The sequence below is a fragment of the Cyphellophora europaea genome (assembly GCF_000365145.1).
Source record: "Cyphellophora europaea CBS 101466 unplaced genomic scaffold supercont1.4, whole genome shotgun sequence".
Lineage (NCBI taxonomy): Eukaryota > Fungi > Ascomycota > Eurotiomycetes > Chaetothyriales > Cyphellophoraceae > Cyphellophora > Cyphellophora europaea.
In genome coordinates this window covers 1202825-1320463 of record NW_008481810.1, presented here as the reverse complement: position 1 = coordinate 1320463, position 117639 = coordinate 1202825, and the positions used below count along the sequence as shown (strand labels likewise).

General features: G+C 55.0%; 47 protein-coding genes across 47 annotated transcripts; 21 read left to right on the top strand and 26 right to left on the bottom strand.

Annotated features, from left to right (window-relative positions):
* Positions 1–639: 639 nt before the first annotated feature.
* On the top strand, positions 640–2374 carry HMPREF1541_04730 (uncharacterized protein; the record flags this gene model as incomplete). The annotated part of the gene is made up of 5 exons (XM_008719074.1): positions 640–1083; positions 1254–1275; positions 1334–1386; positions 1434–1598; positions 1643–2374. The coding sequence occupies 5 exons, from the start codon at positions 640–642 to the stop codon at positions 2372–2374; spliced, it is 1416 nt and encodes a 471-aa protein (XP_008717296.1).
* A 1156-nt stretch (positions 2375–3530) lies between these two features.
* Positions 3531–5174, bottom strand: HMPREF1541_04729 (uncharacterized protein; the record flags this gene model as incomplete). Its single annotated transcript, XM_008719073.1, has 1 exon — positions 3531–5174. The coding sequence occupies one exon, from the start codon at positions 5172–5174 to the stop codon at positions 3531–3533; it is 1644 nt and encodes a 547-aa protein (XP_008717295.1).
* A 1002-nt stretch (positions 5175–6176) lies between these two features.
* HMPREF1541_04728 (uncharacterized protein) lies at positions 6177–7105 on the bottom strand (the record flags this gene model as incomplete). The annotated part of the gene is made up of 3 exons (XM_008719072.1): positions 6177–6435; positions 6482–6984; positions 7037–7105. The coding sequence occupies 3 exons, from the start codon at positions 7103–7105 to the stop codon at positions 6177–6179; spliced, it is 831 nt and encodes a 276-aa protein (XP_008717294.1).
* A 930-nt stretch (positions 7106–8035) lies between these two features.
* On the bottom strand, positions 8036–9291 carry HMPREF1541_04727 (replication factor C subunit 4; the record flags this gene model as incomplete). Its single annotated transcript, XM_008719071.1, has 5 exons — positions 8036–8131; positions 8188–8268; positions 8315–8354; positions 8409–8831; positions 8879–9291. 5 exons carry the CDS (start codon positions 9289–9291, stop codon positions 8036–8038), a joined length of 1053 nt encoding a protein of 350 aa, XP_008717293.1.
* A 374-nt stretch (positions 9292–9665) lies between these two features.
* On the bottom strand, positions 9666–10240 carry HMPREF1541_04726 (uncharacterized protein; the record flags this gene model as incomplete). The annotated part of the gene is made up of 2 exons (XM_008719070.1): positions 9666–9857; positions 9911–10240. 2 exons carry the CDS (start codon positions 10238–10240, stop codon positions 9666–9668), a joined length of 522 nt encoding a protein of 173 aa, XP_008717292.1.
* Positions 10241–11259: 1019 nt separating this feature from the next.
* On the bottom strand, positions 11260–12732 carry HMPREF1541_04725 (uncharacterized protein; the record flags this gene model as incomplete). Its single annotated transcript, XM_008719069.1, has 1 exon — positions 11260–12732. One exon carries the CDS (start codon positions 12730–12732, stop codon positions 11260–11262), a length of 1473 nt encoding a protein of 490 aa, XP_008717291.1.
* A 405-nt stretch (positions 12733–13137) lies between these two features.
* On the top strand, positions 13138–13661 carry HMPREF1541_04724 (uncharacterized protein; the record flags this gene model as incomplete). Its single annotated transcript, XM_008719068.1, has 2 exons — positions 13138–13341; positions 13392–13661. The coding sequence occupies 2 exons, from the start codon at positions 13138–13140 to the stop codon at positions 13659–13661; spliced, it is 474 nt and encodes a 157-aa protein (XP_008717290.1).
* A 642-nt stretch (positions 13662–14303) lies between these two features.
* Positions 14304–15851, top strand: HMPREF1541_04723 (4-aminobutyrate aminotransferase; the record flags this gene model as incomplete). Its single annotated transcript, XM_008719067.1, has 1 exon — positions 14304–15851. The coding sequence occupies one exon, from the start codon at positions 14304–14306 to the stop codon at positions 15849–15851; it is 1548 nt and encodes a 515-aa protein (XP_008717289.1).
* Positions 15852–16153: 302 nt separating this feature from the next.
* HMPREF1541_04722 (uncharacterized protein) lies at positions 16154–16510 on the bottom strand (the record flags this gene model as incomplete). The annotated part of the gene is made up of 1 exon (XM_008719066.1): positions 16154–16510. One exon carries the CDS (start codon positions 16508–16510, stop codon positions 16154–16156), a length of 357 nt encoding a protein of 118 aa, XP_008717288.1.
* Positions 16511–17296: 786 nt separating this feature from the next.
* HMPREF1541_04721 (uncharacterized protein) lies at positions 17297–17946 on the bottom strand (the record flags this gene model as incomplete). The annotated part of the gene is made up of 6 exons (XM_008719065.1): positions 17297–17335; positions 17382–17475; positions 17524–17641; positions 17693–17767; positions 17817–17852; positions 17898–17946. The coding sequence occupies 6 exons, from the start codon at positions 17944–17946 to the stop codon at positions 17297–17299; spliced, it is 411 nt and encodes a 136-aa protein (XP_008717287.1).
* A 743-nt stretch (positions 17947–18689) lies between these two features.
* On the top strand, positions 18690–20440 carry HMPREF1541_04720 (uncharacterized protein; the record flags this gene model as incomplete). Its single annotated transcript, XM_008719064.1, has 2 exons — positions 18690–20048; positions 20108–20440. 2 exons carry the CDS (start codon positions 18690–18692, stop codon positions 20438–20440), a joined length of 1692 nt encoding a protein of 563 aa, XP_008717286.1.
* Positions 20441–20575: 135 nt separating this feature from the next.
* Positions 20576–22711, bottom strand: HMPREF1541_04719 (uncharacterized protein; the record flags this gene model as incomplete). Its single annotated transcript, XM_008719063.1, has 1 exon — positions 20576–22711. The coding sequence occupies one exon, from the start codon at positions 22709–22711 to the stop codon at positions 20576–20578; it is 2136 nt and encodes a 711-aa protein (XP_008717285.1).
* Positions 22712–24236: 1525 nt separating this feature from the next.
* On the top strand, positions 24237–26204 carry HMPREF1541_04718 (uncharacterized protein; the record flags this gene model as incomplete). The annotated part of the gene is made up of 1 exon (XM_008719062.1): positions 24237–26204. One exon carries the CDS (start codon positions 24237–24239, stop codon positions 26202–26204), a length of 1968 nt encoding a protein of 655 aa, XP_008717284.1.
* A 657-nt stretch (positions 26205–26861) lies between these two features.
* HMPREF1541_04717 (uncharacterized protein) lies at positions 26862–29090 on the bottom strand (the record flags this gene model as incomplete). Its single annotated transcript, XM_008719061.1, has 1 exon — positions 26862–29090. The coding sequence occupies one exon, from the start codon at positions 29088–29090 to the stop codon at positions 26862–26864; it is 2229 nt and encodes a 742-aa protein (XP_008717283.1).
* Positions 29091–33904: 4814 nt separating this feature from the next.
* HMPREF1541_04716 (uncharacterized protein) lies at positions 33905–36569 on the top strand (the record flags this gene model as incomplete). Its single annotated transcript, XM_008719060.1, has 2 exons — positions 33905–36104; positions 36157–36569. The coding sequence occupies 2 exons, from the start codon at positions 33905–33907 to the stop codon at positions 36567–36569; spliced, it is 2613 nt and encodes an 870-aa protein (XP_008717282.1).
* Positions 36570–37606: 1037 nt separating this feature from the next.
* On the bottom strand, positions 37607–39563 carry HMPREF1541_04715 (uncharacterized protein; the record flags this gene model as incomplete). Its single annotated transcript, XM_008719059.1, has 2 exons — positions 37607–39376; positions 39426–39563. 2 exons carry the CDS (start codon positions 39561–39563, stop codon positions 37607–37609), a joined length of 1908 nt encoding a protein of 635 aa, XP_008717281.1.
* A 916-nt stretch (positions 39564–40479) lies between these two features.
* On the bottom strand, positions 40480–40831 carry HMPREF1541_04714 (uncharacterized protein; the record flags this gene model as incomplete). Its single annotated transcript, XM_008719058.1, has 2 exons — positions 40480–40706; positions 40756–40831. The coding sequence occupies 2 exons, from the start codon at positions 40829–40831 to the stop codon at positions 40480–40482; spliced, it is 303 nt and encodes a 100-aa protein (XP_008717280.1).
* A 172-nt stretch (positions 40832–41003) lies between these two features.
* On the bottom strand, positions 41004–41784 carry HMPREF1541_04713 (uncharacterized protein; the record flags this gene model as incomplete). Its single annotated transcript, XM_008719057.1, has 2 exons — positions 41004–41483; positions 41530–41784. 2 exons carry the CDS (start codon positions 41782–41784, stop codon positions 41004–41006), a joined length of 735 nt encoding a protein of 244 aa, XP_008717279.1.
* Positions 41785–42502: 718 nt separating this feature from the next.
* On the bottom strand, positions 42503–43414 carry HMPREF1541_04712 (uncharacterized protein; the record flags this gene model as incomplete). Its single annotated transcript, XM_008719056.1, has 2 exons — positions 42503–42669; positions 42724–43414. The coding sequence occupies 2 exons, from the start codon at positions 43412–43414 to the stop codon at positions 42503–42505; spliced, it is 858 nt and encodes a 285-aa protein (XP_008717278.1).
* A 938-nt stretch (positions 43415–44352) lies between these two features.
* On the bottom strand, positions 44353–45634 carry HMPREF1541_04711 (uncharacterized protein; the record flags this gene model as incomplete). The annotated part of the gene is made up of 2 exons (XM_008719055.1): positions 44353–45462; positions 45512–45634. The coding sequence occupies 2 exons, from the start codon at positions 45632–45634 to the stop codon at positions 44353–44355; spliced, it is 1233 nt and encodes a 410-aa protein (XP_008717277.1).
* Positions 45635–45984: 350 nt separating this feature from the next.
* On the top strand, positions 45985–46761 carry HMPREF1541_04710 (uncharacterized protein; the record flags this gene model as incomplete). The annotated part of the gene is made up of 3 exons (XM_008719054.1): positions 45985–46047; positions 46095–46187; positions 46243–46761. 3 exons carry the CDS (start codon positions 45985–45987, stop codon positions 46759–46761), a joined length of 675 nt encoding a protein of 224 aa, XP_008717276.1.
* A 373-nt stretch (positions 46762–47134) lies between these two features.
* HMPREF1541_04709 (uncharacterized protein) lies at positions 47135–48821 on the bottom strand (the record flags this gene model as incomplete). Its single annotated transcript, XM_008719053.1, has 3 exons — positions 47135–47795; positions 47867–48161; positions 48212–48821. The coding sequence occupies 3 exons, from the start codon at positions 48819–48821 to the stop codon at positions 47135–47137; spliced, it is 1566 nt and encodes a 521-aa protein (XP_008717275.1).
* Positions 48822–50514: 1693 nt separating this feature from the next.
* Positions 50515–52350, bottom strand: HMPREF1541_04708 (glutamate-tRNA ligase; the record flags this gene model as incomplete). The annotated part of the gene is made up of 2 exons (XM_008719052.1): positions 50515–51938; positions 51984–52350. 2 exons carry the CDS (start codon positions 52348–52350, stop codon positions 50515–50517), a joined length of 1791 nt encoding a protein of 596 aa, XP_008717274.1.
* Positions 52351–52752: 402 nt separating this feature from the next.
* HMPREF1541_04707 (uncharacterized protein) lies at positions 52753–54045 on the top strand (the record flags this gene model as incomplete). The annotated part of the gene is made up of 1 exon (XM_008719051.1): positions 52753–54045. The coding sequence occupies one exon, from the start codon at positions 52753–52755 to the stop codon at positions 54043–54045; it is 1293 nt and encodes a 430-aa protein (XP_008717273.1).
* An 813-nt stretch (positions 54046–54858) lies between these two features.
* Positions 54859–56109, top strand: HMPREF1541_04706 (uncharacterized protein; the record flags this gene model as incomplete). The annotated part of the gene is made up of 2 exons (XM_008719050.1): positions 54859–55387; positions 55448–56109. 2 exons carry the CDS (start codon positions 54859–54861, stop codon positions 56107–56109), a joined length of 1191 nt encoding a protein of 396 aa, XP_008717272.1.
* Positions 56110–57616: 1507 nt separating this feature from the next.
* On the top strand, positions 57617–59191 carry HMPREF1541_04705 (uncharacterized protein; the record flags this gene model as incomplete). Its single annotated transcript, XM_008719049.1, has 1 exon — positions 57617–59191. One exon carries the CDS (start codon positions 57617–57619, stop codon positions 59189–59191), a length of 1575 nt encoding a protein of 524 aa, XP_008717271.1.
* An 830-nt stretch (positions 59192–60021) lies between these two features.
* HMPREF1541_04704 (uncharacterized protein) lies at positions 60022–61113 on the top strand (the record flags this gene model as incomplete). Its single annotated transcript, XM_008719048.1, has 3 exons — positions 60022–60132; positions 60179–60635; positions 60692–61113. 3 exons carry the CDS (start codon positions 60022–60024, stop codon positions 61111–61113), a joined length of 990 nt encoding a protein of 329 aa, XP_008717270.1.
* Positions 61114–62846: 1733 nt separating this feature from the next.
* Positions 62847–64396, top strand: HMPREF1541_04703 (uncharacterized protein; the record flags this gene model as incomplete). The annotated part of the gene is made up of 5 exons (XM_008719047.1): positions 62847–63403; positions 63487–63540; positions 63652–63715; positions 63776–63857; positions 63915–64396. The coding sequence occupies 5 exons, from the start codon at positions 62847–62849 to the stop codon at positions 64394–64396; spliced, it is 1239 nt and encodes a 412-aa protein (XP_008717269.1).
* A 1512-nt stretch (positions 64397–65908) lies between these two features.
* Positions 65909–67438, top strand: HMPREF1541_04702 (uncharacterized protein; the record flags this gene model as incomplete). The annotated part of the gene is made up of 1 exon (XM_008719046.1): positions 65909–67438. One exon carries the CDS (start codon positions 65909–65911, stop codon positions 67436–67438), a length of 1530 nt encoding a protein of 509 aa, XP_008717268.1.
* A 519-nt stretch (positions 67439–67957) lies between these two features.
* Positions 67958–68302, bottom strand: HMPREF1541_04701 (uncharacterized protein; the record flags this gene model as incomplete). Its single annotated transcript, XM_008719045.1, has 2 exons — positions 67958–68001; positions 68113–68302. The coding sequence occupies 2 exons, from the start codon at positions 68300–68302 to the stop codon at positions 67958–67960; spliced, it is 234 nt and encodes a 77-aa protein (XP_008717267.1).
* A 349-nt stretch (positions 68303–68651) lies between these two features.
* Positions 68652–70261, top strand: HMPREF1541_04700 (uncharacterized protein; the record flags this gene model as incomplete). The annotated part of the gene is made up of 4 exons (XM_008719044.1): positions 68652–68805; positions 68864–68974; positions 69023–69759; positions 69833–70261. The coding sequence occupies 4 exons, from the start codon at positions 68652–68654 to the stop codon at positions 70259–70261; spliced, it is 1431 nt and encodes a 476-aa protein (XP_008717266.1).
* A 1027-nt stretch (positions 70262–71288) lies between these two features.
* HMPREF1541_04699 (uncharacterized protein) lies at positions 71289–71787 on the bottom strand (the record flags this gene model as incomplete). The annotated part of the gene is made up of 2 exons (XM_008719043.1): positions 71289–71689; positions 71763–71787. 2 exons carry the CDS (start codon positions 71785–71787, stop codon positions 71289–71291), a joined length of 426 nt encoding a protein of 141 aa, XP_008717265.1.
* A 511-nt stretch (positions 71788–72298) lies between these two features.
* On the bottom strand, positions 72299–76210 carry HMPREF1541_04698 (uncharacterized protein; the record flags this gene model as incomplete). The annotated part of the gene is made up of 1 exon (XM_008719042.1): positions 72299–76210. The coding sequence occupies one exon, from the start codon at positions 76208–76210 to the stop codon at positions 72299–72301; it is 3912 nt and encodes a 1303-aa protein (XP_008717264.1).
* Positions 76211–77800: 1590 nt separating this feature from the next.
* Positions 77801–81343, top strand: HMPREF1541_04697 (uncharacterized protein; the record flags this gene model as incomplete). The annotated part of the gene is made up of 3 exons (XM_008719041.1): positions 77801–78434; positions 78483–81104; positions 81162–81343. 3 exons carry the CDS (start codon positions 77801–77803, stop codon positions 81341–81343), a joined length of 3438 nt encoding a protein of 1145 aa, XP_008717263.1.
* Positions 81344–82040: 697 nt separating this feature from the next.
* On the top strand, positions 82041–83133 carry HMPREF1541_04696 (uncharacterized protein; the record flags this gene model as incomplete). Its single annotated transcript, XM_008719040.1, has 2 exons — positions 82041–82829; positions 82885–83133. 2 exons carry the CDS (start codon positions 82041–82043, stop codon positions 83131–83133), a joined length of 1038 nt encoding a protein of 345 aa, XP_008717262.1.
* Positions 83134–83621: 488 nt separating this feature from the next.
* On the top strand, positions 83622–85130 carry HMPREF1541_04695 (uncharacterized protein; the record flags this gene model as incomplete). The annotated part of the gene is made up of 1 exon (XM_008719039.1): positions 83622–85130. The coding sequence occupies one exon, from the start codon at positions 83622–83624 to the stop codon at positions 85128–85130; it is 1509 nt and encodes a 502-aa protein (XP_008717261.1).
* A 311-nt stretch (positions 85131–85441) lies between these two features.
* HMPREF1541_04694 (uncharacterized protein) lies at positions 85442–86230 on the bottom strand (the record flags this gene model as incomplete). Its single annotated transcript, XM_008719038.1, has 4 exons — positions 85442–85556; positions 85689–85885; positions 86009–86113; positions 86171–86230. 4 exons carry the CDS (start codon positions 86228–86230, stop codon positions 85442–85444), a joined length of 477 nt encoding a protein of 158 aa, XP_008717260.1.
* A 576-nt stretch (positions 86231–86806) lies between these two features.
* Positions 86807–88434, bottom strand: HMPREF1541_04693 (uncharacterized protein; the record flags this gene model as incomplete). Its single annotated transcript, XM_008719037.1, has 4 exons — positions 86807–87097; positions 87193–87758; positions 87865–87955; positions 88138–88434. The coding sequence occupies 4 exons, from the start codon at positions 88432–88434 to the stop codon at positions 86807–86809; spliced, it is 1245 nt and encodes a 414-aa protein (XP_008717259.1).
* Positions 88435–89742: 1308 nt separating this feature from the next.
* Positions 89743–91770, bottom strand: HMPREF1541_04692 (uncharacterized protein; the record flags this gene model as incomplete). The annotated part of the gene is made up of 1 exon (XM_008719036.1): positions 89743–91770. One exon carries the CDS (start codon positions 91768–91770, stop codon positions 89743–89745), a length of 2028 nt encoding a protein of 675 aa, XP_008717258.1.
* Positions 91771–92996: 1226 nt separating this feature from the next.
* Positions 92997–94397, bottom strand: HMPREF1541_04691 (uncharacterized protein; the record flags this gene model as incomplete). Its single annotated transcript, XM_008719035.1, has 1 exon — positions 92997–94397. The coding sequence occupies one exon, from the start codon at positions 94395–94397 to the stop codon at positions 92997–92999; it is 1401 nt and encodes a 466-aa protein (XP_008717257.1).
* Positions 94398–95441: 1044 nt separating this feature from the next.
* HMPREF1541_04690 (uncharacterized protein) lies at positions 95442–97132 on the top strand (the record flags this gene model as incomplete). Its single annotated transcript, XM_008719034.1, has 2 exons — positions 95442–95508; positions 95556–97132. The coding sequence occupies 2 exons, from the start codon at positions 95442–95444 to the stop codon at positions 97130–97132; spliced, it is 1644 nt and encodes a 547-aa protein (XP_008717256.1).
* Positions 97133–97546: 414 nt separating this feature from the next.
* HMPREF1541_04689 (uncharacterized protein) lies at positions 97547–99400 on the bottom strand (the record flags this gene model as incomplete). The annotated part of the gene is made up of 6 exons (XM_008719033.1): positions 97547–97747; positions 97845–97955; positions 98043–98111; positions 98162–98774; positions 98875–99182; positions 99281–99400. The coding sequence occupies 6 exons, from the start codon at positions 99398–99400 to the stop codon at positions 97547–97549; spliced, it is 1422 nt and encodes a 473-aa protein (XP_008717255.1).
* A 1020-nt stretch (positions 99401–100420) lies between these two features.
* On the bottom strand, positions 100421–102259 carry HMPREF1541_04688 (uncharacterized protein; the record flags this gene model as incomplete). Its single annotated transcript, XM_008719032.1, has 1 exon — positions 100421–102259. One exon carries the CDS (start codon positions 102257–102259, stop codon positions 100421–100423), a length of 1839 nt encoding a protein of 612 aa, XP_008717254.1.
* A 3989-nt stretch (positions 102260–106248) lies between these two features.
* On the bottom strand, positions 106249–107946 carry HMPREF1541_04687 (uncharacterized protein; the record flags this gene model as incomplete). The annotated part of the gene is made up of 1 exon (XM_008719031.1): positions 106249–107946. One exon carries the CDS (start codon positions 107944–107946, stop codon positions 106249–106251), a length of 1698 nt encoding a protein of 565 aa, XP_008717253.1.
* A 354-nt stretch (positions 107947–108300) lies between these two features.
* On the top strand, positions 108301–111048 carry HMPREF1541_04686 (uncharacterized protein; the record flags this gene model as incomplete). Its single annotated transcript, XM_008719030.1, has 1 exon — positions 108301–111048. One exon carries the CDS (start codon positions 108301–108303, stop codon positions 111046–111048), a length of 2748 nt encoding a protein of 915 aa, XP_008717252.1.
* A 549-nt stretch (positions 111049–111597) lies between these two features.
* HMPREF1541_04685 (uncharacterized protein) lies at positions 111598–113396 on the top strand (the record flags this gene model as incomplete). Its single annotated transcript, XM_008719029.1, has 2 exons — positions 111598–112109; positions 112424–113396. 2 exons carry the CDS (start codon positions 111598–111600, stop codon positions 113394–113396), a joined length of 1485 nt encoding a protein of 494 aa, XP_008717251.1.
* Positions 113397–114480: 1084 nt separating this feature from the next.
* HMPREF1541_04684 (uncharacterized protein) lies at positions 114481–115998 on the top strand (the record flags this gene model as incomplete). The annotated part of the gene is made up of 4 exons (XM_008719028.1): positions 114481–114885; positions 115037–115225; positions 115446–115453; positions 115692–115998. The coding sequence occupies 4 exons, from the start codon at positions 114481–114483 to the stop codon at positions 115996–115998; spliced, it is 909 nt and encodes a 302-aa protein (XP_008717250.1).
* Positions 115999–117639: the final 1641 nt, after the last annotated feature.

Below are 117639 nucleotides of genomic sequence, written 5' to 3'. Positions count from 1 at the left end.
GCAGCTGCCAGACTGGGATGTTGATGCCTTCCACGAAAGAGAATCTGCATCATCTGGGCGGAGCAGGAGTTGGCGGATTACGAAATCTTTGCAAATGGAGTCGCTCTTTACGGCCGCATCCAGACTATGCTGCGAAGCACAAGTGTTTCACAGTACCACCCCAGTCGTCAGCGTTAGGCTTTTGTACCATGGTCAGCGATAGTGCATCCGCAGCCATTTCCGTTTACAGCAGGTCGTTTGCTAAACGACTCAGACGACTGGGCTAGCCAAAAGCATCTGAGCAGCTTAGCCAAGTCTACAATGAGTGGCCTGAATAGTGAGATGTACTGGCCAGGCGACCATATTCCCGCCCTGGGTAGAGGTATGTCTGTCTACCAGTTGTTCATGAGTGAAAGAGTGTCCTTGCAGGCCCGCTTTGTCTCCCCCGCAATGTCCTCAAAAGAAGTGCGCTTGCCAAGAGCACCGGAGGATGGTTTCTCCGGCCCAGGCTTCTCCGCAAAGCTAACATCGCTTCACGCGGCAGGCGCAAAATAAAAATGGCTTGTACAGTTCATCACAGCAATGGTGTGAGCCTTTCCACAATCTATGTTAGAGCTGCCTCCATGTCCCTGACAGTGGAGACTGCGAAACCATAGCATCATGTCTGAAGAGGCGCCTCGAAAGCGCTCCCGCTTCGACCAGACCGAGCCGCGCAAAAATTCCCGCTTCGATCGTCGCTCGCGGTCTCCCTCGTCTCGCCAGAGCGAGCCTCGAAGAAGTCGCAGCCCTGTCCCTTCTCGCAGTCCATCCACACAAGATCCTAAGGCTGGCGCATCGGATGCGGCCGCCCGTGCTGCCGCGGCCGCTGCCAAAATCAATGCAGACCTCCAAGCGCGAAAAGGCATCCAGCATGTAGATGTTCCGCCCATCCGCTCTACCTCGAGTCCAACTCCTGCCCCCCCTCCGCCCAAGGTCTCCTCGGGTCAGAGTACGAGCAATCTGGATGGCGACATCTACATTGCCGACGGTGACTACATCAAAGACATAGAAGTCAATGACTTGCGTAATCGCTACACACTGACCAAAGGCTCGACTCAGAAGATGGTAATTACACCTTGTTTTGTTTACTGATACTCCCAGGCTAGTCGCTCCCTTCTCAAGCTGACTTTGCTGTACCCTCTCCCGCTGGCTGATGTTCTGAAGCTTACCGGCATTCATGATAGCTGCTCACCTCCATCCCGCCGTTGCATCTGCTGACCTCAGTTGTGTGATAGATCAAAGAAGAGACTGGCGCCGGTACGCCCTCCACCACCATAACTACTTGTGTCAGGATCATTTGCTCATGTGTATCAAGATGTCACAACTCGAGGTTCATACTATCCCGATAAGAGCTTGGCCACGGCTGCGGTACGTTTCCTACGGGCCCTCATACTTGCCCACGCTGATCGAGCTAGAATCCTCCCCTGTATCTCCATGTTACTAGTACCTCCAAGACAGGTCTAGAGATGGCCATCACCAAAATTGAAGAGCTCATGAAGCAGGAGCTACCCAATCTGGTCGACGAGCGCCGCTTCCGCAGACGAGACCAAGACACCGTTGAGCGCGATGAATTCGGAAGGGTATGTTCGCTGCTCCGCGCCACCTCAGTACTGACCCTAGCTAGCGCAAATGGCCCGAAGAGCGTATCCCTCTCGACATGGAAAATGTTCCTGGCTTCAACCTCCGTGCCCAAGTTGTAGGCCAAGGAGGAGCCTACGTCAAGCATATTCAGCAAGAAAGCGGCTGCCGTGTTCAGATCAAAGGCCGCGGTTCTGGCTTCATGGAGCATTCCACCGGCCAAGAGTCCGACGAACCCATGTATCTTCACGTCGCCGGTCCTCAGCCGCAGCAGGTCGAAAAAGGCAAAGAGCTGTGCTTGGATCTCTTGAAGAGCGTCCGCCAGAACTACGAGAACTTCAAAGCGAACCCGCCACCACAGCGTATGGAGAGCTACACCGATGGCTATGGGGCCGATGCTCACCGCAGCTCCTATTCCGGCTATGGTCGTTCTTCATCGTACCACTCCGGCTACAATCAGAGCAACCCTTCGCCTGCTCCTGGAACTACACCTACGACACCCGCTACCGCCATGTCCCCTACTGGTGGCGCCGCCGCTGTCCCTCAGATGCCAGACCAGGCCACCATTGATTACTACGCCCAGTATTACGCAAGCCAGCCAGGCGGTGACCCATATGCCGCGTATGGCGGCTACGCTAATTACGTTTACACTTACTACCAGTCTTACTATCAGCAGCCTCAGCAACCCCAGCAGCAAGCTCCTCCGCCACCTCCATCTGGCGCTCCTGGAGCAAGCTCGTGGGATCAGCCACCTCCACCACCGCCACCTGGTGCGTAGAGCAGCACCAACGGCGTAGTGCATCAAGGCGTCACGGTTATGCGACGTGGATAACGGGTATATGGGCCTCTCATCGCGAAAACGTACTCTGCTTTGAAACAAGGAATCTGGTATCCATTGGCGATTGAGCGACACTTGCTGCAGCAAAGTGCTCTGGGTCTATCTACGAGCCTTCATGGCTTTCGCAGACTCATTTGCGCAACTCTTGGGCTACTGCAGGTCCGGGCTTGAACACCGCTTCAACTACCTAATTACTCTTCTCAACCACTCCCGCTTGCTCCACAAACATCTCCTCCTTGTCACACACCATCGAGCTATCTTGCCCATTTCCCCCTTCCCGTACTAGTGCCGACCGCTACAGCAACGTCACCTGCATACACCGTACACGCCATACCCATTGCGTCCCTCCCCAACCGAACGCTTTCAATCATCATTTATCCGCGTTTCCCCCGTCCGTTTTTTCACCTGTCTTCGGTAAGCTGACTGCTCGACCAGGAGATTCTGCGCTGCTTTCATCGGGTCCCTGTACTAAAATCTCACCCGGAAGGCTTCGGGGCTAGGGCCTAGATGGGTTTGGCTTCATGCTTCATGCGCTGTGTTGTTATGCCATGCACCTGCACCTCTGTTTACTGTCTAGCCTTTGGGTGGTTTGGATCGCGGGTTGAGGGGTGGGGGTGGGGGTGTGGGCGTGGGCGTGGGCGACTGGCTGGTAAGGTTGGGTGTGCAGTGATGGGGTTGTTCTGGGGATGGAAGTACAGCGCTGCGGAGATGGTCATCAACAGGGTTCCTGGTAGCACTCGACCAAGATCCTCAGTTTGAGGACACTCAGGCGTAGAAGAAAGCAGGATCGAGCGGCTATAGCGTAAGGCTAGGAAGGAAGCCTGCAGTTTTGGCGCACGAACAGCGTAGTCTCGTGAGGCACAGTAGCTATCTGCTAGCTTGTGGTACAGCTTGGGTTCTGATGTTAGTGCCGACAGCAAAACCGACGGAGAAGGTCTGTGTTCGTCATGGAGTTGGGCATCGCAGCAATGCCGTGTTTCCCTGCCTAATCGCAGGTAGATACCTAGAACGCCCGCTATAAACACCATGAGCGGCAACACATCGTTGCAGCATATTTCATCAAAACATCAAACATGAACCGTCCGCCCCTCTCTTCTTACGGCACAAACAGCTCCCTCAGATACTCCAACGCGTCCTCCTCAGCTCTCTCTCGCATTAGCAAGTGATCCAGCCCCTTCCTCCTCTGCATCTTCCGCAGATCCTCCTCCTGACAGTCCTCGCAGCACTTGTCAATACTCAGACGCCTCTCGCACGCCGCCAGACCGAGCGCGTACCGCGGCGAACTCGTCGGCACCCAGCACATGCTGCAGCGCGTCTCCCAGCGGTCGTTCTTGCGCGGCATCTGATGCTCGGGTCTCCAGTGCTTCTTTGTCTGCGCCGCCGCCACGCCCATCAGATCTCGCTTGGCGTCGTTGGCGGTCTTCTCATCAGTCCGATTGCGATGGTCTTTGACATCGACGACGACGGCGTCGGCGTCGGCGTTGGCGTCGTCACTCCACGACGGGTCGTGCACGTCGCCGTCCGACTGCAGAAAGTCGACTAGGGCCTCGACGCGCTCCGCCCAGCTGACGTGTCTGCTCGAATCGCCGGTGGCCCAAGCCAGCAGTCTCCGGAGGCCCCAGCGCTTGCCGCCGCGCTCGGCGCGCCTGGCGTAGCGTCGCCGGCGCCGCTTCTCCTTGCGGCTCTGGTGGCCGTCGACCCGTTCCAGCAGCCAGTGCATCCAGCCGCCGCGCATGTGCTCGCGCTCGTCGCGCGTCCAGCCCAGCACGACGTACCACTCGTCACGCTTGCGCTGCTCCTCTTTGTCGAAACAGCCCGCGCAGCCCCAGAAGAGCTCGAATTGGCTCGTGCCGCAGACGGTGCAGACGCCCACCTCGGCCTCTTCCTCTTCCACCCTACCGTGCCCGTTGGCCACCGCTGGCGCCCCTTTACCCAGCAGTCGCAACATCCCCTTCCCTTTCCCCGCTCCCGCCCCTTTCCGCCTCCTCACATCCGCGCTCCTAACCCAATGCTCCCGCCACCACCAGCCCGCCACCCGCATCCCCATCTCCTCCCTGCGCATACAATCCTTACAGCGCCTGTCCGCCGCGCGCGTCCCTCCCAGCCCCAAGCCACGGGAGCTCATGCGCTCCACGAACGCGCTCAGCGGCTTCACCTGCAGACAGCCGTAGCAGGGGAGGTGGCGCGCGGGCCGCTCGCGCAGCTGCCACTCGAAGGCGGCGTAGAAGACGGTCCAGAGCTGCGAGGTGGCGCGGCGGAGGTGGTTGTGGGCAGGGCTGCGCGAGAGGCGGTGGTTCTGTAGGAGGGTGGCTTCGGTGGCGAGGGAGCGGGCGACGTGAAGGCGGCGTAGGTGGGCGAGGTAGCTGGGGTGCAGGAGGTGGCGGGTGGAGCGGTGCGTGAGGCGCAGGGCGAGGAGGGAGTTGTAGGGGAGGAACGTGAGGAGGTGGTGGAGGACGTCCGTCGGGAGGTTGAGAAGGGGTGAGGCGGGTGTGGTCTGGGGTGGAGTGGAGACGATAGCGGTGTCGTTGCCTCTGGTTGAAGGAATCCTTTTCGAGCTGTGTTGAGCTGGAGATGGCGAACGCGCATGAGCCCAATCTTTCATCTCATCACCGCGGGGTTTCGCCGGCTGCTCACCCTTTGGCAGCGTAGACGCGTCTCGCTCGATGTGAGCTTCGTTGCACCGACTACCATCCTCCGGCGGCAGAACCGTTCTCTGCATCTTAGCCTTTAGCCTCTCCATGGTGACTGATTCGAGCCTCGTAGCGGCCCTCGTCTCTCTGTCCGACAAGATTGCTTCGTCAGAGACCTTGCGCTCACGCCACGAGCATCCTCCCCCTCAGGCGTCCTGGTTTGAAGTACTGTAACCTGAGCAGACGGTGGGTACTCTCTTCAGCCTTGTGCCGCCCAATGCCTGCTTGGTGTGACACAGCAGCGACGATCGGGTCTTCTGAAATTGTTCTCTGGCAGGCTTGAGTTGGACTACCAGCGCGTCAAGTCCGTTACTTAAAGCAACGAACCACTCGCCAGGCCAGCAAAATCCTGAAGTTGGGGTATCCAGTCCAATAGAACCTGGAGGAGCGGGGGAAACAAGGCGCGGCTACAAAAGGGACGCGCTCGCTAATCTGTGATATCACGGGCGGAAACTAGATATCCGGCAATCAGCTTCGACGTGCGAGCTGGAAGCCGAGCGAGCCAGCACCTCAGACCCACGAATGAAAATTGTCGAGGTCTGTGATGGTGGCGTCTAGGTTTCCGGGTTTCTCAGAGGTGTCGTTGACTTTGGGGTGTCAGCCTGGGCGCTTCAGGTCTGTTGACCGGTCACAGTCACAGTCACATGGACGTTGAATGCTCCGGCCAATCACAACAAAAAGGTACGACGGAGCGGTTCGCACCTTGGCAACGAACGTGCTGTCGAAGCGCAACTGCGCAGACGAAGAGTCAACCGCGCCTGGAGAATACGAGTTCGGAAGCCGAATCTCGAAGTCTCGTTTCAGGCGGGTCTTGGCGCTTGTCTCCAGAACGGAGTGGAAGTACGAGCCGAGGCGGGGAAGAAGTAAGGAGCAGCTAGGGTGTTCTAAGGATGAATATTCGCTATCAAGTCATCACCACGTAAGCTTGGACCCTTGTAGGTCCGGAAGGTCATTGAAACCACACAAGTCCGTTCCATGCAAACCGTCATGAAAGCCCGGGGTATCATAGAATATAGGTTCAGTTCCATGCCTCGTCGCTTCCTTTCGTGAATTTACAGAGCAATCATGGCGCCAAAGATACCAGCGGCGACAGCGGCAAATAGACCGATGCCCCGAGCAGTGGAAATTTGGACCGCGATGGGCCCAGCTCCAGAGTCAGATTCGACAGCCTGGATACCGAAGGTAGTGCCAGTCAGAACTTGAGTTTCACCGTTGGTGCCAGTCACGGTAGTGGTGACAGTTGCGGGAACAGGCTCATCGGTGGTGCTGGAGCATCCAGACCAGGTACCAGTCCAGGAGGAGAAAGGACCCCTAGCTCAATATTAGCAGCATTCTAGACACGGTGCATAAGACTCACCACCCAGCAGTCCAAGTAGTCCACTGATCGCAGTTGATGCCGGAGGCCTTGGTGCCCCAAGGACCGAAGCCACCAGGTCCACCTGGACCTCCACGGCTGCCGCCGGGGCCACCCCAGCCGTGGTTACCCCATGGGCCATCACCAGACCTCCAACCACCGGGCGGGCCCCCAAGTCCGTCACTGCAAGATGAAACCCACTCCTCCCAGTCATCACCGAAGCGTCCACCGGGGCCAAACCCTGAGGGAGCGGCGGTGATCTGTGTGAGGGAACCACCGGAGGTGGCGGAGAAGGTAGCTTGCTCGGAGTTGGTGATTGTTACACCATTGTTGACGCAGAGCTGGGCGACGGCGCCGTAGATGGCTTCCTGGTCCGTCTCGTTGGTACATGAGGTGGCCACGCAGGTGTTGAGCTGAGAGATGAGGTCCTGGTTGCCACATAGGCAGGACCAGCCGGAGTCTTCGTTGCAGTCGCCCAGGTCGACGCCTGACATGCAGTCATCCCACTGCAGGGTTGTTAGCCGTTGGAGGCGCGAGACGGGGTAGGGTAGCGCATACTGCACAAGAGGGGATCCAGGCCAGCGAGGAGCCTGCGAAGAGGGCAGCGGCCACAATAAAAGTCTTCATGGCGAATGGACTGCAGACTAGACGATAACGATTAAGAGATGAGTGATGAGCCTGATGGATGGTGGATGCAGCAGAATGAGATGGGCTGGCGGACGAGGTCAAGATATACAACCTTCCCCGCCCCACGGCGTGACGGGGTGTCGGTCGTTACTGCGCCTACCAGCCTCCTTCTGTATTCCACAATACGCCCGGGCGCTGCGGGAAGCCGCGCCATCGAAGCCATCGCAGCTTCCTAGGGCTGATTTTTGGGGGCGTTTTTGGGGGGGATGAAATCATGCAATCCGAAGTTCCACAAGGGTTTGTCTTTTGTGGCATCCGTAAACACGGACTTTGATGAATGGAGTACGCGTATCCCTTGGCTGTCCAATCGTCAGCGGGCGGGATCTGGACGAGATTGGCAAAGGAGCAACGTTTACGGCCCTGCTCGCTGGTTAAATGGCCCATCTCCCCTCTCCGGGCTCACGCTACGGGGGTGTTACAGCTATTTCGGGACGGCAGACTGCCCGCTTCAGCCTCGACATCTTGGCGCTCCCGTCGCTCAGAAAGCCTCGTTCATTCGTTATTATTGCCCGTGTTCAACAATGGTGTCCATCGCATTGCGATCTTTGTTCCCTCCGGTCTGGACATCACATGCAGGCATCACCGCTTGGATGCATCCTATGTGACCATGCCGCGCCGCCTGTCAAGGCCCGCATTGCGCGTTCTTTGCTGCTGACGTTGTCAATCTCCCCCGCGATGATCCCGCGCAGCTGTCCAGCACTGTCGGAGCTTAGCCATCCCCGACTGCCGTGATCTCGGCCTTGGCGCTGCGTCAGGTATTTTCGGATTGGATTGTTTGCCCTCCTTGCACCAATCAACCGTCGCTTCAGGCTGCCTGCCACCAGATCCTTGGGTATCTCTGCCTTGTGTGACGAGACACTGCGCCGCACATCACGCCGCAAACAGCTCGGGCTTCATGTTGATCTTGCACAGCTTTGCTAAGCACCCGCTTAACTGTAAGTAGGTCTGCACTCCTTCTAGAATGCGCTATAGTCATTCGGTCAGCGACATGTTATCTGCGTGGCGATGCGCGAGGAACCTACCATATGAGTAAAACCAATCTCCTTGATGAACTCCAGCTTCGAATGCTCACTCAGTGTTGGAATAGTTTTGGTGACTCGGAACTACCTCAGGTCAGTGTGGATTCATTGGCGAGGGAGATAGGACTACCATTGTCGAAATAATGTCGTGGCTCGAGTATCCTAGGTCCCTGTTGCGAGAATCTTGATCAGTGACGCGGCCTTCGTATCTAGGCTAGACGTACCATAGTTCTCTCAACGTGTCGAGTGCACTGTCCAGCTTCCCCTCGTAGCATGCCTTGATCATGGCCTGCACCTTGATCGGGTGAGGACTGTCCACGACTCGAAATACGTTGTCTCCGCTGACAAAGCTGAAGCCGGCCCACGTACTCTGCAGGTTATTGATGGCTTGTCGCATGTCACCTTCGGCACTGAACACTAAGGCTGCAAGACCGTCCTCGGAGTATTCCACCTTTTCTGCTTCGATTATCTGCATTAATCGCTGCACGACTTGCGCGTCTGTCAGCCTTGCGTAACGTAGGATAGCACATCTCGATTGCAAGGGTTCGATGATCTTGTTCGACTGGTTGCAGGCGAACGCAAAGCGGGTGGTGTTGGCATAGATCTCCATCGTGCGTCGCAACGCTTGCTGGGCGCCTGCAGTCATACTGTAGCTTCGTCAGAGATACCCGGCTGTCGTATCCAGCATACGTACCTGTCCGCTTCATCCAGGATGACCAGCTTGTGCCGTCCGGGCGGAAGCGTGACCTTCTTCTGCGCGAAACCCTTGATTCGATTCCTCACAACATCGATACCTCTCTCATCGCTTGCGTTGAGCTCAAGGACTGCTTCTTTGTACGCATCACCCAGCAGTGTTCTTGCGAGGCATAGAACCGACGTCGTCTTTCCTATACCTGGCATGCCACTGATGATAACGTGGGGCATATTTCCATCTTTTGCGATAATCTTGAGTCTCTCGATCGTCTCCGAGTTGCCAACCACATCGTCTAGGTAGACAGGGCGATACTTTTCTACCCATGGTAGCTCATACTCGGGGCCAGCGCCATTGGTGTTGGCCTTGAGAGCCTTTCTCGCTCCTGCGGAGGACGATTCAGCTTGGTCGGCCATGATACCTTGAAAGTGCGAGACAGGTGCTGGACGGAGCAACGAGAAGTTTCTGGAACACTGATTCGTAGAGACTGAGTCTCCTGTCGGCCAGTGCTATACTTGAATTGGTATTTCACCTAATTGAATCGAGGATTTGCGCTGCCGCAGTTGAATCAGTCTCCGCACTTTCCCCAAAATTTGAACGCGTCGCGATACTCCAGCGTTAACGCGTTAAGTGGTCCGAGCTTCACCCGAGGGAGTGGAGTGCAACTTCTCACTGCTCTACACAGTACATCTCTCATATTCTCATGCAATACAGCGTGACAGCGACATAGTCATTACTATATCATAGCCTAGCACCATTATCGCGGAATCAATCTGAACTTTGCCCACCTTCAGGACTTTGGCAGCACGCATCCTGTGACACCTAAGGCGAATAGATCGGCTGCACTGTTGAATTCATCCCAACTAACTGTAGCCTTCCAGATCCCGTCTTCGCGTCGCGTCTTTAAAATGTGAATGCCTTGTACCGGAGTTGTCTCAATTGTTGTCGAGCGATACGCGATATCTGCACATGTGTGCATGATCTGCTTGAAGGTGAGTATGATGCTTTGTAGACTGACGCCTGGGAGTGGCTTACATAGGACACCACTATCGGCGGCTGAGGTTCTGTTTGGGTGAGGTTGTACGACCCGGCGAGGAGAACATTCTTGTCAGTGAACGAGTCTTTCCCAAGGGGTATCCCAAAAATCCAGTTGATGCTGTCTGATTGAAGGACAAAGTCATCTGTGAGGAATTGAGTGACATATTCCGGATCGAATTTGACTGAGATCGACACAAGTATGTCGACCAGGAACGCCGCATCGTCGTCCGTAAGGCAGTCCAGGTCCCCCCAGCCGTGACCTGCTGATGTAGAGGCCAATCCTGACGCCAACACCAGCAAGGATGGAGCAAATGCTGTGAGTTTCATTGTGTTGCGATTCTTCTGACTATATGTAGGTCGGCCTAGCGAATGCGCGGGATGGACAAAGCTTTGCTATATGCTTGTTCATGCCTAAGCTTCAAAAACGGCGGCAATGGTCAACCTTTGTACAGCTGGGCAACGACGCAGGCACCTCACACATGGTGCTCGCAGGCGAAGAAGCATCTGTGCATGGCCACTGAAAGTCGTTGCAATACGAGGGCCTAGACGTCGTCTTCTCGACCCTGCAGAAGATCATGGCGATGACTTTGCGTTGGAAACCGCACAACGCAGCTTCGTAGGAAGTCCAGACCTCTCATTAGCTCGGTCTGAGATGCTGAAGGTCTCCCCACATCCTCTCTCCCAGCATACTGGTTCAGAGCCCGTCATCAGCATCTCAGAGCTCGGTAATGCCAGCTGGCTACGCCTCGATCATCTTGTTCCGACCATTCGGAAAGTGCCAAGACCGGTCCCGTATTCAAGCTGAAGCAAGCTCAAGGAAGCTCCTCCACAAGCTTCTAGGGAACACGAGTCGCTTAGCAAATAAGTACCGAAATACGAAGCGCCGACAATCAGCTGATTGAGAAACCAGTTGCAGCATTCACTCGCTTTGAGTGTCGCAGCGTTACTGGCTCCTTATCCCATCCCAGGCCTTCACGCCCTCGCTCTCGGTTCCTTGGCGCATAGCCGCTCGCCTCACGTCTACTCGAGCCGGCCCATCGAAACCCAACTAGAACTCGATGCCAGAGCTCCATAGCCCACATGCGAGGGGCGTTGGCGATCACGAAGCGGAGCACGAGCATCGAGTTTCCCAGCACCACTGCGCGGCGCCTTGGGGATGATTCGTGGTGAAGGTTCGACAATGGACCATGTTTTCGAGTTTTGAGAAAGCGCAGCCAAGCTCCTTCCGCCCATTGCAGCAAGTTCAAGACGAAGCAGCTGTAGAGCGTGGAATGGTGGCCACGTATACGGCTTACCAGCTGGGATTAAAGTAGTATCATGCCCAATGCCATCGAAACACCTGCAGCTCAAGTTGAGACGTCCACAGCGACAGGCTCATCCCCGGGATGATCCACATCAATCTGCTCAGGCTCCTCATCCCGCTGCCGCCTCTCATTGTCTCTCAACTTCTTCCTCCCCTTTGCTTCCTTCTTCAGTTGACGCTGACTTTTCGGCACATCTGCTTCGACCTTGACCCTGCCACCCCACCGTGCCGCCGCGCTTTGTTCATCGTCATGCGTCCACGACCTCGGCAGCACAGCGAAGACAAGGTACGAGGTGTGCGTCTTCAGGTCAGGCTCAGTCCGATGCACGACCAAGCCCTCCTTGTACATGGTCTTGTGCGCCTCCGTCTGGGCGTTCTCGATGCGCTTGGCCTTGACACTCGGCGGCAGGTTTGTGGACCCCGAATGAAAGTCTCGGGCGCGCTGATCGACGGATTTCAGGTGCTTGAGTGCTTCGTCGACGTTGTCGGGGAAGGGGTTGACGCCTCGCATGCCGGAGTAGTCGAGGGATGTGTAGCTGCGCAGGATGTTGAGGCGCTTGTGAGAGACTTCTACCATTTGGATGTCGAGCCAGGAGTGCTTGCGGAGATGGGAGACGGTCTTTTGAGCTTGCTCGATACAGGGGGAGAAGGTACAGATATGGACTGGCGACTCAGGGTCTAGAGCGGAAGGTCTGCCGTCGGTAGACTCGCGGGTGAGATGTGGGATTGCCGACCAGGGCGCTGGCAGGTCGAGGAAGATAGCATTCGCCATCGGCGACTTGGGAGGTTGTTCAGGGGCTGATGGAAGCAGGAAACCATCTTTGTAGGCATCTGCATGTGTACACGTGACAATGGCGGAGAGATTGTGGGATTCCATCTCGGCGGCGACCTTCTGATGCCGCTCTTTGTGGAATTCGTAGCTGAAGACCCGCCCGAAGTGATCGTCACTACGGGGTGTCATATCGGGGTAGCCGTTGAAGACAGCACGCGCAGCTGCGTGAGTGAAGCTGCCGCTCCCACTCCCGGCCTCGATCAGACGTGTGCCTGGCCTTGCGCGTATTCGATGAAGAATGTAACTGTAGTCTGGTGTATACACAACTTGTGTCCGATGCGGAAGTGAGTAGGTCCATGACTCTGGCGTAGGTGGTAGCACGTGCAAAAACCCAGACTCGGCCATTTCGGCCTGCTTCGCCACAGGCTCACTGGAGTCCGGCGTGTCGCTATTGATGTCGTTCGCTTTTCGCTTCTTGCCGTTAGACCGTCCCCGAGATCCTGTATCAACTTTGCTGGCCCGGATTTGAGATCCCCAAGGTGAGCCAATGATGGTAGAGTGAGGGAATGATCCGAAACGAGTGTTGGTGACCATGCCTTCGGCATATCCCTCATCCTCGGCTGCTGCAGCTTTCGTGGAGAGAATAACTGGCAAGGCAGCATCACGTCGCAGGTGTAGTGATGCAAGGTGATTTTCCTGGGCAACAGGCCCTGGGGTCAAGAAGGAAGAAGTTGCCGTGGCCATCCTGATCTCCCACAATCTCCTCAAGGGCTTTTGAAACGCCGACGAATAGATCACTCAGGATTGATGGACTAGTCGCCTTCGTGCGGCCAGAATTCCTGTCAGATCGGGGTCACTTGAACGTGCTGTAGTCAATAGGGAATTTATTTTGACTCTTTTGCGCGGCGGAGCAGGAACATCTCCGATTGGTCGGAGCACTGAATATGCAAGGCACCATCAACCCCATGAGTATGACATCAAGCAGTATGCAAATGAAGACGACGATGACGCAGTACAGAGTGAGCTCGCGTGATTGAAAAGTACTGCTTCTTGAAGGGACAAATTTATTCTTCAAATCCCTCTTGTACTGTACAACTGCATTCCAACCAAATTAAACTACGATACCCTCAATACCAATTATTCTGCAACATGTCTTCCCAACAAGGACCCAACAGCGGCGGCGATCTCTTCGACATGGCGAAGGATGGCACAAAAGTCCCTGAGTCCGCTGCTCAGCCCAACCTCATTCCCTCAAAGCCTAGGCCAGACCAGATTGCTTCCGCCAGCGACCCAAATCAGATTGGCGGAGCGAACCTCGCCGAAGCGGCTGACAACCAAGGCGATATCCCAAGAGTAAAGTCGTCTGCCTCGTGCTGCTCACAAAATCACTGACCTTTTTGCAGTCCACGCGCGACGTTGATCACCAAGAAATCCTGACCGGGACAGGAGATGCCCTTCCCGCCCAGACCATGGGCAAGCGTCTGCACAATGTACCCGGCGGAGTGACTCAAGACCCTCAGGCGAAGGGTAGCACAAGATTTGAGGCGCACAAGGCTGGCGACAGCGACATCACCCGAGGCGCGACTGAAGGCTCGCTGGTTGACCAGGACGCTGTTGGCTTGGAGAACCTGACGCCGGAGCAGGCTGCAGACAAGGTCGGGCACAAGGAGTAAGCATGTTCCGCTGGTATAAGCAGCATATATGCGAAGTCGATACCATCAAGGGCCTTGTGAGAAGCCTTTTGAGGCCATCAAGTACGAATGAAATGGGAAAAAACGATCATGATCCTATCTCACCAACGTGTTGCGTGTCTGGCCACCTACCTGCTTATCACTTCTGGCCGTACCCTGTGCAACACTTCGCAAGGATAGCGATCTTCTGTGATAATCTGTGTTCGAGTAAGCTGCTTGTAGGTTCAGCCACCGTAGAACTGAGGGAGACTGGCGAAGGACGTGAGGTTGACCTGCGCTGGCTATGCAGCTCATGACAACGAACCCGGGCCGGCGTCTACGGACGGGGCCAAACGATTCACGCTTGCCTTTGCTTAAAGCAGTTTAGTTCATGAGCTTGCTGCCTCGGACTGGCGTAAACGGCGCTTTGGAGGAGGAAAGGTGGGGTACAGTTCTATCAGCAGCAACCCTCAAAGAAAAGGCATATTGCAGTCGTGCGTATCTCCGCCGCACCCGCCTTTTGATGAGGCAAAACGCTGGTCCTGGCACTGTATAAACAATCTAAGCTGGTAAGGAAGCTCACCGTATCTCTCTTCCTCACAAGCACTCTCTCCAGGCAAGCTATTCCAACCACGAACCGCAGCCATGGCTTCTGTCCTCAGAGCCTCCAGGTCCCTGCGACCACTCAGCCGTTTCACGGCGCCTCGAGCTGCCATCCGTTCCTATGCCAGCGTCAGCGAGTCTCGCAATGCCACTGCTGCCGCAGCTGTGCAGTACGACACATCCCCCATGGGCGCTCCCTTCTTCGCCGATGAGCCTGTAGGACCGAAAGTGGTGACCGCTATCCCGGGTCCAAAGAGCAAAGAGGCAATTGCAAAGCTACACGAGGTCTTCGACACTCGCAGCTTGAACATGATGGCCAACTACCAGCAGAGTTACGGCAACTATATTGCAGATCTCGACGGCAACGTATTGCTCGATGTCTATGCGCAAATCGCCTCCATTCCCGTTGGCTATAGCAATCCCGCTCTTCTCCTCGCCGCCACTTCTCCCGACATGGCCTCTGCCATCATCAACAGACCTGCTCTCGGAAACTTTCCTCAGCACGACTGGGCATCAATCCTCGAGACCGGTATTCTGCGCGTGGCTCCTAAGGGTATGAACCAGGTCTTTACCGCTATGGCTGGCTCTGATGCCAACGAGACCGCGTACAAGGCTGCCTTCATGTGGAAAGCCCAGCAGATTCGCGGCGGTCCGGATGTTGAATTCGAGCCCGAGTCCATCTCGTCGTCCATGGAGAACAAATCCCCAGGCTCCCCGAACATGTCCATTATGTCTTTCAAGACCGGCTTCCACGGTCGGCTATTTGGCAGTCTGTCCACCACCCGCAGTAAGCCAATCCACAAGATCGACATTCCCGCTTTCGACTGGCCCCAGGCACCATTCCCCATGCTCAAGTATCCTCTCGAGGAACATGCGGCCGAGAACCGTGCCGAGGAACAGCGCTGCCTAGATGAAGCTGAGAGCATCATCAAGAACTTCCACAACCCTGTTGCTGCCATTGTGGTTGAGCCTATCCAGTCCGAGGGCGGTGACAACCATGCCTCTTCGTTCTTCTTCCAAGGCCTGCGTGAGATTACCCGCCGCAACAACGTCCTCATGATTGTGGACGAAGTACAGACGGGTGTCGGTGCCACTGGCAAGTTCTGGGCTCATGACCACTGGAATCTGCAAGACCCACCCGACATGGTGACCTTTTCCAAGAAAGCCCAGACTGCAGGCTACTACTTCGGCAACCCCGAGCTGCGGCCAAACAAGCCCTATCGCCAGTTCAACACCTGGATGGGCGATCCAGCCCGCGCCATCCTTTTCCGCGCTATCATCAACGAGATTGAACGGCTTAACCTGGTAGAGAATACCGCTCAGGTTGGCGATTACCTCTATAACGGCATCGCCAACCTCTCAAAACGGTACCCTGAGCACTTCCAAAACCTGCGTGGTCAGGGCCAGGGTACTTTCATTGCGTTTGACAACCCAAAGCGCGATGAGTTCTTGGCCAAGATGAAGGGTCTCGGTATCAACATTGGCGGTAGCGGTGCTACGGCGGTGCGGTTGCGGCCCATGCTGATCTTCCAGAAGCACCATGCGGATATTCTGCTGGATGCTTTTGAGACGATGGCCAAGACATTGTAAGCATGCAAACACGAGCAGAAAATTGATTCACGAATAAGGGCCTTCGGGTTGGGTGTATGTTGTGGGCGTTTGGGAGGACGTTATTCCCGAGTCGAGCATTATCCACAGACTGATCATGTCTGGAGAGAGTAAAATCTATGCATCTTGATACCTCCACCTGTAATCCCAGACCCGAATGCGTGAATCTAGGCGGTACGACTGGGCCCCCACCGTCCAAAAACTCCATGCTGTAACAATGACTTTTCCCCCACACATGATCCTTAACGGTTCCCTCAGACCGCAGCCTGCCCTTGCTGGACCAACTAAGTCCCCATCTCCTCCTCCCCACCACTGCCATCCCTGGGCACATACCTCACGCCCTGATCCTCCAGCCCTTGCACGATATCATCCGGCAGCCGCCCCACCACTTTCGTCGCATAGATCCCCGGCTTGTAGCCGCTGAGGCGCTGCCACTTGGCGACCCAGCTGGTGGCCGGGTCGTGCAGCGTAATCAACCCTTCGAAGACCTGCGACGTCATCTCGGCGATCGAGTCTGGAGCGTTCTTCAGGGCGAGAACGTCTTCGCAGTTGGGGCAGCCCGAGAGTGAGAAGCTGTTGTAGGAGAGGACGACACTGCAGAGGAGGCAGGCGCGGAGGTTGCGGGGGCGCTCGGCCGCCATGTCTCTGCGATGAAGGGGGGGAGGTCCGTGTTGTGTGGTGCGGGTGCGGGTGACTCGAGAGGTTGTGAGCGCGGAGCGCGGAGGGCGCAGGTTAGTTTTCTGGAGGGGAAATGCTCGGTGGAAGTTGAAATCGTGCTATAGATGGGATCGGGGTTCTTGGTGGAGGTAGCAATGGGAATCGCTTGAGATATTTACGCTTGTGGTGGCGGAGATGTGTTAAGGCCTGTGAAGGTGCTGGTGAAATCGGTCAGGCAAGCGGGAGTGTTGCAGATGAGGAAGAGGGACAAAGCCGGCGCCTCGCGAGATGTTCACGGCGAAGCGAGGCTGCGTGAGGCTGAGCGTAGATTTTTGCCAAGACTCGAATGACACCAGTCAAATGACGATGATCAAAACATCCTTGCTCTATCAGGAAATTCGGTCTTCACGTCGCTTGGAACATCTACATGACATTGTACGCTATCACGTCGTCGAAGCACGCACTAACCTGTCGTATATGTTTACACATTTTTCGTCAAATCTTTTAATACACCACAATAGGATCGAATGATCTAGGTTGTTTGCATCTCCCATTATGGATCTGATGCGTATCCGCGGATCACGCTTCGCTGTTCTACAAGATGAGAAGATACGCCTCTGTCCGAGATGAATATTGTGAGTCAAGGCCAAATTATCATGATCGTAAGGCAAGCAAGCCCAAACAAGAGCTTTCGGATGTCCTGATTGTGTAGCGTACGTAAATTGATTGTCTTTTGGGGACTCGCGCCCAGTGGCAAGTTGTCAAGACTCTCACCCGAAGTGAGTCTCCTGCTTAGCACCCTCGACGGCCTAAACAAGTCAGCCATATGTCCCTTGAAGCAGAAACAAGACGTACGTTGAGATAGTTAACCCTATCCTTGGTATAGAACTCGACACCAATACTGTTACCCAAGCTTGCGTGGCCTCCATCCAAACCGCCCGCCTTGACGCTGCGTGTATGTCAACTCACCGATGAGCCTCCAGAGTAATTCACTTACCAGGTCATATCCGGCATGACCTCCAGCTCGGTATAGAGACTGGAGCCGCAGTTGGAGCAGAACCAGTGCTTGTTGATCTTGCCACTGGCTCCGACGGCATCATAGTCCTTCGGTGTACCTGTCAAGCGGTTGTGAGCAAGAAGTGCTTGCACGTAGAAACGAGCCTGACCCTTGGTGACCTTGAAGTTGGTGCGGGGCACGACCGCGTTGGATGTGTAGGGACCACCTGTCCACTTCTGGCAGTCTGGGAATGGTGTCAGTGGACTCCCAAGAAGAGATCAGACAGATTGTACCGATGCAGTGGCAGAGGGCGGTCACAGCCGGTTCACCTAGAACGTCAGCAAATGACCTAGGGCCATTTCAATTGCACGAACCAGTATACTCATACTCAACCTGACCACACATGCAGCTGCCTTTAGCCATTGTGGCGGAAGATATCGTTCAGCCGGGTTGATAGGGGTCACGGGAAACGGTTTCTAGGATTTCAATTGAGGTGTATACAACTACAATCAAGTTATAGGGGATCGTCAACAGATAAATACCCTGAGACCTCTCCTAGACCAGTGGGGTTCAATTGGCAGAGTCGGCACACTGCGGGGAAGTCCACTATTTGTCACTGGCCATGGCCATGGCCATTTCCATGGCCTGAGGTGGACTTCCTGGCGTCCGAACCCAGAAGAGGCTATGCCTTGAGCCTTCGAAGCTTCTGCCAATGTGACACAGTCACTCTTGAGGCCCGGATCGATGGACGGTGGATAGGACGAGGGGAAGGATGACGCTGAATACTGGTTGTTGATGTCCTTACCGTGTCGTTTGATCCGCCATCAAGGACGGCTGTGTCCTACACGCGTAAATCTCGCGTCAATCATGGAAAGAACAAGTAAACTAGTACTGCCTATTCAATCCAGGGATGATAAGCGCTCGCTGCTATACACGAGCTCAAAAGCGGCCGCATACAGGGGACTGTCGCTCGACGAGCCAATTAGAATGCTACTTACGCTGCCTCGGCTTGCTGTCGGCTGAAGGCACTGTGAGTACCAGCTCGGGTACAGACAGCGAGATCAATAATGCATGACAGCCTGTGTAAGTGTCTACTCCATCTCGTAGCCACGTGAAGCTTGAGCGTTGATTTGCCGTGCTGTCCATATCTACGAGAACCCATCAGCATGTCCGTCTATCTGCCCGAGAAGGACTATGCTCTACCTAACCTCGACCTGCTGTCTCTCCTCTTCGACAGTCCCCTGTCCTTGACCAAAGAAGACACCGTCGTCCATGCAGAAGCAGCAGATCCCTCCAACAGCATCACCAAGTCTCAGGCCCGTGCTTATACGAAACGTATAGCATACCACCTCCGTCAATCCTTTGGCATCGGGGCAAACGGTTCTGGCAAAGATGTCGTTGTCTGTATCTCATCGGGCCAGATACTCCTGCCAACGGTCTTCTGGGCTGTAATCGCTGCTGGTGGCGTCTATTCTGCTGCATCCTCCGCCTTCACTGCTGCTGAATTAGCACGCCAAGTTCGGCAAGGCTCCTCCACCCTGCTGATAGCCAGCAATGACTGCCGTGCCGTGGCCCTTGCCACCGCGAAAGAATGCTCCATCCCACCATCTCGCGTGCTCATACTCGAATCCATGTCACACGCCCGCGTACTTCAGCCAGCCGCTCCATCATCACCCAATTTCCTCTCTGGTCCCGGCAAAGCCCATGAGAGCCTCGACTGGCAACGCATCACTGACCCAACCTCACTCGAGAACAGCCTGATCTGCCTCCTCTACTCTTCTGGGACAACAGGTCCTCCCAAGGGCGTCAACCTGTCACACCTCAACCTCGTCTCCGAGGGCCTCATCCCGCAACTTCAATTCCGCGACTACCTCGCACGACGCCAAGCCACCGACCCATCCTACACCTTCACGTACCGCACCATAGCACACCTGCCCGCCGCACACATCGCCGGCTGTCAAGGCTACTTCGTCAACCCCATGATCGCGGGCGGCACCGTCTTCTGGATGCCCAAGTTCGACTTCCCCCAGTTCCTCGAACACAACAAGCGCCACCAGGTAACCACCTTCTTCACCGTCCCGCCAATCTACCTCCTCATCGCCAAGAGCCCGCTCGTGACCGACCAGTTCCGCACCGTGGAGCACTGCATCACCGGCGCGGCGCCCATGGGGCCGGAACTCATGCGCCTGGCGCAGCAGAAGCTGGGCTGCTCCATCTCGCAGACGTGGGGGCTGAGCGAGACGACGGGCAGCGTCACCGTGATGCCGTGGGACCGGCACGACGAGACAGGGAGCGTGAGTCCGCTGATGCCGAACTGTCGGCTGAGAATCTTGGATGAGGAGGAGGCGGATGTGCTGGAAGGGAGGGAGGGCGAGTTGTGCGTGCAGGGCCCGAATGTCACCAAAGGGTACTATGGGAATGAGGCGGCGACGAGGGACGCGTTTACAAGGGATGGGGCCTGGTTCAAGACGGGCGATATTGGCGTGAGGAGGGATGGCATGTTCTATGTCGTGGATCGCAAAAAGGTATGTTCCATCCATATCATCGTCCTCGGGTTGAATCGCTAACTAAGACACCTTCCCAGGAACTCATCAAATACAAAGGCCTCCAAGTCGCGCCCGCGGAGCTCGAAGCCCTGCTGCTCTCGCACGACCGGATCCTCGACGCCGCCGTCATCGGCGTGCCCGACCCGGACGGCAGCGGGAACGAGCTGCCGCGCGCGTACATCGTGGCGGACAAGGCGAAGATTGGCGAGGAAGAAGTCAAGGCGTTTGTCAAGGCGAATCTGGCGCGGCATAAGCAGTTGAGGGGCGGCGTCGTGTATCTGGAAGCGATTCCTAAGTCGCCCAGCGGGAAGATCCTGAGGAGGGAATTGCGGGAGTTGGTGAAGAGAGAGGGGAGGAGCGCGAAGCTGTGAGAGGCAGGTGAATGAATGGCAAGGGGTAGTCCCGGGGCTAGATGTACAGGAAGATCGAGAGAGCCGATCAAGCAGACATGCTAGGTGCTGAGTCTTCAGCAGCCGGAGTATCCCAAAACACATACTTTGGCTCCTTCATCCCAGCGTTACGTCGACTTTATCAAGCGCAATCGACTCCCAGATCTCTTCTTTGACCACACCTGTGGCTTTGCGATATGCAATTCCACCGATCCATTGTATCCACATGACATTCTGGATATCCTCGAATGAAGCAATTGGGCTGTCATCACGGAGGCTTTCTGGCGCGGCAATTTCGTCGACGTCCCAGACGATACTATCAGTCTTCGGAATAAGACAGCTCATGATGCCTACGAGCTCGACGCTGCGCCGATACTGCAAGGGCCCACTTGTGGCGCACACAAAGTCTTCGTCAGCTTCATCGTGTTGCCACAGCGTCCCAGCAGGCCTGCCGTCCAAGGTGTGCACGCGAGTCATGATTCCACGGACCTCTCCGAGTCGAAAATTCGCGGAGTTCGTGGTGAAATGGAGGTATTTCTCAGTTCGTGGTTCGATAGATTCTGGTTCCTCTTCAAGATCGACCGGAAAGCAAAAGTCAACTGATTGGTCCGACTCGTGCTGATAGATGGAGACCTCGCCGAGCACCAGGTAATCTTGTGCAAGAGAGGCAGAAGATCCTGGCGCGATTTTGCGTATGAGCCATCCTGGAGGCATCTCACCGTCTAGCGCCACAGTAGCGTCCCCGAGCCACCAGGCGTTGGTCAAATGATCCAAATCCTTTTCTGTTTCTGGGTGGTTTGAACAATAGATACGATGTCGCTCGAGCCAATAGCGAGTCTGTCCAAGCATGATGGGTGTTGGGCCAGTGAGCTTGCTGGAATAGTTCCAGGTATAGGGGAAGGCGATTTCCGTTTCCCATCCCACCCACGACCAGCTCGGCAGACAATGTTGGTCCGATGGTACCATCTCCAATCTACGCTGGGCAGGACCCAGTCTTCGGAGCGGCCGCCACAAAAGGCAGATATCCAGGAAATACTCTGGTAGGCCAGAGATGAGGCTTCCCCGAAGCTTCTTCCCGAGCAGCAGTGACACTCCGGCAAAGGCGGGCAGGGCATCCTCAGGACGTGTCAGCCTTCTGCAGTTGAACCCATTGACCAGAGCCTCAAACTCGCCCAGGTTTGGCACAGGTGAGGGCGTCAGCTGTGGCGAGGACCAGCTATAATGCCGCTGCGCAGCAGTGGCGTATGAATGTACACAGTCAGGAGAATCGGACTCCTCACTATATCGAGCCGTCTTACAGCGCCACCTCACCGAGTTGTGAGCAAATATAAGCATCCGGCGTGAGAACATAGCTTCTTGGTAAGTCCATGCACGAGTGCTCCACGGCTGTAACATCGAGTCGTCCCAGACCTGCTTGGAACTTGGTTTCACAAGACTCTGATTTGGCGTTAGCTGCGCTATGCGCTGACGAGCTTGTCGAGGTAGACCGACTCTGCGGAGGCCCCGAAAGCCAGCATTAGCGTCCTCACCATGGGCAGACACGATTGTCAAGCAGGCTCGGGCGTATATCATGGCCATAGCATTAAGTTGAATAGAGTTGTCGTCTCCATCCTGGACGATGCAGAGCGCATCCACCCACAAATAGCGCTCTCCTAGGACTTTGGTCATTAGGATTGCCTCAGACACTGTGCGGGAGATTTTGAAGTTGGGCGTAGATGGTTGCTGCAAGGCACCCGGCTTGCAGAGTAGCTCGAGCGTTGCTTTGGTAGTGGTGAAAGTGCTGGTCCGCCCCCAGACGTAACTCAGAGCAACGTAGCGGCAGGATGTTGTCTTGGACACCAGGCATTGATTGACGGCGTCCACCAACAGCAACGAATGGGAGTCAACGGGTGCATCCAGCTCGATAGTGGCGCAGCTAGTAGCGTGACTGTCTTCGCACTCTCGCCGCCATGCTTGGATTATCTCCATATCGATCCATTCCCGATCTATAATTCGAGGCTGTGTTCGATTTGCATCAGTGCCGAGCAGGAAATGTTCCTGTTGGTGCTCGAAGATCTCCCATGGAGCGTCAAGAGTACCGTTGGGACCGCTGCCATGCGGATCGGGATGCACGAACATTAGTCGTTGGTGTGCCGGCTTTATCAGTGAAACCTGCTGGCTGAGCAGGAGTTCATTGATTGGGAAAATCAGGGCGTGATTGGGACACTTGCTCTCAAGAACTTGCGCCAGCGTTCCGAGCAGCGCTTCCTCCATTGAGGCCAATGGAGCGTTGACCACGCGGAGAATATCGATGCAGGTTCGACACACAACTTCCCAAGTCTCGCTCTAGGATCAATCAAGTTTTAGACATCCAGTCTCTTCTAAGGCAACTGTGCAAACGTACCTTGGAGGCATACTTTTCCAGCCAGGCATCCCGCCGGACTTGTCGCAGCCTTCGGTTGGCTTTGGCAAGAAGCTCGCTGCTCGACGGAGTGGTCATTCTTGATACGATGCCTGACGGAGATAAAGAACATTGCCATGGTAGCCACGAGCAGAGGGTAGAGTACTAGCAATAGCTGCCAAAGTCCTTGACCAAAGGTCCGGCCCCCACCTTGTAGCCGAGTTGAAACTTGAAAGGTTGCATTGCCCCCGGGAAAGACATCGTTTAATACTATATAGTGCCTAGTGATTGCCTGGCAAGCTGGGCAGTTGGCTAAGCCTTGAAGGATCGCCGCTGCCGCCGGCAATGACCAGGAAAGACTTTGGGTATAGAAGGAAGGCTTGCCTCGCCGTCTTTCCATGTCCAGGCGCTGAGATTAGTACAACATGTTACCTCATGCTAGTGTCTTTGTGACAGCAGCAACAACCGCCACGAAGTCCTTTTCGAAGGCACAAACATTCATGTGGCTTCAACTCATCGACATGTACCAGAATCGTCTGGATGGAGAACACCACCCGTGGCGACCAGATATAGTTTTCACTATGCTGTTGGCTCCTTACTATCCGCTCCTGTATCTCAACGATTCCGTTCAGAAAGCCCAGGACAAAAGCTATAGCCGGTGGGGTGGGAGACATCTATCAACGGCTCCACCGCTCGTCATTGTGTCTCTCCTTGCTTTATTCGCATCGCGAAGCTCGATGCTAAGTCGTGACAAAGATCGAGACGCGAGCAGACCGAAATTTTCCTATCGCCCAGAGAAAGTGCCAGATGAGATTCTACATACCGGCGCTGATGTTGGTCTGAGCACAGACGAAGTGAACAAGCGCCGACAAACCTATGGACCCCATGAGCTACATCTTCACAAAAGCTGGCTTATATCAGTGGCCTGGCAATGCTTCAGATCAGACATTCTTATCAAAGAGGCAAGACTTGGGTACCCTCCGAGAATTTTGCTAACCAGAAGACAGCTTGCTGCATTATTTGCGCTTTGGTCTGAAGAATGGTAGCACTTCGCAGCCATATGTGCACTAGTAATTGTCGATGTACGAGTCCAACTGGGCTTAGAGTTCAATCCTGATGGGGAAGACCGGGAGGACTCATGGAATGCCTCAGATCCCGCCGTCGTGGTGCGTGACAGCGTTCTCTCGCTTGTCACTGTTAGAGATCTTGTGCCAGGGGACGTCATCCACGTGTCCGAGGTAGGCCACCCTCGACTCCCAATAAGTTGCATGGTTCTGACTTCCCAACCAGGGTTCACTGCTTCCGGCCGACTGTCGAGTGCTTGCTTTCGAAGGCAGGCTTATTACTCATACGCCCCCACAAGGCCCACGGCAATTGGAACTGCATGATAGCTGTGACATGCACGATAGCATCACCGGAGGTGACGCCTTCTTCATAGTTGTCAACACTGGTTGGCGCTCGTCTGTTGGAAGACTCAAGTCAACAAAAGACAAATTTGCAAATCGAATGCATCGACAGCCCAGCGATTTCGAAATTATGTACAGGGTTATAGCTACGACTATCTTTGCTTGCATTGCTGGCTCGTTGTTAGTGGTTGTATCTTTGGTGGACACTTACCCATCCTGGGACGACATTCTACGCCTTTTGACATCCATCTCCGTTGCTGTTGTTCAATTCCAGCCAGGCTTAAGCCGCGATGTTCTACAGGCTGCAGCTGCAGGGGCTCAGACCGACAACGGCGCAGTCGTGCAGGACGGTGGTATTGCAATCGAAGGGTTTGCCGGCATTGACGTTCTTTGCATCAGCGCAAGCGACCTGGCTGATAGAAACAAAACCACCATCTTTGAGCCACTTTGCGTGGCTTGCAGGCCTGATGATCTCATGCTAGTCGCTGGTCTCAGCATTCTTTCGGACAAAGACGAGTTTTCTCGCTTTAATCGTGCTCTGTTAAAGGCGCTGAAGCGATATCCGCAGGCGAAGGCGAACTTGGATCGCTATCAGAGCCTCGCCTTCAGATTCATCGAACTAGATTCGACACTAGGCGAGTGTCTGGTCGAGTCTGCAACCGGAGAACGTATGCTGTGTATCAGCGGCCCTTCGCGGTCCGTCTGGGGATATTGTGTTTCAGAGAACCCAGAGAACGCCGATAACCAAGACTGGTTTAATGATACGATGAAAGATCTACGACTTCGAGGCCTAGCGTCGTGGGCAGTCGCACGCAAGCAAGGAAATGATCCTTTGAGGTTTTTGGGGCTGATACCAACGTTCGATCCACCCATGGCCAACACCAGACTTGCAGTGAGGGTAGCCCGGGAACTCGGCGTCGCTATTAAGCTACTTACCTCACGCGACAAATACTTTGGCAGAGTTCTATCTCAAAGTATCGGCCTTGACACTGACATGCTAAGCGGGGAAGATATCTACCACGCGGCCAAGGGAGACGCAGAGCTCCTTGGGCGGATCGACGGGTCCAACACTTTCGTCGAAATGGATCCCGAAGATCGAGATGACCTGCTCGGCATGCTGCAAAAAGCAGGCAACCGAGTCGGATTCACAGGTGTCCAACAAAACGACGCTCCATTGCTTCGAAAAGCAGACTGCGGCATGAGTGTAGATGGGTCTACTGAACTTGCTCAGGAGGCGTCCGACGTTGTCTTCATACGGCCTGGAATGGTTCCAATGGTTCGCGCCATCCAAGGAGCTCGCGCTTTCTTTCAACATCTAGAGATCGCGATGGTCTGCCAAACCGTGACATTCCTGCAAATGCTGCTCACTTTGACTTGGTGTTTGGCGAAATTCGGCAATCTTCTTGATGTACGACTGTTCCTCTTCGGTGCAAGCGTCACCAACACCTACAGGTTTCTTCAAACATCGAGCAAAGGCAGTGCTAAAGTTCAGTTCTTCAAAAAGCCGGTACGTTGGAACGCCGCGACAATTCTTCGCCAGGTCCTGCCACTTGGTGTGGTGATTACCCTGGGTTCTATGCTACTAGCCATGGTTATTCTGGGGCCAAGGCTAGTCACAGTCTCAATGCCGTCCCAGACAGCAGCGGACTCACAGTCCGTAAAGAGATGTGACTCTCAAGCCATGTCGCTGCACATGCTCATCTTATACGACCTCATGCCTCTTTTGTGTCGATCAGAAGGACGTTTTTGGGCTCATGAGCAGGACTGGCGAATATTGATGCATATAACATGTGGCCAGGTCGTCCTCACCGTCGCATGCATCACGGGCTGGATGCCTGAAGGCTTCAGCTTGAGCATGACTGCAGCGGTGTGGGCCTGGGTCATCACCTTCGTCACATTTGGGGCCGCTGCTGCTGCCAGATACACGACTTATGGTGGCGAGCTTACGGAGGAGATGTAGGTGCGTAGATAAGACAAGGGCAAAGAAGGCTGTCTGCTACCAGTATGGCATGTCGAAGTTTGAGGTAAACCAATAGCAGAGTTTTGGTATGGAATACCTGATCCTAGACTCGGCGTTCGACAGTCACCCTGCCTCATATTTGTTGTGCTGTTATGAGCAAGTGATTTCGCACGCAGTACACACAACGCGAAAGGCTGGATGAACGACAACTACTCCGAGTTTCCGCAACCAATATCGAAAAAGTGGCATTGAAACACATCCTGACACAGCTGGTCGCCGTAGCGATCCTACGATGACGACAACTGTGGCGAAGCACATTCTGCGACGCGGACGATAGTGGAGGCTACTACTTTAGAGCCATTGACTCGTCGAAACAAGCGCCTCGTGGGGCGTGCCAGGATCATTTGTTATACATACTCGGTACGACTAACGTGGACCAGGTGTCAAGGGTCAGGGGTGACTCGACAAACATCCCGCGCCAAGAGTCCGCTGCCTGAGCAGGCCTGAGCCGTTGCACTCTTTCAGCAACTCATTGCACCGCACAACCCCAAGAAGTGAAGAGAAGGGGGAGAAGAAACAGGAAGAGCCGGGCCCATCTCCCCCAAACTCCTCTATTCAAGCAGCTCAAGGTTCCCCGCCACCTCCCCAACACCGCCCTCAAGCATGCGCTTTAGCATGCTTGACCAAATGCCTCCTCACCCTCCTCCCCACCACCCCCTTTTCATCTCCCACATCATCCTTCCGCCACAGACTCAACACCCCCTTCCCACCACACACCTCTCCCACTCCCCCACCAGTACAGCTCATCGCACACATCCCCTCCTCCGCCAACCGACTGCCCCCTCCGACCAGGCCATCGCCGCAGAAACACTGGCCCGCGAACTCGGTGCCGGCAAAAGGGAATCCGCGCGAGTCGCAGAAGGTCATGCACGCCGAGTTGCTCATGTGGGGACCGTTGAAGTCGGACCAGAAGGGGAGGGAGCGTGGGAAGACGGTGTCGGTGTAGCAGCCGGCGTAGGTCCAGGAGGGGGGAAAGGTGAGGTTGTTGGGTGGGGGGAAGGTGGTCGTGGGGAGGAGGAGGGTGGGGAGGGAGGTGGAGGTGGCGGAGGTGGGTGAGGTTGTGGTGGAGGAAGGGGGTGAGGCGTTGGACTCAGCGGGGGGCGAAGCTGAGCCTGAGCCTGAGCCTTGGCCGCCACTGCTAGGGTTGCCTCCTAAGCCAGGGGTCGAAGAGCTGCTGCCAGAGGAAGGTTGGTCAGGGCCGGAAGGGGGAGCGCTGCTGCTTGATCCGCTGCTGACGGAACCAGAGGAGCCCGAGCCTGAGCTATCACTGTGTGCGTTCCCGCTGGGTTGAGAAGTCGAGCCTGAGTCTGAGCCATAGCCAGTTCCCGAACCAGAACCAGACTCGGCTGGGGTGCTGGACGGAGATCCGAACTCAGTCGTGCCGGTGCTACTATCATCACCACTGCCATTACCAGTGGACGGATTCGTCACAACCTGCGACGGACCACCAAAATTGGCGTTGGTGCAAGTCGAGCCCGAGCACTTGGTGTACAGGGTGATTGGACCAGCACCACCACACATCTGGGTTGCGTCACCAGCGCAGGGCATCCTGCAGTTGCCCGGCACGCCTGGAATCGGAGCGCCAACGTCAGGGATCGAGTTTCCGCAGTAGCATTCCTTTGAATACTCTGTGCCTGCGACGCTGAAACCCTTGCCGTCGCAGAACTTCACGCACTGGTCGTTGGTCATGCTCGCTTGGCTGGTGCTGGCGCCGGTGAGGATGCGCTTGTAGTAGTTGTCTGTGCCACAGCCAGTATATGCCCAGCCCTGGCTGGTGAGGTCAGTGAAGCCCAAGCTGGTCGACTGCGAGAGCGAGCTTGTAGCGCCACAGTTGGACTGGACTGCTGCTTGGGCCGGGCCAGCGTTGACGGTCTGGCAGCCAGGTAGCTTGCTCAGCTTGCCGGTGACGGGCTCATCAACTACAGATGGCACGGTGCATCCTTGAGCTTGGCTATCTGGGATGAGCTTGAATTCAGGACAGTCTTCAACGCGGCCGGAGAGGTTGGTGCAAGTGTCGACGGCACGTTGAAGGTGGTCCACTTCCCATCCCATGAGAAAGTCGCCGTGGCCCCCGTAGCCTGTGGGGTCACCCATGGCCCAGACAAAAGGCTGCTTGTTACCATACCAGCGGTTGGCAAACTTGTTGGTATCCCAGATGACTTCGTAGAACAGCGAGATCAGGTGGACGGGAAAGTCAGGTGGACAAGCACCATTGTTGTAGGCGCCTGTTGGGTAGGACATGTGAGACTTATGGTCTGGACTGTCAAGATCTTTTCCATTCCAGCAGGACGGAAAGAAGACTTGAGCTCGGAGACCAGAGGGGCAGTTGTAGTTGGGGAAGTATGGTGTCTCAGGATTGGAGGTGCCCAAACAGTTGTAGCTGATTGCCTGAGAGGCGAAGTCATTGCCGCCTGACCGCTTGAACGGATTTCCAGCGACCATGCGAAAGCCTGCCGGGAAAGCCTTGAGGGATTCTCCTCGCCCTCCTCGCTGAAGATAATAGACAGTAGCTCCGCCGACTTGGTCCACGCTCTCAAAGGATCCATCCTCTGCTTGGTAGTATAAGGCTGGGATCCAGTAGTTGGAGTTGTCGCCAATGACCGTGCAAGAGGAGCAGGTTGAGGCTTGGGTCGAGTTGTAGTCCATGGTGGGAGCAAAGCCATTACCTCCCATGATCGTGTGGACATGATTGGAAACCGCACCTGGCTGGACGATGGGATCGGTTCTCTCAACCACGATGGGCGACTTGCATGGCAACCGCCAAAACGCCGAGGCGGGGGAAGCCAGCAGGGCGAGCCATGCCAGCGGTTCGAGACTGAGGGGCATGATGGAGGTTGGGGTAGACGAAAGCACTCAGTACTGCGATGTGAAGGAATCGAATGCGGCCACGATGCAATCGGGCTACGGCGCGGAGCAACGAATGGACGCAGAGTCACAGACTCGCGGGTATCAAAAGAGAGTGTGCGGATTAAGGTGGTGAACGAGAGTCGCAGAGAATGAGAAGGATAGTAGGGAACGAAAGTACGTACCTCATATCTGAATCCCGCGCCATGAGATTGCAGGTAGGCTGCAGGTCAGAGTTTATTGTAGAGCATCTGGACGCGCTGACATGGTCGATGCGGTGGCGTCGATAGCAAGCAGTCGGTGGCTGGCTTTTGCATATCCCCTGAAGAGACGAAAGCGGCACAAGATCGCGGGTTGAAGCAGGGGATTGCGCCCGCTTGTTCGCCGTCCACTTGAAGAGAGTGTGGTTGTTCTGTCTCACACTGCTGGCGATATCAATTGATACGCCTCGACAAAAGAGCTCGAGCCAACGTGACCCGGAGACATACCAGATGAAAACATCTGATGGTCCCCGCATTCACCGATGTTCCATGAGCGGGCCACGATGAGCCCCAGGAAGGGAGGCGTTCAGTAGTTGTTAAATTAGCCTCGTCCAAAGGGGCACGCACGACGTTTCAGCCTGCTCCACGTGCCAAGCAAAGGCTTAAGCCTGCCCAATCGGTATAAGCTCAGGTTACTTCTGTCCCACTGTACAGCGGTGCTCGGGAGGAGTGAACATTGCTATCCCATGATCTAGCTGCAAAGCGACCACTTAAGTGAGAAGTTGTCGTGTGAGACACTGGTGTGGGCATGGTTTTGACAGTCAATAGCTTCTTAGGAGGCCAACAAGTCTTCAACACCTGCGACCATGAGGTCGGTATTGCTAACACACGCTATCTTGTCTGTCGCCTTGGCCGCAGATTTATATACTGTGGGCGGAACTCAGTCTCGCGTCGAAAGCCAGGGTTGTCGCGGGCTGGCTGAGTGCCATCGAGATAGGCAACGAGCGCGATGACCAACGCGCCTGCAGTGACAGTTAGCGATTCGGTGGGCTACAGCAGTTCGACACGCAACCACTCTTACCTGTTGTAGCCAGATATGACGCGAGAGTGAACGCAGTCGTGACGATAACCTGGACATCGATCTTGCCCTCATTCTCGTCTGTCTTCCGAAGATAGATGGACAACCAGACTATAACGAACACAAGCGAGGCAATTGGGGGAGTAATGATTACCCCAAAGACAGCATTCCTATCAAGAGTTCTGACGAGCTCCACGGCCTTCTGGGGATTTTGTGAGCTTGACAACTCCTGGACGATGGGGACCAACGTCGGCATTTTACCAACTGCGAGGTCGGGGCGGTGAAAGTATTGAAGTGCTCGACCGCAGTCGATCGTATGTATAGTTTTTCCCGCTACTGTCCCGCTATCATTGACCTTCTGCAACGTCAGTGGACAGTTCAGAGCAGAAGGGTCGGACGCTCCTCGATGCAGTCGATCCGAGATAGCTCTTTGGGTATAACTACTTCTGCTAGGCCACGCTTGACTTTGAGGTACCTGTAAAACATTCTGAGCTGCTGAAGCAAAGTCTCTTCAGTCACCCCGTCATAGAGAATAGGAGCTTCTAAGTGAGCATGCCCAAGAAAGATGCGCACCAGTCCGCGGCGGCTCCGAGTAACGGCAACGTTACTCCGCTCACTAGCATGGGCTGGCTGTGGAACATCGCTGTGGCTATTATTGTGTTCAGAGGTTCCCTCAGTCCTGCCCTGGTTGAGATCGCTATCAGGCGCCTCACTGTCTTGGTGGGTGCCATCAGTGGGAGGACTTGCTCCGCTGCCGGATTCAGGGGCCGGTATGTGGCTAACCTGCAGACTCCAGGCATTGAGAAAGTTCTGCTCAAACGTTGGTAGGTCTGAGACTGGAAGATACACAAACCACCAAATAAAACTGGAGCCTCGTGGATGGCCTAGGCGATGAAAGATGAATGTTATCAATCTCGTGTATAGTTCCTGTCATATTGTCAGTTGATCTGCATATTCAACCGCATAACGTACCCAGGATCGTTGAGGATATTTGTGTGAAGACCAGATCTGCTTCAAGGTGGGAAAATTCACGCCAGCAAACCCGTACACATTCAAGCGTTCGAGGACCCAAACATCCAGAGATACGAAAGCTGGCAGGTACCAGTTAACCAATAAATAGAAATACATGATAACAGCAAAGACAAATATGCACCCCTGACAGAACAGCCTCGCCGTCACTATTGTTCGCGACCCGAAAAAGATGTCGCAGACAGGGAATGGTGAAGTGCTATCAAGCGAGCGCGTAGTCCAGCCAAATTTGGAGGTCAGTCGTTCTCTGTGAACTTTGCTGCGCCACTGTAGAAGTACTCGAGTACCAGGACGATCGGGCCCACTGCTCGTGTTGGCCTGGGACATGCTTTGCGACTGTTGCTCCGAATCGTCGCACGACATGACGACCGGGAGTGTCTTGTATGCTTCCGCGGAAGTCTCTGGAGCTCGAGATCGCAGCTAGACTCGCCAGGTTGACAAGGCTGAGTTGTTGTGAGATGTCACAGCTTCCTAGCCACTCGGATGTGGGGAACTTTCGGGCGTGAGGGCTGTACTGATGTGTAACTGGATTTCAGCGGACTGCAGGTACGGCAGCAAAGCTCAGAATCAACGCAAATGCCACAGAGAAGATCAAAGTCGGATTCTGGTCACACGTTCATTAGAGCGCACACCAAACCGGTCTGGTCTTGGCGAATAGCCAAGGACCATGGCTCGCATGGAACCACCAACGAAAGTCAGCCTCGTAAAGGGCGTCAAGCTATTTACCTGTCAGTACGCCTACCAAGAATGGCATGCATTTGCTCCCAAACGTGCAGCCTGCAAGTGACGCAACGACCGAGGCGGTCCGCGAGAGCGACGAGAATGTAATGTGTCGCAAATGACAAGTGGTATATACGGCGCCATGTAGTGATATCCCAGGCAGTCGGTTGTCTTGTTCAAGGAACAACTGTGTTCCAACCCTCCTGGTCATAGATTGAGATGCAGCCATCGCAGAACAGTCTTAGAGTTGTGCCATCCGGGGCATCGTGGGGAATATAGACCTGGGTCCCGGCCTTACCACGACCAAGTGAAGATCGTCAGTAGACCGATGCCGAGCTGAAGCAAGAATGGGCAGCACTAGACCAACGGAAGGGTCCGTCCAGGTTCTCGTAGACCATGATATGTAGACTGGCTATGGTGGTCAGTCTGGAGCATTGCATAGAAAATCTTAAGCTTTCGAACATCGGCTTCTGAGCACACTTCAGCCACTGGCATGCAAGTTCGTTGCAGGATGGACGGCTCTCTGTGGCTCTCTGTACCATCTCAGCAGTTGCGGTCGCTGATCCCGAGGGACTGGGTGTCTATAAAAAAAGTGGCTTCGAGCCAAGCTAAGGAATTAGTTTGCAGCAAAGGGCGTCATCTCTGACCGCAATCGGGCGGCTAGCGAGATAGCCAGTTCAGGTATGCATCGAACAGGAGCGCGAAGACATCAACCCGAAGCTGGAACACGCAAGCGATGGATCAGAGCAATAATGTCGCTCAAAGGAGAGGCTCAAATGAGCGTGGATTTCGGTTATGTGACGGGGTTCAGGGGCCGTCGGCGAATAGCGCAGCGAGGAAGCACTTGCATTCAGGTATCTCCCGAGTAAGCGTGCGGCGAGCAGCGGGCGGGGGCAAGAAGCGCCTCGGGTCGGCGCGCTATTCAAAGGACGAGACAATAGGATCCGCGCGAAAGGTTCCATCTCACAATGAAAGAGGGCCTGTGATCGACCTGGTGGCGAAAAAAGGGGGGCTTTCAGGAGAAAGTCGAGTAAAAACCCAGGAGGTTTACCATTTGTGGGTGGCCTCGGGCGCGGAAGTCGTTCGGGGCTTCCAAGCCACGCCAGCCCCAAGACAAATGTGAGAGTAGTAGCCCCGGAGCAGCCAATTTCTAGGGGTGAGCGTTGGGAGCACCGGTTACATAGGCACTCAATATTCCACACTGCAGGCTTACACACCAAATAGTGTGGAGGATGCAACATGACTGTTGCTGAACACCTAACTGAGCAATCACAGCCAGTCGCTGAATTTTTGATCCCCTGGTCATACTTTGATAGAGCTAACGAGTTGGGCGACTGGACAGCCCAGTCCTGTATGAAGTGGCGCTGATTGGCTGTCGGTCAACTTCTGACAACCGCGATGGGCACCACTCCCTCCTGGCGACTGTTTCATGTTCAATCTCCCCAATGCCCTGCTCCTTTTAGATTCCGCTCTCCTCGCCTAGTCGCTGTGTGTAGTCTTGCTAGAACAGACTGCGACGGTGCTGAGTGACTTCGAGTTTGACCACCCGCTCTCCTGTTCTCGCCCGTCTTGCTACACCGCCTGCGCCCCGCCAGTCTGCCACCTACCGTGCTTCGAGTCTACAGAAAGCACACCAGTCACGAGGAGGGGTACGCAGCCTGCCGCTGAGCCACGTCGAGTACCGTCTCACATCCTGTTCATGTACTCGTCCACTGCACCTGTGGCAGCGCACACCTGACTGCGCTTCTTTGTCAGATCTTGACCGTCTGGTTGTGGCTCCCAGCCATCCTCTTGTGTCACCAAACCGCACCCTGGCCTTGCCATCATGGCCTCAGAACCTCAGAATGGGTACGTTTACTTCGCTGTCTTGTTCTCACAACCTGCAGTTGGACTTTGCATGTCTAGCCAAGTCAGGCTGGCCCCTCCACCTCTCCGCGGCAACCCCTCCAGACCCCTCCACAAATTTCACACAAGCGCGATCACTCACTATGTCCAGCTTCTATTCGAGCAATCAGTTCATGAACCCGGGCCCTGCTCCTCGCCCGCCGACTGACCGCCCACGACTTGATCTGCAGCGCTCTCAAACCGCCGTTCCTACCTCGACATTTGATTCTATGTCCATAACACCGCAATCGCCCGCCGTCACAACCCCGAGCGCCGGTTACTTCTCCAACAATACGAGCACGTTGTCCCTCACAGGCCAAAAGGTGAATGGCCCCGTCACTATAATCAAGGAAGGATGGGTTCGCTGCAAAGAGGAGAAAATCTTCGCCGGCTGGAACGAGCGGTACCTGATTTTGCGAGAGTTTCGCCTCGATTTCATGAAGAACGAAAATGGCAAACTTATGGCAAGCATACAATTGAAAGATGTCACTGGTGTTTCCAGGTCAGAATCGACCAGGATGGCTTTCGAAATCACCAGACTGGCCAACTCCAAGGATGGCCAGACCAAAGCTCCCATACTCGCCCGCGATCTACCTACCAAGACTGTCATCTGCGAAGTTCGCAATGATGATGAGATTTACGACTGGATTGACAAGATCTACGAGCGATGCCCTGGCATGGGTGGCGTCAGTAACCCTACAAACTTTAGCCACCGCATACATGTTGGTTTCGATCCCCAGACCGGTGGTTTCGTTGGCCTGCCTCAGGAATGGGAGAAGCTGCTCACCGCCTCCGCCATTACAAAGGAAGATTACAAGAAGAACCCTCAGGCTGTCATTGAGGTGCTCGAGTTCTACTCCGAGCACAAGAAGCGCGAGCAGCAGCCCGAAGTTTACCCCAACTCAATCCCAACACCTCCTGCTATGCAACAAAACAAGCAACTAGGCTACTCAAGCGGAAATGGCATTGCTCCTCCCAGGCCTGCGCCGCCTACCGAAGCGCAGCGTTACAACACAAATCAATTTGTCAAGTACCAGGACAATGTCAGCCGTTCCAATACTCCACCAGTCAAACCAACACTCTCGCGGTCTACAACCGACAAGAGCAGCTACGACATGGAAGCCGATGCTGCCAGGATCAAGGAAATTGCCAACCAGGAGCAGCAGCGCATCAAGCGGGAGCGCGATATGCAGAGGCAGCAGGAAGAAGAATCCAGACGACGACGAGAAGATGCCGAGCGAACGCGACGAGAGCAAGAGGAATACAACGCAGCTATTCCCAAGACGCGACCGCCACTCGCCCAACAAGAGATTGGGGGAGGCTTCACGCCGCAAGATAAGTCCCGGCAGGACCCACGCTACGATCCCGCCCGTGCTGCTCCTCGAGCACCCACCAGCACCCAACAGGGTGCTCGGCAGCCACCGCAAGCACAGCGGCCGGCTCCCCCGGCGCCCACCAAATCTCAAACGTCCATCCCCAAATCCTCTTCTCCGGGCGGGCCCGCGGTGCGCAATGACAGCTTAGACAGGCAGCAGTCACCTAACAGCAGGTACCAAGCCGACCAGAGCCGAGCACGAAACGACTCAGCATCGCGACCGAACCAGCAAAACGGCGTGAACGGGAAGACGCAGCCTCCAGTACAACAAGTGAAGCCCCTTAATGTTGCCAAACAGCCACCGACCAAGCCGCAAGCCGACCCACGCAAAGAAGCCGAGGCGGCCCTAAGCGCCAAGAAGCCTGCTGAGGAGCGGCAGAAGGAGGTTCGAATGTCCAGCATGAGTGAAGGCGAGGTTATGGCGAAGCTTAAGCAAGTAGTATCCCGGGACAACCCCCTGGAGAACTACAGCAAACAAAAGAAAATTGGTCAGGGTGCGTCAGGCTCCGTTTATGTGGCGAGAGTCAAGGAGAGCGCTACTTCCCAAGTCGCGCGCGAAATCTACCGTACTCACGGTCCCAAAGGCCAGGTGGCTATCAAGCAAATGGATCTGCGAAACCAGCCGCGCAAGGAGCTAATTGTCAACGAAATTATTGTCATGAAAGACTCGAAGCACCCTAATATTGTCAACTTCTTGGATTCATTCCTGCAGGAGCAGAGCAACGAACTGTGGGTAGTCATGGAGTTTATGGAAGGTGGCGCGCTTACGGATGTCATCGACAACAATCCCGTCATCACCGAGGACCAGATTGCCACTATCTGCAACGAGACATGCAAAGGCCTTGCGCATCTGCATTCTCAGGATATCATTCATCGTGACATCAAGTCTGATAATGTACTGTTGGACCGCATGGGCAATGTCAAGATCAGTAAGTTTTCCTCGTCATCCAGCTCGTACCTAGATGCTAACCACGTCTTCAGCTGATTTTGGCTTCTGTGCCAAGCTCACCGAGTCCAAATCCAAGCGCGCCACTATGGTTGGCACGCCGTACTGGATGGCGCCTGAGGTTGTTAAGCAAAAAGAGTATGGACCCAAGGTTGATATCTGGTCCCTGGGTATTATGGCCATCGAGATGATTGAGTCGGAGCCTCCCTACCTCAACGAAGAGCCCTTGAAGGCGCTCTTCTTGATCGCAACGAACGGCACGCCAAGGCTGAAGAATCCGAACAAGTTGAGCAGAGAATTAAAGGCGTTCCTGTCGGTGTGCTTGTGCGTGGATGTCCGGAGCAGAGCCAGCGCGGATGAATTGCTCCGCAACGAATTTATGAAGATGGGGTGCAGCTTAGCGAGCTTGAGCGAATTATTAAAGTGGAGGGAGAAGGGTCGGCAGTGAGCATGAAAGAGAAACAGGGGGGATCAGCCTGATTACGACGCAAATATGAGGGTGTGGGTTACACGCTGCATGAAGCACGACAGAGACGACACGATGGGAGAGAGGCCGGTCATCTAGCAGCTGCGCCTATGAGAGGACAGCTAGCGTCCGGGCGGAGCGTCAAGAGATCGAAAAAGACGGAGCACGCACTCGAGCACCACCTACATACCGCGAGGCAGTATCCCACGGCACGGCATTGATGACATGGCGCAGCGGACAGCACGTATCGGCGCCTGGGACGCATTGGATACCTATTCTACTGGAACGGGGTGCTCCGAGCGGTTACGTGCATATCGCTTCAAGACATTCAAGTGAATTGGGAGAGCGCGAATGCAAAATGCAGGTCTCGATGGGTGAGTTTGTTTGGCAGTTCAACAGGCAAGGCAAACAGGCCAGCAGGCGAGCAGGCGAGCAGGCGAAAAACAATGATAGTATTGGTCATTAATGGTGTTTGATCTGTTTGGTTGGGCGATCTTAACGAGTCCACGTCTGAATGACTACCTACTACAATTGCTAGAAACGCGTGGACTCTGGGGTTCGGGTATGATGGGGAACGATGAAGACAGGCGTCGAGTAGAGCGAGGCGTAAACACAAGCACAGGCACAGGCACAGGCACAGAGATGAGCGCCGACAAAGATATACTGCGGTGCAGTGTGTAGCGTTTCAATGTCTGGCATGGCTCTTTGTGGGCTTCGTCTCAAAAATGAGACCAAAAAATGATGTGATGAAATGAAAACTGAACTGCCCTTTCTATACTCGCTGTTGCGGCTTGCTGCTTCGTGCTGGAAAAGGGACTTGCGCTGTTGTTTCTATTGCTACCCTCGCTGCTGTCTCCCCTCCCTCTTGCCACGGACAGGGTCCATATCCAAACATCGGCCGACGCGCCGGCCGTCGCGCCTGCGGCTCCGTACGGCAGGTTCCCGCCACTCGCCACTCGCCACTCACCACAGAACAACTCCGCCCCATCAACCTCCACCAACATCGACATTGCGAACCCCTACCCACGTACAGCCTCGCCCACTACCTCTGCCAGCTGCGAGAAGAGAATCCCCTTGAGGACCTTCTCGCCCTGCTCCTCGACCCAGTGGCCCGCGCCCTTGAGCCGTTCCTTCCAGCCATGCTTCTCCCGCTCGCTCAGCTCCTCCCAGCGACGCACCGTCTCGTCACGCACGACGTCCGCGCCGTGCCGCAGCTCCGCCGCCACCTCGGTGCCCGTGTCGCGCACTATGATGGCGCCCGCCTGTGCCGCCTCGCCTGCTGTGTCGCTCGCGCCCGCCACCAGAGCCTCCAGCTGCTCTCGGAGCTCGGAGAGCGAGGGCGTAGTGGGGATGGTGTTGGGGGCGTCCGTGATGGCGTCGACGATGCTGGAGACGCTGGCGGCCGCGGCTTCGGGGAGGTTGGAGGGAGTGTGTGCGCCGATATAGGGCTTGACGATCGCGGCGCTGAGGCCGCTGGGGAGGTAGTCGGCGGCGTGGAGCGTGGGGGGAACGGCGCCGCGGATCTCGCAGAAGGCTTGCATCAGGAGGGCGACGAGGGTGATCATGAGTATGGCGACGGTGGTGGAGAGGGCGGTTTGAAGAGTGTCTGATGCGCCGGGGGCGGTAAGCACGTAGCGTGGAGTGCGAGAGGTGGTGGGGTCAGGTCGTAAGGGCAAGGTGTGAACTACGACTATTTGGTCTACGCCCACCGAGGCAAGGCGGATGACTTGGAGCGGTGGTGCAGTCGTTATGGGGCTCGGAAGAGGAAGATAGGTGGAGAAGACGATGCGGGTCAGAGGACCCTGGTGGACGGCAGGGAGGTAAGTGTAGGGTGTGAAGCGTCGAATACCCGAGCTGGGCCGGTAGTCGAGGGTGAGAAGTTCGATGGACGAGTCCTGGGAGGAGACAGCGATGACGGTCTGGAACTCACCGGCTGGATTGGGAGATAGAGGACAGGTGTCGAGGCCAACAGCAGACTTTGTGGTTCGAGCAAGGCTTTTGCGAAGAGCGATGTGGCCGGTCGAGAGCTCGGGTTTGAGTTTAAGGATGATCAGAGAGGCGCCAGAGCGGTCGAAGGTGTTCTGGAGAAGTAGGATGTGGTCGGGAGTGATGAAACGAATGGCTCGAAATTTGGGTTTCCTGTTGGGAGTGGACACCTCGTACACCTTGACCGGCTCCTCAATCCTGCTCCCTTTGGTACGCGGTAGCTGCTGCAGATAGACTGCATGGTCCGTACAGTATGCCAGGCAATGGCCGTTATCCTCGACTGCGGTAACATCAGCGTCAGCTGCTTCTGACTTGCCGAGACTGATACGCGAGATCTCATCAATGGTGCTCGTCACAGCGTTTGAGACTGGTTGAAAGGTGATAACTTCATTCTCTGGAGCCAAGCCCGAGGCGATGACAGCAATACGTGCCTGGTTCTTTGAGGTTGTGCGACATACGCGGAGAACCCTTTGGTACGTGTCATTCTTGGGAGCGTTTGCACTTCTGAACAGCGCGGACTTGCTCAACGCCTGGGAACTCGGCGATCGTGGTGTTTCGACTTTTTCGGCGGGGCTTCCATCGGCCTTTCTCTTTCGTGAAGGTAGGCCTATGCGGAAGGATCGCAGGTGTTCATTTCTACCTGCCTCTTGTTCTATGGTAGAGCTGTTGATTCCGGCGATTGCTGTCAGCGCGTGTTCGTTGGAGGAAGCTACTGCGAGAGTGGTGACAGAATCTTCATCTTTCGCAAGCTCGATCTCGGCGATCTCGTTAAGCTCATCGCGGCGAGAGGTGTCGATTAGTGACTATGCGAGTTAGCGCTTGTGTCCGACCCAGACTCCATCGCAAACGTACTATACGGTTGGGCACTCCAGTCGAGGATTCTCCACCGCCTCCGCCGACCAGCAGAAAGTCGGGGTTCAGAGGATCAAAGTCCCCTCCATATAGAGGATAGGAAAGCTTCTTCCGGACTTCGTGCACATGGGGCGTCATGTTTTTGGACGATGGTGTAGAGAGTGGAACCACGTGTTGGACGCTCGTGCGTAAGCAGGTATAGCGAGAGGGCGAGCGTGCCCTTATATCAGAGACGCCTGAGTTCTTACAAGTTGAGAACAGTTGTCCTGCAGAACCATCGTCATTGTGCCCGATTCCGAGCCGCAGTTGAGTGGAGCCGAGGGAGCATCTTTCAGGCGCTAAATTTAAGCTTATTTTCGCTTCGCATCTCCTCCGTGTCGAGATCGCCTCTGCTTGTTCATGCCATTGACAATACCCATCGTTATCTTACACGGACCAACTTCAGGCAAGTCTACAAAGACAGGTGTCTCGAGTCCGAAGTGACTGAGTCATACAGTCATGCGTGTGTACTAAAAGAGCAAGAGCAGTAGCTGCTGGGCTGGGCTGGGTCAGTCCAGGAGTCCAGTAGCACTGGAGAGACGTTTCCAATCTGGTGGCCTGGGAAGATGGTTGCATGCAGTAGATCATACTGCGCGGGAAGATTACAGCAGCGCCTTTGATGCGATTGCTTGGCATGGGGAGCAGAAGGGTCAGTCAGAGCGTGAAGTCGTCCATATAGACAGTGGGACACAGCGTACTAGCAACTCGCATTGCTGCGCTGGGATTCAGCCGGGACCATTTCAATTCAACCTAGAACGCAACGACAGAATGAGGATATACCGAGATCCGCCAAATGCAGACGTGGTTTGGGCTACGCAGTGTACAATTCCGTCCCAACTTAGGCGAACTGGGCCATAATACCCGGTACAGTACTGTCATTAGTCTTAAGCACTCATCGACTCGTTGGCTCCCTACCAGCAAGCTTTTGGCTTTCCTCAACTGCTCAGTGTAGAAGAAGAAGGTTCGAGGGTATGGACATGGCCAGTCCACTACAGGATTCGCCATGCTGAGATTGCTATCTTGCCGTGGGACTGTCGAATCCATGTCCGATGAGTTTCTCACTCAATTTCCAGAGTTCCAAGGCCTTCTGCGGAGCGGTAGCATATTTGTACGCTTGAGCTATCTGGCAGTCCTCGAGATAGGCTCCAGATTTGGCCGCTAGGCCGGGGTCGAGCGCCGCCACTAACGCGGTCGCACATCCCTGATGCACGTTCTTTGGCTTGCTGGTCGTGTACTCGTTGCCTAGCACTTGTCAGCGTTTTCCAGTAGCACGCTAAGACCAGTGACTTACCAGTGTAGCGTCTGGCAACCTCTGCGCACACCTCGCCCTCACTTGCATCTAGAGACGCTGTTGTACCCGTACCCATGATCAAACCAGGATGTAGACTGTATGCTTGAATCCCTCTGGCAGCCAACTCGCACGTGAACAAGATCTGTGCCGTTTTGGACTGGCCGTACCCGGCCCACCTGTGATAGTACGTTCCATCCTTAACTCCATCTTTAGCAATGGCTCATGGCTCGGATCTAGCTTAGACTTGCCTAAAAGTTGTAGTCGATGCCGCGAAAGTCACAAATACCATGTCCATTGCTCGCGACGTTGACCACTCTCGTATCAGAGCGAACGCCTGCTACGCGGTGCATCAGGCATGACGTGAGCAAAAAGTGCCCCAGATAGTTTGCGGCGAATGTCGTTTCGATTCCATCCGGATTCAACGAGAAGTTTTCGTGCATCATCCCAGCACTATTGATGATAACGTCGACTCTTGGGACAAGTTTGTTGACCTCAGCTGCAGCGTAGCGCACAGAGTCGAAGTTGTCGAGTTGTATTGGTGTCACGATTGCCGAGGCCAGACAAGGCAACGAGGCGCCACGGCCCTCTATCGCCAAGGACTCCAAGGTCTCAGGGGTCAAGACACTTGGCACACAATCTCCCACGCGACTCGCGTGGAGGATCGTGTTGGTTCTGGACTTGCTCCTGCAAGTACTGAATCGTTGTACATAGAGAATCACAGTTGACACCTATTCGTCCTGAGGCTCTTCTCACACTATCCCGAGTGACTCTTACAATTGGGAAGTAGTGAGTCTGCGTTTGGGGGCTGGTTGAGTGTATCTGATCAATCACAGGCGTGACTTTGGTCTCAGACCGCGCAAGGAGGAAGATATGCGCAGGAGATCCGTGCGATAGCGCAATGGCGGCCTCTGCACCAGTACCGCCCTCACTAGTTCCAGTGATGACGAAAGTCTTGTTTTTTATCTGGGCTGGATATTGCTTCACGACCTCGACGCCAGTCGTACTGTGGCCGAAAATTGCCGACGGCATTTTTGAGCCGTTCGAAAGAGAATATTGGATGTCAGGCCTAAGTCGAATGGTTCAGGTCTTACATATGTGCTTCAAGGACAGTAAGACATCGATAACGAAGAAAGTTGGTCATGTGTACGTACTTGCACACGGAGTGGCATCCCGTATTGCTGAGCGTCACTAGCAGCATCTTGACTAGCAGTCTTAGGCGAGAATCTACTTATGCGACAGGTGAAACGGCTGGCCTGAGTGTGCCGAACGAAGTATTCTTACTGGGTTGACTAAGCGTTAGAAGAGTATTCTATATCACCGATGTTTGGCGAAAGGAGGTCGGGCACGCCACATGTGGCGAGTGTCCTGTGTGCGGCCGCATTTTGCGCTGCCCAAGACATCATACGGCCGCAATCCCGATTGTAGCGAGGATCCTGCTTCTAAGAATCGCGGGTGTAGACTTCATTCACGGAGATGCTATCATTGGGATTCCGCAGCTACAAACATGCGTCTCAGAGATGATAGCGATCTGGCTACACAGTCAAGGCGTACCAAAGAACAAAGTGTCGGACTGCAGACACTGGATTCACGCACGTATGACAATTGCCCAGACCGAGCACATCCTGGACCTTACCCTCATATCGTACCGACTGCTGCCCAGTTCAGTGGCAGTAAGGTTGCTCGAAGTACTGACTATGACTTAATAGTATAACTCTGTCATTATTAATTCTCTAGTCTCGAGACCATCTCATAGTGGTACACCCGTGACAGACCAGGTAAGCTGATCCGAGCCCGCGATATCTTCCTTCATCTGCATCAACTCGTGTGTGTCCCAGTTAGCCCAGACAACCTTGCCTTTCAGAAACGCAGCCTCAGCGGAGGCGAGCCAAACATAGAAAGATCCCGGGAGCGTTGCTTTTCGCCCATCAGTACAGTCACCTCAACGAAAGGGAGGAAGGGACAACATACCAGAATCCGGAGCCGCCTCAGTATGCCCCGTGAGATCAGTCGGGATCCACCCGGGCTGGACATTGACGACCCGCACATGTGGGTTCTCGGCAGCGATGTAATCCATCATCTTCAGCGCCGCAGCTTTCCCAACGGAGTACGCGCCTGAACCGTGCCAGGGCTCCTTGGCCGGCATGCACGCCATGTCCGACGTGGTATGCAGCAGCACCGGGCCCGGAGCAGCAAATGACAAGAACGCCTGGCTGGCGTGCAGGGTCGTGACGACGTTCAGCTCCAGCGACTTCATGAGCGTGCTTGCGCTGTAGGTGGCCATGTGGCCCCAGTCCAGGTAGGCACCGACATTGGCAACAAGGACGTCGAGCTTGCCCACACGCTGCGCCAGAGACTCAAACGCCGCGAAAGTCTGCTCTCGATCAACGAGGTCCGCCGTCGCTGAGAGGATGGTGATGTCGTTTGACGTTGCGGCGGAAGCGATGTCGCGTTCCGCGGCAGCGAGCACGTCCGCACGCCTGCCAATAACAGAGATGGACTTGGCGCCTGCTTGGGCGAAGGCGACGGCGACGGCTTTGCCGATGCCGCTGCCGCCGCCCGTAATGACGACGTTCTTGCCTTTGGTGGAGAGCTCGGGCCGCGTGCTGGAGATGAAGGGGTATGGCTTTGTGTGCCAGGTCTTGGTGAAGGTGTATGCCATTCTGGAGGCCCGGGAAGCTGATGGCATCCGCTCTGGCGGTTCAGGTACGACTAGTAGACAGGCCAGAGCCGTTGCAGAAACAGGATGTGGATGGTGACTGTGGTGATGGTTCGCGGGTATGAACTCGTCGCGACGAGTCTCTGTGGTATTTGTAGTCCATCGCTCGTTGACCGAGTCTGGAATACCTCGTCACCGAAGTTCAAGATTCTGTCCTTTTGAACAGAAGCAGCAGCCTCTCTACGAGTCTGCTATCCCTGAAATTCTTCCGTGAAGAAGTGTATTTTCTCCGCCAGCAAGGTGACTCGTGTCAGGATCATTTCATTCGTCCGCATAGTAGCAGCGCCAAGTCGGAGTTGATAATATGCATGCTGCTGCTTGCTAATCTGTCCCGTGGCTGACAGTGCCCCGTCTTCGGTCTTCGGCCTAACTTCGCTAGAAGACAAATGTGTTGACCAAGTCTCGAGGCAAGGATGGTATGATGGCCGCTACAACCGCCAAGATGGGCAATGCTGTGGATTCAGGATGTCGTTACCGTGCTGCACCGTGTTCACGTGCTAGCACCTAAGAAGCTTGTGGTCTCGCTCGGTGATAAGTTGGGAGGTTAGCACTTCGGCCTCGCTCTTCCGCTGCCCAACGCAAACTGGAATTGACAGACTATATCAGCGGCTGAGTCATTGAAAGGGACTGCAATACTAGTCGCGACGCAGGGCAAATGCGATCCGCGATCGTTCTTCGTCCTGGCTCAGGTCGGTCTGCTGCCAAGCCTCCACCGTCATGGGCAAGGCTACCTACACCAGGGGCCATAGCAGCCATATATCAGACAAGTACTGTGAACAACGGCTGATAGTATACCGTAGAGTAAATAAATGCCACCTGGCTGCCAGTTATAGCCCAAAAGTCTATGATTTTGATTTTCCCGCTTGCAAGTGCTGACAACCTTACCGCTTGAAGACCCCGATGGCCCAACATAACCTTAGCACGGCCAGCCCATATGCCATGCCAATGCTGTCGTATATCACATTAAGCTTGCTTCCCACTACCTCTCGCCACCCAATAGGCACCTCAACCACCGGGATGCCGGCAAATTCCGCCAACATGAGCATCTCGACATCAAAGATCCAGCCCTCGGTATGCATATGCGGCACGATGTACGGCAAGCTCGCTCGCGAGAACAGCTTGAAGCCGCATTGAGTATCCCTGATCTTCGCGGTCTGAGGCGGCGTCATGAGGTACAGTAGTAGGTGGAACGAGTGCATCAGAAAGTTTCGTAGCTTGCTCCGCTTCACCACTGCTTCGCTACCCACCAGATGTGCGCGAGAGCCCACGGCCACGCCACGACCACGATTGTCTTCAGCTTTCTCGCAGGCGGAGACCAGCTTTCCAACGTCGGTGAACTTGGAGGCCCCATCTGCGTCGGCAAAGACAACGTACTGTCCACGAGCGTGCCGCATCCCATGCGTAACGGCGCCACCTTTGCCACGGTTCTCCTCGAGCTTGATCATGCGTATGGAGGATGGCTTCACTTTGACGCCGGATTCGGAACGATGCGTCCACGGGCCTGAGAGCCGGCGCGGTAAGGGTGGCAGGATGTGGTTGCATGAGAAGGTTGTGCAGGTCTCGAGCGTCTTGTCGGTTGAGCCATCATCTACGAGGAGGACTTCCCAGCCGCGGAGGGGCACGTTTGTACCGGACATGTTTCGTTGCTTCAAGCCACCATTTGCGCTTTCTGTCGGTGCCTTTGCAGCAGTGCCGTACTCGGTCTCGAGATAGTTGACTGCTTCTTCCAGCATGCCGGTCAGACGCTTCTCTTCGTTGTAGGCGGGCACGACAAGGGTCATGAAGACTTCGGCAGGTTCCATCTCTTGCTCCAGCTGTGCCTCTTTGCCTTCCGCTTGCGCCTTTGCTACCTTCGTTGCCAGGTCGTCAGACCAGCTCGGTAGCGGCGCGGGTTCCGTCAGTTTCCCAACATGGTCAACGGTTCGAAAGGTCTTCTCGCTGCGTCGAGGTGGTCGCGGATGCGGTACAACATAGCGTGTGAAAACGATAAGCTGGCTTCGGTCAGCATCATCCTGCAGGTCATAGAGCAGGAGCACTCACAAGCAAGATGAACGAAGAGGCAGCCCAGATGAGGATGAAAGGGATTAGTTTCCAATTAAACCAGTCGGCACCATGGCTGATGACTTCGAGGAAGTGCCCTCCTGGAGACTGTCCGTTTGCCATACCTGCCGCACATCGAAGCAGAAGCAGACAGCAGACACTCGAGGGGCAATCGTAGTCGCATGCTGCCACGCTGCCCTTCAAAATGACATCTGTTCTCGACGGAGTGGGTCTCGGAAGGGCAAGGGTTCAAGCCACGCGGGGGGGTCGCCCCGAAGTTTGGCAATCCAGGTACCAGATCGCTTACCCGGCAATAAGCCGATAGCCCCCGGAGGTTTCTTGCGACATCTTTCATCGACGTCACCGGATTCTTGCAATACTCTTCTCTGCTAATGCTTTTGCTTATACGAGCAGCACCATTCCGGCTTTCGTTCAGACACCCTCGCTCGAAGCCGCGCCTGTTCTATCACATCATGGCCGACAAGATGTCGACGTACTCGCCCTTGGACGCCAAAGTCCTAAAGGTCGAGCCCATGGTCAGTTACACCCGACACTTTTCTACTATATAGCTGAGTGCTTACAGAAACCAGAAGAGGCCAAATGGGTGAGGCTCAACAAGATCACGTACAAAGATCCAACGGGCGGAGAGCGACAGTGGGAGATGGCGGAAAGACAGGTAGGGCTCATCCCCAGCCAGCCCCAAATGCCACCAATGCTTAGCAAGCGACTAGACAAGGAGAACACACACCGACACCGACGGTGTAGGTGTCATCGCCATACTGAACGACACGAATGGCCAGCCATCACTCCTGCTGCAGAAACAATTCCGCCCGCCACTTGACAAAGTCACCATCGAGGTCCCAAGCGGCCTGGTGGACGAAGGCGAGGATATTTCAACCGCCGCCCTCCGCGAGCTGAAGGAGGAGACCGGCTACATCGCGACGATCCCTGGCGATGCCAAAACCGCAGAAGGTTTCATTATGTGGAACGACCCGGGCTTCTGCAACACGAACACGAAGATGATCTTCGTCGAGGTTGACATGAGCGACCCCAGGAACCAGAATCCTAAGCCGGAGTTGGAGGAGAACGAGTATATCGAGACGTTTACGTTGCCGCTCGATGACCTGTGGGATAGGTTGGCTAAGCTGGATAAAGAGGGGTTTGGCATTGATGCCAGGGTCGCGACTCTGGCGCAGGGGATGGAAATGGCCAAGAAGTGGAGGTCCGTGTTGGATAAGAAGCCGGCGTGAAGTGAGGCCAGCCGGGAAGGGAATAATGGAATGAGACTACATTTCGCCATCCTGGATTCGATAGACGGTACGATCTAGACGATCTGTATGGTCTTCAAGGCTGTCACGATGTATGGTCACGAATGCGCATGAACACACAAAGTCCAGCTAGATCGTCCATTTCGTGACTACTCCTTTGACCCCTACGTAGCATATAATCGTAGACACATCATGGCATCCGTTTCACTTCCACTACACTTCCAGCCAGACAGAGCAACAGGCTGAGCCTCTCAACTTAAGGAAAACCTTCACTGCCTGCGATGCTTGGAAGGTAATTTCAGCCCTCAACTTCGACACTTGCACCCCACACAGGTCCGCCAACGAATAATCCCGCTCAAACCTTCTCAGACTTGCCCGCAGCCTCGACAGTCTCAAACTGCCCCGTGGTCACCTTCTCCACCTCACCGCGCTCGAGCCCAGCATCGCTGCCAAGCTTGTGCCGGATCTCCTCCTCCTGGACGCCAGCGGGCTTGGCCAGCTCGAAGCGCGTACCCTTGTGCTCAGGGCCGAGCATGACAGTGACGGCAATACCCAGCGCGATGATGACGGTAGCGATGCCCATGACAGGGCCGTAGGCCTCGACGCGGTCGCCGCTGGGCGCGGTGAGGAAGTGGCTTTCAGACAAGGCGTTGACGATCTGCGCCGAGGGGCTGGAGATCATGTTGCCGATCTGGTAGGTGACGCCGACGAAGCCGGAGCGGAAGGCCGGAGGAGAGAGTTCGTTCAGATGGATGGGGATGACGCCCCAGGCGCCCTGCACGAAGAATTGCATGAAGAAGCCCGAGGCGGAGAGGGAGCGCTCGGTCGTGGGCAGGATCCAGGCGGGGACCAGGATGCAGGACATGAGTGCGCTGATGAACATGGCGCGGCGGCGGCCGATCCATTGGGAGAGGTAGCCGATGATGGTGCCGCCGACGCAGGCGCCGGTCTTCATGAGGATGGAGGCGCGGGTGGCGGGGGCGTTGGAGAGCTCTTTCTCCGTGAGCATGAATGTACTGTAGTTGAAATTGTCAGTATTTGGAGGGTCATGATTGCCGATATGTGGCTGAGGAAGAGTAATGCTTACGTGTAGCTGTCCTGGCTAGTGTGGGAGTAGTAATTGAACCAGGTCATCAGAATGATGCAATAGACGCACATGCGCCACTCCTGGCGCAGCATGGTCTTGGTCTCCTTCCAGAAAGCGCCAGCTGAGGTGTTCTTGGTACCTTCTTTCTTCGCTTCGATGAATTGGCGCGACTCAGGGAAGGCTAGACGAATCAGGCCAACGGCGATGGAGAAACCAGCACCGACCCAGAACATAATCTTCCAGGAGTTGGTAGACCCGCCAATTCCGAGATTGACGCACGCGGCAAGAACGTAGCCTGTGCGAAGTTAGTGGAATATAAAGGGCTAGGAGGGGGTGTTGACCGACCGAAAGAGTAGCCTTGCTGGAGGATTCCGGACATCAGACCACGGGCATTGGCGGGGCAATTCTCGAGAGCCATGGCAATGGCGTTTCCATACACGCCGCCCATGAAGAGACCGAACAGAGAGCGCACAGCAAGGAACTGGCTAAAGGTTTTGGAATAGATGGTTGCGATCTGAAGGAGACCAAGAACAATCATGTTCACAACCATGGGATATTTGCGACCATATTTGTCACCCGCAACACCAAAGAAGGCAGCACCCACGGAGCGCAGGAGGAGGGTGAGGGTAATGGCTGTGGTGACATTGGTCTTTGTAGTGTCGTAGTATTTGGCGAGTTTCACGGTCTGGATGGACAGAGAGTGGAAATCGAAGGCGTCTGCGGTCCAAGCAGCCAGACCAACGATGAAGAACAGCCATGCCTTCGCTGACAATTGGGCGAAGAGCTTGATGGGGTTCTGCAGCGGCTCGGGATTCTGCCAGACAAAGTGCGACTCGCCAAAGTCGTTGGTGATTTGGGTACGCTGCTTCCAGCGAAACAGGTCACGAACGCCCTGCTTGGCGGTCGCGAGGGTACCGCGGGGCCAAGGATCAGCTACTTCTCCGACTTCAGGCATGGCGCTTGGCTGACGGGAGAGGCGGAGGCTTATCCAAAGGCTTGGAATACGTCAAGAGTGGACAAGAGAAAGAGTCAAGGCAAAAGTCTACGACCTCCTGGCTCGGCGTACGGCTGGTCGTGATGTATGGTGGGAGGCAACAAGAGCTGTCGACGAGGAAGTAGTTGCTGAAATGAGGGTTGCAGCAGGGTCTTTATAGACTGCGCGGAGCGCAAGATGGGGTATGGGGCAGGTCGTGGGCAACACGGTACCGTAGCCGTCCGTGTTGGTAATCGGCCACGGATGCGACTAGAGAACACACTGTTTTCGTGTGGTCGACAGCATCACATACCCCATAGTTGCAGATCCACCCCAGAGACTTCGATACACCCGATGCATGGATCCCACGAGCTCCTATCGGGAAGACTGAGATAGGCAGAGCTCGATGTTGATCATACGGTGGCTCGCCTCGCTAACGATGGAGGCACAGAAGGTTCTGCCGCCTTTTCCCACAATCAGGGCATTGACAGGGTCGCTCGATAGGGCGAACAGTTAGGCGAATATTGGGGTGGATTCCGACCTTACGCCAGGCCCTCTTACCGTGTGCTCCGTACTGCACGTCCTCACCATGTTATCGCTACACCCGCTCAAGGACGCTTTTGCGATCGCAGCACACGCTTTCCGCAGGCAGTCTGGCGCGCAAACACGACAGATAGTGACGATGCTGCGTGACGTACGAGGTGCATCAAGTCTGCTCATGTGCCGTGTGACTTCCGAGTGCTTCTTGTTGCTTGGTGGGCGGCGCCAGGGTGCAACAGCAGCGGCTAGTGACCGGAGAGGAGGTGCATGTCAGCCAAGACGCAGCCATCTGCGACGATGGGAAGTGTTGACAACGGAAGCGCACGCATGGACCTATCACCGCGGGGTGCCCATGTTGTGGCGACCTCTGGGCACATTCAAGAGTCCACCAAGAGTCCACTAAGCACGGAAACAAGAGAAATGGGAAAGTCTTGGAAGCTTGGCGTGAAGGGGTAGCTGTAGACTGGATTGGTCCGGTAAGAAGTGTAGATTGTTGCGGGGGGTAGAGTCGGTGGTCGATCAGCTGGGCTGGCAAGTCGCCGCAGTGACGATGTAACCTAACCCTCCCTGTCCACGAAGAAGCGCCGGGCTGCAGTCTCACGTCTATGACTTGTCCATCGGAGAAATGAGGAAGGCTTTTGGAAACATTCCAGAAGGACACTAGAACAACAGAAGGTTCTCCCATCCCTGCCCAACGGGAAGACCGGTTCCGTGCGTGCGCCGTACGGAAGTACCTTACGGAGTATGCATGCCTGGGAACTTTGGAGAGATAGCCTATCCGTACATATCACTGCGTCCTGCAGCCAATTAGGCAGTCGGTCGCACACAACTAACGAGCTTCATGCTCACACCACTAATGTACATCTGCCGAACAATCCTCGTGAGGTGGCTCGCTAATAGATTATGCTGACCACGCTGGTGCAAGGCGACGCGGCAGAGGCGCCACCAGGGTTGAACACAATTGACAAGCATGCTTCCCGAAGTCACAGCAGTGGCTTTTTGAGTGTCTTTCGGTGAGTCTGCGGAGCCTGCCCGCCAGTTTTATCGACTCCTGGTGGGCCATCCTCCACGAAGACTGCAGCCGTTCTTCGCGACCCGGGGACGGCGGAACACTGCCATGTCCAATAGCGTCTGTTTAAGATTTGGCAGTGGCCTCTGATTTGATGGCTGACCAGGTAGAGGCGTCCGTTGCAGTTTTGAGAATCTGTGGTCGAGTGGACATGTTCTCTCGTTGCTTGGACTCCTGAGATGATTCCGATATTGCCCGTTGAATGCGGTCGACACAGATAGGCCGACCGAGTATTTCCATGGTCTGAGGAATGTTGGGGCCGGGAACACCTCCCAGCAGCGCCCAGCGCAGGTAGTGATACAATTGCCCCTTCCATTTCTTCTTGCTTTTGGGGTCTGCATCGGGGCCATGGAAATCCATGTCCTTCAAGTTCTCAGAATGGGTAGCCTGTGTCCACTGGCTTTCAGGGACAAACAGTAGCGTTGAGGCGGCAATATGGAGCTCCTTCACTAGCTGCGAATCTTCAATATCGAGTTTTGGCCGCCGTGGCGGCGTGACGAAGATGGAACACTTTTCGGCAAAGTCCAAAGGAGAAGAAAAGGCCAATGACTCCGCGTGGAGCATACTGGCAACCACGTCCCGAAGATTTCTCTTGCCAACCAAGGCAGCGATTTTGGCAGCGCCCTCCTTGTTCAGCAGGGACACCGCGACATCTCGAATCAATTGTTCCAAGTAATCGCCCCCAGCAGAGATGCGCCGCCGGCCGTGTTGCTCCTGTAAGAATCGCAGCTTTTCGAACGATACGACAGTGTTGCCCTTGGTAATCTTCAGATCAAACGACTGCTCTAGTTCACGCAGACTCATTATGTCGCTTTTCTGCTGGTGTGACCAGCCAAGCAAGGCGGCAAAGTTCACCAATGCTTCTGGGAAGATTCCTTTGTCGCGGAAAGACGCTATGTCGGTGTCGAAGTTGCGTTTGCTGAGCTTCTGCTTATTCTGATCCACCAGCAGAGGCACGTGAGCATACAGTGGTGGCGTCCACTCTTTTGCTGCGTACATGGCGATGTGTAGGGGTGTAGACGCCATCCACTCTGACCCTCGAACAACGTGTGTGATTCTCATATCATGATCGTCACAGACATTGGCCCAGTGGTAGGTCGGAAAGCCATCCGACTTGATCAGAATAGCATCCTCCCACACTGGTGCATCCACATACAGCTTTTTATTCGCTTTCTCCCCATGCCCTGTATGCCCGTAGACCAGATCACGGTAGCGAGGCCAGGTCTCAGGGGCACGAAAGCGGACCACGTGAGCCTCCCCTGAATGGGCACGCTGTTCCGCCTCGTCAACTGGCATGTCGGCACATTTGCGGTCGTACCCTAAGTTCAGGCCCTTGTCATGTCTACGTCGATTCAGATCGTCGAGACGTTCCGCGGAACAGAAACAGCGATATGCTTTACTCGCTTGGAGCAGGCCCTGGATATGCGCGTGGTATGAAGAGAGACGCTCTGATTGTCGATAGGGTCCATACGGACCATTGATTACTGGACCTACCTTGGTTTAGCTATGTAGTTGTGCAAGGCCCATAGACAGACCTTCATCCCATTCTAAGCCAGCCCACTGAAGATCTCGGTACAGCCTCTCTTCAGCACCCGGTATTGTCCTCTTTTGATCCGTGTCCTCAAGACGGAGCAGGAACTGACCCTTCGTCTTGCGGGCTAGGAGATAGTTGAACAAAGCAGTCCGGATAGACCCCAGATGCAGATTTCCAGTCGGGCTCGGTGCGAACCGTGTTCGAGCAGGGGAGTCAGGCAGGTTGCCGCGATTCAATTTCCGGGTCGAAGCGAAGAATCTTGATGGCACGTTCGGTCGCGCCGCATGGTGCTGTCCTCGCAGGGCATCACGACACGATTTGCATGTCCAGGTCGTAAACCTAGCACCAATGCGCGTCACAGGCTGCATAGAGAGACACACTCAAGCGTAGGAAGGCGACGGAATGATTCGGCTACACTAGACACGAGAAGTTGTCGATGCCAGTGACTTCTAGAAGATACCTGCGGACGAGAAAGTGTTACAGCTGATTGGTGGAAACCCAGCAGTGCAAGGCTCTGCGCATGGTGAAGAGTTTGGCCCGCCTGGGCGCCTACGCATACTTTCAACTTAGTCTCGTCTCTTCTGCAGCCCTACGATTATCAAACCCGCTTGCTCATTTCCTACCGAATCTTTTGTGCAAAGGAACACGGCCGTGCTTTCTAGCATCGTTTGCAACTGACACCATTTGCTGTCTCCGAGCAACCTCTTCGTCCATCTCTGAACACATTCTCAATAACTCAGCGCTCCCTCAGCCACAACCGACCGCCTATCATGGATGGCGCAAATGGCACATCGACGCCTGGCGATTCACCTCAGATCGATCTCTACGAAATTCTCGGCGTGTCCAAAGATGCCTCAAAGAACGAAATCAAGAAGGCTTATCACAAAGCTGCTCTGAAGTACCATCCCGATAAAGCCGCTCCCGATGAGCGCGAAGAGGCCGAGCACCAATTCAAGGCTGCCGGTCAAGCCTATGAGATCCTCTCCGATGACCAGAAGCGTCAACTCTACGACGCCCACGGCATGGCTGCCTTTGAAGGTGGAGGTGCTGGTGCTGGCATGGATGTCAACATGGAGGACATCTTGAACATGTTCGGCATGGGAGGGGGTATCCCGGGCATGGGCGGCGCCTTTCCAGGCATGGGTGGTGGGCGTCAGAAGATGAGGCGGTCGCCAGATGAGAACCAGAAATATGAAATCAGCCTCGAAGATTTGTACAAGGGCAAGACTGTCAAATTCACATCGACTAAGCAAGTCCTATGTTCCAAATGCAGTGGCAGCGGTGGTAAAGACGGTGCAAAGGCATCGCAGTGTGCGACCTGCAAAGGTCAAGGTGTTCGACAAGTGGTCAGCCAAGTCGGTCCGGGCATGCTGACTCAACGCATGGTTCCTTGCGGTGCCTGCGAAGGCTCCGGAGAAATCTGGGACGCCAAGGACAAGTGCAAGAAGTGCAAAGGCAAGAAGACCACGGAGGAAAAGAAGCAACTCGAGCTGTACATTCCGCCGGGATCCAAGGAGGGCGACCAAATTAGACTTGAGGGCGAGGCAGATCAGGTGCCAGGCGCCGAGGTAACGGGCGATATCGTCTTCCATTTGGTTGAATTGCCTGACGACAACTTCCAACGCACCGGCAACGACCTGAGCGCGAAACTCGACATCACTCTAGCCGAGAGTCTCTTCGGCTTCAACAGAGTGGTCGTGAAGCATCTTGATGGTCGTGGCATCGAGCTCAACCACCCCATTCAAGAAGGCAAGATCCTCCGACCTCAAGATGTGCTGAAGATTCCCGGAGAAGGAATGCCACTCAAACGCTCTGACGCCAAGGGCGATCTCTACTTGATTGTCGAGGTAGAGTTCCCCGAGGATGGCTTCTTCAGTGACCCTAAGACCGTCGAGGCTATGAAGAAGATGCTGCCTGGTCCTCTGCCTGCTATCGAGACCGACATCGTTGATGCACGCGACTACGAAGAGGCGGATATCGAGGAGATTGGTGGTGAGGAGGGTCGCGGCGCCTGGGAAGATGATGACGAAGGTGCTCAAGGAGCCCAGTGTCAGACTCAGTAGACGACGGTATGACTGATGAGCCTTTCATGATGTGACGGTGCCGAGATACCTTCTAAAAGCATTTCTGGGGCGTTTCAGCGAGAGTTTTGGACGCGTTGAAGGTTTCTGCATAGATGGGCCTGCGGGCGTAGGACAGGCCACAACGACTGGGAACAGTAGGCCGAGAGTATTTCATGTTAATAGACCAGACCAAAACACTTCGATCTCTTTGTGCAGAATTGCTTTTCTTGGGCGCGCTGCTGGTGGCAATCTCCCTCCCTTACAGCCCCAGCATACCTACGTCCGGAGATTCTACAAAGGTCTGGAGATCAATAGGGACGTGAGCTATGGGGACAGTGCGCTCTTGGAAACATCGACATCTTCTCTTGCTTGAGAGTAATCAATCTCGTGCCACATTGATTCAGGTTAAGCGACACGGCAAGAAGTTTCAGGCCTGATTGGCTGGCCAGCAACGGGGCCTCCGCCAAGAAACGGCCGTCGCCGTGGCCGTGACGAGTGAGTTCATGCGTTCTTCCTCTCTCTCTTTGTTCTCCCGCGCATCATCCTCAGCCAACAGCATCTCATCTACTGCAGATAGCGACATTCTCTTCTGCTGTGAGCACTCCGCGGCGACCTGCGACCTGCGACCACCCGAGCGACGCGATCCCGTAACCCCGCCGCCGACAGCCCAACATCCGATCTTTCACCACCCTAGCCCCACGGCCTTCCAACCCTCACGTTACTGAGTACCGCTTGCGCTGTCGGTGAATCATACGTCGCCGCCCTTACGAGCGCGCAGGCGACGTGTCTGGCACCTAGCTGCATGGTCTTTAGATGTCCGCGACGCAGTATCCGCCCAAAATTCCGCTGTCGCCATCCTCCCCTCCCGAGACAGGTGTCAAGCGGCGGCGAGCCTCTGAGACCTCGCCAAAGCTGCCTCCATCCCCGAAATATATGTCAGTCGCTACCAAAAGCTATGTTTCCCATGGTACCCACACATCGCACATGGATGAGGCGGCGTCGCGTTCATCGCCCCGGTCTCCCTCATCAGCATCGTCATATACTCGGCCCTCCACACAACGCAACAGCCAGCCTTATTCAACCCCAAGCAGTAGTCATTCCGAGCACCACACATCTAACATGATGGAACGAGATGAACATCGTGACAAACGTCAGCGGATAGGAGAGGCGATGGATTTGGATGAGTCTATGTTGCCCACTAACCATGAGCGGCGGTCAAAGAAGGAGGATGAGGGTACCAGCCCTAGATTGGGTGACATCGAAATGCAAGATAGCGCGGGCGACCCCGACCTGGACGAGCTCGACAAGGATATTGGCGAACCATATCTTTCTTGCCGGTCCAGTAAGGCTCACCCTGTCCGATCTGCCATAATCTGCCGCGTGTATTAACATCGTATCTTAGGGGTCGAGCCACAGAAACCTGACGTTCAGACGCACCTGCTATCGATCTATGGGCTGGGATCGCTACAACGAAGTGTGGCGCGCCAGGATCCTTTCACACAGGAGAAAATTAACAAGCTCCGCAAATCTTACGAAGGCCAGATTAAGGACTTTCAGCTCGCTGGAAGGAACAAGGCGGTGAAGCTCAAACAGGAGAAACCCAACGAGCCTTCCATGCGTGCGTCTATCGGTAGCTTCACTTCCGAAACCAGGGGAACTTACCTCCAGAACACCGAGGAGTGGGAGGCCGCGAACCCGAAACGTGAGATCAAGGTCACAGATGACTTCAGATCCAAGCTACGCAAGGCTATGCAGATGCAGCCTGGTCGAGTGCGGAATGAAGCCAAATGGGATGACGTGCTCGGCCACGAAAAGAAAACAGCTGCTCCATTGGCGATGGCATCTGCTCAAGCAGCTGCACAACGACCGAATGGCCTGATGAGGCCCGCCCCACAAAGTGCTGCTGAATTAAAACGCCAGACGAGAGGCAAAAAGCGAAGCTATGGGGACGATAGCTTCATCGGGTATGGGGAGGGCTATTCTGAGCCGGAAGATGCCTCGCCCGACGGGGAGTACGGCAGTGATGATGGCAACCGGAAGAAGCGACGCAAGGTAGGTTTCTAGCAGCGACGCCCACCAGCAGTCACGGCTGACATGATCAGAATGAGAGCTTCAACGCCCAACTGTTGGGTCGGTAGCGTCGACCGCAGCTCATCTGGCGGACGTCGCAGCGAGCGCAGAAGCCACAGGAACCGTGTTTGGCGGCATGATATTTATTTTCAATCTCGCATTTTGGGACGGTCGCGGAGATACCCTTTGGATGGTTTGGCTGATAGAGAGCAGGATTGGACTCCAGGGCTTTCAAGCATTGCTATGGCGTGGCCCTCCATTGATTAAGTCCATGGTTCACAGGAAGGAAAGTACGAGGCCTCTCGGCTCCGAAATGGCTAACAGAGGTACGCTCTACTGTATCGCGGGTCATGGTGAGACGCACGAGGCGCGGCAAGCTGTTATTACGAACCGGCGTTTCAAGCTCAAATGGTGGAAGAGGCGCACAGCATCGAAGGCGGAGAAGAGTTCACGCCGTTGTACGAACGTAATGATCCATGTTACATACGCAAAAGTGCATGTTGATTTGAAACAGTAGGTATTGCGACTCTCGTGTACCTCGCATCCAAGCTGGCCCTTCACGGCGCGGCCTGTTCCACCATCACAAGGACGCGAATGAGCACACCATCTCAGCTCGTTGCGAAAGCGCGGCGGTCAAGAAGGAAGTAGAACAGAGACAAGCTTCTGAAGGGCATACAGGCCTGGAAAGGAACTTTGACTGGAGGCTGACATTGGGTTGATCTGCGTTACCCACTCGACCCAACCCCTGTCATGTCTATCTTTGTACCACGGTCTAGCTAGCGAGAGTACTTACTTGAATCACGAATGGTAATAAAGAACGGAGCTTGTTTGAAACAGCCATCTCATCGTGTATTACTCAGAGATGCTGCTACTATTTGACATGGTCTCCTCCAAGAGGCATCCGCCCGATGCTATGGTTGGTCCGGTCCTGTCCGAATGAATAGATGGACGCGGCTTTGACGCAGACCCGCCATTCAGCCCCCAGACAACCGACACAGACGCCTTCCCAGCTACACTGCCAACACTGGGTGAACCACTGATGTCCTTCGATACCCTAGCTGAGAGCTAGTATCTAATACGAATCAATTAGGGGTGTGACTAAGCTTCCATTCAACGTTGTAGGTCGGCGGTGTTGCCGTGTTCCGGAATACCAGAAGCGTGCTTAGCTAGTGGACTCAAGAATTGCCTATGCATGTCGATTTTTGGCTTACGGGGTCTCGGACGACGTCGCAAATTCCCCATCTCAACTTCGATTCTCCTCCATGATGACCTAAACAACGACTCTCGCTACCTTTGCGGCATGCTCCTGCCCTACGGTGCTCCTCTCCGCCCCAGGTAGCCTAGACCACCACCTGCTATTGGTCTATCACAGCCCCAGGAACCACCTTCCAATCCTGGAGCATGATCGTCGCTACGCTTTTTATATAAGCATTTATATCGCAGTCAGCCTACCAGCAAGCCTCAGATGAACACCAGAGCTGTGACGCAAACTCGAGTGGACATGGCCCAACAATTCATGTCGTCAGCCGATAGCCGTTGTGCCCGAGATGAACAGCAACCCCAGGTTAAAAAGCCGTATGTGCGTGTAATGACAGATAGGCGCCGAGAGCAGAATCGACGAGCGCAGAAGGTCTATCGGGAGAAGCAGAAGAAGCGGCTCGAAGTGTTGGAGGACCAGGTCGCTTCGACAGGACTCGACAGCGCAGCAGCGAAAGGCCGCGCAAAGAAGGAAATACCGCGTTCTGTGCCTCCTTCTATCCAAATGTCCAGGTCCCCTGAACCCAAACCCGAGAGCGAGGAATCCTATGCACCACTACCAACACAGAACATCATCAACTTCAACGAGATCTTCCAGCTCAACGGCGACATTCCCGTTACCAACGAGCTGTGCACGCTTGACTACATGCCATTGCAAATCGCTCCTTCGCCACCAACCTTCGCAGCCACTCTTCCAATTCACCACAGTACTCCATCATTTCTGCCAGACCCCGAGCCAGCCTTAGACTATCAAGACAACTACTGGCCAATACCTCCCTCCGACCCTTCCCAGCCATACATACCCCCAGTCTCCGGAGACTACATGTCCGGCTCCTTGACCATCCTCTCACGGCCCTACGCTTACAAGCGACAACGACAACTCCTCGACATCCAACACCAGCGCGACAGCTACGGCTCCGACACAATTCCCCACTCCCAGTCCCAATCCAGCCTCCCCTCCCCACACCTCAACAACCTCCACCTCGCCGCCGAATCCCCCCTCACCGCGTCCCTCGCGATCGCCCTCTCCCTCGGCATCTCCCGCACCCACTACCTCGAAGACCACCCCTCCCAATTCCCCACCTGCTTCCTCACCATCACAGCCACCATGCCGCCGACCTGTCTCCCCCCCGCCAACGACCCCTCAGCCCACAGCCTCTTCTCCAGCCACGCCGTCATGATCCCTCCCGCGCTGCGCCCCCGGCCGGTGCAGTACCTCCACGCCCACCCCAGCTACCTCGACTGCATCGTGTTCCCCACCATGCGCGAGCGCGCCGTGCGCGCCAGCGTCGAGGGCCGTTTGGACCATGTGGAGTTCTTCCTCGACCTCATGCATGGCGGCTTGGTGTGCTGGGGCGGCAGCACACCCGCGGGAACGTGCAATACGCGGGGTGGGAAAAGGGGACGGACCGACGTCAGAGGCGCGCAGGGCCAGGTGGCGTGGGACACGCGAAGTTGGGAGGCTAAAGGCTGGTTTTTGAAGAAGTGGAGTTGGCTGTGTGGGGAGGAGGCCGAGGAGGAGGGGAATGGGGAGGGAGTATGGGAGTGCTCGAGGTGGTGGTGGGGAGTGCGGGGGGAGGATTGGTGTGGTGATGAAGATGAGGATGGTCACGCTGATAGTCAGGGGGAAGGAAGAGGAGGAGGATATGGCTGTGGGTACAATGGAGATGCATACCCAAGGACGGCCAAGGACCAGTGGTCGCATGGCTGGCGGCAGGGCAGATACGAGGGCGCCAGGCGCTTCGAGGAGATTTTGGACGAGGCGAAGAGGACGTATGTGCCTATGGCCGGGACGGAGACTACGGTTGGCGTGATTTGAGCGGGGACTTTACGAAGCGAGGTTCACGCTTGTGAAGAAGAAGAAGACTTGGGTGGTGATTTCGTGGGAATTCCTCTACACAGGTACATAGCGACGGCGTCGTGCTAGTTAGGCGCATCTAGATCCTCAACCATGCATATATCCTCTCAAGACCTACCTGGAGATCCGTTCAAGGCATTTGCAGCATTGCAGCCGCGGCGGCAGCGGTTTGTTCCACCGCAGAATGGGCCACGTGAGGCATGAAGAAACCTGAACTTGCGAGCATGCACAATAGATGGGCTCAGGTCAGCCTGCAATCTGGCGGACTCATGGCGGAGGAGATGTCAGCGTGCTTGGTGGCCGCGGAATCGTTGGCTGGATCAGCCAGCTGATCGAATTGGTCGGAGGTTGATAGTACTTACCTTATACTTCCAGAGAATACAAGTCTACAGCCATACCCCGAAAGTCATTAGACCGTCCAGGTCTGCAACGAGGCATCTGGTATATGAAGGAAGCGTGACAAGGCTGCCGCAAAGTCGGAAATGCAGTACCAACGACTGAGCTCCTCTCTCTGATTGGCTGGCCCGCAACGGCAATGGCCTTTCCCCGCGCAGAAACGTGTGAACCCCTGCTGTGGCTCGGCAGCCGAGGCATCTTCTCGGTGGTGCCTCGAGATACGAAGCCCTTTACGTCGGTAGAGCACGCGCCCTTGTTCTCTTGTAACTAGACGTCGCAGCAAAAGGGAGTAGGGAGATATAAAGACAACAACCGAGCTTGAGCTGGCGGTAGTGTTTGACTGACACTTCTTTACCTTTGCTTCTGCGGACTTTCGAATAGCTGAAGTGACGACCATGACTGACGCCGCGAATAATGGCATCGTGCTGTATCATTACAGCTTCTCGCCCTACGCCCGCCGGGTGATCTGGTATCTGGCGCTGCGTGGCATCGACTATGCTGAATGCGTGAGTTGCTAGGGACTTGGATGTTGCGGCGCTGATCAATGGACAGAAACAACCTCCCATCATGCCCCGGCCGGATTTGGAGGCTATCGGCGTCAACTATCGGCGGATACCGATTTGCGCCATTGGCAAGGACGTCTACTGTGACACGCGCATCATTATCAGGAAGCTGGAGGAGTTATTCCCGGACGGTGCGTTGGGGGCTACAGACGCCGACCAACGGGCGATGCAGAAACTGCTCGAAGTGTGGAAGATCGAAGCCGGGGTGTTCGTCAGAGGCTCGCAGCTGATCCCGTCTGATACGCCAATTGTCAAGGACGTCAAATTCCAGAAAGACAGAGAGAATTTCTCTGGGCGGCCGTGGAGCAAGGAGGTCGTCGATGCCAATAGGCCCGAGGCAGTCGCTGCCATAAGGAACAGCTTCAAGTTCCTTGAGACGACGCTGTTGGCGGATAATAGAGAATGGGTTCTGAAGACGGACAAGCCTTCGCTAGCCGATATCGAAGGTAAGTGTTGCTGCCCAACGGCCAACCATGGCGAGTCAGTGCTGACGCAGAACCAGCGGTCTGGGTGTTTCACTGGATGAAGGGCCTCAAAGGAGCGCTGCCGTCAGATGTCATCTCCCCGAAGCACTATCCCAAGGTGTTCGCCTGGATCGACCGCTTCGATCGCGCCTGCAACGACGCGAAGAAAAGGGCGCCAAAGCCGACGGCCTTGAAAGGAGACGTGGCTGCAAAACGGGTACTTGACGCGAAGTTCGCAGGACAGGACATAGGTGTGAACGCAACGGACCCTCTTGGGTTGACCAAGGGGCAAGAAGTAGAGGTGTGGCCTACCGATTCTGGCTTCCGCCAACGTGACCGCGGGTCATTGATCGGCTTGGACGACGATGAAGTGGTCATTGCAGCGGGGAATGGCGTCCGTCTTCATTTCCCTCGAACCGGCTTCCGCGTCGCTGCAATAGACGCCAGGTCCAAGCTATGAAGGGATAACCACCCCGGACGGTTGGTTAGCTTGGACTATTGGCAGCGGCGTCCTCGTATGCAGTATTCTTTGATCTATGCATGAGCCGGTCATTCAAGCCACATTGTTGGCGGTGTGTAGAGTGGGACGGTGCACGAATGAGAATCAATGGTAAAGCCAGCTCAATCTCGGTGTGGGTTGGCACCTTGGTCGCTAAGTCACTTTTTGTTACAGCATTGCTGTTTACTCTTGACCAGATGTTGGGAGTTGTCGCGTTGACTTGATACAAGGTCCTGTAATCGTGTTGATCATGGCCGCGCGTAGTATCATCAGCCGATGTGATGATGAGATTTTGAGACCGGCGACAAGCATCTGGTACTTGGGCAGCTTGTACAATGCATTAGCAAAGATGTACCTCAGGGTTCGGCATTCGCTTCGTCGGCGCAGAGCGAATGAGTTGACGAAAGACGCCATCGAAGCGAGGATGCCCGAGCTAGTCCAGGGCTTTGCATCGACCGGTTGTTGGAAAAGGCACATGGGGATTTTTGGTGGCCTAGGATTAGCTGTTGGGTAGCAGTTTGTGCCCAACGCTCCAAGCCGGCCAACCTGTCAGGGGAGGACAAGCCGAATCACCTGCTGCATGGCATCGTCTAGTGGCGGCTGTCGCTGATCCACTTAGACGTTGTCAGCGTTGTCGGGCCAGGATTCCAGCCCATGATTGCCACAAGGGCTGTCTCTGTTGGCTACACTGTCATGGTCTCAGCGGGTAATTGACAGCAGGACGCGCCGGAGACCCGGAGCCAAGCAGGGCTCTCAAAACGCCGATGTAAACAAGCCGAATAAGACTTGTGCGACAGCTTATGAGCGGGACAGGTCACTCAAGGCGTTCATGTTGGTTTGTTAAACTGAGCTGCTCAAGTGTTGTGGTTCGGCGTCGCTGCGCACTGACACCCACCCGCGGTACTGGGTGCCGTCTAGGGCTTAACTAAGGCTCAAGAATCTTGCTGTGGAGATCGGCGCGATCGCCGCCAGAGAAAGCGCCGTTTCGTCGCCTGCGGCCTGAGCGTCCGGCCCTCTGTCCCCCCTGTGCCACCCTGCCTAGTCTTTTTGCCTTCCATCCATCTCCGTTGGGGTCCATCAGGACTCCGTACGGAGTGCTGTATTTCGTGAGCATCGTTGAAAAAAAGTAGGAGACATTTCATCAGCATTGCTGCCATTCTTGTATCGCCATTCAGCACTAGCCGTGCAGTTAATCGGTAGCGATAGCCATTATCGATTGCAGACGTGCTGCCCGGCTTCGTGGGTGGCTGCTGCCTAAGACCGTCACGGCGGTAAGCCCATTGGCTCGCTAAAACTCTGGTTGGCACCCAAAGCCTGGAGTCGCATCGCTGTTCATTGCGTGCGCCCACTCCGCCTCAGCATCTCTCCCTCCTCATCAATTGCTTGTCCGAGTCACAACTGACTCTCCTTCATCCTTCCGCGCACGTTTCGGTCCTTGCCTGGGATTCCATCACCCACCAGCTCTACCGGGATTAGGCCACACATTTATCTGACCGCAGACCAGAAACAGGTCTTACAGCCCCACCACCACTACCACAGGATCGTCCCAGGATCTCCAGCCGGACACAGACCACTCATTGGATTGCCGGGTTGGCCTTGCTACTCGTTCCTTTGCCATTTGCTCCAGGCCCGACTTGCTGCCCGATCGCACTAAGCCGAGACGTGACAACGCACATATATCCCACTTGCCCACCATGCCACGTTACGAAGATGACTACGGAAGGCGTGAGGACCCCAGGGCTGCGACTGTTCGTCGAGAAGTCAGAGAAGACCGCCACGCTCCTGCCAGAGTGGAAACAAGAGAAAGAACCAGAGTTATTGAGGACCCGAGAGACCCCCGAGGCGCCTCCCGCACGCAAGAACCCATGGAAATAGTCGATTCCCGTCTGATGTCTGCCTCAAGAACTATGGGTGACCCCCGAGGAGCCAACGCTGCTGCCAGGTTAGAGCCCCGACCTGACCGTCACGGCGGCGGTGTAGTCTCGAGGGCACGGGATGAGCCCACCTACTATGATGATCACAAGCCGACAAGAATGGTTGATCCCAGAGATGCCCGGACCGCCGACGTCTACTCCAGAGAAACTGCTCCGAGATACTCCAATCCAAGAGATGACCGGATGGACACAGAACCGGATATTCCACCTCCCAGGAGATCAGCTGCCCGTGAAGTCGTCGATCCCAGGGAACACTACATGGATGAGGACCATCGATCAAATAGATACAACGATTATTTTGTTCCCGGAGCTGGCATGTGAGTCGCCCCGGATCCTGTCGAGCAGTCCAAACTTAGGAACCCGAGTACTGACTGGACCTTCTCTTCGACAACAGTGACAGAGAGGTCATCCAGCACGAGATCTGCCGGTATCTGGGCAATGATGCAACTGTTCGGTAAGAAAGACACACCACAGGACTCTTCTCCTTTCAACACTATAGGCAGTGAACGAGTCTCCCCTGCTCCATTCCGTCTTGGCAGCAACGATATCTAACAGCATTCGACAGCCCGTTTACCAACAAGGATGGCCGGACTGGCTTCCTTGTCCGAGCCTATCGTGCCCTAACCTCCGTACGTGGACTACAATTGGACAAAGTTAAGCCCCTTTGAGTCGGCTACTAACATAAGCAGGCCATGATTGATGATTTGAAGAGGGACAGCGCTCGTTGGCGTCAAGACCAGGACCGTAGAAACAGGCAAGGGCGGAGCACGGGTACGCCTGATTCTAATCGTATTCCCCCATGGGATGGATCTAATGCTTTGGTATCAGTGTCCTATGCCGAGATGAAAGGCCGCCAGGAGGCCGACTACGGCGATTCTATGGACGTCGACACCCAGGACTATGCACACGAGGCAGTCCCTCGCCATCGTGAAATCGACCCGCGCGACATCCACGCCCGCGATGTCCGGGATCCCCGGGACCTACGCGACCCCAGAAACGTCCAGGGACGGCATGGCGTGACTCCCGTTTCATCCGGCGCATATGGCCAGGAACCATATCCCGCCTACTCAATAGGCTCTAGTCAACCAGGAAACTATGGCCCCGAAGGCATACCGAGATACGGGGGTGGAGGCAACACGCCCCCAACCACTCGTGCACCTGTTCCTGGATACGGTCAACCCGGATATGGTGGAAGGAATGCGGCACCCGCTGCCCCACCTGCCCAAGCATACAGGGATCCTAGAACTGGACAGATGGTCACTGGATATGAGACCGGGTACGCCGATCCCAGATCCCGGCATGGCCGGTGACAGTAACCCGTATCGTTGCTTGATGCAGTCGAGATGATGGCAGCCGCTCGACGGCGCGAACTCCTCGCAGTGAGTGCGATGAGCTTGTATATCACACGTTCCATGGACACCTACTTCCGCTGGTCGCTTAATGCGAGGCCGACAACATTCCAAGCCGGACTAGGATACGATCTGGATATGTTCGATCTCATGACGCTAGACGCCAATGATGTGTGGCTGGTTGAGAAACGAACGGGAAGGAGTGTTTGCAAATTTACTGCACTGGACTTGTGACTTCTCTGGACCCATCAATTGAGCAGGCTGGCTCTACCATACTTGGAGTACTTGACAGGGTTTATAAGCAGCATTGTAATGGAGTACATCGCGAGAGACAGCGACAGGTTGAAAACGACAGTGACACAGTTTGGCTGCGCCAACAAAAAGACGCCCTAATGCGATGATGCCTGACACAGTGATTCTTTGGACTTGAACCGTGATTATTCGCATCGTCGCAGCCAGGACTACCGGAACTACCTACAAGGATGAAAGCCCTCCAAACCGTTTTGAGGTGACCGGCAATATCTCTGTCGACTGTCCCGATGGATTATGCTGCCGCTCTGATGAGGCCAAGATCCTGTTGGTATACACTCAGGATGCTACCAAAGCCACAACACAGAACAAGAACCCATGGACCTGGTTGTACGCTGCTGATGCTTCCGGAGATGAGTATGCTTGATCCTTGCGTAATCATGGAACAAAACGGTCCTGGAAACGGAACGTGATAATGGAACTGCACCTTGCTCACTCGCTACTGCTTAGTATAATTCAAGGGATATCAAGCCTGGGACAGATGCTCTCTCTCCGATCGATACAACGGACGCAATGGGCCCATGAACTCGACTCGTTCCTCAACGGCAATCGATGATACACGGTACAACAATGGCCACAAGGAGCCCACCCAACACTATGAGCATCGAGGCTGGACTGGAATTGAAGACTCACTCCAACAGTAGATGCAAGAACAGCACTACGGGGGTGACTTTACTCTGTTTTCTAGCAGCAACAATGGATCAAGCGCCCGATGATTAGGCACAAAGATCGACTGGTATACAGCTAAACCCTCGTATGGACTACATGGATTACAGTCACCAGCGTCGACGATATCGACGGGCGGGCACTCTGGACTCACAAGCGGAACATGAAGATGCCTATACTTTGGATTAGGGGAGTCCGCTCACCAACTTGGCCAACCTCCACTGTGTCACCACCACGCCCATCCAGTGACTGTTCTCATGTCTGGAGCAACGTCCTGCCTGAACGGACTCCACTAATAACTTCACTCAGCCCATATCTTTGTTGCCCCGACACTTTCACACGTGTGCTGCCAGTCTGCTTAGCGTGACATACTTGACTACCACTTAAGTGCCTTGTCTTACGTTGACGTTCGCGTGATTCTATTCTTCTAACGCTCCCACGATCTGTTCTCCTTCTCTGAACTGATTCTCCTGATACTCAAGAAGCATTTCAAGCACGATGGAATATGAGCGCGGCAACGCCTTCCCCTCGTACAGCGATGGCGACGTGGCCATCTACCTCTCCCCTGAGATGACCTACCAACTCCACTCCCAAGTCCTCAAGCAACACTCCACCTTCTTCGAGGAGAAGCTCTCTGTGCCCGGCACGAAGCTGACAGCCAAAGCCCGCAAAGACGGCGCCGCCGCGTATTGCTTCGAGCTCGTCAGCCGCTCGCAAGATGACCCTGGCGTTCTGCAGCAGCGCGAAGTCCAAGAGAACGGCAAGGTCAAGAACAGTATCTTTGCCTCGGGCCTGAACCTGCGGCAGATGATGGTCTCCAATGCTAAGTTAAGACACTGGGGCTTCCTCTTCGGTATCTTCTATGGCAAGCCGCCGGGCTTTGACGAGGACAATACCGTCCAGCTCGTCACCGACTGTCATGAGTTCATCGACGTGGCGAAATCCATGGGCGCCATCGAGCGCATCAGGGACACGGTCGACCTCGCTCTACTTCGTCAGGACATGAACTTGTGGACGTCAATTGCCAACAATCCGAAAGCGTGGGCCGGCCTTGGGCGTGACATCCACTCCCCCACCATCTACAAGGAAGCTCTGTGCCATCTCGTTGGCAAGTGGCGACAGATCGACCCCGAGACCAAGTCGGAGATGGACGAGGACATGAAGTCCGTCATCCAGACCAAGTACGACGCCCTCGAGAGCAGCAAAGAAGTCATCGAGCTGCGCATCCTCGGCCACTACCCGCCCGCTCTCTGCCGCAACGCCACGGACAAACCCGGCCGTCCTTCTTACTCTGGCGACATCTACATGTGGATGGCTATCTGCTTCTTCCGCCAATGGTTCGCCCAAGCCATCAGCGAGCATCGCACCCGTCTCGGCCTCGATGGCGGCTTCAAGTTCTATCAAGCCATCTACCAGAGCAGTCAGGCGTATCTGCACCACGAGGACTTCCAGCAGTTCTATCAGTACTTCCCCATGTCGAGCAAGGGACGTAATGTTCTGGAGTCGAATATGAATCTCCTCAAGAGCGAGGTCAAGGACTTCGTCGAGAAACTCATAATCAACCGCTCCCACATGCCGAATGGTTCTGTCGACTGGTTCACCTGTGCCAATATCCTCAAGAGCGATCTGCCGTGGGAGAACGAAGAAGGGCTCGCAGATGAGGCTCAGCTGCATGACGATATTGATACGGTCGACGACGGTAACGAGGACGAGGTCCAGGCCCCCGTCACCCAGGGTAAGGACAAGGGCAGGGGAAAGGCGAAGGCGAGCCCCGTTCCCAGTGGTACTCGCGAATCTAGCGTCGTGGCAGGCTCAAGTGGCAACAAGCGAAAGCGCAGTCGCAGTAAGGATGCAGGCACCGCTGCTGCGGCTCCAGGTGTTGTCGACGGCAAGGGCAAGACGAAGAGAGCTCGCGTCTCTACTCGGAGTGTGAGTCGAGGTGCCAGCGCTGCTGCGGCTCGCAGAGCTCGCTCGAAGGGTGCTGAGGACTCTGATGCGTTGGCTGATGATGAGCGTGACGGTGAATAGAGCATCCGGCACATTCAGCATGGATCAACGGCGAGAGAAGCAAGGCGTTCCAGGGATCACAGGTGGTTGACGTGATTGACGGATGGGCTCGTTGGACTCACAGCAGTTTGGCTCCTAGTGCAACTAGACATACAGGTATCGCAACGTGGTCATGGGAGCGTGCTTCTTGCTTAGCCTAGATTAATGTTTCTGGCACAAGTCAGATTAGATGGACCGTTCCTAGAGTGAGCGATCACTTTGGCCAGAACAGATCGATACTCAGACGAAGACAACGAGAGCCATCATGCAAAGTGCGCATTCAAGAATTTGCCGCTGTAGCTCATTGAAATGTGCTCACAGGATATAATATTCGCCCTTTCCTCATGTTGGTATGTACAAGCTTGAACCTTTGTCTTTTCTGGTCGTTGACAATACTGGTCCCGGCTGTAGACTTCGCACTTCAGTGCCCTCATCTCACACCTTTGCGCTTCGCTCGCGTATCGTAATTCTCACTTCCGGCAATAGGCAATAGCCCAGCACTCAATCGTCGAACCCCTCAGGCACCTTCCTCGGACCCTTCGGTACTGCACACCCAATTAGCCCATGTCCTTCCACAGCAGTCCCTCATCCACCTGTCCGCTCCAATCATCTCTCATTCCCCATTAACCGCCGTAGGGATGTCTGTTATAACTCACCAGGATAACTATGCGGCACCGCGGGCGGGTCAAAGTCGCCAAATCTCGCCCGGATGCTCGGCAGCGTATACAGTAGCGGCGGACCCATGCTGCCAACGACGATCGAAAAGAAGATCGCCGGCTTTTCGTGCATTGCCCAGCGCAGGTACCGCACCGGCGAGGACCAGAAGGTCTGCGGGATACCCGACATTGTGGTTCGTGATGTGTTCGACGGTGGGTGAGGAATGGGGTGGGGAGGACGCGGCGCTCGCCGGCGTTTCTGCTGGCGGAGAGGAAACGCTTATGGGCAGAGAGAGGCGGCTTTCGCGAAAGACGGTGACGGTGGGTAGGGAGGAGGTTGCGCAGAGAGGTCTATCTCAATTGCAGTTGCGGCGAGGGACGACGTTCAATTGGAGCTTGTAGCTGCTCGGCCAATGACGAGCGGCGAGGCTGGACTGGGCTTGGCATGGATTTACCACCTGTTCCTAAGAGGACGGGCGCATGCGAATCAGTAAGGACTCCTGCCAACGACATTCCTACAGAGCCAGCGACACGTTAAGATGCGGCTCGCCTTCTCTTCGTTATGTCTCCTTCTGTGGAGTTGTTTGTGGAGTGCGGTCTGCGCGAAAAGTGCCGTCGGGGACCGCATACTAGTGGTCATGGAGGACGAGGGCCAGAGAGGGGAGTATGCGCAGTTTTGGAAGGACCTGGAGTGTGAGTCTCCCGCGGTTTGGGAATACCTCTGGGGTTGCTGATCAGCGTGTGACTACAGTGAGAGACTTCAAGCTGAGCTTTGAGTCTCCCAAAACGGAAGACCTATCGCTGTTCCGGCACGGCGAGTTAGCATACGAGCATTTGATCCTCACGCCGCCTAAGTCCAAGGGTAGAGTACCATGTCCGCCAGCAGACGCTTTTACTAATGTCTATATAGGCTACGGCCCTTCTCTGACACCGAAGGCCCTTCTCGCCTTCACCAACGCAGGCGGCAACATCCTGCTCGGCCTCTCCGCCCAGTCTGGCACCCCCAGCGCCATTTCCTCCCTCCTCCTCGAACTCGACATAGCCCTCCCGTCTGACCGCTCCGCTCTGGTCGTCGACCATTTCAACTACGACTCCGCCTCCTCGCCGGACAAGCATGAAGTCCTATTACTGCCCCGTCCTGGGCCCCCACGGCCCGACGTTGTCAACTTCTTCGGCGGTAGCGGCCTGGTGGCATTACCGAACACCGTAGGACAGAGCCTGGGCAACACCAGCCCGCTACTGGCACCGATACTGAAGGCGAGCAATACGGCATTCAGCTACAGTCCAGCGGAAGAGACGGATTCGGAAGCAGGCGACGATGGCTTCGCCACGGGAACGCAGCTGAGCCTGATCACCGCCATGCAGGCGCGCAACTCGGCGCGCTTCACCGTGCTGGGAAGCCTGGAGATGCTGAGCGACAAGTGGTTCAATGCCAAGGTCAAGGGCAACGACGGCAAGAGCGTGGCGACTGTGAACCGCGAGTTTGCGCAACAGTTGACCGAGTGGGCGTTCAAGGAGGTGGGCGTCTTGCGGGTGGACAACGTGGAACATCACTTGATCGAGGAGGGTGATGCTGCGAAGCCTGCGGCGAACAGCACTCAGGTGGGCTTCTCGAACCCGGAGATCTATCGTATCAAGAACGATGTGGTGCGTTTGCCCAGTCCTCCCCGCCCTTCCCATCATTCAAGTCAGCCGAGCTAACACGTTTCCCTTCCAACAGGAATTCTCCATCACCCTCTCCCAATGGTCTCGCGATCACTGGGCCCCCTTCACCCTACCCGCCGGCGACAGCGTGCAACTCGAATTCAGCATGCTTTCGCCCTTCCACCGCCTCGCCCTCTCACCCGTGCGCACCTCTGTCAACAGCACCACCTTCGCCACCAGCTTCACCACCCCGGACCAGCACGGCATCTTCGCCTTCAAGGTCAACTACAAGCGGCCGTTTTTGACGTCGGTCGAGGAGAAGCGCCAGGTCACGGTCCGCCACTTCGCGCACGACGAGTACGTGCGCAGTTTCCGCATCCAGGGCGCCGTTCCCTGGGTCACGGGCCTGTGGGGCATTGTGGTCGGCTGGGTCCTGTTCGTGGGCGTGTGGTTGTACGCGGAGCCCAGAGAGGTGCGGCGGGAGAAGAGCATGGTGAGCCAATGAGCGATCCGGTGGGGACGGGCAGTTTTGTACCATATAGAAACATTGCGAGGGGGGTGGGGGTCTTGTGCGCCCTGGAATTGGGGCCGCAACGCCAATGGAAATGGGACATGGCTAGACTAAAAAGCAATGCTGTCCGGCTGGCTCATGAAATTGATTTTACCCAGCGGCTCAGGTGTTTTTAACCTGAAAGTTCACGAGCTAGACAATTCGGGAAGGAAGGAGCTAGAGATGTCGGAAAGGAAGATATGAGAAACCAAATCTTGAGCTCATGCCAACTACTGCCGCCCCACAGCAGATTCTACAAAGGCTAATGTACGTATGGCAAACTTGGAGTAGAGGAAGTAGATACGTTTCGTGAATGGGTTGTTGATACAGTAAACGGAGCCGGCGCTCCAGCGAAGCGGAGATGTATGTAGTATCTAGTATATAATACATGCGTGCCACCCTGTGGCTGTGGGCGGCGATGGCAGTGTCCTGACATGGTTAATGCCTCCTGCTGGCGTGTACCAGTGTGCCTCTGTGAGCCTTGCACAGGGTTCCAAAAGGCGTGGAGACCGTTCGCTCTCCTCCTAAGCAAGCAGGCGTACGTGCGAGTCCGCAGGTCTGCTCTAGACGTTCGCGAACTGCGCGGGCCGCCATCTGATTTGCGTCCAAGTGTCCAAGGTGCTGCTCTGGCCTTGTCGTTCAGCATCGCTGTTGGGTGGGCGAGTGGACGTGAGACTGCATGACCAGCCAGGTTTTCTTCAAGCCAGTGCCTCGAGGTTCGTGTTTGAAACTCGCTTGCTTGCTCGGGATCTCTGGAGGGTCGTCCACCTCGGGGGAGATGAAGCCGGGCTGCTGTGGTTGGGCGGCCCGGGTGAAGCGCCACTGCGGTCGCGATCGTTGCCTCGAGTCACCCGGGTGCAGGGCTGGTTGCAGTGTTCTGCTTTGTGTACCACCTGTGAGAGCACGGCCACCGCAGCGTGGTAAGCCCCAAAGCTCCTGTGGCACATCCAAATCGATTCTCTCTCCACTCTGCAGCCTTCCCTCACAGCCCCCTCGTCTTATCCGCATCAAAGCCCAACCCCTTCTCATCGCCCCTCCCCCTCTCCCCCTCCGGCACAGCCTCAAACGCCGGCTTCCCGCCATACAGCTGCCTCGGCTTCCTCACGCCCTCGACCTTCTGCCCTCCCACCAGCACGTACTCCGGCTGCAGTAGATTCCCATCGTTCCCGCCCTCCAGCTCCGTCGACGCCGAGATGGGCTGATGGCCGCGGAAGCGCTTGCGCATGTCGACCATGCCCTTCTTGCAGTCGCGGAAGCCGCGCTTGAGCTGCTGGCACTGTTCGGGGAGGGTGTGCACCAGCGGCGGCGAGAGGCAGTCCAGCGGTTTGTGGTGCTCGACGAGGATGCAGTCGGACTGCTGCAGGCAGGCGGCGAGGGCGGCTCCTGCGTGGGGAACGATTGCGTTAGTTATGCGTGGTGCCAGTGGGGTGAAAGTGCTATGGGGAGAGATGCGTACGCAGTTCTTTGCAGGAGGAGGGCATTGTGTCGGTTGGGTGGGGAGCGCAGCAGTCGTATTGGGCGTTGCGGTGACCAGGGAGATATAAGATGCAGGATGCTACGCTGAAAGAGACATGGACAAGAGAAGTGGGTGGTGGTGGTGAGCAGCATGTCCTGTATGTCCCAGGTTGATCTCGAGAAAGCTGCAGCTAATGGAGAAAAGTGCAGCCGAGCTCCGGTCAACTCCACTCATTCACTGCCTGTAAACCATGCACTGTGCTCGAGAAAGGAGTCGTTCAATTGAATGCGCAGTGACAGCCTGGGAGGAACGTATACATTCAAAAGGGTGGCCGGGAAAACATTCATCGCTACCATTGCAAACTTGGTCGTCGTCATATCTACATGGCTCTTCTCCACTACATACCCTGTCCCACCCTGCTCGACTGTAATCGATTGCTAGTGCTGTACAATGAATCAAGCACCCAAGTCCGACAAAACCGACATGCTATAACGCCTGTGTCATATGCTTCATCCTCAACCCCGAACATTACTCCCTCATGCCCCATTTGCAAAATGACTCTTGAAGAACGGCATGATACTTTCCAAGTGCCGTTGCACATCTTCGGCCTCCCTTTGCATCGCCTGCCGCTTCGCCTTCATGGCATCAATATCTTCCTGCAGCTCACGGTGCTGCTTCTGCATCTGAGCATGTTCGTCTGCCATACTCTCCTTTTCTAGTCGCAGGTTGTCCTTCTCCAACTCATGCCGCCGAATATCAGCCATCAGGGTGGAAAGCTCCTTCTCCTTCTTGCGGAGATTGTCTCCCGACTTGGAAGCAGTAAAAGACATGTCATCGATTTGCTGGCGAAGTTCGACATTCTGCCCCTCCATCTCGCGAAGCAGAAGCTTTGAGTTGTTGAGTTCGGTGGTGACAGTCGCAAGCTTGGTTTCAGCGTCCTGGTCAATCTTGGATAGCTTGGTCTCGAGCTCCTGCAACTTCCGATCTTTGCCCCCAAGCTGACTAGTCAGGGACCGTATCTGCGATTCGTAGTCGTCGTTGCGTTTCCGCCGCTCCTCGCTAGCTGATGACTCTGCTCGGCGAAGCTTGGTCTCGAGATCCTCGGCGCGGCGATCCTTTTGACTGAGCTGACTCTTCAAGGACCGGATTTCTTGCTCCAAACTTGAGGCTCGAAGGTCGCGCTCTCGCTGTGTTTCGCGCAGATCTGACTCGTGCTCGGATATTTTGCGGTCCTTGAGGTTGATTTGACTCTTGAGACTTCGAATCTCCTGGTCCAGATGTTGAAACTTGTCTTCGCTTTGCTCAGCTTGCTCGAGCTCTTCTTCCAGTTTTTCGACTTGTGCTTGCAGCTCTTTTTTGTCTGCTTCCAGTCGCGTGATGATCTGGCCGGCTTGCATGACTTGATCCCTACGCATGGTCAGCTCCTCACCCGACTTCTTCTTTGCGTCGACAGCCTCGTCAAGCTGGTCTTCTAGCGCTTCTTGCTCCACGATGGCTTCAGAAAGTTTCTCGGTCAACTCGTTTTCACGATCCCGGAGACGTTTGAAGATTTCCTCTTTGTCAAGCGCAAGGGCTCGCTCAGCTTCTAGGGTTTGCTGGACAGATTGACAATGCATCTCCGCTCGCCTCCTCTCCTCCTCAACACGTTGTCGCTCGAGCATGTCTTGCTGCATCTTGTCCTGGAGTTGCTCTATTCTTTCGTCTCGTTTCTTGACCTCGTTCGCCGTCCTCGTCGCTCCTAGGAGAGGTTTCATGCGGACGAAGAGCCTCCACCATGGATTCGCCTGCAAGTCCAAGTATACGTTGAGATTTCGCTGTATCACTCGCGTGGCTTCCGCACGATACAACTGCTTGAAAGCAATTCTTCTTTGCATGAAGCCACGGGCGACTGACTGAAACTTGGACATGACTTCTCGGATCAGGCTGTCACGCTTCTCTTCGAGCTCCGCTAAGACCCCAGCGCGGAAGAAGACTTTCGTAAGACCAACACGATACTCTGACGCATCCATTCTGAGTCTGTCCAGCATAATCCTGGCGGCCTCTTGTCCGCCGAGATAGCCCTTTGGCATGTTCTCGCAAAGCACTTCATAACGTGAGCGGAACTCAGCGAACGTCAACCGATTAGGGAAGCCAGTCCTTGCGATTCTGATGCCTTCGAGTACACCATTGCACCGCAATTGATCGAGGACAAGCGGCGCTGTAAACTGCTTCGGTTTCTTCTTGTGATTGGGCAGTATGCACCGCACGAAATGAGGCTGCGTGGAGTGTAGTTGTCGCATGAGAGTCGCAAGTTGCTCCTTGTGTCTTTGAGCCACGGTTCTAAACAGGCCGCGCTTGACACGGCTGCGCGGACTAGATAGATCATCGGCTTCGTCCACGCAATCACTGAAGAGATTCGAGATGTGCTCGTCTCGAGAACTGGCCAACAGCCTCGTCAAATTGTCGTTGAGGGGGTCTTTGTTCTTTTCCAGCCAACCTTCGGTAGAATATTCTACCTCAGCAGCGTAGTGCGTAAGGATAAAGCCCTGGCGTGTACGAGCCGAGGCGTACTTGGGAGACTTTTTCTCCCAGAGGGAATTCAATTTATCGGTAAAGGACTGGTCTGTGGCTTTGGGCATGACCGAGTCTTCGTCCAGGCAAGAGAAGATGCCTATAGGATTCGGCAGCTCGATCAAGTCGATCGTGGGCTGCAGGTCTTTGCCGAAATCGATGAACTGCCATTCAATCTGTTCACGAGCATATTCTTCCTGTTCGAGCACAAACATGTAGTGGTTAAAGAACTGCTGCAGTTTCTCGTTGGTGTAATTGATGCAAAGCTGCTCGAAGCTGTTTGTCTCGAAGATCTCAAAGCCAGCAATATCAAGCACGCCGATAAAGTGATTGTCATCACTGGTGAGGCCGGCGCGGTCAAGTTGAGTATTAATCTTCGAGACGAGGTCTCCGAAACCACGCTCGTAAATGCCTTTGGCGAGGGCATCAAGGGCCAGTCTCACTTGTTCTGGAGTCTGTACCTTCTCCACCCATTCTCGACCTGCTTTGACCTTCGGATGAAGCAGCCCTTTGACGAATGGATCAGTCTGCACTCCGAGTAGTCGACAAGCCTTGTCAATGGAGCTTTTGGCTTCGGGTGTGAGGGAGGCCTGGTCAGCTGCGCGACTCTCTTGTCTGACTGCCACATTTCCCAGATGCAGGATAGCCGCAATTGTTCTGAATATGGCCATTTGTTGTTCCTGGGAGATGTTCATGATGTGAAAAGCTTCAACAAGCGTATTCCACTCGTCTCGATCCGATACACCAGTGATTGTGTCATTGCCCATGCGCGTATAGTTGAAATGCTCCACGTCCATGCCCGAGAGCAGCAGAGCGTCGCGCATTGACTTGTCCGCGCCGGCTAGGAGCTGGTAGAAAACATGGTATGTTCTTTCATCACGGCTCACTCTGACCACCCGCGACTTCTCCAGCAAATACCAATCAATGAAGGCTCCAGCAACTTGGCCAGTCCTCGTAAATTGGATGCGAATGAATTTGCCAAAGCGTGACGAGTTGTTGTTGCGAACAGTCTGGGCGTTGCCAAAGGATTCAAGGATGGGATTTGCCCTCAATATTTGCTGGGAAAGGTTTGACATCTGCTTCGCGGGAGCCCTGCCCGTCAGTGGCGTGTCGGCGTCCGAGGTCGCGACAGCGGCGAGATACTGAATGACCTTTTTGGTATTTTCTGTCTTGCCGGCACCAGATTCGCCAGTGACCAGAATACTCTGGTTCTCACCTTCGTCAACCAGCTTCCTGAAGGCCTGATCTGAAACGGCAAAAATGTGCGGGCGCGTGTCTTCACGCGCTTGGCCCTTGTACATCCGTACATAGTCGTTGCCGTAAATCGGGAGTGGACAGTAAGGATTGATGGTCACAAGGAACAGGCCAGAGTAAGTGTATATCAGGTCGGACTGGTACCGCGTATGTAGATTGTGGATGACGGATGCTTCGTTCAGATGGGTGAGCTCGGCCATATCATCAGCCTTGTCGAACTTTGCCGGGTTGACCTTATCAACATCGTCGACATGTGTTTCGATCTGAGAGCCGTCTTCGAACTGGATAACAACGCGATCGCCGGGTAGGTCTTCGACAACCCAACCGCGGACGAAAGCTTTCTCTGGATCCTTAACCCACACATATCTCTTGCCGGAGAAGTCATTCTCGCCCTCGATGGACGAAATCCGATCTTCGCTCTTTCTGATCTCATCGGACTTGATGAACTTGGGGGCAAAGGTGCTCGAGGTACTCGCTTGCCGCTGAAGGGAATTATTGCGCAAGTGGGACGGCAAAGAGCTTAGCGAGCTGCTCGGAGAGAACGACTGCTGCCGCTCATGTTTGTGGACGGGCGTGGGTGAGTTTGTGTTGAAGACGGCCGACCGTGGCCGACCGGACGGGGAGATGGGTGAGGCTAGCGGCATGTCGAAAGATCTATGGGAGGGATGGTTGGGCGAACCGCCATGGAAAGGCGACGGGGTGCTTCTAGTATCGTGTATAAGCATCGAATGAAGCGGGAGGTTGGGTTAACAGCATGAGCAGGAGGAGGGGAAGCGACACAGGCTTGGTACGACCGTGAATGGGTGCGGTACCGAGTAGTACAAGAGCGTTGGTTGGGAGGCATTACTACTGTGTAGCAGTTTGGACCCTAGTCAATCTCTGTTGTCCCCCTCGTCATGCGGTGGGTGACCATGGCAACGGGCTGGTCTAGCCGTTTTGGGCAGGAAGTCGACTGGGCAATGCCAAGCCCCTAGCCTCACGAAGGCGATATGTACTCATTCGCGACAGTTCTAGAACAGGTACGTATCTGCAACACGCATATGAGAGGATAGCCTGAGCCCCACGTCCATAGCGGGCGATAAGCTCAGCTCGACATCTCCCGAGTCCGCATTGTCAAGGGCTTCAGACGTCGCGTCGGACACCCTATGGACGGCCGCGAGGACTTTTAGATACAGCCATAGACTTTCTGTGGTCAGCCGCAGGTGCTTCGATGGGGCTTACATTGGACGCATGGTACAGTCGAGGTGGTAGCGGCTGCAGCTTTACCCCCGAATAACCACAGTGGGTGATCTAGAGAGAAAGGCGCGGCTGCCAGAAGCGACTACGAGAGACACTTAGAAGCGAAGCCTATTCTGAGAGAACGTTAATGGATTGATGATACTGGTCAACTGATTTGCGCTACGATCGTCGGCAGTTATCGCGTATAAGATGCTGCTTGATGAGTCTGGAATGATGTTACTTGATGACCCTTCAGCCTGTGAAACGCGTGGAAGCACTGCTCGAGCAGTTCAGCCTTTGAATCCTCGGAGAACACCCATGACTCGGTCCATGAACGGAGCAGGATTGGCGCGTGCGGCGTCAGCCATAGCCTTTGCTATCTGCTCATCAGGAGGCCCGGCAATCTCGACACCCGCAGATGCAGCCTCAGCTGCAACAGCCTGAGGAACTTGATGGCGGCATATCTGAAGAATAGCCATTAGGCTTCGCGTCTTTGACGACTTTCACAAAAGTTGAAGTGGCCCAGTAGGATCCTTGTCCCTCTTGTCTGGCTGGGAAGGTCATAATTACCAATAAATCTTCTCAGAGCATGGCAAGCTCAAGTATTGCGGGCAATCAGCGCCAAGCCTTTAGTCTCGATCTAGCCTGCGCGCTCCGCTTGGACTCCAAGTGAAAGTCGACTTTTGATGGACAAGTCCATCCTTCATCGCGTTCACTCTATCGCATGAACTCCCGTTCACCAACATCACAGCAATCTTTCGGCAGATCCATACTGCTGTCGCTATTCCATTATCACCAGCGGATTTCAGCCGCAGAAAGGTGACGTTGCCACAAGCTGCTCTTGTCTACCTCCTGCGGGCTTTGGACGGCGTGTCCTGACTGCTACTTTGCTGGGGATTGCAAAGACTTTTATCATGTTCACAAGTCTTCCTTGCGCACTTCTACTACATTGTTTGTCGAGACCTCGATGATCAGAGCTGCTCTTCGCTCTTCCGGGTTTCGTACTGAGTGTCCAGATGTCGCAGCCGTTCCAGAATTCCGCCGCGCAGGGTTACGGCGCTGCGTATGGGCAAGCCTATTATCCGCCGCAGTCGCCGTATGGCCAAAGACCTACCTATCCTCCGTCTCCGTACTCACAGCATAATGCGCATGCCTCTGCACCTTTTCAGCCTGCACCTAACCCTAGTATGAACCTAGGGCGGTATGATGCCAACAGCCAGGCAGCTCCTCCTGCACAACCATTCCCATTTCCTGCTGCTTCTTTCCCTCCAGAGATGCTCAAGCAGTTTGCCAATGCTGGCGTTCCTCCGCCACCTCCGCCTGGCTTTCCGATACAGCTTCCCAACGTAGGCTTCCCACATTTTCAACAGCAGCAGTCGACAAGCCCCTCGTCGCAATTTTATCATCCTCAGACTCAGATCTCCGATGACGGTGCCGATGCGTACGATCCTCGCTTTCCGCAGAATATTCTCCAGAGTTTCCGAACGGGCGTCTCAGCGGCCACTCCAGCGTCACATGCGACCCCTGAGGTGGCGCGTAAAGAGAATCAAGAAGTTGGCAGCGCATCCTCTCATACTGTGTCGCAAGGCGAGCCTCATCCTGAGCAGCAACAAGCATACGATCGGGCATACTTTCCCCCCAATCTTGATGGTGTGTTGGCCTTACCGATGTTGCAAATCAAGCTGACCTTCTAAATAGGTGCCCAACACTCAACTCAAGTGCCACCATCGCTGCGTTCCATTGGTGTGCCAAAGCCTTCAGGCTACAGTTCCGAACAAGTCGGTACGAGCAATGCGTTGCTGGGACAAGATCTTACCTCCACAGAGCCTGCGCCGCCACAGGCCACATTGTCCCACGCCAATGACCCGACCAAATTGCCCTCAAATAGAACAGCGACTGCCACGGCTGCTACTGCGCCAACCTCTCAGGCCGAATATAAGACAAAATCTATTCCTGAATTGCGGAATTTGGCGAAAGGCGCACTTCTATCACTTGCACCTCACGGCATTCAGTACGAACAACTTACCAAGGAAGGCGTGCACCCTGAATTACTGAAGCAGTTATACGCCGAGTTGGGTATGAAAGTCGGCCCTTCGCCATCGCCTGTAGCTATGGCTATAGAGTCCGTAAGTAATACTAGAACTGTGTCCGGCGATGAGGTCAAGGCAGGGCTTCAGCCGCTCGACACAAGATCACCTCCTGTTCCGAATCCGAGTCTCGAGCGCAAGGACCGCATTGCGCAGCTACTTGCAGCCAAGAATAAGCAGCCAGCACCCGGACGAAGCACCTCTGAATCAAATCTGTCGCAAACCACACCAGATCCATCAAAAGCAGACACTCGAAAAGACACCCCACCTGTCCAAGTTGCCGCTGGGCCTGGCTCGGACGGTGACAGCCAGTCAGAAAACAAGGCGAAAGGTTTCGCTCAAGCAGAGGTTGTTCGGCAGAGAATGGAGCAGATGCGCAAGACAGCCTCAGAGCAACAAAACACCGGGAACGCTGTACCCATACAGGTACCACTGCCTTCAATTGGCGGTTCCATTGGCTCTCTTGCTAGCCCATTCACTTCTGGAATACCTGGTCTCACAATGATGTCTGCAGATGATGAGGGTGAAGCAACACGTCGGTCCGCAAAACGCCCTCTCGAGGATGCGCCGGATCAGGCGGAGCCTGGGTCTGCCCACAAACGCCAGAACACTGGAGTTTCTTCGAAGACTGACGGCGAAGACATGGAAATTGATGACGCATCCTCCTCGGAGGCGTCTGAAGGTGAAGTCGTCGAATCTCCGAAACGCAGCACAGACCAACGGCAACAAAACTTGCCATTGGCGACAGTCGCTGCAGCACACACAACCACACTCCCTCCAGCGAGGCCTTTTGCTTCCAGTCCCATCGCCAGGCTGACGCCGGCGGAAATGGCGGAGAAGGCAGAGATGCTTAAAGCAAAGTTCTTGAAGCAACGTGCTCGACAAAAGGCTCTACAGGACGGCTTACCAGACCTCGACGCTGAAGTGTCGAGGACTGAAACGGCCTTGAAGAATCAGCGGTTGCAACTAGAGAAGACGCAGAAATACATTCTTGCTCTAGAGGCTGATTTGGCGAGGGCGCGCCAGGAGGAGCAGGACCAGCTTGATAAAATCCGTCGCTCAGAAGAGCAGCTGCAGGAAGGTCTGACTGGACGTAAGCGATACGCGGAAGAGCTACAGACCTTGTCCGTCGAGCAAACTTCTACAGATCGACGCATGGCCGATGTCCAGCAGCAGCCCTCGCCACCATTGGGAGTAGATGCTATAGCGACGAACGATGGCACTTGGACGTCTGCGCCCTCAGAAGAGGTTGAGATCTCGGCAGCTCGAGAGCCCGACATGGCGCACATGACTGCGAATGATGGCCAAGCTCCAGAAAGACAGATCGATGCGCTCCCGTCGTACACAGGCGATATTGTCAGTGGCACCTCCGGCGAAGACAGCGAGAGCAGCGAAGATGTCGGCGACATCACGACCCACACAGGCCACCATGAACAAGAGTCTGCCGACACCACAGCCCAGCCACATGCTGAATTTGGCGATCAAAGCTTGGTCAATGAGACGCCCGAAGATGAGGCTTACGAAAGTGATAGCAGTGACGGCAGCGCGAGCATGTCGGATAGTGCTTCCGAAGGGAAGAATGGTGATCAAGAGGATGATCAGGAGGACGATCAGGAGGACGATCAGGAGGAAGGCGAATACGAGCCACCGGAGGATGACCCTACTCAGCCTATGGACATAGATGATGGATCCTCCGACTACGAACCAACAGACTCGCCCATCGATGTCCCATCGGCGACCGCCGAATATGCCGCAGAAGAGGCCACCAGTCCCGATAGCGACATGAGGGACGCCGCACCTGTGGACGACAAAATGACTACGGCTGAGATCCTTGTTGAGAAGGAACTCAATTTCATGGAACAGCAAGGTGTGCTTGCCGACTCTGAATCCACCCGCGTCCATGACACTGATGGGGGCCATCAGCGCAATCGGAGTAGTGCACCGACAACTCCTAGTGCCCGATGGCATCGTGCAAGACCCGCGGTTCGGCCGTTGTCCAACGCTGGCGAGAGCAAATCCACCAGCTTCTCTGCTTATCGATCTCCCCTGACGTCCTTTCCATCGTACCGGTACAACGAGCAATTCGATGGCGAGGCCAAGGCTGGCTATCGGTCGCTAACGTACAGTAATAGTATCGATCCTAAAGTGCCTCTGTGCCCTACGGAGCTTTCAGGAGAGATATGTCAAGACCCAAACTGTGAGGAGCAACATTTTCGACACCTTGGGCTAAGCGGTAAGCGATAGCCCTGCCCTACATTCCCCCCCGGAGAAGAGTCTGACCCTAGACCAGACGACAAGATTTTGGCACAAATGTCATCAGCAAGCGAATTTTCTGATAAAGCAGTCCGAGAGTCTTACCTCCATGGACTCAAAGCTACTATTTCTGAGCTGCGCGCCAAAGGTACCAGAGACTTCGAAGACGTGGCGCGAGCACTGTCAAAGTATCGCCGCGACTTCCTCGCCACGCAATGAGCTAACCTTCAACTCTTTCGCCCGATTACCAAGGGCCCTTTCTTCTTCCTTTTGTTCTGGATATGTACGCATGAGCGAGTGACTTCATATGGACTGGTGCACTGCATTTCGCGACCAGGCCGCATAGATGACTGCAGCATAGCGAGGGGCCAAATTACCTGGATCTGGGAGCTCAAATCCTGCTTGGAGTGGAAGCAGGTGCAAGTCTGATGCTTGACTTGTGTGTACAACATCTGAGTCTAGAGAGTCGCCTCCGGCCTTACATGCAGATAGGTCCTTCTAATGTCACCTTTGATCACTTCAAACATGTGCTCTTCTCCTTCTCCTTTGCAGGTAGGTAGGCTCGACCTGAGTAGAACAAGGTGAGGTGCTTCATGTGATGTTTTCCTACTAGACATCGCATCGCAGTGGTGACTGCTCGACTAAAAGACCGCAGTGATGGGACTGTCAAAGGCCACTCACTTGCATTTCAGGTCAGTCGAGGCCATTCCGAATGCGCGTCTTCACACCCGCTCAAGTGAATTACAAGTCGCCCTGGACCAGGGGCCCTTTCCTGCCACGGGGCGAAGGATTAGTGAAGGAAATGGCCTTTCCTCAGGACTACTTATATCGCAGATCTCACCTCGTCTTTTATACCTCTTGCCAATTTTCACACTCAGACTTTTCAAGGTAACAACGCTACTTACCAACCACAACGATGCTATCCTTCCTCCTCTTCACACTTGCCGTGCTATGGGGTCATAGCATCGGCTTCACCATTCCTCGGGCCGACCTCACCTCTGATAGCCCTGTCCTCAACGATGAAGCCCTCCACACCCCCACTCCAGCCGCCTTCAGCGAGTCTGATCTCCTTCAGCTCAACGAACACCTCATGTCCATCGAAGGCCAGACTGGAGCCATCAGAGTTCGGACCGGATTCCAATTCGAAGCCCACATCACAGCTGCTTTGTCTCTCCACCGTGGCATAGCAGGGGTTCAGGGTTGGGAGCTGGTATGGGATGACAACCTTGCTCGAATCGCCCAAGAAGCAGCGGATCAATGCGACATGAGTCATCCAAACGAGAATGCTGTCGTCGGAACATCCTTTGTTGTTTCTCATATTGGCTACGGTGCCGCTTTTGATCTGGAGAAGGAGACCAAGGCGGCACTCGAGACTTGGAGAAACGAAGGGTATCGAAGCGATGGTCCTAGGACCTACACCACAGACCGCCCGAGCATCATGACTCAAGGCGCGAAGACTGTGGGATGCGCCTGGAGTCGACACTGTGCAGCTTACTTCTTCAAGTGTGCCATCAGCACTAACGTGGCCCCATCGATGCTCAAGAAGAGCACTGGTGCAGTTCAAGATCTTAGCTGGGCCTCGGAGAATATGCCTAAGTTGATCAACCAGTTCCGGGCTGCCAGAGGCGTCAAGCCACCCCTGGCACGGGAGCCAGCACGTGAGTGGGAGGCGTACAACAGTGCTAACAAATGCAAGCCCGACTTCGTAAGTGGTTGGCCATTCGCGATCCCTTCAAGGTGTACTGACAGTCAACCCCCAGGTGAAGGACGAAATGCGAGACATTGGCTTCAACGCCAGCACGACGGCTGAAGAAAAGCGTAGCCGAGAGTCCTGGGAAATATGGTCAAGAGATGAGACCAACTTCGACTCAAAAGACGGCATGTACGATCTGCTCACCCTAGCTCGCGGAGATTATCGGTTCGTTGGGTGCGCTTGGAGTGACCGCTGTGCTAAGATTGCGTGGTCAGAAGGCGAATGGTTAGTCTGCCGATTCTCAGTGAAGCAATGACCTCGTGAGCCATTGAGAAGCCCGCGGCTCTACTGATTCCTTTCTCGAGACCTAACGGATGTGATGACGGTCCAGGAGCGTGTTGTCCTAAGCGCGGCCCTACTTCGTGCAGCATTGGACAGTACGGATTCGGCTCGAGGAGCTATATAGCGAGACAGAAATCGAATGATACGAAATAACAACGATGGAGACTCCCACCGAGTACCCCAAGACTTGCTTCTACTGCTTCTACTCTGCTAGTCGTAGCCACATTGCAAAACCGAGCTCTCGCACGGAGGCTGTCACTAAAGGTCGACGCATAGCAGAGGCCGGCTCTGTCGTTCACTGCCTGATGCCAAGTTCATTCAGTGGAGTCTTTGTTGCGGGCGCTGCCTGTGACGCGCTCGCTCGTCCCCGCACTCAGCAACTTTTTTGAAGTCCGAACTTTTCGATACACTCACTGCCTGCAGTATACTTGACTGACCCAATCGACTGCACGAACATTCAATATGCCTCGAAAGCGCTGGATCGACAAGAATAATGCTCAGACATATAAACTGCTCTACCGCTCGCAAGATGATCCTCTCATCCACGAGGAAGGCGAGCGTGCGCTGTTTGCAGTGGGCGATCCCACGCCCTCGTCCTCGAAACAGCCCGCCACAGCAAAAGATCTACATATTGCGGATTTAGAAGATGAAGTGGACCTAGAATCGATGCGAGAGAACGAGGGCGAGGCCGCGCAGTATGGTGTTTATTTCGACGACTCAAAATACGACTATATGCAACATTTGAGAGACATTGGGGAAGGGGGAGGCGCCGCACATTTTGTCGACGCCATGCCAGTCAAGTACAAAGGCAAAGGGAAGGCCAAGATGATGAAGCTGGAAGACGCTCTCGCGCAAGCCACACTAGACGACGAAGACGACGCGCCATCATTAGTCGAGGGCAGCAGATATGGCGATGCGTACTCCAGCTACACGGCCGCCACCAAGGACAGACAACTTGAAAGCCAGCAAGATGTACCGGATGAGATCGCCGGCTTCCAGCCCGACATGGACCCCAGATTACGAGAAGTGCTCGAGGCTCTCGACGATGATGCATATGTGGACCCTGCGGACGACGAAGACATCTTTGGCGCTCTCGGGCGTGACGGCAAGAATGGCGAACTCTCGCTCGATGAATTCGAGTACGACTACGGCGCCGCAGACGATGATGACGGTTGGGAGTCAGACGCAACCGAGAAAGCACCCATACAACCATCCACTCAACCTCGACCCCAACTCAAGCAACTTGACGCCCCAACCTCAGATTCCCAGCCCATCTCCACAAACAACGAGTTCTCGGTCGAAGACGCCGAAGCCGCGGCCGAACAAGACGGCGACTGGCTCGCCGACTTCGCCAAATACAAGCGCGACACCGCCACCGGCGCCCGCAAAGCAACACCTGATGTAGGCGGGGCCTCAGTTGCCGCCGCCTCCGCTGCCCACGACCAAGCCCCCACGCTCTACACGCTCAACGGCACGCCCCTACGACAGAAGAAACGCAAGGGCGCCCTAACGAACCCATCCGCCTACAGCATGACATCCTCCTCGCTCGCTCGCACAGACGGTCTGCAACTCCTCGACGCACGCTTCGACCAAGTAGAGAAAATGTACGCGCTCGACGAAGGCGACGAGTTCCTAGACGAAGACGACGACGACGACGATCGCGACGGCGGCATGTCCCTAGCCAGCGGCATGACGGGCCAGAGCAAGATGAGCAAGATGAGCCAGATGAGCCAGCTGAGCACGACGAGCTTCGCGGACGAGGGCGCCGTCCGCACCGACCTGGACGGCATGATGGATGGGTTCCTGGGCGACTGGGCCAAGGCCAACCCCGGCGGCGGGAAGAAGGCGGGCAAGAAGGGCAAGAGGGGCAAGCATGGGAATGAGAGGTATGGGCTGCAGCAGCTGGACGAGGTGAGGAAGGAGCTGGGGCCCGCGAGGCTCAGGAGACCGGTGCAGAAGGGCTTGAGTTGAGCCGGGCGAGCTTTTGATATGAACCGCACGAATGCATGATTTAGAAAAACTGGGTGGGCGTTTATGAGGAGGGAAAGGGGTCGGAATAGATTCGTGGACCGGTGCGGACAGACAGAGCGATACCCGAGGGCCTTTTGTGATGCTCTCAATATGGTGTTATTCTCCCTTTCTCTTTGTATGGTTGGTTAACGCCTGCCAAAACCCTCTCTCATGATGCATCTGTACAGTGCCCCGTCAGCTGTGCGGTAGCACTCTCTTTTCTTCCTCCTTCGTGCCGTGCCGCTCCTAAATCCATCCACTCGTGGCCATCTTCACGACGCCCGCTGCTCATACTCGCCCCCTTCCCGAACATCCTTGGTCTGAAACAGACTCTGCCCATCCCTCGGCTTCGCCACGGGGTCCCAAGCAGAGTATTTCGGCTTCGTCCTGCATTGATCGTCAGCTCGACCCAGTTCCTATCATCGATCCCGCTCGTGTTCTCCTCCGTACCACCCCAGTCATGCGAAAGACCGGTAGAGGGACCTTTTGCGGAACACAAGAAAAGGAAAAGGCACTCACGTCGAATAAGGCTTGTAAGCGCCCCGGCTCTGCGTGTAGTTGATGCGCGTATAGTGGTCTTCCCACGGCCGCAGACCCATCTGCATGATCTTGTCCTCGGATGGCGGCTTGTCGACCAGGTACGAGATCCAGGCGTGCCAGCCCGGGTCGATCTGTGAGGCGTCGAGTTCCTTTTGTGAGTACTCTACCCATCGGGTCTATAGCTTCGTTGTCAGTCTGTGGTTCTCTCTCATGGGTCGGAGAGGGTTCGCTGGTCTGGGTTTTTAGGGAGGGGTTGCGACAGGGGATCGGTGACAGAGAGGAGGAGAGGCCAGGCGTACGCGTAGAGGGAGGTCTTCCGTCAGGTTTTCGTAAAATTTGTTGCCCATGCGGTCGGTGCCGACCAGCGTGCCGGCTTTGGTGTCGCCCTGGTAGTGAAGTTGGATCTATGGGTGCTTTCGTCAGTGGTTCAGGTTCGGTGGTGCGATGTAGAGTGGTCGTACGCCATACTGCTTCAACCCTATGCGCCGCAGATTGCGCAGCGTGCGCGAGATGGTCGACATCTTGCTTGTAGGTGGTGGACCGGAGAGGAGAGGCGCTGAGAAGTACTCGGGCAAGCTATTGATGAGGTCGTTGAAGCTGCGGGTTGGAGGTTCGATCAAGTCACGTGAAAATTGGGTCTAGCTTGGTGTTGATCGCCTTCGAGAAGTTCAGAGGAAGTCAATCGCCCTTCGTTCACATGGCTCTGGAGTGTTTCGACCATTTTGAGAGTGGTGTGCCTATCATGCTGCATCAGTGGCATCAGATACCGCCGCAGAGTCCCTGTTGTCCTCTACTAACAACCTCATTGCTTCTCGCCCGGACCCGATGGCGAACAAGCCCGAGCGCCTCTATGCTGTGCCCCATCTTGTCTGTGTCCCGTCGCCCCAGCATATCAGGTTAAAGGTTTTTCAGCAACTTAATTGTGCAATATACAGAATATGTAGCTATCACTCGAATGGCTGAGGGTCCCCCGACTCTTATGAGTCCATACTCGTCACCGAAATTATGCTGAGCCTTCAGATCGTACCAACGAGCAAGGCTGTCCTACAATACAGCCCACAGCACCAATGCGGCATCCACAAAGGCACTAGTCATCACTACTCCAATGCAGAGTTGATGCCATGCTCCAAGCCACCCCACAGTCCCATCACCTTGAGATCGCCAAACGGCACGATCTGACTGGCGATGATGCCGCCCACGCCTCTTGTGCGATCACACCACCAGAAGAGGTTCGGCAGACCTGCCCACCAGCCAGTGCCCTTACTATGCACTGCCGAGTCCTGCAGGTGGAGGAAGAACGTCAGGCCCCAGCCTTGTGGTGGATCGTCGGGCTCCGGGTACATGTTGGGCAACGCGTTGGCGAAGTCGGGCCGAGGAGGATCGATGCCCTAAAAGCCTCGTCGTCAGCTCATCTTTCTACACAGGCCTCATCTTCCAAGCTCGGCGAGGGGGTATAGCCAGGCAAGGAGGAGGATTCACGTACCTGCCGCGCAAATCCTGGGAATTCTGGAATCTGGTTCTCGAACATCTTGTCCACCGTCTCAGCTTTCAGCACCCGCTCGCCCGTCTTCGCGCTTACACCACCGTTCAACAGCATTGCAATGATCGCACAGTACTCTCGGGGTTGCGCAAAGCATCCGTGGCCACCGGCATTGAAGATGGCCTTTTTTTGCTCATCGTTGCTCGCCATCAACTGACTCCGCACCAGATGGCCACTCAAGTTGGGATACACCTTTCCGTCCGCGGGGTTGCGCATGTTCATGTAGCACAGCTTGTCAGCCATGCTGTCCGTGGGAAACATGCTGATGTTTTTGATGCCGAGCGGCTTGAAGATGTGCTGCTGGAAGTACTCGTTGAGGGTGAGACCGGTAACGCGTTCGACCAGCTGGCCGGCCCAATCGATGTTGATGCCGTATTCCCAGCGGCTGCCTGGCTGGTTGACGAGCGGCTGAGATAAGAATTCGCTGGGGACGCCGGTGAACTCATCGAGGCCGCGGGCGCCGTAGTGTTTCAGGAGCTTGGCGTTGAAGAAGGAGTAGCCGAAGCCAGCTGATGGGAGATAAAGAGTATTGTTGTCAGTGGTCGAGCGAAACTTCATATGAGGGAACGGATGGGATGGACGCCGTTCCAGCATCTCATGGTCATGTGGACATACCGGTGTGCGACAGCAACATGCGAAGCGTGATACCCTTTTCTTTGGGCTTGAGCGAGCCGTCCTCCTGCAGCACCTGTACGGCCTTGAGTTCCTGTGACAATTTATTAGCCGACAACGTCCCTCTCTCCCTTACCCCCTTTCACCCCCGCCAGCGAATTCCCTCCTCCAACCCCCCCTCTTTTGCTCCGTCCATTGACGCCCCCGCCCCCTCCCCCTCCCCCCTCCCCCACAGACCAAACAAGATTTCCCACGAGAAAGAAACCGAAGACTCACCGGCGCCAACCTCTCCACCTCCTCCACACTATCCAGCGACAACTTCCCCTGCTCCACCAGCTGCATGCACGCCACCCCCGTGATCATCTTGGTACAGCTCGCGATCCAAAACACATTGTCCAGCGTCATGGGCTCCTCTCTCGCCGCGCCCAGGTTTCCCGAAGCGTGCTCGAAGATGATGTCGCCTTGCTTGTTGACCGCGGCGAAGACGAGGCCCGGGACGCCGTCTTCGGCGGAGGTGAGGGCGTCGATCTGTGAGCGGAGCTCGGGGATGGCTGCTTCTTGGATTTTGGCCATTGTTGAACGGAGGGGGGTTCTGGGGTTTGGGTTCTGGTGGTGGTGGTGGTGGTGGTTGTGTTGGGTGCTGGATATATACTTCTGCGCCCTGTGCCTCTAGAAGCGTGTAGCAGCACACTGTTCTGCTCCGTTCGGGTCGCTTTAGATGGGTAGGTGGGTGCGTGGGTGCGTAGCGGATGTTGTTTTGACAATACCCGGCACCGAGGGTTCCTACAAAAGGGAGTAAAAAGAACTTTTTTTTTTGCGAGTTCAGGACTCAACGTGCATGTACGTATATATACCTCCTCCCACAAGCACTACAGTGTGAGAGAAGGCAGCTGCAAGGATGCGGGGAGGAGGGGTTGGGCTACTATGCTAGTCCACACGCGCATGCAAGGGTACAACTACTACTCCATCCAGACCAACCTCAGCTTCGAAACGCCAATACACAGTACAGAGACACACACCCGACCCCCCCCCGTGGCCCGCGTGCGTTCGAGTCAAGGTAACATGACATGACTGGCTCGATTCCATTGCCTTCTACCAAAACTCAAATGATCTAAGTCTTGGTTCCGCTCTCGAGAAAGCAGAAGAGGGGGAGGGAGAGGGGAGCTTCTGGTCCACGCCTCTACTCGGCTCCTGCAGCCGCTCACTGGGGGCAGAGGGGGGGCGAGATACAAAGAAGCGAGCCGTGAGGTACCGGAGCACCGGGTAGTCTGAGATTGGGGCAGCACGCCCTCCAAGAAAAGAGTCCACTTTTCCCTTGTTACTGTGAAGTCGATTCATACGAGGGAGGTAGGCAAGAAAAGGCGGTTGTGTCTCCGCAGTGAAAACCGAATGTATGCTTGCCCCGCACTTTGGACTCACGGTTTGCCGACCGGGAAACTACTGCGGGGCTCCAGGGTTGGAGGCAGTGTATTTCGGAGCGGTTCCGTAGCGAAGATGCGGCCGAAGTGAAAAGGTTTGCAGCAAGGTGGCTTGGGACTCTGTGTGCTCGGAAAGACCTTGTGCTACGAAGACTAGAGATGAGGTCGTCAGGCAGCGAGTAGCAATCAGGCAACCAGGCCGAGCCAAGGCCGACAGCCAACAGCATTGCCTACCTCAGCCTCGCACATCGGGAACAATATTCGTATGAGCTCCAAATCTCGGACAAGAGGGATCACTCAGGAGAGAAGTACGGTATTTAGTGATCTTGTGCCGGCGGCCAGCCGAGCAGTTCTATGCCGCTGTCTAAGCGCTTACGGTTGTATCGCTGTATGCAAAGCAGAATGCAAGCTCGGGCCAAGCTCATCAAATCGTCAATTATTGGTGACACGAACGCTCGCTCATTCACATGACGATGCACTCCCTGTCCAGGTCTTTATCTTTACCGCCATGCTTGGAAAGTCGATTTTTGCCTTTGCTGCTGTCTCTCTTGTGACTCCGACCGCTATGCCCAGGAGTAGTAGTGACCGCGAGTGTGTTGGGCTTCGCGACCGGGGCTACCTGACTGGTCTCGGGTGTCAAGTCTGTGATCTCCTGAACTTGGATCTTGGCAGGCTCCGTCTCGTGGTGTTGATTTCGGGGCACTTCGCGACTCCTGCGCTTGGTGAGCTTCGAAAGCGTCCTGCCCAAGCCGCTACCACCATCACTACCCTTGCTTACACTTCTCTGGTGAGACGCGGTGCTGCCCTTGCGACTTTGGCCGTTGCTGGGTGGGGATGGTGCCGCCAGGGATCCAGCTGCTGCGGTCTCCGAAAATGACACGATGCTGGCCCTGCTTTCTTCGTTGGGTGAACGGCCCCGAGAGTCATTAGGACCGGTAGTCTCCAAGCTCGGGCGGCCAGACGGCAGACCTGTAGTGCTGACTCGGCTGAGGGGCAGAGAGGTCGATGATGGGTCGCCAAAGGCCTCGCTTGCTTCCGTATCAGATCGAGACCCAGACGCTTCATCAATGGGAAGGATCTGGTAGAACAGGAGATATGGCGTCTCTTCTCGCAATGCTTGGTGGATATCGACCAGGGTGATGCGCTGCGGTGCCAAATCATCAAACCTTAGCCAATGCTTCGTATCTCCGGCAGCCACATTCTCAGGTGCCCTTGTCGTGCCTCGGACGAGAGCAATGTAGTGCCCAGAGTCGACTGATTCGCCGCGATGGCAGACGACTGACTGGAGAGACAGCTTGAAGTTGCCAAAGTTGGTGCCATCCTCCATATGATCCTCTTGAATGAAATGCGGCAGACCAATTTCCACCGGAATATCGACATAGGTTCCTAAGCGCGCGGGCCGCCCGTTCTGGAAGGTATAGCGTTTCAGGCACAGTCCTAGTACTGGGCGGACTGAGGAAAAGTGTGCCGCCACTTGAGCATCATTAGAAGGGGTGTTGTCAGTATACCACGGGATGAGACTGAAGAATTGCCAGCCGGGCATCATGACCGTCTTCCTCAAGCTCCCAGCACGAGAACGCCCACTAGCATCCGTATCGACTTGGCTAAGCGGAGTGGTGCCGCTGCTGACCGTGCGTGCTGGAGCATAGCGCTCCTGGATGATGCTTTGCTGCCTTGGCCGCGCCGGTGGTCGTGTTAGGGGCCCGCTTGGGGTTGATGCAATGGGAGTAATAGGGGAAGAATCAGGATCGATTTCCATAGTCTCGACGTGAATCGCTGCCGCTTTGAGTTTCCCATCGACTGGTGACTTCATCGAATTCATGGTAGTCCTCCGCTCGAGATATCTGCGTACTTCGACGCGATTATTGAAGTATTCCTCGAGACACTCTTCAAGAGTAATCTCCTTTTGTTCGCCGTCTGGGTTTTCTGGTATCGCTACTTCGAGTAGCCTCTCGTTGATGAATTTGTGATCATCTGCGGTGTCCTCTTTCCCAGAATGATAAATGTCCATCTTGAGGGTAAGGAGTGGCAGCTCAAGTTTCCCAGTGATAAAGCTGAAGGCTTCGGAAGCGTCTTGCTGGTGCAGCTCCGCAGCTTCTTGCCAGCCGCATTCTGCTATCGAGGCTTGGATCCTTTCAGTCACATCAACGGTAATCAGTTGCCCGGTTCGCAGCATGTTGACCCAGAGACGCAGCAAGAAGCTTAGCTTTTGCCGAGCAAGGTCAGCGAATGTGTTGTAGAGCATAGCCTCGAAGCTGCCCAATCGCGAGAACATGGCGAAGAGGGTCGAGTCTAGGTAGCAGGTGACGCTTTGACGATTGACAGCGCCCCGTAACCGAGTTGTTGGGTTGTAGGGAGAGATGATGCCTTCGGAGGCATCCGATATAGCGAGTAGGAAGTTGTAGGCAAGGTCATCATTCCCTTCAGCGACTCGAGAGTGAAGCGTCCAGAGAATAGTGCTGTCCCTTACTTTGACTCCTTTGGTCTCCATGAGTCGGACGCGGATTCCTTTTATCTAGAGAGAGATCAGACACAGCGAAAGACGGTTCGATTTGAGCCTACCTTCTGTTCTTCTTCATGACTGGCTGGCTTTCCAGGAGATTCAAACAGAGCCTGGCATTAGCGTGAGTGATTCGGTTCGGCTTCGTCTCCGCGAGGGTCGGGATTGAAGGAGATGGGTCTCGTTATCGCTATGGTCGAGGCCAACATGCTCCCGTACAGCGACCGGCGTCAAGGAATGGAAGACTCACGTAATAGTCAGTAGCGGAGCTGGGGTCTGCTGGCTTCATTTTCGGCTCGCCCGTGGTCTGAAGGATCAAGGTCAGCGTGATGTAGACACAGTGCCCCCCACAGCTACCTTGGCGGCCTCATAATCATTATCGCTGTCTGAAATCGACAGGCAACACAGAACGCAGATGTGGTAGAAGTTGCGGCGCCTTCGCATGATTTCTCAAGGAGTGAACGGGAGTGGTACCTTGCCAACATTCGATTCACTGCCATGATGGTGGTGGCGACCGAGGGTGCCCTGGCCGTGCTTGCCATCCCTTGGTCGCGGGCTCTTGTCTCTCGCTCTCACGCTCAGGAATCTTTTCATAGTTGGTAAGTACCTCGTTACCTCGATATGAGGGTCCTCGCCCTTCCCACAATTGAGACAAGGCAGGCAGAATCAATACATTGCGGAGCGATGTGTTCTAATTCGTCCCAGCGGATGGCGCAGATATTCTTTTGAGCTCGGGGCTCGTTGAAACTAACTAGCCTGGAGCCGGACAAAGCCGATCGAGAAACAAATTACGTATGAATAAAACTACAGTGCGAGGTTTGCTGAGATACTTGTCGTCGGCTTTCTCTGCCCATTTCCAGGCGCGTCGAGGCCCCTCCGCCCCCACCGTCACCGCCACAATCTCGGCACTCGCTCAAAGCGCCCCTCCGTCTCTCCGGCCAATCACCGACTGCCAACCGACAATACTGTCTCGCTCTTGGCAACGACCAGGTGGCAGACATGGCTGTGGAGATGGACAGATGAATGCTACCAGAGGACGCGAGGGTTCTTCAGAGCTACTTTGCTTCGAGATACAACCATGATACAAGATCAATAGAGGATAGTGTCCTGCGCAATAGCTTGAGGTCAATCTACAGACACCAATCCGACAAATATATTCATCGCTTCTGGATTATCTTGCAACAGGCAAACACCACTGTCTTTGATACAGCGAAAGGTTACAGAGCTTCTGCGAAACGCGTCCACCGTGAAGTGTCTTCCCCTGTCTTGATCACTGTTCTAACTGACACGGGTGCTTCTCCTTCATCCCTCGCAAGAGCCGCAGTCCTAAAAATTGGTACAAACCACAAGGGACCCAGCACGGTATCGCTGTTCAGTGATAGGAATCCGTCAATGACTTCATTTTGGAAAAAAATCCTGTCCTCCGTGCCAGTTGCCAGGAGCAGCGCGGACAATCGATCTTGGTAATGCGTGCCGCTGTTCGTCTTGCCAGAGGAGCGCTCGATATATGCACAAATATCGAGAATCCACAGTCGTAGACGGAGCTCGCGGGGTATAGCTGTCTCTCTCGGTTTCGAGGCTTGATAAGAATCCACAAGCCGGTTGGCGGCCGCCTCAGAGACTTGTATCAGCTGACCGAGACGCTCAAGGAGGTTGGGACCAGCATGATAATTGCTGTAGTCGAAATCCAAAGCATGTCGTACGGGACCCATTTCATCCCTAGTCATTGCACGGACCCAATATATTGCGGTCAGGCTGGCTGCGGCGGCCTGTATGTTCGCTAGATCGGCGTCGACTCCTCCATCGAAGTAATCGCTGGCTTCGCATCGATCCAGATAGTAGGCGAGGAGTCGACCGCATAATAGAAGCAGTCCCGTTGACAGTTTACGGGAATTTGTTCGGGAGAGCGGGACTTGATCGGAATAAAGTGACTGCAGGACCATACCATACTTCTTCGCATCTTGAAACAAGCGTTCCAGATACGGATCAGCCAAAGCATCACCATCTACCTGTGAGCCTGCTTCCAGCTGTGCTCGGAATGTTGGAGATGTGGGAAGCCACAGTCCGGGACTTTGCTCGCGCTCCCACCGCTCGAGATCCAGCAATGGGCGTTTCAATGACAAGGTTGCCACCTGAATATCCTGCCACAGCAGAATATGTCCAGCACCCGGAGGGATCGATACGCGCCGTCCATCGGCTGGCTGTATGATCTTCTTCAGGAATCTCATGTGAACTCTTGCCGAGTCAGAGTCAGCATTGGCCAAGTCTGCTATAATGAGAGAAAGCATGCAGCCGGGAGCATCGTCGGTCACGCCCTCTCTCTGAAGTCTTTGTCGCAAATCAATCAACGCAACGTGACGATATTGTTCAGCAAGGGCAGCAATCGCCGGTGACTTGGTCGTTGTAGCGCGCAATTTTGCTGCACAGGCCAAGAAGGCGTAGCCACGGCAAATGTCCTGGAAGGAATCCACAAGCATTTGCCAGGCCTCGTTCCTGAGTCCTGACAGATGGCTATCATGTGTCTCGCCTACAGGCTGGAGGATGAAAGAGTCCCAGTGGAAGATAAGCTGGCTAACATTGCTGTCAGTGCCGAATACAAAGCTTCCGAATGGATCCATAGCCCCAGCCAAGAGGCTTCGAGGGACAGGTATTTGTGGTTTGGAATCCGATGCCCGGGTTCGTTGATGGATGATGGCACCCGATTCGATAGCAGTAAGCGAAGGCGCGCTCCAACTACCATCTTCTTCTACTGCGACTGATTTGTGGAGTGGTATAAGTCCAGGCCGTCCACTCCTGGCTGCCCGTACGGCATGGGAGTATCTAGCAACATGGGCGTTGATATCTTGCAGTCGTCGATTCTGCTTGTATCTGCCCGGCTTGCCCGTCTGGTGGATGAACGATACCTCCATGGTCTACCAAGCTTGAACAGCTGGATGGGCTCGTGCGTGATACACTGGCGGCCTTACCTCATGCATAGTGCTAGCCAGTAGATTGCTTCCGTGGCAGGTCGGGGTCCTCTCGATGCGCGGTTCGTACCGCTTCGGTCCTGACATGTCAAGGAGTACTCGCTAGCTATCGTGCGTAGGGAACCAGTCGCGATCGAAATGACGTCTGGGACTGTTGCTCGGGAGGTTACAGATGCGGTGCTGTCGTCAACGCCGGGAGTGGACTAAAGTGGGGCTCTTAATGCGCCGGACGAATCAGATGCAGTCCCCCTGCACGGGCGATCTACGCTTGCCTGTTGTGGCCTAGCTGGTCATCAGGCGGCCGACATCCCAACGCGAGGATCATCACCTCTGTCTTACCATCTTCTTGAATCAGGATGTCGTCGAGACTCTGACACACTGGCTCAGAGGTACGTGTCGCACGTAATCCGGCAAAGACCAGGAATCAGCATCAAAACACCCACTTGAAGAGTGTGGACGGAGACCTGGTCTGAGTATCTCTCGCTCGACAACTTGGCAGCGCGTGGTACTAGCGAAGGGAGACCAGTCAAGAGAAAGCCTCTCAAATCAGATGACGATCATCACATCGTATCTGACATCGTCGGTCGACACTTTCCTTGAAACACCACCACACATGATACTGGACTTCCGAGCTTCAGACCAATGACTTTACTTGCACGAACAGCAGCTTCCATCTCCAAGCAGAGTTGACTCGCGATGGAAACTAGCCTTCGCCAGAGGTCATCCTCAGCTCTGAGGGAGCGGGTAGCAGTGATAGGACTCGGTGAGCACTGCTCGGCTCTTCTTGAGAAGTGAATCTGACACGCTTAGGTTCGACCGGCATCGCTGCATTGAAGAACCTCAGAGAAGCAGGGTTTGACGCGGTAGGCTTCGAGAAGAATCCTTATATAGGCGGATTGTGGAGATATACTGCGGATCAGCAGACCTTGTCCGTAACGAAGAGCACGAGGACCAATGTCTCATGGCAGCGATTCCAATTCACCGACTTCCCCTGGCCCAAAGACCCAGGCAACTATCCCACCGCAGCTGAAGTATCCCGCTATATCGATCAGTATGCAGAGCACTTCCAACTGCTCCCTCACTGCCGACTCGGACTTGGCATCCACAAACTCGATAGGTCCAAGGACGCTGATCTCTGGGACCTGACACTCAAGGACAAGGACGGCGACCTTATCACGGAGCAATTCAACCGCGTCCTAGTGACCTCAGGAGTCCAAAGCCACCCCGTCATGCCCGAGATCGAAGGAATGGAGCATTTCAAGAGCAAAATCATCCACTCTATAGCCTTCAAAGAGCCCAAAGACTACGCCAATCAACGCGTCCTTCTTGTTGGCCTGTCCAACACTGGCGGCGATATCGCCGCTGAGCTCAGCGACGTCTGCCCAGAAATTTTCGTCTCTCACCGTTCTGGTCTCCTCATCGTCAACCGCACCGAGGAGGGTAAAGCCCCGACCGACCACCGCGCCACCCGACGCGCGAATAGATTTGTTCTTGCCCTGAACCGCCACTTCCCCCGTTTCGCCTCGTACCTCGCCAACACTGCCCTTGAGCTCGCAATGAAGTACCGCATGAAAGTCCAACCAGAGTGGAAGCTCCTCCCCGCACACCCCATCACCAACGTCGCACCCGTCATGAACGACCACCTCGTCTCACTCCTACGCTCCGGCCGAGTCAAATCCCTCCCGGGCGTCACCTCGTTCTCCCCCGACGGCCACACCGCCACCTTCAGCGACAACACGACGCTCAGCAACATCGACACCGTCATCTTCTGCACGGGCTTCGACTTCGACCACTCCTTCCTGGGCGACAGCGCCAACCCCTTTCTGCACCCGACCCCCGAATGGGACAACCACCCCAACTCCAACAACATGCCCTACGCGCGCCTGTACCGCGGCCTCTTCTCGCTCGACCACCCAGACTCCCTCGCCTTCATCGGCGTCTACCGCGGCCACAGCATCTCCGCCTTCGTCAACGGGGACCTCGCCTCCAGCGCCATCGCGCAGATCTGGCGGGGCCACCACGCCCTCCCTGCCCGCGCCGAAATGGACACGTGGTGCGACGCCAACTACCGCGCCATGCTCGCGCAGATCCAGGTGTGGCGCACCGTGCAGGTCGGGCAGAGCGCCAAGGAGTTCGAAACATTCCTCAACGCCGCCGCCGGCAATGGTCTGAATGAGAAGCTGCATGGCTGGGGGTGGGAGGCGTGGCGGTTCATGTTGGGGAACTGGAGGCTGTATCGGCTGTTGATGGATGGGATTGATACGCCGTTCGTATATCGGTTGTTTGAGAGCCCGAGGGGGGAGAAGGGGAGGAAGAGGTGGGAGGGGGCCGAGGAGGCGATCTGGAGGACGAATGGGAAGAGCGTGCCGGCTAAGAAGTATGTGTGAGTCTGTTAGAAGGATGGGAAACGGGGTGGGAGGAGGGAGGAAGATCGGGGCCGTTACGGCGATTTTGTGTAATTGGAACACGGTGGGCTTGGGCTATGAGGGAGATGTGAGATAGGTCCTTCTGTATAATGACAGAATGCATAGAATAGACAAGGGGGTGGTGAGGTGTGCTACCTGTTGAAATGTGGTTAGTCGTGGAGGGCCTCATGCCAATGGCATAGGAACCGCATTTCCGTACACACGCAGCACAGGTCTCAAATAGAAACCAAAACCCTGGAGTAATAAGCTAGATCCAGTCATCACATTTTGATTCATCACTGCCCCCCTGAATGGTGCAGTGTCCATCCAGCTATTCATTCTCCAGGCTAATCTGGCTTCCCCCCTTATCCACCAGGACCACTGTTGGATATCCATCTACAGCTTACTCCTCGGCACGGACCTCTCGACGCCCAGCACATGAGGCTGCAACCCCATGGACTTGAAGATCTTGTCCGTCGTCTCACGCTGGCGCTTGAACTTGCCCGTGATCTCGTCCTTGCGCTCGCGGTTCTCGCGCTTGCCCAGCTGCTGCAGGTGGGCCTCGTCGGGCCCGTCGGCGATGCGAAGGGTGCGGATCTGTTATCGCGCTCACACGTTAGGATCATCTTCGAGAGATGTGTTTATGCTGGGCCGGAAGGGGGAAGGGGGAGGGGAGGGTAAAAGAAACACGTACGTGTGCCCACATGTTCGCCAGTGGTGTGTCCTGGCACACGCCCATGGCACCATGCACCTGCACGGCGCGGTCGATGACGGTGAGAGCCATCGTCGGCACGAGGATCTTGGCCTGTCGTCACGTCAGCAACTTTGCGTTTCTCAATGACCAGCACCATAGTCTCGGGCCGCAGCGGTGGTCGTCGCCGGTAACACTCACCTCAGCGATCTCTCTCAGAGCATATTTCGCGTCGCGCTGATCGATCTTGATAGCGGCATTGAGAACCACCTGAGAATAGATTAGACCTCGTAACGTCAAACGAGATTCAACAAGCTCACCATGCGACTGGCATCGATCTCCATTCGGCTCTTAGCCACCCACTCAATGAGCACGCCATGCTCGCGCAACGGCTTTCCGAACGGCGCTTTGCGCTCATCATTGAGCCGGTGGATCATCCACTCCAGCGCCACCTCAGCCGCACCAATGCTGCGCATCGCATGATGAATACGCCCGGGACCCAGGCGGCCCTGCATGATCTCATTGCCCTTGCCCTCGCCCACCAGAATAGCGTCGAGCGGCACCTTGACGTTCTCAAAGGTGATGTGGCCATGCCCGTGTGGCGCGTCGTCATACCCATAGACGCTCAGCATGCGGTGGACGGTGAGGCCCGGCGTGTCGGCGGGCACGAGCATCATACTCTGCTGGAGGAACTTGTTCGCGTTGTTGGGGTCGGTCTTGCCCATGACGATGAAGATCTTGCAGCGCTCGTCGCCGGCCCCCGAAGACCACCATTTGCTGCCGTTGAGCAGGTAGTGATCGCCCTTGCGCTCCATGCGTAGCTGGATGTTGCTGCCGTCCGAGGACGCGATGTCCGGCTCCGTCATGAGGAAGCCGGATCGGATCTCGCCTGCCAGCAGTGGCTTGAGCCACTTGTCCTTTTGTGCTCGATTGCTGTCCGGCACCGTCACGTTAGCATACTCTGTTAATGCGTCCCTCGCTCCGAACCTCCCCCAGAGGATACCAAAGACAGAAAAGGAGAGAGTGTCCATACCCGTAGCGCGCAATAACCTCCATGTTCCCTGTATCGGGAGCCGCGCAGTTACACGCCTCGCTGGCAACCCTGCTCTTACCCAGCTGCTCGGCCATGAGGCCATACTCGAGGTTCGTGAAGCCCGGGCTGCCCTCGTTGGCAAAGTGGTTCTTGGGCAGGAACATGTTCCAGATGCCCAGTTCCTTGGCACGCTTCTTGAGATGGTCGAGCACGCTAGGGTGTCCATTCCAGCGCGAGGACTGCTGAGAGAGCTGCGACGAGTAGACGATGTCTGCGGGGATGCACTCTTCGTTGACCCAGCGCTCAACCTGAAGAGAGGGAACCGAGATGTCAGCATGTGTGTGGCTCAAGTAGTGGGGAGAGCGGGGGGGACATTGGTAGTATAATCATGGGCAGGGCCTCGTACAAGGTCAATCATCTTTTTGGCTTTGTCGGACACGAAGGGTACCGCAATGGGCGGGATTGCCTCGGAGGCGGAGATCTTAGGCCGGATGGTGACATTCTCGAGAGACGTGGCGAAAGACATGGCGGACGAGGGCAACTAATGTCGCGGATGTTGTCTGCTTCTTAGGGTGTATATGAGCTACGGTGTATGTGCAGTGTCTGAAAGACTCTCGGCCGTGGGTAGGTATGAGAGAGTAGGTCGTTTTAGAGAGAGAAACCGAGGTTAGGTGGGAGGCTGGATTCGTTCTGACTGCCTGGACCTGGCTCAGTGACACAACGTATGCCCTTACAGATTGTATCACCGACAGTGTCTAGTCACAAAGACAAGACTCAGAGATCTCAAAGGGCTGTTCGACTGGTGTTAAAGTTGATTGCCCCAGATGCAGACAGATCAGCGAGGTCACTTCCCCGGGTTTGATGGGTGGGGGAACCGTACAGAATTGGAGATGAACCGAGGCACCGTGGCCGAGCCGGGCCCATTTGGGTAGGCATGCTGTAATACCGGGGCCGAGCTTATTCATGGGGTGGCTGTCGGTACCGACAAGCAGACGTGGTCGAGGGCGGAGTCTGAGGCGTTGAAATCATAAAAGAACAGAACCACCGAACATAGAGAAAGCAACATTTGGTTTTTTTGAGTGAGATCAAATTCTCTACTTCGAATATACGTCGCCAGCAAAACACTGACGACAAGTCCTAAGCTAAAGGTCGCTCTTTGTCGAAATAATGAGAATTGTGTAATTCCCCAGCACGAGTGCTTGCGTACCAGAGCTTGTGTACGCTTCCCAACCGCTCCGTCATCCCACCCAATCCCATATCCTATGATGCTGTCCCATGATGCTGTCGATATATGGAGTTACAATTGAACCGGCGCCCTCAACAGCCCGTGAGAAACTGATGGTTGCAATGCAGTGTTGGTACAGTTGACACCTCATTCGACGATTTCGTCGGGTATCGTAGAAGTCCTCAGGTCAACAGACTGAAAGCGAGGGGCTAGTTGTCGCTCCATACCCTTTTCCCATGACAACCAAAACAGCAAAATCCGTGGAATCAAGTAGTCGTGCGGTAGAAAGCCAACAAGCTGAATGAAGCTCTTGCTCAGAAATCACAAATGGAAGTTGTGCCAACCTCCGACCCACTCATGGTCGTCGTCATCAGACTCGACGGCCCGGGCCTTGCGCCAGTCCTGGTTAAGGAATGCAGGACGTTGTTTGTTTGCTCGGCTGTCTCGTCGACGCCAAGTATCAAAGGTAGTGGCAGGTCTCTTTCGAGACCCGGTAGTCATAGACCGCTTCTTGGTGCTTGATTCCGTCTCGGCGGGAATGTTTCTCCGCTTGTCCCCAAGCGCGGCCCACTTGTCAGCAGGAGCCTGTTTGGGGGACAGTCGGGGCTCCTGGCGTGGTCTCCAAACAGCAGGATCGCTGTTCTCGTTGTTCACGTGAACCTTAGTGGGAGAGTATGGCTTGGGAGTCCGGCTGCGGCGAGCATTAGATGAGGAGCGGCTCTTCGACTCGGTGAGGACACCGGGAGGGACAGGAAGTTGCTTTTGGCTGTCCTGGCTCCAAGTGCGAGAGTTCTTCTCACGGCGAACACGAAGATCGGCTTCTTCCCGCTCAGACTCCTCGTCCTCTTCAAACATGTCACTCCAGCTTTTAGCCACGGCGTCCTTCTTACCGAAGACGGACGACATTGTCGGGATTGGACGTGATGCACGGATAGGCAATGAGCTTGGGACGGTGACAGGGTCAGGTCGAGGAGGGTTGCGGGTCGGCAGGCGGATACCCATAGGCTTTGACAACGAGCCATATGCAGAGTCGAGAACTGAAGCCATGGAAGGTGTCGTGGCATGAACAGAAAACCATGACTCGCCGAGCTTCGGAAGCGACTCGTTCTCGAACAGATCTTCCTCGTACGCATCGGGAATGACCGACAGGTTGCGTTGAGGAGTGGCGTTGAGAGCCTTGGTCCAGGGGAATGCACCGCCGGCCTCGAGATGAGGAGACTGCACCGAGGGCGTTCGTAGAGGTTCTCGGTTCTTGCTTGCACGAATTGTATCGCGGCCTTCGGTGCAGAATTCATCCAAGCTGTCATCATCGGTGGTAAAGCTCAGAACACGTTGAACAGCTTGACGAACAAGCTTGATATCACGCTTCTGAGGATCAATAGCCATGGCAATGTTGAGCACCTCAAAGGTGTCTTGAGACATCGACGGAAAGATGTCGAAGAGGGACTGTCTGTCCCGTCGATAGTCGGCAAACAGCACATCAGAGTCGGTTGGCGTCAAGAAGGGATTGCGAGAGAACAGGACATTGAGCAAGCAGATGCCAATCGACCACACGTCGGCATAGGCTGGACAATAGCCGACACCCGCAGGATCGTACTGCTCGGGTGCCATGTAGCGGTCACTGCCAACACAGGACTCGTAAGACCACTGGCTCTTGGTTGCCAGTCCGAAGTCTCCAAGTTTCGCGGAGCCATCCTGCATCAGGAAGATATTCTCCGGCTTGATGTCACGGTGGTAGAGGCCGTTGTTGTGCATGTGCTCCACGCCGTCGATAAGCTGCAGGATGAAGCGTCGAACATGTTCGGTTTGCAGAGGGCCATGACCAAGACGAATGGCTTCGTAGAGATCACCTTGAGGGCAGTACTCGAGAACGAGGTAGCTGTGAGACGGGGTCTCGAAGTGATGAATTAGGTTGACTAGGTGGGGATGGTGCTTGAGGATGGCGTGGCAAGCGAGCTCCTCAAGACCTTCGTCCGTGGTAACAGAGGTTGCACCGGGAACGCCAGGCTTGGTGAGACATTTGATGGCCACCTCTTGTCCGGTAGTCAAATCCTCAGCGAGGAAGACCATCCCAAAGGAGCCATGATTCAATGGAGCCAAGGTACGGAAGCGTCCATCGAGGATCTGGCCTTTCTGAAAGCGGTCTTTCATGCACTCCATGTCGAATAAGGTGTGACTGATAGGCGTTGCTCTGCGAGCAGTAAACAGTCTATCGCTGCAAATGCAAGTAAACTTTTTTGTGTATTTTCGAAGCAGAAGAACAGATGAAACGGTGTCGAGGTCGCTTTGTACAAAAGATCAAATAGAGAGGCGCCTGGATTGGAAAGGGCAAGTGAGCGGAACGTCGTGAGAGGATGTAGACGTCGGGGTCGCCAGGACAGCAAAAGATATATCCACCAGAAGTGTCGCTAACTCAACAACCACCAGGATCATTCGAAGGCCAACAGGTATAAACGCGGAACTCCTAGTCGTCGTGTGGGATCAGAGGCTCATAGAGGTATAGGGTCGTTAACAAAAGATCAAAAGCCTGTCGAGTGGACGCTGAGCAGGAAAGCTCTTTGTCTCTCGAACAAGCTGGATACGGAGCGTCGAGGTTATTGCGTCATGTTTGGAACGATGGACTGTGACCGACAGACTCGAGGGAGTGTAGAGTGTCGAGTCGTTATTAGGGTGTGTAATGAGATTCGTGAGTGTCGGTCGTTAGGTATGGGAAGTAATGATGGACGAATGAGTAAGATCAGCTGCTACTGAATGAACAGGCAGCCGAGCTGGAAGATTCGAAGGTGGAGATATGGCGGCAGGGATACCTCCGGTGCGTGCCTCGAGAGGTGGTATATGTAGCCTGGCAGAGGATATGGTCCCGCAAACAAAGTAGACTGATCCTAGGCACCAATGTTCAACAACTGGTCTTTCTTGATTCCAGATAGATTTGTTGCTGAGCAAGGGATCGGGATGTGACAACGGACGAGGGGGTGTAAGAGGAGATGAGTGAGGTCGAGAGAGAGTTGGATTAGGGTCGGGAAAGCGGTCGCCGTCAGGGTGTGCAGGTGGTTACTCGGGCAGCGAGGAATGTAGGTGGGTTATGGGAAAGAACGTGGAGAGATGTGGCGGAAGGAAGGACACGCAGACAAGCTGTCGTGATTGAGATGGGTGGCGAGCTTGAGGTGAATGCGTGTCACATTGGATCAGTTGGAGACCTGCACTTGCGTGTTGGAAGTGAATAGAGTGATGGAGGTTGCTGGATGGGGTGAGGTTAAGAGTCGAGGCAGTGCTCGGAAAGCTGGGATGAGATGGGTCTGGTCGTGAGAGGCGGTGTCGCTGGGAGGTGGGTAGGTGGGCTGCGGCCACGGGTCAGCCCAATGGCAGCCTTTGTCTAGCTGCCAACAATCTGTGCCTGCTTGTTTTGGTGGGGTTCCCTCGCGAGGGCCGCTAATGCATCATTGGGGCACCAGCCTCGACCACTTGAACCATGGCGGCTGACGCTATGCTCGAAAATGAAAGAAAGCGCTGGAAGCTCGCATCGGTATCGCCCAATTGCCGCCGACCTGGTCACCCCACTCATGTTCCAAGTTGACCAGGTCCAATCTCGAGCTGTGCTACAAACTACGCCGAACAGCGTATTCCCGAGCTTCGTCGCCCTGCTGCTGCTCCTGCCGCCGCCGCCGCCTTCAGCACGTCCTCGTGCTGGTGCCCACCTCCCTTTTGTCTGTTTGACCTGCAACCTTTGTCTCAGGCCCTTGGATCGGCCTCGAGTCTCGGCTTGCTCCGGGTCTGGCGTGGCCATCTATTGACGCCTCCCTGCGACTATTATGTTGGCTCGTAAGACTGCCATCGGCCTACCAGGAGAGGTGTCCGTGCACCGGAAGCCGGGACACTGTGTTCACTCAAGACTTCATAACTATTCTTACTCAGTCATCCGGAGGCCGGAAATGCATCTCGCTCTCGACCCTTACTTCACGTGGCTGCCAGCTCGAGCTGTCCCCAAGTGTGTGTACTCGTAATTATTCCCGCAAGTCCACACACCCACCCTTTGACGTTCGCCGAGCATCACGCGATGGGTCACTGAGGCGAAAAGGAATGGGATTGTGATGCCTGTTACGGAGTACTCATTCCACTGCCTTCATTACGTGACCATCTGACTCTCTGGCTTTCGCTCTGAGACGAACAGCGAGCTCCAGAATTCTTGTTCCAGAGGTTGGCGCCGGGCTGGTCTGGGGGCAAGTAAAGCCTGCAGCTGCTGCACTCACCAGCCAATGGCAGGCTCTTGCCCTTGCCCTTCTGCTCTTAACGCGGGGTAAAAGCTGCTGCCCCTTACAGGCGCGGCTTGCCATTAGGGACACTCCCACGTCTGCCATCGGGTCTGGATTCGCTGCAGTGTAACAGAGCTGCTCGTGTGACACTCTAGCTTCCCATAATTCCCCCGTCGAGCATGCCTTCACTGTACTCCGAGAACGTGATGCTTCTGGGTGGCAAGCATTTCAGATCGCCCCCACCAGGGGTCACTGTCACTCTGCAGCAGAGGTTCTTGTGCGAGATCTGCTGCGAGGTCAGGAGAAAGGTCTTGGTGCCCCAGCGATTTGATCATTGACCGGTGGCTACCGTCTTTCCGTCATCGTGATCAATCTCCTCTGGCAAAGTTCGTCGCTTGCTTGCTTATCAGAAGCCAAGTACTCTGTATCAATGATCATCACTACTGGTTGGCACACCGGTCAATGTTCAGTAAGCAACCGAGATTATACATGAGTAACAGCAAGGATGACGTTCCAAACACCCGCTCATTGCGCAACTTGTGGACCACGTGACCAGTGCTTTGACATACCGGACGGCTGCTGGCAAATCAGATGGACGCAAGGTGTCGAAGCAGTCCTGATGCATTTCGCCTCCATGCTGCTCGTGTTTCAAAATCCCCTTACGGCGTCCATCACCTCATCACCTCACCCTCTCAAGGTCAGCTCCATCTACCCTATCAGTACACTATTGCTCAGACCATCTGGCGCGCAACTGCGTAATTTTGAGGCCATCAAGTCAGGATAATCCCAGTGCTTGCTTCAGCGAGCAGTACAGCCAAGATGACTCTCTAAGCCTGGCATGGGAGCCGACGAAATGGGTGGGGAGAGTTCCCCGAACACACAGCGGCGGCCTTGAGGGTGTGCAGCTGTGAGCTCGGGGACCCGTCTCGACCATCTTGTCGACACCCCGTAACCGTGTACTGCGTAGATGCCTTGCAGCCAGCACCTGCGGATATGTGATCCGGCGGACATGGCCCGGATGTTCGTGACAGGATTTACTCTACACAGCATGGCTTCGACTTTCGCCGAGCGTGGTTGCTACCACCTTGGAGGATGAATAGGTATTGTCGGTGAGCAAGCCAATCTCGGAGAATGTCATTATTGGTCTTTTGATTGTAAGTGCAGAGATTTTCAATGCCATTGTTTGGCCCGCAACGGAGAGATCTTGCAGTAGTCTCATGCAGCTTCCTCGACTCGCGTAGAAGCCTCGCACGATTCAGACGGCGTCGAGCGTCTTCTGCAAGCTACAAAGTTGGCCAGAGTTGGCTTCGGGCAAATACTGCTGAGGAGTGGACTGCCCCAAGACGGGTCGGCCAGTTCTGGAACCCCGCCGATCGGTTCCACTGCGGCCCCAACCTTAGCACTGTCCCAGTCTGCTGCTGTCCTCCTCTGACCGACTTTTGAAACTGCTGCAGCTAATTGCAACAAGATTGCCCCGTAAACAAATAACAATTCTCCTGGAGGCGAGCGTGGTCAAGGTCTCGGCTGAATGCTCGCCGGAGGCCTTCAACAAGGACTCACCGACCCGTGTACCGGGTAACTACCCAACGGGGATTTGACTTGGCGTCGCATCGTCTTAGGAGGCCTCGCTGTAGAGAAGATGCCTGAAGTGAGGCACATTGAAATTTTCATCCAATTGAGAAGCCTGACCCTGTTGGCGGTCTGGCGCGGGACAGCAGAGGGTCGATAGTAGTGTCGATCCCTTCGAAACGTGCACCTCTTCAGAAATGGACAATCGCATGCGTAAGTCGGGAGCATTCGGCTCGAGATGGTGATTCGGGCTCAACGAAGGTGCGGCGACTCTGGGTCGAGAACCACGTGTAGCGACAGGTGACCGGCGCGGCGGATGGCCGGCAGTCCCTACAGTGCTCCTCCAAGTGCTTCAACAAGCCAAAGTGAGAGCCGTACTTGCAAGCCGACGCGACGTTCAACTTTGGCCAAATCATCCTGCGTGGTGACAGTCGCGTCTTCTTGAAGCCATAGCGTTTCGGCCTGAAGCTTACGTTTCAGTGCTTCATCACCCGTCAACAAAAGCGCCCCCACCTCAAGGTCGAGGGAGTATGACCGCTTCGTGTAGTTGCTACTCCCAATGACCGCGACACTGGGTCCCGTTTCCGGAACCGCCTCGTTGGCCGGACCCGTGGTGGAAGGCAACGTGATCCAAAGCCCCTTTGCGTGATATGTCATGCCCTCAGGCTGCCCCACCGTTCCGTGCCGCCATTCCTTCAGCTGGATGACATTGTCCTTGTTTCGCTTGCTCACCTCTCGCAGAAACCGACGTGACAGCAACGTATAGGCTGCTGGGAGCATACCAGACACGCCTTTCGACCCATAAAATCCATTTGCCCAAGGGGAGGCGGTAATGACCGTACACGCCTTTTCTGCAGCCTTTTTGGCAGGTCCTGTGATGGGGTGATCAGGTGCTGCAGAGATCAGCAGATCGCAGATATTGGGATCGATGTTGAAATAGCCGGCCGTGAAGACCCACGAGGCGGGTCTGAGCCTTGGGTCTTCAATGAAGTTGGTCAATACTCGCTCTAGGACAGGCTTCTCCGTCGACGTGAAAGTCGCCAATTCATAATCCATAATACTGCGACTTGTGGGTTTACCCAGTAAAATGTCGAATTGGGCCAGTGGATACACAAAGGTTTTGGTACGGTCAAACTCTACTGGAAACATTCGCTGTCGTGCTTTCGGGCGGATCAAAGGTTCCAGTAACTGTTTCGCATACGCTATGTATTGCCTCGAATGCCAGACGGGATCGGGGATGCCTCGCGCATATGGTGTAATCAGTTCGAAACCTCCCGGCTGATCCCGAGTCGGCGCGAGATCGTAGGATATCTCGCAGACAGCGTTATGGATCTTGTGATAGTAGTCTGCTAGCTCTCTGGACTTGAAAAGGTGGTAGCGGTCCAATCGATCGTTAAAGTAGTCGTTCGACAGGTTTGCACCCGAAAGCATGATCTCATCATCGAAGCCATACAATTTCATGTGCTGAAGACCCCAACCTTCGTTGATCCGCTTAGGCATATACTTCTTCTTCCAACCTCTGAGGTTAGGAGTATGGTACATGGAGATCTTGACCCTATCGCCGAATTGAGTTATGAGCGGTGCTAGGAGAGTGCCACAGCTTGGAGAAGGATCCTCACGGGTTCCCCGTAAAGCGTCTGTGAGAATCGATACCTCAAGCTTGGGATTGCTTTGCAAGGCCTCCTGGATGGTGCGGATTAAGTCATGTTCCGACTTGCCGATGTAGAGCGTAGACAAATATACACGCTTCTTTGCACCCCTAATCTTGGTCTTGAGGGTTTCGTAAAAGGCTGCAGGCGAGTCGAGTATCTCAATTTGCGACGCCTCGACCTCAAATCTGGGAGCAACATTGTCGACTTGAGTTGCGACACCTGCCAGCGGGTGAGCAGTTGGAGTTGGCGCAGATGCATGTGGCGCAGACGTTGACGACAGTCGTCGGGTAGGAAGAGCTCGGACTCTAGAGAGGTTGGATCTATTGAGGCAGCCAGATTGGCGAAGCGCGCGGATCCCTACATTTCTGGCCAGCATCGCCCTCCTCAAGCCGTCGATTTGTGTTCGAAGGCTTGGATGCAGCACTGCAATTGCGATGATCGAGCTGTTGACATCGGAGGTGATAATTTTCTCCAAGTCGCGACCCGCACGGCAAAGGTACGCGCCTGGGGTTCAGCTCCCGGCGGCGTCATGGCTTGGCACAACGCCGGGGCCAAAAGTTCGAGGCCAGCGATGTGCCAACCGCATCTGGCCTTTGACTAAGTCCACCGCTCGATCTGAAGTCTCACCGCAGACGACAGCATTGAAAATACTAGTATCTCGTCTCGGTGAGCGAGATGCTACGACCTCCTGAGCAAAAGCATCATTCGTTCGACTCGCTGCCTGTCTGTCATGGTTAACGCTCGGGGCATCTCGCTCCTGTATGGGTTGATCACCACTGCTTCTGCGTCTGTCATTTCTGCAACCCAATCCCACACCGCTCCTACTACAGTCGTAGCGAGTGCGACATGCCCGTCTCGAACTGCAAACGTTATAACGCATAATCTTCCGCAACAATGTCTGACGTCGACCTGGAAGAGCACGGAAAGCATCCTGGCAAACGTCACGGGTCTCGACTCTGCCCTTCCTACCTTAGCGTCTTTGGTTGCCAACACAACAGACTCTGAGTCTCATAATAACACGGCCCCAGCTGAGTCTTTAGAAGCGGCTCAATCCACAGGGGAATTCGTGGGATCACCTACGGCGACCCCAGTGGTTGACTCTCCCAGCCACTTAGCAGCCGAGGATCCCCGGAGCGAATCAGATGAAGCATCACCTCTGGACGATGGAAAGTTCATGTCCTTCGAGGATTGGAAGAGGCAGAATCTACAAAAATCTGGACAGTCTGAACATGTGGGAAGAGATCATCCTCCAGAACGGCTCGCGCAGCGGAAACGACCCGCCAATATGCATACCGCCCTGGATACATTGGGCGATGATGCTGAGATCGAGCTTGACTTTACTGGCTTCATACCCGATGCCCCTGAGCTGATCAGCCCATCACGAGATGGAACTGGCAGTGATCTCCCCCAACTATCAGCAGAACTTGCGGCGTCCTCCCCTCCAAAGATCAAGTCTGGTAACAAAGACGCTGGTACAACTTGCAAGGAACGATTCAACTATGCATCTTTCGATTGTGCTGCCAACGTCCTGAAGCATAATCCGGAAGCAACCAGCGCATCCGCCGTACTTGGGGAAAACAAGGACGCGTATATGTTGAATGTCTGCAGCGCCGATAACAAGTTCCTCATTCTGGAACTGTGTGATGATATTTCCATCGACACCATTGTGCTGGCCAACTATGAATTTTTCAGCTCTATCTTTCGAACATTTCGCGTCAGCGTTTCGGACAAGTACCCAGTCAAGGTTGACAAATGGAAGTCTTTGGGCACCTTCGAGGCGAGAAACACTCGAGAAGTGCAAGCGTTTCTGATCGAAAATCCTGTAATGTGGGCACGCTACATTCGGATCGAGCTATTGTCGCATTACGGTAATGAATATTACTGCCCTGTCAGCTTGGTTCGAGTCCATGGCACCACGATGCTTGAGGAATACAAGCATGACCTTGAGTCTGCACAGGCTGAGAACGAAGATGAGTCCGGGGCTGTCAATCCCAGCGTATCGCCAGAAGATGCCCTTGTCCCAGAAGCTATAGCAGAACCGCTAATCCAGAAGGTCCTCGAACACCGAGCCCTGGTCCAACCTCCTGAGAGTATATCGCTGGAAGCGGAGCCATCGAAAGACACTGGTGAAGTGGCAGCCGGCAGCAGTCTCACCCGCGAGCTGAGCGCAGAACAGAAGGTGACTGACAACTATGGGAGCGAGGCTTCCAACGAGCCTAGCACAAGCTCCAGCTCGACTCCCCTGACTTCAGCAAGTAGCTACGAGCATAACACCACCCACCACGTATCCGACAGAACTCCTTCTCACCACTCGAATCACACTACTTTGAACTCAACAGTGACGGAACCCAGCTCGATTGCGGAGAAAGCAACAATACCTGAGGCGAATGCTGCGACGACAGCATCGAATGCAACGCCAAATGGTACACAGGTTGGGAGTTCGTCGTCAGAAAAGGCGCCTGGTAGCTCCACGAACGCAACCGCAAGTGACCGACAGAAGTCGCCGGGAACACCGACGCAGAGTCAACCAGCTGCACCAACGATGCAAGAATCGTTCTTCAAATCTGTGCAAAAGAGGCTGCAGATGCTTGAATCGAATTCTTCTTTGTCGCTACAATATATCGAGGACCAATCTCGAGCACTACGTGACGCCTTCAAAAAGGTTGAGCAGCGGCAACTGGCCAAGACCGAGACATTTCTCGATCATTTGAACAGCACAGTCCTCAGTGAGCTCCGAGAATTTCGTCAGCAATACGACCAGCTATGGCAGTCGACTGTGATCGAGCTGGAAATGCAACGAGAGCGGTATCACCATGAGACAGAAGCGATGAACACTCGACTGGGCATTCTTGCGGATGAGTTGATCCTTCAGAAACGCATCTCGATCTTGCAGATGGTGCTCGTTCTGATCTGCCTGGCCCTCGTGTTGTTCACGAAAGGTGCTTTCAATCAGTATCTCGAGCTGCCGTTGGTGCAGAGTGTGTTGGCACGATCTCCGAGCTCCCGCTGGCTCAACACAACAAGTTTGGATACACCAACGGCGAGTCCGCCTGCAACACGGCAAAGCTCAATACGCAAGCGCCATGGCATCTTGAAAGGTCATCGTCGTGGACCGTCAGAAGACTCGATAGAATACTCGCCCAGCGCCAACGAGATGTATAGCCCACCCACGCCCGTCAGTATGAGCTACGGCGAGCCGTCAGACGGAGAGCAGGCGAGGGAGCAATGTGCTGCCGTAGATGATCCGGAGTTTGATCCAAGTACGATTGAGCGGCCCAGCACTAGTCCACCAGAGTTGCCCAGCACAGCCCCTTCGACGCCTGAGTTGAGGGGTGTGACCGACCATGAGTCCATTGAATCTAGGCTCCTCAATGCCACATCGGATCGGTCACAATCACCAGGTCTTCCAAGGGTTATAGTGGAAGAGGCTACTCCTCCACCAAAAATACTGTCTTGGAATCTACCGGGTGAACCATGATGTTTGGGGCAGAAGCATTAAGCGTGTATTGTATACTACGAGTTGTAACACCAAGGACGAACTACGACCATTTAATGAATGTATATACGAACCAATATGCCTCGTGACAAGCTGCGGCCTCGTTGCTTGACGCATTCAACGCCGCCACGCAGACCTGCAGTCGACTTTTGATAGTGAGAGCTGGTTGCACGAAGGCCAAGGCTTGGCGTGGGTGCCGCTGTGCCGCGCACGTGCTGTTTCGCCCGCCGCCGCCGCCGAGCCCCAGGGATCCAACAGGCGGAGAGCTGTGGCCTATCTTTTGCAAATAGGTCGCCCACCAAGCAGCGATGGCTTTGCACCCCCCATCCTGCACCTTCAAGAACGGGCAAGAAAGCGCTTGACGTAGGCTTAGTGTCCTGGCCTAGGGTGCTGATTCCTTTCGCTGCCTTTCGCCTCCCCATTTCCCATCTTTCACCCACTTCGTTCTTTTATCAGATTCGAGTGGGAGATTGTCATTTCCACTCTACCTCAAGTGATCTCGTTAGTCGCTATCGTCCTCTCGACTCTTGGATGTCCATTTTCGGCCGCGTTCGGGGTCGCCTGTCTGGAGTTCAGGCAGACCAAGATCCTCACTCGTGGCATTTTCCCAACAAGTACTCTATCTCGAGCTCGACTTCCAGAGCGACAGTAATCCCGAACCCTGTCGACCTAAGAAACGCCTTTGTGCCTGACGCGACTACACACGCGCCACACAAGACTGCTCTGATCTATCCCGACTCTAGTCACGCTGCCGTTCACCTTTGCCTCCTTGAGTGTTTCCGAAACCTCAGGACCAAGGCTATTAAGCTTGACATCCAATCATACAAGCCCCCCGCATATGCCCAAGATGCAAGCCCTGACGAGAGCTTTGCAGAGGAGTCGCTGCCTGAATCCCTGCACTGGGATCTTCTGGTCCAGCTCGCGGTAACCCGATTTACCACTTGGTGGAAAAATCTCCCCCAGGTTTTCGATCATGCCATCGCTTATGGCCAACGCGGAGGTGCCATCAGGGATGAGATCCAGCTCCCTGTTAACTATCTTCCGTAAGTCATCCCAAACCTAGAAAGGCCAGCGTGGTGCCACTTCAAGTGTCACCAGGGGTCAACAAACCTGACCAGCAGGCTCCTCGGACTCGCAGCAGATGCTCTCGATAGTGACATGCTGTGGCTTCGGGGAGACTGCCCGTCAATTTGGTCGACCGCCTGTTGTGTCGACCTCAGCTTGCTGAAGAGGGCACCGTCAATCATCAGATTGGTGTCCCAGCAATTGGAGCTGGTGGTCTTCGTGCGATCGTTCCAATTCTTTCATATTCCGCCTTTAGATCTGAATACTAACTCTTGGCTTATACTCCCCATAGCCCACTAGACGTTCTCTTAGTCTGGTATTCACTCATCCTGGATGAACAGGAGTACTCCAGAGTTTCACACCAAGCCTGCGACACGCGTCTTTCAATGCTTTGCTTTCCTTGGCCTGCCATTAGAGATGCCATCGATCGAGACACAATGACTTTCGAGCTGCCCCGCCCGGCGGAAATTCTCTTTTCCACCATCTCCGAGCAAGCACCTGATATCTTGACATACCTTGATGCTCCACCAGCGTATGCCGAGTCCAATGAGTCTCCATTTGCTATTGACCTTGTCCTCCAAGTCCATCAGCAAGAAGCTTTCATTGATGCGTCCCACCAAGCCCTGTGGATCCGGTCGCCAACCCTGACAGGCTCTTTGCAACGAGCAGCCCTGGACTACGTAGGAGCCCTGACCTCGGGTCGATTGGGTAGCCTGACACAGGACGAAATACCCTTTGGCATACACCTGATTTGGCGTACACATCGTCTATTTCCAGCCCAATACCTCAACCACTGTTCAAACGCCGGCTTTGATACGGCGGACTCAGCGAGCGACCTGAAGGTTATTCATTCCTCGGAGACGGCTCAATCTTCTTCTTCGTTCCGTTCAGACTCATCGGGCTGTCAGATCTGCATATGCTGGATTTGTGAGAGTATACGAGACAATAAGCCGGAGTGGAAATATGACAGTGTCACTCGATCATACGATACTGAGATCATCGCGCAGACGTCTCCAGAACAGCTGCTGCAAATCAAAGACGATGTTGGATTCTACCGCGCTGCTGAGAGCAACCGTCGCCAAGGATTGCCTCTTCCTACAAGGCCTCTGACGTCCAAAGAGAAGAATGCCGAGAAACTCGAGGCTCGGAAACAGAAAGAACTGGGTCAATTGCCCGGTCTGAACGAGTACATTGAAGTTCTCCCAAATGGCAAAAAGAAGTACCGGATCTCACGAGCAGTTCGAGCGAGTTATGGCCACTCCTAGGTATAGCGACATCGCACGTTGGTACTTCGTTGGTGCTTCCTATATTCACTGTTGGGCTTTGACTGGTCCCTGCGTGGAGCGTACTACGCAGAATGAGCGTGATCTGGCAGAGTCAGCTAGATGCCTGCTGGAGAGTAACAAGGGATTGAATGCCCTTGCTATGAAATGCATTTGTCAAAGAATGCGGCTGCGACCACATTACTTGTCGATACAGAAACGGCCCAGAAGGTAATCCATCTGACGACTACGACGAAAATATACTGATTTAAAGCAGACCACGCTTGTGGCTACGCCTCCCGTCATCTCTGCGGAGGTGACTGTCCAGCCATACGTGCCAATGGAAATCACATGCATCCACCGAAGTATCGCCAATAACGGCTAGCTACACCTCGCGATTTCTGAGCGACGATATGGCGCAATGAGCGTAGTACGCATCCGCCTCGCGCTCGAAACGCCTGACGTTCCAATCCGGACAGCGTAGCGCACCGGTTTGGCAGTGGTTGAAGGCACGAGATCTTAAGGTACGGGCGGCTGATACCGCTGGGAGGTCTCCCGCTGCTAGCCCTGACACGGACCTCCAAATTCAGTTGTCCCAATTGAGTAGACTCGGAGAGAACACTTGTGAAGGAACGCGCTTCTCCGGCGACAAACATGGTGAAATCTTTGCTGCAGGGCTGTCTTCGGTTGTTTCAGGGAAAGCGTGATGACAACTTTGAGATTATATCTAGGGACACAGCGATCTTGAATAAATGAGAACATGTGGCGGGCATGCCGGCGGCACTGAGTAGAGCATGAGGTGCCAAAACTGTATCTCGATTGGAGAAGGAGCTACAGAGCAGGCACAGTACTGCATACTCCGACTTTCTCGATGATCGTTTGCTATTGTGCCTCGTCTCCTCATTGATTGACATCATCATGCTGGCGGAGTTGAGCGCGTTGAGATGTCGTTCAGCCACTGACAATGGTACAGAGAGGCGTCCTGGCTATTTGGGTCCTTGCGACATTCTTGTCCAACGTTGATTAGAGAGAACCATCGACCTAGTAGTATCCCATCAACGTACAGGGCCTTGATCATACCGAAGCAATGCCCAAAAAGGTCCTCTGTGGCTACGGGATCGACGTCGACGCCGTGTCCAACTGGCTGAACACCAAAGACGGCACTCCAGTCGACGTGACCAACGTGAGCCGTGGGGTATTCGGAGCAACGGTCGGCATCGACCGACTACTCAAACTCCTGGACAAGCACAACATCAAGGCCACCTGGTTCACACCAGCCCATTCTCTCGAGTCGTTCCCTAAGCAGATGGCCAAGGTCCGGGATGCCGGCCACGAAATCGGGCTGCACGGGTACACCCACGAATACATGTCCCTCCTCTCTACGCAGCAGGAGCGGGATGTGCTGCAGAAATCGATCGATGTGCTCACAGCGTTTACGGGTAAGAAGCCGAAGGGCTTCACTGCGCCTGCGTGGACTCCAAGCCGGGCAACGGTAGGTCTACCTCCCACCCGCATCCACGAAGACCTCGAATCTTCCACAGCGGCAGGCAAATTCTGGTTTCGGGAACGTCATGGCGGTATCAGTTCCGTTGGATGATATTGTGTCACCTCGAAATCCACTGATTGGTATCTGTCTGGACTAGATCGAGCTGCTCGAAGAGGCTGCCATCGAGTACGATCATTCTTTCATGCACCACGACAGCCAGATGTACTACGCTCCGTATACTGCTGAAACAAACGTCGAGACGAACTACCAGTCCGCGGAGGCTTCCGAATGGATGAAGCCAATGAGTGCACTCAAGCCGTCGAAAATTGTCGAGATCCCAGCCAATGTAAGTCCCAGATCCTAGAAGCCTTGCATTTTGTGCCCCTGCCGTCAAATGGCAGCCATGGAAAAGGGCTCTGGCCACGTTCTGTTACCATCAGATGGTTCCTGACAGAACTTGCTCTGACCAGAGCCGGAGTCGGAGCTGGCATGAGTTTTGATCTGCATCTGATCTCCTCCAAATGTTACATTGAATTGTGCCTGAGTACCGTTTCTGACGACTACAGTGGCACGTGTAAGTTACCCAGTCTCCCAAGAGCCAGAATCGGTGGACGTGGACAGACATTCTTTCACAGTCCGAGTATGCATAATCGTGGATGGCACTGGCATTCAACAGCGGACGGTCATGATTCACCTCGTCATGGCGGACTCTATTCTAAGTCTCCGACTCCATACCCTCGAGGTCACCGCGATCCCCTTTGACCCCTCGTATGTGAATTATGAGTGCTGACGCTGTTTTTTGACGTTTCAAGCGATGACTGGCCCCCATTCCAGGCCAAAGCTGCAATCGGAGCGGGCTTCATTGACCCGCATCACATCGAGCGCTTCTGGAAGGAACAGTTCGAGTACTGTTACGCAGAGTACGAAGAGGGCTTTGTCTTTCCGATCTCGATCCATCCCCAAGTCAGTGGCAAGCCACAAGTCTTGATGATGCACGACCGACTCATCGAGTTCATCAACAGCCATGCAGGGGTGGAATGGGTTACGTTTGAGGAGATGTCAGACCGATTCAAGAATGGTCAGTTCCATGGAGTTACAGTCGAAGGCGGCGTAGAGTAGGTTCTGGTTCTATTGCGTAACACAACAGATACGTGGAGCAGCGGTAGAGAGATCCGAGATTTGAGAATCTTATGTTGGCGAGACCCCGTGTGACAGGTCTGAACGCGGGACACAGTGTCAATACGAGAATATCCTTGATCAGAGGCGCTTCCACGCTGCACGTCGATGAGCTTCCATCAAGGAACGCTGAGCCGCCCATGTGTTACTCCAGCCGTTGAACTGGTCCGACAGGGTGCTGCCTCAGATGTCAGATGTCAAGATCGTCACTATCTACGTGGTGGCTCAACAGGCTCTGGCACAGCCTCGCTCGATTTAGGCCAGCCAATCGGGGCCCAGAAAGAGCGATTCAGCCGTACGGCAACGTTTCATTTGCAACCGCACTCATCCTTTCCTTTCCTCTCACACGGCGTGCTCCAGCAACGTCAAAGAGTCATGGCAAAGAATCTTTGTGTCTTTTCTGCCTCAGCATGTGCTTCGACAACAAGGCCAATCCGGTGGCCAGTGCGCGCGGATGTCGGATGCTGGGAAGCTGGCCCTAATCGGGCTCACCGCTATTCTGTCTCCCCTGAAGGCTGACCCCCCCAACGCCCCGGGTTCCCGCTATGATCAGCCTTCCGCGTGTCTAGAAGCTCCGCTGAAACACAGAGCCGAAGCACTTTGCAGGCAACTTCCTGCCACCGACTCTGACACAGCTGCCTCACCGCAGTTCCGTGCCTTACTGTTGGGTCCGGATTCGCGTCCTGGCATCAAGGGACCTGCATTTGCGTCCTGGCTGTTTTCGGTTTCGCGTCGTGCTTGCTAGCAAGCTAAATACGTCGCTGCCTTCTATGTTGATTTCCCGCACACATTCTCTGATAATCGTAGCAGCCTTCTGCAAAGATCTCTGTTGTTGCTGCTCAGAACTTACATCACACAGCCAACAGCTCAACTCAGCACATCAAGAAGCCACGATGCAGGATCTCGTCAACGCTGGACGCGGCATCTACGATACCACGGGAGTCAAGAAGCCTTTTGGACCTCTTCCTCCACCGCCTCATATGCCTCAACTGCCTCAATTCCCAATCCGTCCTGCTCCTCTGGAGGCCGGCTCTCCCAGTCCCAGCGACAAGTGAATGATGTCGACGCTCATACCGAGTTGCTCGGTTGCTATCTGCCATCGTAGCAGCTTGGCCTACCCAAATCTCTAGCCTTCTTGGCACCTGCCTTCAACGAGGGCACTCCCATCTGGCCATGGTAAGCTCACCGCATCCATCATCTTTGGCGAGTAAGTCGAGCCGCCTGTCTCCGAGCTCGTCTGCTTTCTCACCCCACACGACCATCCTCGCTTCCATCCGGCCTCCCATACTCTATCTCAGCCGCATCTTCTGACTAACCAAATCCAGTAATCAGACAAGGCTCTGGCCCGCGAGAGTGCTCACGTGGAGTCAGCCCCCACTGACAACGATGCATATCAGCTCGCATTATTGCGGCTGCACAACGAACGACCGCCGATGATGATGACAGCCATGACGATAGATGACATAGAGCAGAAATGAAAATAGAACTGAGAGACGGCACGAAGCGAGGCGCAGCGGTAGGATAACTGGAAACTCGGCCCGCACTGTGGCCCTGTGCGAGGCGGGAACACCCATGTTACGAGAT